The 144,179-nt window shown below is 39.1% G+C and overlaps 2 protein-coding genes and 1 long non-coding RNA gene across 6 annotated transcripts; 2 read left to right on the top strand and 1 right to left on the bottom strand.

Annotated features, from left to right (window-relative positions):
- Positions 1-1,912: 1,912 nt before the first annotated feature.
- On the bottom strand, positions 1,913-46,496 carry LOC148133081 (uncharacterized). The gene is made up of 4 exons (XR_015747073.1): positions 46,279-46,496; positions 36,336-36,382; positions 7,636-7,721; positions 1,913-1,946 (listed from the first exon to the last, which is right to left on the bottom strand). It is a non-coding gene; the product is annotated as an uncharacterized LOC148133081 (long non-coding RNA).
- A 4,446-nt stretch (positions 46,497-50,942) lies between these two features.
- On the top strand, positions 50,943-51,944 carry LOC148133080 (uncharacterized). Its single transcript, XM_087953603.1, has one exon. The coding sequence runs from the start codon at positions 50,943-50,945 to the stop codon at positions 51,726-51,728; it is 786 nt and encodes a 261-aa protein (XP_087809729.1). The 3' UTR covers positions 51,729-51,944.
- Positions 51,945-78,125: 26,181 nt separating this feature from the next.
- Positions 78,126-138,915, top strand: UBE2F (ubiquitin conjugating enzyme E2 F (putative)). 4 transcript variants are annotated; one of them, XM_026673148.2, is made up of 10 exons: positions 78,126-78,360; positions 80,135-80,282; positions 85,132-85,161; positions 86,414-86,479; positions 96,933-97,000; positions 107,952-108,022; positions 117,219-117,276; positions 124,379-124,411; positions 130,173-130,235; positions 136,882-138,915. In XM_026673148.2, exons 2-10 carry the CDS (start codon positions 80,165-80,167, stop codon positions 136,930-136,932), a joined length of 558 nt encoding a protein of 185 aa, XP_026528933.1. In that variant the 5' UTR covers positions 78,126-78,360; positions 80,135-80,164; the 3' UTR covers positions 136,933-138,915. The 4 variants fall into 4 exon arrangements, with proteins under 4 accessions (XP_026528933.1, XP_026528934.1, XP_087805536.1 ...); XM_026673149.2 differs by lacking the exon at positions 124,379-124,411; XM_087949410.1 differs by lacking the exon at positions 85,132-85,161 and having other exon boundaries at positions 78,153-78,360; positions 80,135-80,312.
- The last annotated feature ends 5,264 nt before the right edge of the window (positions 138,916-144,179 follow it).

The raw sequence follows: 144,179 nt of genomic DNA, 5'->3' as shown, positions 1-144,179 counted from the left end.
ACAAGTTATATTTCTGTGTTTGCCCCTTCTGAAGAAGTATATAGGCATGTGCTGTTCCATAAGAAATTTGTTCAGAAGTGACTGTCACTAAAATACTCTGAACCTGTTTGCGCAAATAAAACGAAATTATTTTTGGATTCCAAGGTCTGAGTCTTGTAATTTCCTGCAACACAATCACACTTGGCCAATAAAGAGTTCTATTCTATTCTATCAGTTAAATGTATTCATGGAGGGATGGCATTTGGGAATGGTTGGCACAGCAAGTCCTCAAACCTCTGTCTGGTGGGAGGGAAATTTGTCCAGGATGTTTGTATTGCCTGTCATGTAGAAGTAGCTCTACACACACACACGCACACACACACACACCTCCACACAAAGCTTCTCCTAGGCTGGTTTTATCTCATACAGCAATATCTCCCTGCCATTTCTATGGGGGAGGGGGCATGCCCCCCAGGGAATTTCCTCACTGAAGAGGTAGCAGAAAAGATCCTGGCTGCTTCATGGGTTGAAAGCTCTCCTTTTGGGAGTCATTGAAGGGATACATTTCCGCTGCCTCTATCAATGCCTTCCTCTTTGCATCTACAGTTTAATCGATTTTTAATCTTTAATCTTTTGCAAGTAAAAGTGTGTGTGTTGCCAACACTTATGGCAAAAAGGGGGATATTGTGGGAAGCCCCCTCTCCTAGAAGAATTGAATATTTTGAGGAATATTAAAGAGACAGGATATATTTCTCTAAAAGAGAAATGGAGAAACATGTTCTTAAGGGAGGCAGAAATCAACCCCAGTTTCCCTTCCCCAAAGCAAAATCTGAGGAGGCCAGTTTTTAGAAAGGCAGATTTGATAATCCATTCAAGACAGGTTAAATCAGAGAAACACCTAGGATTTGCATTTCCGCTTTTGCCTACAGAGCCAGTTATGACCCGTACATAACCTCTGTATGACCCCATAGGAATCTGACAACAGCCAATAGAATATTAGAGGACATTTTCTTGTACAGTAGCAGGAAGCTCAAATACAAAGCCCAAGGAAGGTATAAAAACCCACTGACTCTCAACTTCATTTTGTCAGCTGCCCAGAATCACATGTAGGTCTGCTTCATCAATAAACCTCTCTTTCCAATCAGCCTCTATGTTCGTAATATCTTTCTCCCAGTTTGGGACTGAACCAGATGGATATTTCTTCCAATAGTGTTATAAATGTATAAATCCACAGGGGACAAGCTTGGCTCATTACATCACATTTTCTTAAACAGAAATGTTTTTATATTTCCCAACAGTATCGCAAACCAAATTCTCAGAAGTAACATTAGGTCAATAAGATTTCCATTCAAAAGCTATTATTTAAGGTTGCAAATCAAATTTAAATTCAATGTTTGGCTTTAGTCCACTGTACATTTTTTAAAAATTGTGTTCTGTTTATTTTATTCTTAGCTTTAATAGTCATGACATACTTCTAGACATGTTGGGTTTCTGGAATCTATTGAATATGCATATAACAGTACTAGGGAAACGGAGAAAAATCATGTTGTGAGGGGTGTCCATGACAAACCAGAATTACTTTAAAATATGGATAGCCGTTGACTTACAGCCAATTCTTTAGTAAGCATCTGAAGTTATAACAGCACTGAAAAAAGTGACTTATGATTATTTTTCACACTTACAACCCTTGCAGCATCCATGGTCACATTATCAAAATCCAGATGCTTGGCAACTGGCCTATATTTATAAAGGTTGCAGTCTCTGGATCATGTGATCACTTTTAATGACCTTTGAGAAGCAAAGTCAATGGGGAAGCAAGAATCACTTAATGACTATTACTAACTTTACAACTGCAATGACTCACTTTAAAATTGTGACAAGAAAGGTTGCAAAATGGGCTCACTTAAAACTGTCTTCCTTACCAATAGAAATTCCGGGCTCAATTGAGGGTGTAAATCGAGGACAACCTGTAATAACAAGCACATAATCATGTCATCAAAATGGCATAATAACGTACTTGTGTCACAATCCTAGACACAATACAGAAAGGGCAGTGTTTGTGGGATGATGTCATCATTTGTTCCTCTTCTGTGGCCTGCATGGGTTGTGCCTTGAAAAATGCCTTGAAAAAATAGTGTGGAATAAATACAGTTAAAAATAGGGGTGGGATGCTACCAGTTCTGCCTGGCTCTATAGAACCAGTAGCTCTGAAGAGCAGCAGACACCAAACTGGTTCTGTGTTTGCTGCTGTTTGGCCACCTGCCCGCCCGGGCTCTTACGTGTCCTTTATTTCCTGCTTTTTCAACCTCAGCTGCTTTGCGCAGCACAGCTGAGGTTGAAAAAGCAGGAAAAAAGAGGCTTTTCAAATGCTGTGCACCTGTGCACTGCGCTTTTCAGCTCTCTGGGCGGCACAGCTTAAGGTTTTTTTACACGCGCGTGCAGCGCCATCTGGCGTGCATGTGCGTGAATCGCGCATGCAAAACATAATCACCGAACCGGTAGTAACATCGGTTGAATCCCACCCCTGGTTAAAAATGGTTTAAATAACTGAACCAATGCAAAGGCCTGGAGCAAGGAGATTCTGGAAACTTGGGAGAGAGGAATAGGAAGTGCAATGAGAAGCATGGAGGCAAATATTAAAAAAGAAAAGTGAGTGAGAGTCCAGTATATACTGAGAGGATGAGATTTGTTGATACATAATGGTTTCTGCCTTTGGTCTTCTAAAGATCCAGAATTCCCTGGGATTCAGACAGCAAACTGGAAAAGAAGGATTTGTAAACTACAGATCAAAATGGAGGGAACCAATTGCTGGAATCTATTCTTGAAAAAAAGTTCCCTTAATATCTGGTTTTGGTCATCTCAAATTACACCATCTCTAGCCCAATCACTACTCTAATTTCTTCTGCTTCATGTCTTCTTCTGTGAAGTTTCAGATAAACAACTCCCCAAGCTCATGTTTTATATTTCGTTTGCAGAAAACCATGGATACCCCTTGTGGCTGTGCAGCAAACAGATGTGAACTGAAAAATCCATTTGGTATATTTGAATTACTGAGCAATGGAACCTATCCTTAGACTATTTCTGGCTACATTCTAAGGGTTTATTGTAACCAGCAGTTATTTTAAGTGGAACCTGAATGTTCAGAATCCAAATTTACCGTCCTGAGTCAAAATGCAATACTTTCATGCCCAAAAGCAACTTCTAACTTTTGACTAACATTACCTCTTCCTATTTTAACAAACAAGAACATTTGTGATGAATGAAGGCTCAGAAGTGGATTCCCCTGTGCTAGATTTAACAAACTTTAGGGTTCTTCCTTGTTAAAGATCTGTGTTCCTTTCATCCTTACGAGGCATACTCTAGCCAAAGTGAAGAAAGTTGAAGTCAGTTTAATTTCAGTGCAACAGATTTCAGAGGTATTTACTCTCCCGCAAAAATAATGGGATTCAGAAGAACTTTATGATTTAAACCATGTTCTGACACAATGTCAGTCTATGCCTAAAATCAAAAGAGCATAGAGGATTGTGTGTGTGTGTGTGTGTGCTTATTCTTGATGAAATGTTGTTTTCATTATGTTTTTTGAGAATAGTGTTTAGTGCATTGTTGTAGAAACACATATGCACTAGATTTCAGCTCTATGTCCTAAGGCTCTAGGCATTAAATAACAGTGTCTCTGTGCCTGGATGCATAGAAGCACAGTATTTATATCACTTTTTCCCCATCACTCTTATAATAAGCTCAGGAGCAGGAGAACATGATTATATAATTTCAATTCTGAAAAGTTTCAGAAGGGATTAAATTTTTTTGGTAGTAAAAATGGGGTGTTTTTCATTCTGAAACTATCCAAGACACACTTCTTGAACTGATGAGGAAATAAAAACATGAGGGATCCTTGGTGCTCTCTGAGCTTCCTTGTTTTCTTGCAGATGTTTCAATACCCAAACTATAGTTGGTAACATCATCAGTGGAGCTCTGTGCCTAGTTTGGGTAACAAAACATCTGCAAGAAAATAGGCGAGCTCAGAGAGCACTAAGGACCCCTTATGTCAACCCTGAGTTACAAATATTCTCCTTTACTAAACAAAAACATAGATATTTTTAATATTTGAACTTTTCTGGATTTTCCAATATTTTTTTAAACTTGCCTGCAAAATAAGCAATTATAGACTAGATCAAAGGTTTATATTATTGAAATATTTTACAAAAATAAAAACATTAGGCAAAGTGCAAAATATTGAAAGGCAAAAAAGTTACATATAGATATGAAAGATGAAAATTTACACCTATGTGAGAGAGAGGACAGCAAGTGACGACCACTATAGAAGCCCCTCCTCAATTATTCCAGCTTCCAGGGCTGTTATAACCATCTGCTTTGTAGCAGGATCATAGCTTCTTAAGACTTATTGTATTTTATTTATGATTCTCTTATTAAGTGTAAATCATTTCAGGAAGTCATTGAAAGGTAAAATATAAAAAACTAGCTCAATAACAATGCTTCACTACAAAACTATGTGGTCGGGCTTAGTTTTTGGGGAGGAAAATAAGGGGAAAGAAATCTGCCTCTGCCTACCAGCATCCATCAGTATTCTTCTGCCTAGCATCCTGTCAGTGTATGAGAGTTGAGGGCTATTTTGAAAGTAAAACAGTATTTGCTATGTGAGCAAGAAGAGATAGCAAGGAGTCTGGGCGTGGCTCAGTTCAATTGTTCTGTACTAAAGCTGCTTGGTGCTGTGAAACTAAAACTGAAATTGAAACTCCTCTCCTCTGCTTGTGGAACAGTTTTTTTTTCAGCTGGGGAGGGGGAGTAGAACTCCTTAGCATCAGAGCGTGTTAATAATAATATAGGAAATACTAATGCTCTGACGGTCATTTCAAAAAATCCTTTCTTAGTGAGCACCTAGAAGCCAAGAGAAACATACGTGCCAAATTTCAAGTTTGTAGGCTTTACGGTTCTGGAGATTTTGCGACGATGCATGAGTGGTATTATATATATAGATATAGATTGATATGAGTAAATAAAATATTTTTAAATCACAAATTGGTATAGAACTAGGGTGAAATTGTTTTAAGCATAATGTGAAATAGAGAGAAATTAAAATGAAATAATGAGAAACTAACAGTAATTAAAATAAGGAAGGAAGGAGGAAGAAAGGAAGGAAGAAAGGAAGGCCTACTGCAGTTAACATAGTAAGCTATAACATAAAGGTTATAAATTTGAATATATATGAATTGTCCTGCATGAAAAATAATATAGAATGCTGATCTGTATGTATTGCTAGAGTATTATATGTGCATTCTCCTGTAGCTGACTCTCATTGCTACTTGTGTTGTCTTGTAGCAATTAGGCCAACATTGTCATTATCTTTTTATGACATCTGAAAGTATTCCTGTGACTAAGCTAGGAAGCTGGCTAGGAATGTTATTTTTGTTGGTATGTGCAACCTGGAAGCAATTTAAGAGACAAAAAAATATAATCATATTCAATTGTGAGAAAGAAAATAAATATTGAGGCTTTATCACTAAATTCTTCCATGTAGATATATTCTCAAGATGAATTAAACAGCAGTTTCCTATCCACTGTCAATTCTTAATTAAAAATAAAATTCTGATTTTTTTATTTTGACTTTGTCTGGAATAATAACAATCATGAAGACGTGAGTAGAATATAAGAGCCATGGTGGCGCAGTGGTAAGAATGCAGTACTTCAGACTACTTCTGCTGACTGCCAGCTGCCTGCAATTTGGCAGTTCAAATCACACCAGCCTTCCTTCCTTCCAAGGTCAGTAAAATGAAGACTAGATTGTTGGGGGCAACATGCTGACCCTGTAAACCGCTTAGAGAGAGCTGTAAAAGCACTGTGAAATGGTATATAAGTCTAAGTGCTATTGCTATAAGTAACCAGTTAATTTCTCGTTACTGAGTTGATAGGAATTATATTTCAGAACAAATTAAGAAACATACTCATTTCCTTATTAATGGATTTTTCTGCTAATTATTTGATCTTAAAATAATATGCAACATAACATATAACATATAACATGTATATATGTGCCATACATTTTGTAATAACAAATGTACATTATAAAATAATATAAACTAATGAGGTTTTCCAGTTTGGGGGGAGGTACCTTTGAGTCAGGATCTGATTCCTGGCCTAGTGCCCACATTTTTCTTAATAAGATCTCAGAATTGATTTGCTTGCTTTCTACTTTTTTCCTTGAGCTGCAAGAGAATGACTGGCCCAAGATCACCCAGCTGGCTTTGTTCATAAGGCAGGGCTAAAATTCACAATTCCTTGGTTCAGATTGCTTCCATCATCATATGTAGAATGGGAAAAAACAGGTATATTATTATTATTAATAGGGTGAAATTTACAGGGTAGTCTTAATATTACGTGTGAAAGAAGAATGCCGGATTTTATAGAAATTGGTACAAAGGACTTTAAGTGACATGTCTTTAAGAATACCTTTAAAGTGCCTATAATAGTTTTGTCTTTTACAGAAAATGTTTAAAGATTTAAATTTCCAGGAAAGCTAGATCACTATGAAGAGATGAAAATCTGCATTTCTAAAAGCTGGCCTCTTCAGTTTCTGCTTGAGGCAGGGAGACTGGGGCTGATTTCTGCCTCCCTTAAGATTCCCCCCCATTTCTCCTTTAGGGCAGGGGTCCCCAACCACCGGTCCGCGGACCGGTACCGGTCCGTGGAACAAGTCCTACCGGGCCGCTGGCTTGCTGGGCGCCGCCATCTTTTTTTGATGAAAAAGTGCTTCCGGTGAGCTTTTCCGGGTAGAAAGCTCACCGGAAGCACGTTTCATCAAAAAGATGGCGGCGCCAGCGCTTCCAGTGAGCTTTTCCAGGTAGAAAGCTCACCGGAAGCACATTTTCATCAAAAAGATGTCGGCGCCAGCGCTTGTGAGCTTTTCCGGTAGAAAGCCATTTCTACCCGGAAAAGCTCATCGAAGTGCTGAGCGCCGACATTTTGATGAAAAAGCTCCGGTGAGGTCATCGGAAGCACTTTTTCATCAAAAAAAGATGGCGGCGCCCAGCTAATGCCAGTACCGGGCCGCGCCATAAAAAAGGTTGGGGATACCGGGCCGCGGCGTAAAAAAGGTTGGGGATCACTGCTTTAGGGGAAATATTTTTTTCCTCCTTTAGGGGAAATATTCTATCCTGCCTTTTTAATACCTCCTAAAATATTTCATTCTGTAGGAGGGTAGGTGGGTGCTGACTTTCTACAGTGGAAATTTTTAGACTTCTTTATTTGGAGGAGGAATTTATTTTCAGAAAAAAAAAATAGCCGAGGTTTTAAAGGCTGCATAGTTTTAAGTAATTGTTTTGCCCCTAAAATTCATCAACCTCTCCAGGAAGAAAAACAGAAACATAGTCCATGCATTTTAGACGCCTTAAGTATTGTGCTGGAACTTGCAGCTAGAGTTGGGGAAGCTGAATATGGCCCACAGACTGCAGCTTTTCTGCCTTTGTCATAGAAAAAGAGGGGCTGATTTCACTGAGATGGTTTAGTCACCTCTGATCTTGCTTATCATGTGCGCATGGTTTCAGAGCAAAATGAAAAGGTGCTGCCCCCAAGACATTCTAAAACTATTACCCTCAGGAAGCTGTGGAGAAAACTTCACAATCCTTAAACCATAATACGTACCAGAGCCACTAAGGTCCATGGTTCATGGCTGAGGCAGAGAACTTGATTTCCTTGATGTAATGCAGTCCTTCATACTCTCCAGAATCCTTTTAATCAGACACAGTTTTATTATTAGTTCACTAGCTATTTATTATTTCATCTTCAGATTTTTAAATTTATAAATAATATTCTTGGTCCAAATCTTAATCTAAAATACAGGGTTGGTTTATGCTTAAGAAACTGAGACAGAATTGCTCGTAACTTTAGAAAAGACAAAGGAAAAATAAAATTAATGCATCATAAACAGTATTTTCATTCTTTCATTACTTATTTTTAATTCTAATTATTTACCATTTTAACTGCTGCAGGAAACATAGTAGAAATCACTGAAGTAATGCATAAATTAAAGTAGTTTTCTTTTCCAAATTGATGGTGTAATAAGCCTTAAAAGCACTTTTAAGGCTACCTTCAATGTCTTTATGAACAGTAGAATAAAGTTTCCCTAAATTTGTGGGCAGATTTTTGAATAAAATTCAATAAAATATCCATTTACTTTCTACAATAATTTTCCATTAGCCCAGCTCTTTTAATTACAGCCAATAAGGAAGGGTTTTTTTTTTACTTTATTTTAGGAAAATATAAATAGGAAAAAAAAGAAATAAGTACAAAACAGGGGTAAGATGTTATTTATTGGGTTATTTATTGTCTTTTTTATCTATCAAAAGAAGTTATGGAGCTTCTTTTGTCCCCAATTCTGGTCTGAGCTTAGTGCCAAAACCAATGAAGAACACCAGACATGAGGTTCAAGTTTTGTTTCCTTTTATTGAAGTGCTTCAGCAAAAGGGGTCCCAGCCAGCAAAATGCCAGGACCCAGAGCAAAGGATTAAGAGAGCTTTATACAATTTGACTAAAGCAGAAGGCAGAATAAGGTGGGATATATAAAGCAAATCATCTAATAAACATTTTGGTGATGATCTAACAATTATCCTATTAGTCTCTAGCCATCCCTATTTGGAAGCCTTGGCTAATGAATGCACCATTAGCGTTATGTAATACACATTCTATTTGCTCCAGGCCATCCCTATTCCTAACTTTTAGCTGAGCTATGCAGGATGCCTAACTCTTTGTTACTTTTATCAGCTTTCTAACCACCCAGAATTGTTACAAGTTTTACACATGCATATTCCCTATGAATAAGCATTCTTTGTTCTTGACAGACAGACTCCACAATTACAGGCCACCCAGTTTTCTTTCAAGTGTATGCCATAACCTAGCTTTATTTTAGCAGACAGCCCACAATAATATACATAAAATATTTTTTTTCATAAAAACTGTTTTAGTTTTGATATTTCCTCATTCTTATTCCTCATGAAACAAAAAAAAAGTTATTTTCTGAAATAACTTCAGAACCTCAGTTTCTACATTCTTCATAAAGATGGATCAAAAGGAATATCTGTAGAACACAGCAGGTCACCAACCTCTGCCACAGTAATTTCTCCACAATTGCTTCAATTTGCGGAACAAACATTTTCCCACCAATGGTACAGCCTCATAGTATGTCGTTAACTTTTTGGTTGACTTAGACCAATTATTCTTCTATTCCTGTTACTCAGACCCTCTACCAAAATGTATTAATATATTTAGCAACTGGCCTATAGATAGATACTGTTCAGGGGTGGGATTCTACTGGTTCGGACTGGTTCGGGTGAACTGGATATTAAATTTGCATCTGGTTCACCGAACCGGTATTTGAATCGACCGGCTGGCCCCGCCTATCCTGGCCCTCCCATCCCAGGAGTTTCCAGGCAGCCCATTTTCGATGCAGGTGAGTGCTGGGTCCATGTGGAGGTTCTGGGAGGGGGGAGGAAATGGGCCTTTCAGAAGTACCAGAAATCCAGAAACGGACCTTGTTTCTGGCTTCCCGATGGCCTCCAGAGCCCAGGGAAGGCTGTTTTTGCCCCCCCAGAGGCCTGAGGGAAGCCTCTGGACCCTTGGGAAGATGAAAAATGGCTCTCCCAGAAGTTCCAGTAGGCCACGCCCACCATGGCCACACCCAGCCAGCAACTGGGTAGCAAACCTGTTACTGGGATTTTTGAATCCCACCCCTGATACTCTTCCATAGTTCCATCAGAATTTAACTTATCTTCATCCCACCAATTTGACCTTAAACCAATCCATACACCAAATGATGTTCTGGACATGATTATGAAAATAAACAATACAACATTCAACATGAGCACCGCATAGTGTTATAGCTGTATTCATTTTTGACTCCTGCCATTCTTTCCATTCACAAAACTGAGCCTCACCTAACTGAAACCAGAACATATATAACATTGCAGGTTGAAGATACAATGTCTCAGAATAATGTTGCAGGATCGAATCTGGGTCAGTCACCGGCACCAGAGGTTTAGCGTAAGGACTTGCCTCTCCTCCCTTCTCAAGAAAGCAGAATTTTTGAAACCAGCGTCATTTCAAAATGAACTTTTATTTGGAGATAGTGATAGCAAGAAAAGCAAGACAGGATCTGAAATCCCCACTCAAAATCATTAGGTTAAAGGTTGTAGAAACCTCTCCCCTCTGTCCAGTCCAAAGGTGAGCCAATCCACAGGTGCAAGTTTGTTATGGGAATAAAATAAGAAGCTATTCTCAGGCAGCGTTTACTCGTTCCCTCGGAGCTGAGACAAAAAAGATTGCTCCAGGTTATTCCCTCCCCGCTCCCATTCCCAGGAAGGTACATCAAAGTAAAAGCAAGACCAGAGCAAGGAAAGGTTGTAAACTGGCATCTAGGCCCTCTCTGCAGGAATGGCAGCATCCTAATAGGGATCTTCCAAGCTTTTGGACTCATGCTGGAGCCCATCCTCAGGGAACTTCTCTCTCACCAGAATGTGAGAGATACTTTCTTTTTTCTTACTTATTCTATTTTAGTTTGTATTTGTACCCTTGTTTTTAAAACTTTAAATAAAATTATATTAATTTTTCTACATAATAAAAATGTTATTGTTTATTAGTTCTATGGAAATTTAAAATTATTTTCTATTTTTCTTTATTTTGCCTTTAAAACAAAGTAAAAGAAAATAACAAAAGTACCAGTTTCAGGGCAATGTAATCTAAATTAATAAGGTGATAACAAATACAATTTATATCTCCTAAAAATAATACATTCTGAAATATATTACTATACACAATTGAAAAAGAATATGACCTGGTATGATTTATTCTTCTGACTTTACAGTATAATTACCTGAGGTATTTCTTTATAGGCAACATATCTATTAAGGTGGTACAGCCTTTAAGATTTGAAGACAAATAAATATTTTGGAGCATGCAATGCAGAGGTGGTATTCAGCAGGTTCTGACCAGTTCTGGAGAACTGGTAGAGGAAATTTTGAGTAGTTTGGAGAACTGGCAAATACCACCTCTGACTGGCCCCGCCCCCACCTATTCTCTGCCTCCCAAGTCCCAGCCTCTTTTATTGCTCTGCACAGGAAAACAGAGCTGGAAAGCAGGTTAGTGGGGTGGGGAGGGAATGGAGATTTTGCAGTATCCTTCCCCTGCCATGCCCACCAAGCCACACCATGCCCACCAAGCTATGTCCACAGAACCGGTAGTATTTTTTTTTTAATCCCACAACTGATGCAACCATATCCATGTAACAACTTGTTCAATCAAAGACCAGCCTCGAGAATCTGGGAAAAGGTAAGGTGCTTGGGAGGCTTTCCCAAGGTCTGCCAGAGTAGAGCAAATTAGAAAAGCCCAAAGAAAATGAGCAGGTTTCTTCAATGAACCAGGTTATAAAGATTGAAATGCTGGGCTTGCCTTGAGCCAAAGAAACTCTATGAAGCCCACTGGATGACATCAATCTTTTACCATCCCACCTATTTCACAAGGCTACAGTTATGAGGATTAAAGTTCTGAATGTGTATCTCCTTGAGATCTCAGGGGAGAAAATCAGAATATAGTAACACAGATGAGTAGCATTCTTCCTTCTTTAATACTTACGATTATTGAGTTAACCTCTCCCTTGCCTGAAAATATATATTATATCCAAATTACAAGTGTATATTTCATTGACCTGTTATAAGCTACTTTTAGAAACTTTTCAACTTAAGAACAATTTTATATCAAATATTGTGTTTGGCTATTTTTCCACAGTCACAGCTGTTATTTTAAAACATTTCATTCTAATATCAACATGCAGTCTACGGTGGTCAACAGTGCTACTTTGCTATCCAAAGTTCACTGAAATCCCAAAGAGATTTGCTTTTATCTCTTTTTCCCATGATCATTGTTTAAGTTACCCAATGCCCTCTTCTGCTTTTCAAAAGACACACAAAATTCCATTTCCTTGTTTTTCTACATGGAATCTAAACAGATCAAAATTAAGCTCATTTAACTCTTTCAAGATTTTCTTCAAATTCAGTCCACCAATGTAGCAAGTCATATATGCAATTCAGAGGTGGTATTCAACAGGTTCTGACCAGTTCTGGAGAACCGATAGTGGAAATTTTGAGTAGTTCGGAGAACTGGCAAATACCACCTTTGACTGGTCCCTCCCTCATCTATTCTCAGCCTCCTGAGTCCCAGCTGATTGGCTGGGTCTTCTTTTGTTACCCTGCACAGGAGAACGGAGCTGGAAAGCGGGTTAGTGGGGTGGAGTGGGAATGGAATTTTGCAGTATCCTTCCCCCAGGAGTGGGGAGGGAATGGAAATTTTACAGTATATTTCCCCTGGAGTGGAATGGGAATGGAGATTTTGCAGTATCCTTCCCCTGCCACGTCCACCAAGCCACGCCCACAAAACCGGTAGTAAAAAAATTTGAATTCCACCACTGATACAATTGGTACCAAGCATACTTGTATTATGTTAGACTAGTGGCTAGATTAGCCAGTGACTGAAATCATAACTCCTATGTTTCCATGGCTTGGAGCAACACATCTGAAAATCACCACATTGGGAGACCTTTTAAATCTGCGGATAACAAGGCCCATAAGACAGGGGTATGTTTTCTAAGATGTCTGTAAAGAAAGTTTGAAGTCAGAGATTCTGTCTAATACTGATTAGACAGCTGCTAAATTAATCAGCTGCTAAAATTAATCAGCTGCTAAAATCACACTGTGCCCAGCTTGAGTACTCAAAGTTTTGTAGGCTCCAGAGCTCCTCCAAAATTTGGTGGATTTAGTATTAAATACTTGAGGAGCAATAATTTTAAGTTAATGCCAATTAATTTAAATGAAATTATTTTTCAGTTGCAGTTACACTACAGCACTTGCCTTGACTTTTCTTGTTTTTGGGGACACTGACTTCAAAAGGCTTTAGCTTAAAAAGTAGCTACATCCAACTTAAATGTGTGTGGGAGATTAACAAATGTATAATGACAAGTTGATATGCAAATCTCAAGCACAAATGAAAATTTCAGTGTTTTATTTGAGAAATTATTTTTGCCCTGTATTAATTGCACAATGGTTTCACTGTTATTAAATAGGTTCACTGTTTTTAAATTTTAATTTTAGAGTATTTTTTTTAAAAAAATGGGGTACAAACAACAAGTTTAATATAGTAATACATTCTGTAAAATGAATGTACATCAATTAATTCTAACAATGTTTTATCATCCTTGCTTCTTTCTGATTTTTTAAATTTCATATACTGTTTTTGTATTTTAATACTTCATGGCAGGTAGGGACCATCCTGACCAAAGGGCCAATAGGATGTGAATGGTGTATGATTGACAAATAACTGTGACAGGCCACTGGGTCCTATGCAAGTGTGGTAGCCCAGCACTGCAGTTTTGTTCTTCCATTAGGAAGATGGCCAGAAATGGGCGAAGTGTCTGAGAAAAAAAAACAAAGAGAACATGGATGAGCATGGATTGCAATCTTTGATTTCAATCTTTTTTCATTCTTTGAAAGATTGGAATGGACGAGTGGCTGTGGGATGTTGATGTAACCATAAGCACTTACGCCAACACAAGCATTTGAGCCTGACCACCTTTCTGTAAATAAGGAAGGCTTCTACATTGGCCTGTGGTCCAGTATAGCATTTATCATTTATAATGTGTGTGGCCTTCTCCTTTCCTCTGATTGGTGTTGTCTTGCTTACAATATGAATCCTTGGCAATTATGCTCTCCTTGTATGATACTTATTTGGCTCTTTATCTCTCTCTCTAGAACCATCTCTTCCATGGTGGGATTCAAAAGTTCCCACCACTGGTTCTATGGGTGTGGCTTGTTGGGCATGGCTGCAGAGATGGGATCGCGCGACTTGCACAATTGTGTGCGCATGCCATTCTGATCTCTACCCAAAATCCTTGCAATATCCCCATCTTACTCACCCAGGAAAAGCCTTCTGGCAAATTGAGATTCATGCAAGACTTGTGCAAGGTAAAACACGTGGTTATTCCCTTCTATCCTACTGTCCCCAATCCCACTACCATTCTTTCTTCCATCCCCGGTACGGCCCGCTACTTCATCATAGTGGACCTGTCCTTGTTGTGGCCTGACAGCAGCCAGAAGAGCTGGCAGCAGATTCAAACAATGAGGAGGTTGGGGAGGAACACGGGCCAATCCTGGAGTCTGGGGAAGGCTCTAACGAGTGCTCTGCGTCGGAGGCAAAGATGAGGCCAGGGCTGTCTGACAGTTATCTGCTACCTTTGGAGTCGAACATCAGTGAGACAGAAGAACAGCTAGAGCCTGTTTCCAATGTGCACGTGCACAGAGTTGCCAGAAGAAGGGAACAACTGAGGAGCAAGGGCCAACTTGGGAGTAAAGCCACAGGTGACTGGTGAATGGCCCCTCCCCTAGAGTATAAAAGAAGAGCGAAAGGGGAGTGGGACTTTGCAAGAGACAATTAGTTCATTCTGGCATGCTTGCCAAGTATTGCAGCATCTGAAAGATATCAGCCTGACCATGCTCCAAGCCTGATAAAGGTCTGTAATTGGGAACTATCTTGAAAGACTGTTGACTGGGACTTTGTTGGAGAGGAACTTTATTGTAAATTAAATAAAAGGGGTTTATTGGGATGAGGACTCAGCTTCGTGCTGTTGGGGAAGCCTAGGTCAGAACAGGCCTCTGCTTTCTTTTCTATCCCTATTCACCTGACTTTCAATTTTTGTTTGCTTTTCAGTATGAGGGCCTGCAACTAACTTGGCGTTGTCTCCCTCAAGGTTACTGGGAATCCCCCTATTTTTCTCAAATCCTGGAACATGGGGAAGGCTGATATTGCCTTCCCTGTGAAGTCTGTCCTCATAGAATACATGGATGATCTTCTGCTCACTTCTGATACACTGGATGCTAGCTTAACTGATTCCTTAGTCTTGCTTCAAAGCCTTAGTCTAAATTACAGCTCTACCTTTCCCATATTACTTATTTAGGGGTGATCCTCTCCCATGGCTCCCGCTCTATATTACCTTCTCATGTTCAGCCATTCTTCAATGCCCTAGGCCTACTACTCAGAGGGCCATGTGTTCTTTCCTTGGCATGGCTGACTTCTATTTCCAATGGATTCCTGCCTATGCTCCCCTTGCTCGCCTTCTCTATGACTTTACCCTCCATGATGTTCCTGAGCCCCTTCCTTGGTCTTCCACTGCTGAATCGTCTTTCCAGCAGTTTAAGTATGTCCTGACCTGTGCCCCAGCACTAGGCCTCCCTGATTATTTGAAGCCATTTATTATTTACTGTCATGAGAGAGCATCCTTTGCCCTTGGCATTCTCACTCAACTTTATTGCTCTGCACAAAGGCCTATTGCCTATTTCTCTACTGCTTTAGACCCCGTTGGTTCTGACCTCCCTCCTTGTTTGCATGCTGTTGCTGCCACTGCTTTCCTTGTAGAATGGTCAGCTGACCTGGTCCTTGGCCATACTTTGGTGGTTGCTGTCCCCCACTCGTTTTCTGCCTTATTGTCTTGTATCAGGACCAAATTTCTATCTGCCTCCCACTTCACTAAATATGAGGTTTTGCTTCTTTCATCCCTGCATATTTTGTTGGGGCGCTGTCCCTCATTCAATCCTGCCTCACTACTCCCGTCCGATGGATAACCTCATGATTGTGAGTTCCTTTGCTCTCTGCTTTCTAAACCTTGCCAGGACCTTACTGACGTTCCCTTATTTAACTCTGATTTGCTTCTGTTTACTGACAGCTCCTGCTTTTGTTCCCCTGATGGCATCTTGGTCACTGGTTTTGCTATTTGTTCCCCTTTTGCACTCCTATTGTCAGGTCCCCTGTCTGGGGTTCATTCCCACAAGTTGCGGAATTGGGGAGGAGGGCGGAGCTGGCATCGCGGCAGTAGGACGGGTGATCTTGATCCTCCAAGATCGCCATCGATATCTCAGCTGCTGGTGGATCCCCATGGACTTAAACAGTCCCGTAGAGACGGTGATTGACAAGGGCACATCCTGTTGATCCCAGGGACATCGCAAAGTCACTGGTTGATCCAGGGAAAGCCCTTTTTGCTGGCAGCAGAGAGGTAGGCTTCCAAGCTGCTGAAGTTGGGACAGCTCCAGAACGGAAGAGATTGGAAGAAAGTGTGTCAGTTTGGTGAGATGAACTTTTACTTATTATTTCTTGGAGAGAAAAAATTTTAAAAAATTAAACTCTGAAAAAATTAAAGTGGACTAAAAGTGAAGAGAAAACAATTTAAGCGGCATGATTAATTGTCAAAGTGAAAGTTTTTTTTTTCTTTTTTTCCCTTTTTATTGGAATTTTGAACTTGGCAAAGCTGTTTAAGCTGGACTGGTACTTTTTAATCTTTTTATTTCTGTTTGTATTTCTTTCTCCTATTTTTAAGAATCCTTTTGAAAATTCTTTGTTGATTAAGACTCTTCTGCTTGATTTAAGGTTTATTTTTCTCCCTTTAAAAAGGCGGGGAGAGATTTTACTTTTTTTCTTTTAGTTCCTGGCTGTAGATTGAGGAGAGGGAAGTGAAAGTGAAGGAAAGTAAGTAGCACTGCCGCCCAGAGGCTTGGTTACATTGTTTCTTTTTTCTTTCACTAGTTTATGTTACAGTCAAGGCCTCTGAGCTTTGTATTGGAAAAGATAGAGATGAGCATGGCAGTTTGTTTATTCAGGTGCTCATTTGTGAACAGATAGCTGGAGTCTGGAGTTGAAGTTGAAAGAAAGAAGATTGAAGTGACCTTGAAAAACGCCGATCTGATTTATCAAAGAGCCTTGGATATTTGGTGGCAGAGGCTTGTTTTATATTAGAATTGCTTTTTACCTTTTGCCTCCCTTTCAACCCCCACCCCCCGCAACTAGTTGGACTTTCTTTTCTCTTTAATTGCATTTTGACTTTTTAAACCAGGAACCAGAATGTAAATCTTTTATTTTTGTTTTCTTTTTGTTCATTAAGAGGAACATATAGAATATTTCTCTTTCTCTTTTTTCCCTTTTTTATCGTTGATTTTTTACTTTTTACATTTGTAACTAATTGGATTAAGGTATACATTGTAACTAATTGGATTAAGGTATACAAGTGCCTGAAGACTTTCTTTTTCCTTTTTTCCTTTGGAGACGCAACTGTTTGCCTTCGTCTTTTTTCCCCCTTTTTTTTCTTTTTCCCTCTTTTTTCTTTTTCTCTCTCTCTCTCTCTTTCTTTACAGATAAGCATTATAAGATGAGTAGAAAGACAACAGCTCCAGCTTCTTCGATACCAACCCTCTCACCATCTGGAGGACAACGATCTATACAGGCAATATTACAACAGGAAAAAGAGAAAGAGAAGGAAATGACATTACAGATGATTATGCAAGGAATGCAGAAGATTGAGCAAAAAATTGAAAAGACAGATGAAAAAGTGGAAAATATTCAACAGTTGATGATGAAATATGAAGACAGATTTTTAAAAATTGAAGAAGAAGATATACAAAGAGATAAGAAAATTGGAGACATTGATATTTGGTTGAGCGATGTTGAGAAGGGCAGATGTGAACCATTAGGATGGGAAATAGATAAATCAGAATTTTATCTAAGATTTCAAAATATAGAAGAAGGAAAAGGTGAAAACCTTGCTGAAAAAATGGCAGAAATATTGGCAGAAGCACTGGAAATAACCAAAGAAAAGATGATGGATGGGATGGATGAAGTGTTTTGTGTCTATACAAGATATGCAACAAGGAATAGACTACCAAGAGAAGTTCACATTAGATTTACTAAGAAGATTATTAAGACACAGATACTCCAGGTGGTGAGAGATAAAACACTAAAATATAAAGACAAAGAAATTGTGGTACTGAAACAGATACCAAGAAGAGTAAGAGAGATGAGAAGAGAATATTTATTCTTGACTAAAGAGTTACTTAAAAGAGGAGTAAACTACAGACGGTTGATGCCAGAAGGCCTCTTGTTCACTTGGCAGGAACAAAGACACAGAATTGGCACAGTTGAAAAAGCTGAGCTATTCTACTTAGAATACTTTAGAGGAAAGGAGGAAGAAGAAAGAAAGGAAGAGTCACTAATTGAATTTCAAGAGGAGTGTATAGCAGTAATTGAAAAAGAAATAGAAGAAGGTGCAGTAGGCGGTGAACCCAGAGAACAACGAGAATTGAGATCTACTAGAGCAATAAAACCCTCTTATAAAGTTTAACATGGATGAAAGAAAATTGATTTCAATTAACATTACTGGACTTAATTTGGCTACTCAAAGAAGGAAAGTATTTCACAAATTAGAAAAATTAAAATTTGACATAATCTGCTTACAAGAGGTACATATTAAAAAACAACATGAATATATAAAAGAGATAAGAAACAAGGAAAACTAGGGAAATTATTTATGTCGCTGGCACAATCCAAAAAAAGAGGTGTGGTATTATATATTAAAGAAACAATTTTGGCAGAACTAAACTACACAGATGATGATGGAAGGATTCTGATGGTGGAACGGATAACAGCGCTAAAACACTTCTAATTGCAATTTATGCCCTGAATGATAAACAAGAAGAATTCTACAGAAAATTACATATAAAAATAATTGAATTGGACTATGTTAATATTTGTATGATGGGAAATTTTAATGGAATAATTATTAACCGGTTTGATTATAAAACACAGAAAACAACAAAGAAAGTTAGAAAGATACTACCAAAATCCTTCCTTCGAATAATAGAAAAATTTAATTTAAAAGATGCATGGAGAAAGAGAAATGCGGAAAGTAAGCAATATACTTTTTTATTCAAACAGGCATACATCCTGGTCTAGAATAGACATAATATGGATGTCAGCAGAATTATTGACTAATGTACGACAGATTGAAATAGAAACAAACACTTAGGCAGATCATAATCCAGTGTCAGTTATTTGGAAAGGATACAAGAGGAGATCTAGATGGACTTTAAATAATATGATATTAAAAGAAAAAGACTTTAAACAGAAAATAGAGAAAGAATTTGTTTTCTTCTTCAAAGAAAATACAGAATCTCTGGGATATGATGAAGGCCTACACAAGAGGCTTGATAATAGATTATACTAGGAGAAGAAACAGAAAACAGAAAAAGACATTTAAGACATTAGAGGATGACTATAAAAGATTTGAAAAAGATTTACAAAAGTCCCCACAAAAAAGATATTAAAAATAAAATGGATATAATTAAACATAAAATGGGACTAATGAAAAAAGAAGAATTAGCACAAAAAAATAAAAATGCCAAACAGAATTACTTTGAAGATACAAACAAACCAGGCAGATGGCTAGCTTATAAACTGAGAAAGGAAAGAGAAGCAAGAAGGATTAGTCAATTAATAAATAAAGAAGGACAGGTTTGCTATGGAAATGAGGAGAAGAAAAAAAATTATGCAAGATTACTACGGAAAATTGTACTTTCAAGAGAATATTCAAGAAGAAAAATAAGCAATATCTACAGAAAGTGAACCTACCTCAGATACCTAAACAATGAAACAATGTGAGAAGGAAATATAACAATGATGGAATTAACAGAAGCCTTAAAAAAACAGAATGTTGGGAAAGCACCAGGTCCAGTTGGTTTGCCAGCGGAATTTTACAAGACTTTTCAGGAAATATTGAATCTTCATCTTGTAGAAGTTATAAATGAAGTTATGTTGAAGAAAAGAATACCAAAAACATGGTCAAAGCATACATTACACTTATACCAAAGGAAGGTACAGACCTGCAGCAAGTTAAAAATTATAGACCTATATCTTTATTGAACTCAGACTATAAAATCTTTGCTTCAATTTTGGCAGAAAGACTAAAAAGATATTAAATAATTTTATTCATACTGAACAAAATGGATTTCTGCCAAAGAGACAAATCAAAGACAATGTGAGAATTATTTTGGATACTCTGGAATATTATGAAGCACACCCTGAGAAGCAAATGGCCTTGATGTTTCTAGATGCACAAAAAGCCTTTGACAATGTGAGTTGGTGATTTATTTTACTGCAAGTGATACAAATGGGCTTTGGTAAAAAATTTATCCAAGCCATTGAAACAATATACCATGAACAAACTGCAAAGGTGATGGTGAATGGACAATTAACAGAATCCATAGATATAAGCAAAGGGACAAGGCAAGGCTGTCCATTGTCGCTTCTGCTATTTGTGTTAACATTGGAAGTGTTGAACAGGAATATTAGAGAAGAAAAAGAAATAAAAGAAATGAAAATTAAAAAGGAGGAATATAAATTGCAAGCTTTTGCAGATGATCTAGTATTTATATTAGAAGACCCACTGGAAACAGCACCAAATTAATAGAAAAAATAGAAGAATATGGAAAAGTAGCAGTTTTGAGAATAAATAAAGAGAAAACAAAGATATTAACAAAGACTATGTTAGCAAGACGAAAGAAAGAGTTGGAAGAAATTTTAAAAATACAGGTCACGAACAAGGTTAAATGTATTTAGGGATACATATTACGCCAAGATGTAGTACACTGAAGGAAGATAACTAAGTTAAACTCAAACAGCAGATTGTGACAGATTTGATAAAATGGGAAAAACTGCAACTATCATTGATTGGGAGAATATCTACAATTAAGATGAATATATTGCCTAGAGTTTTATTTTTATTCCAGACAACTCCTATTCAACTAGGGAAAGAGTTTTTTTGAAGATTTAAATAGAATTGTGTTGAAATATATTTGGCAGGGTAAAAAAGCAAGAATAAAATTAAAACTGTTACAAGATGCAAGAATAAGAGGAGTGTTTGCCTTGCCCAATTGGGAGCTATATTACCAAGCATCAAGTTTGATGTGGGTAAAGGAATGGATAACACAAAGGAACAGTAGATTATTGACTTTAGAAGGCCATGACTTGCTGTTGGGATGGCATGCCTTTCTCTGGTATAAGGGAACTAAAACATGGGTATTTTAGAAGACATTATATTCTAGAGGCATTGTTTTTGAACTGGGAGAAGATAAAAAGACAATATTACTTAAAAAATCCAACATGGATATCAACTATTGAAGCTTTTTCTTATCCAATAATATATAAAAAGGAACAAACAGTTAGATATGGTGAGATATTGAATGAAAAGGGTGAACTTAAATCTATGATTGGAACAAGGTGTAAAAATGAATTGGTTTTCATATTTGCAAATACAATCTAGGTTTGATAAAGACTCTAAAGCAGAAGGCATTTATGATAAGTTGACTGATTTAGATGAAAGTTTGATGGGTACTGATGAGAAGGTAATTAAAAAACTTTATGGACATCTATTAGAATTTAAATTTGGAGGAGGAACAAGTCAAAGAAACGATGATTGCTTGGGGGGGAATTTTGGATATGGGATTGATTTAGAAAAATGGCAAAAATTGTGGCCTCAAAATTATAAGATGACAATGTCAACTGCATATAAAGAAAATTTGTATAAGATGTTTTACAGGTGGCACCTACCCCCGACGAGACTTGCGAGAATGTTTTATTTACTTTTATTTATTTATTTGATTTGCCAATTGTTTACAAGATAATAAGTATAAGTGTGTACATAGTTGTGAATACATGAAATGGATACATATAAGAAAAATAAAAGAAGAATAAGAGAAACAATAGGACAGGGATGGTAGGCACGTTGGTGCGCTTATGCACGCCCCTACAGACCTCTTAGAAAAGGGGTGAGGTCAATAGTAGACAGTCTAAGGTTAAAGTTTTTGGGGTTTGGCGAAGAAACTACAGAGTCAGGTAGAGTATTCCAGACATTGACCACTCTATTGCTGAAGTCGTATTTCCTGCAATCAAGTTTGGTGCGGTTAACTTTGAGTTTGTATCTATTGTGTGCTCTTGTGTTGTTATGGTTGAAGCTGAAGTATTCATTGACAGGTAGGACATTGCAATGTATAATTTTATATACCATGCTTAAATCAGACCGAAGACGGCGTAATTCAAGGTTTTCTAGTTCTAGAATTTCAAGTCTGGTGGCATAAGGTATTCTACAACGAGTAGAGGAGTGGAGAACTCTTCTTGTGAAATATTTCTGGACTTTCTCAATTGTGCTAATATCAGATACGTAATGTGGGTTCCAGACTGATGAACTGTATTCGAGTATTGGTCTAGCAAATGTTTTGTATGCTCTGGTTAGTAGTGTGATATTTCCAGAGAAAAAGCTACGTAGGATTAGGTTAACAACTCTTAATGCCTTTTTGGCTATGTAGTTGCAGTGGGCTCTAGCACTTAGATCATTAGAGGTGAGTATTCCAAGGTCCTTTACAGAGCTTGGGTCATCAACAAGATCTTGACTATTCAGCTTGTATTTTATTTTCTGATTTTTTTGCCAATATGTAAGACAGAGCATTTATTTGTTGAGATTTGAAGTTGCCATTTGTTAGACCATTCTGATACATAGTCAAGATCTTTTTGTAGGGTAGCAGTATTGTCTGTGGTATTGAACAGCTTTACATCATCAGCGAAAGAATGCAATTGCTCTTAATATGATCACAGAGGTCATTTATGTAGAGTATGAAGAGAGTTGGTCCTAGAACACTGCCTTGGGGGACACCACTATTGACAGGTACAGAATTTGATAGGACGCTCCCAATTTTGACCATTTGTTGTCTGTTTGCCAGGAATGCTTCTATCCAGTTATGCAGTTGTCCAGAGATACCATAGGATTTTATTTTTAGGAGTAGTTTGTCGTGTACCACTGAATCAAAGGCTTTACAGAAGTCTATGTAGATTGGCGTCTATTGCTTTGCCCTGGTCGAGTTGTGTCGTCCATATGTTTTTGCAATGTAAGAGTTGCAGATTACAGGATAGTTTTTTTCTGAAACCAAATTGTTTATTGGAGAGTAGGTTGTTTGTCTCTAAGTGGAGGATGATGGATTGGTTAATAATTGATTCCATGACTTTACAGGTGACGCAGCATAAGGAGATTGGTCTGTAATTTTCAACTAGGCTTGGGTCTCCCTGTTTGAAGATGGGGGTGACTGTGGCTTGTGACCATAGGTTACGCAAGGAGCTGGTCCTGAAAGATTTTTCAAAGATTATGCTTAGAGGTTTGGCTATGGCAGTGGATAGCTTTTTTAAGAAGTAGGCACATATTCCATCCGGTCCAATAGATAGAGATGGTTTTAGATTGCGTAGTGCTTTTTCAACATTGTCTTCTGTAAAATCGATATGTATTAGATCATTGTTGTTATCTGTGGTACGGCTAGGAAATACTGGGCATGATCCATTGCTGTTTACAAATACTGAGCCGAAGAATGTGTTAAAGATGTTGGCTTTAATGGTGTCGTCGTTGCAGTCTTTACCATCAGGTCCTATCAGGGGTGTTTAAGAATTATCAGGGCATGTTTAAGAATAAATTGGATAAATGCTAGAAATGTCATCAGATACCTGGTTCATATTACCATATGTGGTGGACATGTTTGGACGCAAAGAAATATTGGACTAAAATCCACACATGGTTGGAAAAAATAATAAAACAACATATAGACTTTAAACCAGATATCTTTTTATTGGGAGTCATACCAGACATATACAATAAAGAATTGAAATATTTGATTGTAAATGTTTTAACAGCAGCTAGAATTGTATTTGCGAAGAACTGGAAAAATGACAAGATACCTATGCAGGAGGAAGTTATTAAAAAAAAAATATGGACTGTGCTGAAATGAGTAAACTGACATTTGAAATTAGAGAACAAGAAGACAAGCAATTTTATATGATATGGGATTTGTTTTATCAATGGTTGGATAAAAAGACATGGTAAGGTAACAGAATAGATAATTTTGTTATAGAAGTTTAATAGACTGATACAAAATATAATGTAGACATATATAACCATTGGATGACAGCATAATATAATATTGATGGAATAAATAGCAGGATAATTACTAATTGATAAATAGATAAGCATATGTTAGTTTGCCACCATTTACACCAACAGTTGTTACACTTTTGGAGTGGTACATGACTTTGGTCAGCTTTGGCATCCATGCGGCTTCCTTACTGCCCAAGGATCTCCCATCAAGAATACTGAGAATGTTAAGGGCCTGATGGATGCTCTGCAGTTGCTTTCTCAGTTTGTCATTGTGAAGTGCCTTGCCCACCAGTCCTCCTCTGATGAGATCTCCCTTGGAAATTCCTTAGTTGATGCTATGGCCAAACAGGCTGCTCTTCTTCCTCTGCCTCCCTCTATGCTTAATTGTGTTCTGGACTCTTCTCCTCATGACTCTACCTCCCTTGGCCATCTCGTCTCAACACAGATGTCCACCCCAATTGCACGCCGCTTGCACTCCCAACTCCATCAGGGTGTGGCAACACCTGGATGGTCACCCTGTTTGTCATCTCTCCCTCTTACCATATCTTGTTCGCCTCCAACATGGACCAGCCCATCCTGACCAGGAAAAAGTGTCAGCTGCCATCAACAAAGAGTGGTTTGCCCCAGGGGTACATGCCTTAGCCAGACACTTTTGTTCCAACTGCATAATTTGTCAACAACTCAATGTTAGTCCTTCTACCCCTACTCAACCTGGCTACCATCCCCCTCCTTGGGGCCCTTTTGTTCACATCCAGATGGACTTTATTCAGATGCTCAAATGTTGTTCATTTGAATATGTGCTTGTTCAGGATCGAGTCCTGAAATGAGACAAGTGACAGGAGGTTAAGGATCAGTGGCTAATGCTCTCTAACCACCTCTTTTGCACACACACACCCATGGCCCCTTTGGCTTATCAGGGAACTTATTGTGAAACTGCTTCACCAACCTATCTGCTTTTACATCCCAGCTTTTCACCCAAATAGCCTCAGACAAAGGGTACCCCTTCTAATGGATTAGGTATTGTAAGTGACCCCTATGCAATCTAGAGTCTAATATTTTCTTTACTTCAAAATGTGTCTTCCCTTGTACTATTGGCTTGGGAAGGCTGATCTCTTGGTTTTATCTGTGAGCTAGTAGCCAGTTTCAATAGGCTATGATGGAACACTGGATACACTTTCCCTAACAAGCAAGGTAGACTTAGTTGCACCGTTACTGGGTTTATTACTTTCGCTATGGGAGACAGTCCTAGGAATTTGGGACCCAGTTTCTTTGTGGGCAACTTTAGTCTAATGTATTTAGTGGCCAGGTAGACCCGATCTCCCCCTTTAAAAGGGGTTTGAGGAGATCAGTGCTTGTCTGCCTGATGTTTGTATTTTTCTGCAGCTTGGGTGAGGGCACATTTGGTATTTTCCCACCCCTGTTTTAATGAGTCCATCCATTCAGCTAGGGACATTGAGGATGGAGGCACTCTGGATAACTCAGGCATGGTTACGAAGTCCATTCCACTAGTGATTTGGAAGGCAGTTATTACGGTGCTGCTGTGCACTGCATTCTTGTATGCAACTTCTGTGAACTGTGGCAGTTCTGAAAATCCGTCCCAAGATAGATCCAGGGATGATACTTTATTTGCTAGATCCTTGTCCCAAAATTGGAATGAGCAACCATGGTCCATTCATAGAACTAGCAAATGACTACCGTCCCTGTCCTATTGTTTCTTTTATATATATTTTTTATTTTTTATTTATTTTTTATTTTTCTTATATGTATCCGTGTGTTCATAACTATGTTTTTACTTATACCTATTATCTTGTAAGCAATTGACAAATAAAAAATAAATAAATAAAATAAATATTTCCCCTTGCATGATACTGAAGTGGGAGGAGTGTGTGTTGAGTCCTATATAGCCAATTTATCCACAATGCCAAAACAGGCACTAGTAGGGCATAGTGAATGTAATGAGACAGTGATAATTACTGCAGTAGAGACAAAATATGATGGAAACCCACACCTCAGACCATGCTCTTACACCCGAGGGAACGACGATGAATATTGTGAGCCCCTCATTGATGATGATTGCTCCTTTGATCCATGCAGCAAGTATCCATGTTTGGATCACAAGTGTTCAGCCGCAAAGGCCAGAAGCCCTGAGTTCAAGAATTCACCCCTTCCCCTAAAGGAGCAATTATTCTCCAACTAACAGTTTGTTATCAAACAAGGAAAACTAAACAGTGCACTTTTAATCTCTGTGCCAGTATAGTAAAAATGGGAATGCTTTTCCCCCTACCTTATCTTAGGCTTATAAATGCAGAACCAAGAGCAATGGCTCTGGACCTGTTTGTCTGGGACCTGGCCAGGTGGCTTCATGGTGTTGTAGCCCCTGATGGGGTTTATTTTATATGCGGTAAGAAAGCATATCACACATTGTCCCGTGGCAGGGATGTTACTACCTCTGGAGTGATTTTTCCAGGCTACTGCCCCTGGAGAAACCTGTGAGTTTGCAAAATCCAGTTAAAAGTCATGGGCGGAAAAGTACAGTTTTTTCAGTATGCTCCTTCCCCAGTTGGGTATCAATATGTTGTGGGACCAATGCAAACAGTTTTCCACCCTCTATGAGTCATTAGCAAATATTACAGCCCATGGACTGGAAGTGATTGGCGAATAATTGACAACCATTCAGCCAAAAGGTTTTGCAAAACAGAGTTGTCCTTGATTATGTGTTGGCCAAAGAGAGTGGGATGTGCAAACTAATAGGTGATTCATGCTGTGTATTCATACCTGACGGGAATCAGAGCCTGTTCAAAGACATCTCAAAAATTAAGCAGGCTGTACCCAGTTCCGAAACGGTCCCAATAAACCCTATGGGCCCTTCAGTGGAACTGAATTCTGGAATCTCTTATCTGGCCTAGATGGAAAAATCTTAGTATTATTATGCTCTGGGCTGGTCATCCTCTTATTGTTGTGTGTTGCTATTGTACTGATAACAAATGTTGTGTCTTGACATCCCCTACAGTGCCTTTAATGTTGGCCCAAACTAACAATATGCCCAACAGCATTAGCCTCAATATCTCTGAAAGTACACCTGCTTCCAGAGTATCTTACACAGACACCGACAGTATCTAGACAGTCTTCTTTAGCATTCTTCTTGCTTTGCCTAGACGGAAGTTTCAGCATAAGAGAACCCACTTATGTCTCTATGTGACAGGTATCTAGTGACCCTGTGTATGCTACCATGAAGCACAAGCCTCCTAAACTCGAGAAGTGTCAACTTCTATGGCCAACTTGTAGTGTGCCAATGCCCATATGCTAATCTTCCCCTTTGGGCTCTTGTGAATCCTATGCCCTTTATAGAGGATGTATTTCCTAAGTGTTATCGGCATTTTTTACTTTTTACTACAGACCCTATTTTTTAGCTCTGTTGCTAATATTACTATGCTAGAACACAATTATGATTTAAGTAGTGATCCTCCTTCCTCTTACAGAATAGATGTTTTATATTTAACCTCGTGATTATGCAATAATAAGTGCTCATGCAATGCAGTACTTGTTGGGAAACCAAAAGAACCCAAAGAAAATTTAGGAACTGGGTATAGCAAGTGCAGAAGGGTTTCAGAAGTATTTGGACACATGTTGAAACCTTATGGTCAGCAAGAGAACAGGGAAGTGAAATTATGAAATGAGGATGGACATTGGAAGAAAAGTATAAAAGGTATGGATAAACATCAGAGCAGGGCCCTTTGGCCATAGCTGTCTTTTTGGACCTGCTATGTCTTTTGGACCCCATTGCAATGGTTCATTGATGTAAGTACGCTATTACTGATATACTCTTTACTTATTTCTTATATTTTCTCTGGGCTAAATTGTTAGAATTAATAAACTTCTGATTCCAAAGCAAGAAATGCAATAGGTACTTTTAGCTGCCTCAAGCAGATCCCCAATTTCTCAACCAGGGTTCGATTAACCAGGCGCCTGGTGCAGCCTGAGTCTAACAGGACCCATAAGGTTGCTTTTAACCCTAAAACTTGGAAACTTCACACCAATGGGTGGGGCCTTTCAGTGCTTTGCTCTCTCTTGGCCAGCTTCCACCAAGGAGGCAGCCCCCTTTGGCACAGCACCTGTTCATCAGTAGGTCAGCCTAGTTGGATTCTCCACCTTCCTCCTCCTTGTCCTCAAGCTCTTCCAGCTCTGGTTGCCTTTCTTGCCACCTGCCACCTTGGCTGCCTTGAGTGATGGTTACCCCTCTGGTTCTTCCTTCCCAGTCTTCCTTCTTTCTGATTCCAATGGATCACCTGGGTCTCAGTAAGTCTCTCAGGCTTCTGACCTCTTCTATCCATTCAGAGAGGCCCAGCCTAGGGGGAGATCTGGATGATGCTTCCCTCCAGCACCCAGCTTTCTCCTGGTCCCTGCCTTGGGCTGACATCATGTGCACAGTCCCCACAGTAGGGCAGTGTGCCCCTCTGGGTTGATTGACTTTGCAGATTCTGCCTAATGTAAGGACCTGCTCCAGCTGGTCCCTCAGGAAAGCAAAACTCTTGACTCCATTATGTTGAATCAAAAGAACTTTTACTGAGAAAAACTACTTGCAGTAAAGTCAGGAAGAATCTGAAAAACCCATGCAAAGTATGAAGCAATTCTTTTGCTTACCCACCCTACCCTCCTTGACCAGTCCACCTGCAGCCAATGTGATGCTGCAAGGTCGTTTTGAGAATGCTGAGGTACTAGGCAGATAACAATTCACTCTCAGGGCATGATGATCTTGGAACTATGTGGGAGGAAGTCTGGTCCATCTCTGAAGACAATTCCCTCACTTCCCTAATTCCCAAGCAGTAACAGCAAAAGTGAAAGCATGCAATAAATGCCAGCAAATCATCCTCTCCCCTTCCAACAGAATGGCATGACACGATAGTGGACCTGACATATATATTATACCAGTTTGGTGAAATTTCATGCACATGCAGCATTGCCTGTATATTTTTTAACTTTCTTCTTAAAAAAAAAAAAGTATTTTATTCTTTACATGAACTTAGCTTTATTCCCTTCTCAACTCAGAAAGAATGGAGGGGAAAGTAAATTAGTTATTCAAAAAGTTATTAGTTATTCAAAAAGAAAAAAGAATTTTAAAAAGCAAAAAATAATTCCTAAAAGCAAAAGCTAAAATCACAAATTATACTGTGAGTGAAATCAGTTGACTGTTAAAATGGAAGCTAAAGGTAAAGGATTAAAGATTTTAGACAGACACATTAACTATGGTCTTTTAAGTTCATGGTTAAATAAATAATCTCCTTGTTCAAAACAAATATGCAATACAAAAGTAGGTAGAAGTTTTGAACCACAGAATTCAGAGCATATCTATATCTATATCTATATCTGTGTGTGTGTGTGTGTGTGTGTGTGTGTGTGTGTGTGTATGCTTTGTTTGGGTATTTTCCCACGTCATTATAGTTGTGCTTTTAAAGTTGTAGCAACGTTTTGGCAGAATCTCATCTGCCATCATCATGCTTCTCTATAGTGTTCGTCTGTGACTCAGACTTTCACAGCCGTTTCAGTTTTAAATTTAGGGCTAGCCTACTGCTGTGCCAGAATGGTTTCTTCTTCATCCTGATTGGTTAGGAGTCTTGGTCTGTGTTTATTGGTCTTGGAGTTTGCTGTGTTCCGCTTGATTGGTGTTTCTAATATCTTCTGTCTGTTTTGCGGCTTTTTTTTTTGTCTTGATTGGCTGGCAACATTGTGTTCCTGTATTGGAGGCTTTTAGTGCAGCTTGCTCTGAGTAAATGGACGGCTATCATTTATTAGGAAGCTAGGTTTCATCTGGGTGCCTGGTTGGGGTGTGTTTGAGCTGGAGGTATCAGGGGGGTTCTGTTTGTGCCCAGGTGTTTGCCTGGCTTGGGGTATGGAGATTTTTTTGTTTGTGAGTGCAGGCCTCCAAATAATTGACAGTCTGGTGGAATCATCTCTTCTATTCATGCTTTCAGGTCTTTTTTCAATCTCTATTGCTTCTCTGATAATTCTGTGGCTGGGGTTTTCTATAGCAGTTAGGGTTTTGGTGCCATTGAAGTTGATGCTATGACCTGTGGCTTTCACGTGTTGGACTAGTGAGGAAGTGTGTTCCAGCTTTTTTACTGCATTATCCAGGCGGGTACTTATTCTTCTATTGGTCTGTCCAATGTATGTGGCAGGGCATGATGCACAGGGGACTTCATATATGCCTTGGTTTTCCAGGTCAATTTTATCTTTGGGGTTTCTTAGGATGGTTGCTATTTTTCTGTCTGTTTTGAAGGCAGTCTTGATGTGATACCTGTGTAGTATCTTACTGATTTTGTCTGTAGTACCTCTTATGTAGGGCAGGACCGCTGTTCCATAGGTCTGTTCATCTTCTAGGTCTCCATTATGTCTCAGTGTGTTTTTGTGGATCAAGCCAGTGATTTTGCTTTTGTGGAAGCTGTTAGCTGTCAGTACTTTAGTCAGGGTGCATAGCTCAGTCTTTATGTGTGTCTTGTCTGCCAGGTGTTTGGTTCTGGTGATTAGTGTTTTGGCCACGGAGTTTATCTGTGCTGGGTGGTGGTGGGATTGGGCATTGAGGTAGCGGTTGATGTGTGTTTTCTTCTGGTATATGGTGTGCCCTAGTGTGCCATCTGTTTTTTTGTAGATTAGTACATCTAGGAATGGTAGTTGTTTGTTTGTTTCCGTTTCCATGGTGAACTTGATTTTGGGGGGTGTGCTGTTTAGGTGTGTTAGGAAATTGTTTAGGTTTTCTTTTCCATGGGGCCAAATCACAAATGTGTCATCGATGTATCTTAACCATAGTTTGGGTTTGTGGGTGGCATTATCCAGGGCTCTGGATTCAAATTCTTCCATGAACAGGTTTGCAATGACGGGTGACAGTGGTGATCCCATAGAGGCTCCTTCAATTTGCTTGTATCTTTGTCCTTTGTACATGACATATGTGTTGGTTAAGCAGTGTTCTGCTAGTTCCATGAGGTGTTTAGCTGGTTGGTATTTATTTTTGATGATTTCAAGAGTTTTTTTATTGGGACTTGAGTGAATAGTGAAACCACATCGAAACTTACAAGCAGATCTTCTTGTTCCACGTGTAGATCTTTGATCATTTCCAAGAAGTGGTATGAGTTTTGTACATGTGAAGCTGCTACAGCATGGGGCTATAGCTGCTTTGCTAAGCGTTTAGCTAGGTTTTGTAGTGATGCTCCTCTGGAGCTGACTATGGGTCTGAGAGGTATGCCTTCTTTGTGTATTTTTGGGAAGCTGTATTGTTTGAGGCATCTGGAAGATTTTTCTCTTGGGATGATCGTCTGTTGGATCTCTTTGCTCACAAAAACACAAAATGCAGTAAAAAAGCTGGAACACACTTCCTCACTAGTCCAACACATGAAAGCCACAGGTCATCACTCTCCACTTAGAGTCAAACAACCTACTCTCCAAAAAACAATTTGGTTTCAGGAAAAAATTATCCTGCAATCTTCAACTCCTACACTGCAAAAACATATGGACTACTCTACTTGACCAGGGTAAAGCTATAGATGCAATTTATACAGACTTTTGCAAAGCCTTTGATTCAGTGGTACATGACAAACTACTGTTAAAACTAAACTCTTACAGCATTTCTAGATCCCTTCATAAGTGGATTACTGTGTTCCTGTCAAACAGGCAACAAATAGTAAAAATAGGGAGTGATATATCAAACCCTGCTCCAGTTAACAACGGTGTCCCCCAATGCAGCACTCTTTATACTCTATATAAATGACCTTTGTGATCACCTTATAAGCAACTGCATCCTCTTTGCGGATTTTGTAAAACTATTCAACACCACCAACAATGCTACTATCCTTCTAAGTGACCTTGGTTATGTCTCCGAATGGTCAAACATTTGGCAACTCCAAATCTTGACCAACAAATGCTCTGTCCTACACATTGGTAAAAAAAATCAGTACACCAAATACAAACTAGGCGGATATGACCTTGTTGATGATCCTCACTCTGTCAAGGACTTTGGAGTTCTCATATCAAATGACCTGTGCCAGAGCTCACTGTAACAGCATTGCCAAAAAGGCATTAAGAGTTATAAATCTAATCTTACGAAGCTTCTCCTCTGGAAATATCGAATTGCTAACTAGAGCATACAAAACTTTTGCCATACCAATACTCGAATACAGCTCATCAGTCTGGAATCTGCACTGCATATCGGACATTAATACAATCGAGTGAGTCCAGAAGTATTTCACTAGAAGAGTACTGCACTTCTCTGCTCGCAACAGAATACCCTATATCACCAGGCTTGAGATTTTGGGCTTGGACAACCTTGAACTACGCCACCTACAGTTAGACTTAAGCGAAGCACACAAAATTATCTGCTACAATGTCCTACCAGTCAATGACTACTTCAGCTTCAACCACAACAATAAAGAGCAGACAACAGATACAAACTCAATGTAAACCACTTCAAACTCGATTGCAGAAAGTACGACTTTAGCAACAGAGTGGTCAATGCCTGGAATGCACTACCTGACTCTGTTGTTACATCCTCTAACTCCCCCTCCTTTAACCTCAAACTAATGAGGGACCTCATCCCATTCCTAAGAGGTCTGTAAGAGGCATGCATAAGTGTACTATCGTGCCTACCATCCCTGTCCTTTTGTCCCCATTTATTTGTACCTATTTCCTGTATTCTTACTCATGTTTATACTTATACCTATTATCTTGTAAGCGATTGACAAATCAAATAAATAAATAAATAATTCCAGTTTGAAAATTACAGTTAAATTATTTTGGGGAAAAAATAATGGCTAGTAACAGTATATTATGGATTGGCAAATCACCAATTAAATTTTAAATCATCTCAATTATTGTAAGAGAAATTTGGAATTATGTAAAACTGCAGAATGATAGTATATGGAATTAAAACATCTTTTGAGATTTGATCCAGACACGTTCATTATATCTAAAATTCCTGAAATATTTCCTGAATGATTTCAAATCTAGTGTCTGTCCCTGTCTGTGGGGGAAGATGAGCTGGAACTGGAACAGACAGAGATTGAGGGGGTGAATTTGTTGGCTTCAGAGGAAAATGGGGAAGGGCAGAGTCAGTCAGAGTCAGGCCAGAGACTTTCAGGATTAGGCAGCTTGTAGGTAGGTAGGAACAGGGGCAGGATGACCAAGAGTGTGTCAACCCTGGAACCATCTTTAAGCATCTTCAGGGTTGCCACAGTAGAACTGGATGGAGCTGTGAGAGAGGGAGGGGGAGTAAAGATAGCTGGGGGAATATGTAGCCAAAATAACATTTTTTCTTCTTGGAACCAAGGAGACTCATACCAGCACCTGGAGGGGCACAAAGGGGAGTCACCTGGGATGGGGAGTGTGCAGGGGTGGGATTCAAATTTTTTAACAACTGGTTCTGTGAGCATGGCTTAATTTATGGATATGGCTTGGTGGTCATTTGACTGGCTGGGCGTGGCTTGGTAGTCACATGACTGGCTGGGTGTGGCTTGGTCATGCAACTGGCTGGGTGTGGCTTGGTGGTCATGTGACTGGCTAGGCGCAGCCAACTCAACATGACTTCTTTGCCCACAGTGACTGTTTTAAGTATAAAAAAAGATATATCAAAACAAAAGGTAGTTTATTATTTCATGCCTTTAATGCTTAAATAATAAAAAGATACACAAAACTAGATTTTGTTACAACAAAGTTTTAAAATATTAATCAAAAACTATTACATAATATTTTACAAAAAACAATAAAACTGTTATTTAAAGTATTGCCAAATTGCTTTTTTACTAGCGTCCTCACTTGCAGTTTTGTTCTGACCAAGGCTTCCTAAGACAGTAACAATCACACGCTGTTCCCAAAAACCTTTTGTTTTATTTCAACAGCTGTGAATTATATGCATTCACAGCCCATAATGAGTCCCAAACAGTTTATGAATAGTCCAGCAGAAGTCTGCCACAGTCTTTCGAGATAAAGCTGATAAGTACCCACCTTTATCTCCCTTGAAATGCTGCCAACGACTAAATTGCCAATTAGCTGTACAAGGCCAAATGGAGCACAAAATGAACACGGAGCTTCAGATTTTAAACTGACCAGAATGAACAAAGTTGCTTCCTGCAAAGGCTCATGTCCCTTTGCTCCTCCTTTATGTCTTGTGGGAGGGGCCAATCATCTCCAAGCCTTACTCTCAAGTCGTCCCTTTTGTCTTAACTGTTCTTGCTTTCTGGCAGCTCTGCGCAAGTGCACACTGGGAACAGGCTCCCCCTGTTCCTCTGCCTCGCTGATGTCAGATTCTGGAGGCTCCAGAGTCAGCACATAACTCTCAGATGGCCCTCGCCCCATCTGTGTTAGATGTAGATCCCTCATCCAAGCCCTCCCAAGACTCCAGGACTGGCCCATATTCCTGTCCACTGTCTGACTCTGCTGCCAGCTCCGCAGGCCACCGACGGACCACAAGTGTTTTTAGTTTTACACGAGCATCAGCAGCTGTGTGATGGGCTCACAACCATTTTTTTACTATAGGAACAGGGTCCCATTCTTGCAGAGGTAGGGCAATTAGATTAATAGTCAGTAGGTTAGTTACATTGGAAACGGTTAGGCAACTTCTGCTCTCTGAACATATTTTTTTTGTGAAAAACCCCTTTCCACTTCTGCTGAACTTACAGCAATTGTCCTGACAATTTCTTTAGCTTTTTTAATACTCTCAGGAATTGCATATTTCTCTGAATATTTTAACACATTTTCTATAAAATCTCGATAATCATTAATATTAATTTTGTAATGAAAAATTTTACCAGATGCAACCAATTATTCTTCCGCTGCTTTCCATAGAACCACCACTTCTTCAATATTCCAGTAATCGGGCTCCAAAAATTTTTAATTTACCAATGTCTTGAAATTGGCTACGTTTTTAAATGTTCCCAATCCATCAGCCTTTTCTTCAAATTAGTTACAATGATTTCTAAAAGTCTTTCACAAGGAAGTCCAACAAATCAACGATTTTGTGTAAAATTTATATTTTTTAAGGTTTCTGAAGTAATTAATCCATCAACCTTTTTGTGTACACCTTTTTCCTTTATAAATAAGCATTTCAAATGATTTAATTGATCTTATCAAAAGTTTTTCAACCTTTATGATATCTACATTTCTTGCTTGCAGTGCATTAGAAAGAAGAGAAATTTCATTTAGAATATCAATAATCAATGCCAAATCAGGGATAAAATACGCATTTTCAAGATGGGCAGCCGTACCTGAGTATTTTTTATTTGAATGAAAAACTGATGTCCCACTGGATAAGCACGCCACACAGCTAGGGTTGACCTTAAACTACAGGCAGTTCATATTGGTCCAAAAACTCTACCAATCTTTATAATTTCAATCTCAGGTTGTTCGGATATTTTATTAAGTTAAATTAGGTTCTTATTGGGTTGATGAAAAAATAGAATATATCTTATCAAGAAATACTTTAAAATGGTTTGCTTGCTTTATTTCCCTAATAGAATCATCTAAAACAAGTTGGAGACGATGGCTTAAGCAGTGCCATATTATGATGTTTGGAAAGTCTTTTGCTATCCTAGTGCTTACCCTAGATTTTCTCCCAAGCATAACACTGGCACCATTGGCGCAAAATCCTACTAATTTTTTCTCTAGATAGTTCTTAGTAAACCGAACATTATTTAAACTTTCCATAACTGAAAAAAATATTGTCTCTGCATCTTGTTTTTCCCATTCAACTAGCTCAAGGAAAATTGTTGGTGAGAAAACTGAATCCTCAACTTTTAAGTAAGGTATAAGAACTGGTTTGAAAGATATCGTTGAGGCTTCATCAATAATCAAATATATTTTGCAAGTTTTTTCAATAATTTTAGTAAATAAATGTTTTCTAATGTCTTTTGCAATGAAATCAGCTATTTTCACTGCAGTTTATTGTGAATGCAATCCTATTCCCAGATCTAATCTATTTTTTATTTGCAATTCTATCTCATCTATATCTGAAAATGGTTTGCACCTTTGTGAATAAAAAACAAAACAGACACTAAAAAAAAAATATTTTGTTGAAAGGGATTTTGGAGGTCTTCTTGTCCAAACTCCTGCTCAGACCAAAATCTGAGTGGAGGGCCTGGGAAAGGTGTCAGAATAACAATAACACTTAGAAGGGACATTGAGGGGGACCCTATACCATTTCAGACAAATGGCTGCCTAGTCTTTTCTTAAAAACCTCCAGTGGTCAAGCACCCAGAATTTCTGGAGACTGGTTAATTGTTCTCACTGTCAGGCAGTTTCTCCTTAGTTTTAGGTTGCTTCTCTCTTTGTTCAATTTCCATCCATTGTTTCTTGTTTTGCCTTCTGCTGCTTTGGGAAATACATTGCCCCACCCCCCCCATCTATAGTATGTAGATGCAGATAATAAAGTCAAAAAATGGTGAACAACATTTTTACAAAACTATAGATAAGATGAAGCCTTTGAAGAGAACCAGTTGTAAAATTATTTGAATCCCACCACTGGTTGTAAGTTGAGGAGTACCTGTAATCTGAATATCTCCTTCTCCAATTGAAGGCCCAGCAATACCACTGAAAAAGAGTAAGAGAAAGAAGGAGCTTCAGAGATTATATATTAAAATAAAATAAAAAATAAACATTGTTTAGTATTCTGTGGTTTTGAAAATTTTCTGCCATGAAATCCTAGTTAATATTTTTTTCCCCTTGGCTTCCTCATCCTTTTTCGATACAAAATTAGGTGGAAAAATTACAACACAAATTTTGTTCTGGGTGCAGGAATACTTCAGATAGTTGATTATTTGTGTAGCTCTGCTAGCTATGAAGAATTATTTTCTTCTTTTTGCCCATCAGCAAAAAAAAAAAAAAAAATCAGATCTGTTTCCAGTTATATGTGTTAAATAAGCAAGATACTACTCAATATAGCATTCTTTATGCTCTAAATCATATACAGTAATTAGAAACAGATGCTTGGTTTTTTGTTACCTATTATTTGATATTTCTTATGAAGGAACAGAGTAAAAACCAACAAACCAATGGAAGTCTCAAAGGTGCTTTTTATTTCAAAAGGCAATTGGAGTGGTTTTTCCTTGATGAAGCAGAAAATGTTTCACTTCTTCTCCAAGAAGCTTCATCAGTTCTGATGGCAGGGTGTGGGGTCGGGGGAATGGAAGGATTTTATCTTTGTGCAGTCATTTGGTTGTTAGCACTCTCTGAGAACTGTTGAGGTCACTTGGGATTTATCTGTGTCTTCAAGATGACCTGAATCAGGGTACAATTGGTTGTGGAATTTTCTCGGAACTGCTGCAAGGGCTGTGTTGTAAACTGGAGGTAGGTGGTGTCTTATTCCTCTCATTCTGTTGTGGGATGGGTGTTCAGTTCTAACATAGATGGATCCTTTTACCCATCTTTCAAACTAACGGTCTGCTCTATCCAAAATGTGCCCTTCTTATTACAAACATATGCACTTGTACCAATAAAAGAATATTTGTAGCTCAAAGTTGAAATGAGAGGTCCTTGGTACTCCCTGAGTTTGCTTGTTTTCTTGCAGACATTTCATTATCCTAATCCAGTAATATCATCAGTGCTAGTAAGGAATGCTGTTTGCTGTCAGTTTATATTCTGGTGACTTGCTTGTCTGTATGAGTGGTCTTAGAAATTCTTTGGTTAAGCTGTTTATTGACTGCTCTTTGACAATTTCTTGATTGGGGTATTGTTTACTTGATTTTGGTCTGAAGTTAACCTTGGAATTAATCTATGCTAATCTGGGTTCTGATTATTGATGGAGAGATCTTTTGAACTTTTTGTTCCCTTTTGGGCTGCTTGATTGTCTCTTTTGCATAGTCCAGGGGTTTTCAAACTTGACAGCTTTAAGACTTGTGGACTTCAACTCCCAAAATTCCTCCTCCAGTCATGTTAGCTCAGGAATTCTGGGAGTTGAAGTCCACAAGTCTTAAATCAGAGGTGGTAGTCAGCAGGTTCTGACCAGTTCTGGAGAACCGGTAGCGGAAATTTTGAGTAGTTCAGAGAACCAGTGTAACCTTCCCCCAGGAGCCGGGTGGGAATGGAGATTTTGCAGTATTCTTCTCTGAGGAGTGGGGTGGATATGGAGATTTAACAGTATCCTTCCCCTGCCACGCCCACCAAGCCCACCCACCAAGCCATGCCATGCCATGCCCACCAAGCCACACCCACAGAACCGGTAGTGAAATTTTTTGAATCCCATCACTGTTTTAAACTTGGCAAGTTTGAAGACCCTTGGCATGGTCTATCATGTTGTTAACATGATGTTGTGCCTGTTGATGACTGATTTGTCAGAATGCCAAGCTTCTAGATATTCCCTGGCATAGTTTCATTTGGGAAAATATGACAGTCCTAGATCATGCCAAATCCAAAAATTCCAGGGGAATTTCTAGAATTGGGGGAAAAGGCAAGTAAAAGGGACAGCCACTTTCATATCAATACAGCTCTCTGCTGATCCAAACACAAACAAAAGTATAGTACCAGGGTTGCATCAATAGAGAAGCATCATCAAGATATGAGAAATGATAATGCTGCTTTGTATTGGAGTAGTGAGGCCACATTGGAATACTGCATATAATTCTGATACTGATAGAAAATATGCAGAGGAGAGTAACAAAGATGGAGACTAAATGTTCTGGAGACTAAATAGTATGATGAACAGTTGAGGGAGCTAGGTATGAGAGGCCTATCTCATGATAACTGTCTTCCAGCACTTGAGGGGCTGTCACAGAGAAGAACGGAATGATTTATTCTTCTTCAGAAGGCACACAAGAAGTAACAGGTGGAAGTTTGTTAAAGTGAGATCCAACCTAGAAGTAAGGAGCAATTTTGTGACAGAACAATTGATCAATAGAATAGCTTGTCTCCTGTAGTTGTGGGTATTTCACCACTGAAGATTTTAAAAAATAGACTGGACAACCATTTGACCTCTATGGTATAATATCTCTTGCCCTGAGCAGGGGATTCAACTAGAAGACATCTGAGGTCGCTTCCGCTCTATTATACATCTTATCTGATTGAGCCCTAAAATTTAGATAAGCAAGAACTGAAGAGTCACTTAAAGGTTAGAAATGCACAGGAGTGCTCCAAGGTTAACCAACTGCAGGTGAATGTAATGAGAGAAGAGAGCATATCACACTTATTTGGAAACCTGAGCCAGGGATTATTGCTCCTGTTGTTTATATCTTATTAAAGGCATACTTAGAATTAGATGTAGGGCTTTAAAGAAAAAAAAATGCTTTTAAAAGCAGTGCTGTAAGCAGTGATGAAAGGGAAAGATCCATTTTGAGCTACGAATCTGTCCTCCTGCTTTGTCCTGGCAGTCCCCTGCTCCATCAATCTGTCACAGGTTTAGCATTCTTCCAGAAGAGAAATAGTCCGAGGAACAGGTCACTAGTGTAGTAGTGGGGTTGCAAAGAACATCTCTCTTCCCTTTCAACATATAACCTCTGCTAGACTTACTAGACTAGCTAAAAGAGTAAAAAATCATAGCCAGCATCACATACTATAGAAGTAGCCTGTAAGGTTGCATAGGAATAAAGTATGTGTGTACCGAATAAAGATATGAGAAAAGCATAAAGTCACACAATGGTCACATATACAGTATATATGTGAGTATACCTGGCTCAGTGATATTCTGGGTGGGAAGCATTCCTATAAGAAATTAGATAAGGCTATGTCCAGATCAATGAGATATACTGTTTAGGAAACAAACAAGAGAAGGGGGACCTTCCAAGGGCTTAAAGGTCAGAAGAAGAAATTTCAGAAGGATGTGTCCTAATTGATTAGACAGGAGGGAAATGTGTACCTTCAGACTTGCAACATTATGTCAATGTAATGTTATAATAAAGTAGAATTAATTTACTTAGTTGTGTTTCTTAGTTGCATTTCCTAACCCAAGAAGGCTAACAGTGCAGAGGTTATGGTAAATCAGGGACTTATTTCTATTGTTCTGCATTCATATATAAACTGATGCTTTTTCTGTTGTTTTAAACAGTGTTTTGTTTATTTATTTAAAATATTCATATAGCTGCCCATCTTATATTAAACTCTAGGGGCTCCCAGTCATCAATTAAAACAATATTAATAATAAAGTAATGTAATACTAAAACCATAAATATTAAAATTTGGCACCAATATTACATTTCTGACATATAATTTGAGGGAAAAGCCAGACCTTCAATGTTTTTTGGATGGTTAGGAAGATAGAGGCCTGGCAAACGTCAAGGGGAAAGATATTCCAAAGGGCAAGGTTACTATGGAAAAGGCACACCTCCTAGATTCTAAAAGGGGGCATTGTTTAAGGCAGTGGTCATCAACCAGTGGACCAGGGACCACTGGTGGTCTGCAAGAAAATTTTGGTGGCTCACAGAGAAATGTCACCCCCAAAGCACACACACCCCCAAGCAATTAATCCAGGCTGCATAGGAACACAAGGCTGCACTGCCCACATGACCTGTGGAAACACAAGGCTTGCGTCCCTGGCATTGCGAACAACAGGAGGTAGTGAGGGGGGCGAAGGAAGGAGGGGGGGAACTTGCCCCACTTGCCTGGCCTGGCCACTGGGTTGCTTCTTTCCGCTTCTTCTGCTTTTGGCTGCATGCAAGGAAAGCAGCAAAAGTCTTTCTTTCTCTTTCCCAAACTCCACCAGAAATGAATCTTAGGGACCCTGCAAGGCATCCTGCTCCAAGGGGCTGCGCCGGCAAAGACTCATTTCTGGCAGAGTTTGGGGGAGAGAAAGAAAGACTTCTGCTGCTTCTGCTGCTTTCCTTGCATGAGGCCAAAACTCTCCCCCGAGAACGGAGCTGGATATGTTATCCTGCAATCCCAAATAAAGAATGATTGATAGGTAGGAAAACAGGATGGGGAATTTTCCTGCAGATGTTTTTTGGGATTTTCCCAGGGTCTCTTGTCCATGGGATTTAAAATTATGAGTTTGGTGATCCCCGAGGTCCAAAAGATTGGTGACCCTGGTTTAAGGGAAGGGAGTAGGAGCATGCCTGCCCTATCTGAGCTGATAGAATGGGTAGATCTCCTTAGGTGGAGATAGTCCCATAGATAATCAGGTCCTGGTCATATAGAGCTTGTAAGCAACCTAGAATTGCACCCAGAAGAAAATTGGGAGCCAGTGCAGATTGTGCAACAGGGATGTTACATAGGTAAACTAGGGGCAAACATTACTGTGGGGGGGACCACATTCTGGACTAATTGTAGCCTCTAGGTCAGGGGTGTCAAACTCAAGGTACGTAGGCTGGATCCTGCCCATGAGGTGCTTAGAACTGGCCCACAGGGCCGGCCTGGAAATAACAAAGGACTGGCCACAGTGCCTCTGCCAGCTAAAATGGGGCACGGCTCATTTTCAGTCTGTACAGCCTCCTGCAGCACTCTGCCATCCAAAATGAGACATGGGGAGGGCCTTGCACGCTTCCCCCATGCCCTGTTTTTGGCCTGAATGGCCTCCTGCAGCACTCTGCCAGCCAAAACGGGGCACGGGGGGCCTCTATGTGTCGTTAATCTCTACATTATCAGTTCATTTATGCTCTGCTCCTACACAAAAGAGTCAGGTTCCATAGCACCTGGAGACTCTACATGTCTTTAATCTTTACATTATGGAATTGAGACTATTTGAGCCAGAAAATAAATCCCCCTTCATTTTGAATGCAATCTTGACCCTGTGTCAAACGCCCACCATGGCCACGCCCACCCCCTGCCACACCCCATCCCTGGCCCTCCAAGATCAAACATAACCCTGATGCAGCCCTCAATGAAATCGAGTTTGACACCCCTGCTCTAAGTGGTCTTCAAGAGCATTCCCGTGTAACTTATACATCCAAATATTATTAATGTGGGAAATATTCTTAGATACAAAGATATTTTGAATGAAAAGGGTGAGCTCAAAACTAAACAAGAATTAAAAGAGCAAGGGATTGATATGGTTTGGTATTCATATGTGCAAATACAGTCTAGATATGAAAAAGATGCTAAACTAGATGGTTTCTATAAAGAATTGATAGAACTGAACAAGTTATTAACAGTAACAGAAGAAACACTGATAAAAAATTGTATAATTACTTATTGGGAATTAAAATGGAAGAAGAACAGGTGAAAGAGACAATGATAACATAGGCAAAAAAAATTGGTTATACCATAGAATTAGGCAAATGGCAGAAACTGTGGGAGAGAAATTACAAATTAACAATGTCAACTGCTTATAAAGAAAATACGTATAAGATGTTCTATAGATGGCACCTTGTGCCAGCAAGACTGGCAAGGATGTTTAAAGATAAATCAGCTAAATGCTGGAAATGTCATCAGACACCTGGATCATATTACCATATGTGGTGGTCATGCATAGAAGCTAAAAGATATTGGACAAAAATACACATATGGTTGGAAAAGATGATACAGCTACATATTTCTTTTTTTTTTCCAATTTTTTTTTATTTCAATCTACATATAACAACAATACATTAACAGTGTGGCATCAATATATCATACATTTCTCATTGCATTATATTCATATTAATTCATACTTCTTCAATATTTATTTTCAACCTTACTCTGTCCAAATGCCTACCACCATATCAATTAAACATACCTAATAATTCCATTATTCACTTTTCTCTCTGTTTTCATTTTATTTTTTAAAATGAAAAATTTTCATTTGGCAAGCAGTGTGGTTCCAGGTTTCACATCTCAATATAAACATGACCATAGTTGCCTATTCATTTTATTTGTTTAATTTCATATTGCGTCATCCTTGTCATTATTAAATATTAAGCTTATCTTATCCAATCCCAATTCATGTTCTCATATCTTATTTTACAATATTATCTAAAATTCTCATCACAATTCTATGTTCATTTATTCAATTCCAAATCCTAATATATCTCCTTCCATTTTTCTTAGTATACTCTCATATCTTATTTTACAATATTATCTAAAATTCTCATCTCCTTTTTATTATCATTTCTCATATTATTATTATTTCTGTCACATTTGTCATTTTATCAATCCTTATCTGTAAATATAGCTGTCCCCTCTAGTTAATAATTCGAGCTAACCACCTTCATTCTTCCTTAATGTCAATCTCCCTATCTAGTATAAAACACAAATATATATATTTTTCTCAGATTCCGCATTATATTTTCTCTATGAATCATCTATACATTTAAAAATACTATTTTCAATATATTCTTATAATATTATATTCTATATAATATAATATATAGAATATATTATATTCTATATAATATATCCTATTACCTTGCGGAATCCCCTTCCTTATCCCTTTTTTTTCACCCATTATCTCTCACTCTTTGAACAATGCACCTTCTTTTCATCCTTGTTTTTTTCCTGTTCCTTTTTATTTCCTGGTTCTTTCACTTAATTCCCTTTTTCCCCATTCTTATTTCCCTCCTTTTCTCATTCCAGTTACTAAACTTTTCTGTCTCCCTCTTTTGATTTTTCCTTTGCACTTCCTTTTTCTGCTTTTCCCTTCTCTCTTTAACCATTTTCCAAACTATTCTCCCTTTTATCATCCCATCAGACCACTAATTTTAAATTTTAATTCCTTTCCCCCCCTGCTTGAATCATTGTTGTTCGTTTTGTTTTTCTAAGTTGGCTTCTTCTTTATAGAACTCCTCCCCGTCTGGTTTATTGTGTTCTTGTGTATGCTGAGTCACCATTTCTAATTTCTGTAATACATAATTACACATTTCAAGTTCAATTTTTATCATGTCCCTTGTATCTTGCATATCCGATCTTATGTCTTGTAAGTCCAGTCTTATATCAACAAGTAGCTCCTCCATTATATCTTCTCCTTTTTTCTTTTTCTTTCCTCTTCCTTAATAGTTGAAATCCTCTTCTTTGATAGATATATTCAATTCAGAGTCCAGTGTCTTATTTCAGCCAATATCTTTTGAGTTTATTTTCAACAATTCATACTCTTTAATCTTTATTCCAAATCTTCTAATTGGCCTCCCAACTGTTTCCCAAATTACTGGGTGGTTCTATGACAATAATAAAGTTCCTTTTATTTTCTTTCAAGTTCCAAGATCCAAAGTCTCAAAAAGACGAGACGCTTGTTTTAAAACATATTAAAGTTTTCCTGTACCATCAGGTTGTGCTCTTGAGTCTTTTTCTTTTTAACTTTCTTTGTAGAATATGTTTTTATTAAGTTTGCTAATTTCAATCATTAGCTATTCTTTTCAACACACTCAATTCCAGCATTTAGTTATGCCCTTTAAGTGCCCACAATTCAATATCTGTCCAGTTTAATTTTTAAACCTTTAAAACTTTATTGTATTTTAATGTATCTTTAATGTATTTTCCTTTAAATTTCTCCTCCAGATTAGTCCAGTAAAATAATCAAATCCAAATTTAAAAACCCATTTTCTTTCTCACTTTCTCTGGTCGCTGCTTCCACACACTTTCCTCCAAAATAGCCCTTTAGATTGATACCAGGGTACCTCCTTTGCCTGGTTCACACTCTGCCTACTACTTCTCTCTTGAGCACAATGCTTAGTTTCCCGGAATGTTCTTCGTCTTCGTGGTGGCCATTTTAAGACCACAGCTGCCTTTGGGAGGGATTTTCCTGTCAGGGATGGGAGTTGCAGCTCCCCTCAACCCTCCAGGTGATTTTCCCCTTCTTCACCATCCCACCAGGGTGGTTCCGGTCCTGATTGGGACCCTCCAGCAAGAGAGCTCGGGCGAAACCGTGCACAATCGCGGATTCTGCACCGACACCGACGAGGAACAAACTAGAAGTCCCAATACAGCTACATATTTCTGTTGGGGATTATACCTGAAATGCATAGTAAGGAAAAGCTACACTTAATCATTCATGTATTGATTGCAGCTAGAATTGTATTTGCACAAAATTGGAAAAATGAAAAGATCCCGAGAGATGAGAATGTGATCAGGAAAATATTAGAATATGCAGAAATGAACAGGTTAACACTTGCAATTAAAGAAAAGGAACAAACTGAATATTATAGGATATGGGAATCATTTTATCAATGGCTGGAGAATAAAAATGGAAATTAGAAAATCTAACAAGACTAGCAAAAAATAGTAAACATGAGAATAAGAAATTAAATATGCTAAGAATTGTTATTGTAATTAGATATATCATATGTAGTAGTATGAAGTAAAAATAATAATATGATAGTAATGAATATGTATTAATTGTAATGGTTATTGCACAAGATATTTGTACCCAGATGACACACTGTTTAAATGAGTGGTTGCCAACCAGTGGGCTGTGAGAAAATTTTGCTGGTCCGCAGATAAATGTCACCCTCAAAGCACCCCCAAAGCAATTAATCCAGGCTGTGCTGGAACACAAGGCTGTGTTACCTACATGGCCCACAGGAACACAAGGCTTGCATTCCTTGCATTGTGAACAACACAAGGTAATGAGGGGGGGAAGGGGGGAGGGGGGAACTTGCCCCACTCACCCCACATGCCTTGCCTGGGCACCGGGCTGCTTTTTTCCGCTTCTTTCTTCTTCTGCTTTTGGCTGCACACAAGGAAAGCAGCAAGTCTTTCTTTCTCTCCCCCAAACTCCGCCAGAAATGAATCTTTGGAACTGCTCCAAGGCATCCTGCTCCAAGAGGCTGCGCCGGCAAAGACTCATTTCTGGCAGAGTTTGGGGGAGAGAAAGAAAGACTGCTGCTGCTTCTGCTGCTTTCCTTGCATGAAGCCAAAAGTGTCTCTCTCTCTTTCCTCACTCCTGAGAATGGAGCTGGAGATGGTGTCCTGTGATCCTAAATAAAGAATGATTGATCGGTAGGAAAATGAGGTGGGGAATTTCCCTGCAGACTTTTTTGGGGGATTTTCCAAGGGTCTCTGGTCTGTGGGATTTAAAATTATGAGTTTGGTGGTCCCTGAGGTCCAAAAGTTTGGCAACCCCTGCTCTGAAGCATCAGATCAGATAACAGATAATCAGAGTTGGAAGGGACCTTGTAGGTCATCTAGTCCAACCCAAGAAGTAATGGGTGGAAGTTGGTCCTAGATCCAATCTAGGAGAAACTTTCTGACAGTGAGCACAATTAACCAATGGAATAGCTTGCCTCCTGGAGTTATGGGTACTCCATCGCTGCAGGTTTTCAAAATTAGAATGAGTAATTATTTGACTGGGATAGTGTAAGTTCTCTGCCTTGAGCAGGGAGTTAGACTAGAAGACCTCCGAGATCCCTCCCAGTCCTCAGATTCTATGTTCTATGTGTAACAGTTTTGTGAAAAACCCCAACCACCCTTTTAACCTCACAGGGTCAATCAGGTGCCCTATATACTCTATATATATTAATATCTCCCAAATCTAAATCATGACACCATTGCCTGAGGGCAAATACCAGATCCGATGTGATCCCATATATGAGTAGGGCCATGAATACATTGGACCAGGTCCATGACTACCATAGCAGCATGAACTCCTGCCTTACCTTCATGTCTGGTCTCAAAAATGGCAGATTGAAGTTGCGCCCCCCCCCAAACCATAAGCCTGAGGAATTCACTCCAGATACAGAATCCAGGAGCACAGGCAGGAATGCTGCTACACTGCAGATAAGAAGGTAAATGAACAGCAATCTCCATTAGTACAACTTTACAAAAAATGGAAGAAAAATCTGGTCCGGTTCCAAGCTGGGAGAAAGACACAGGAGCCAATGAATTTGGAGGCACGTTGCAGGAAAGGAGGTTTCCATTTATTTAGGAATCAGAAATGAAGTGACATAGCAATCGGTTCTGAGACAGCTGACAGCTTGGCATGGGGAATAGAGTGTTTTTTATATCCTTTTGGACCTTTGAGATTGAGATACCTGGTGGGGTTATTTGATTAGATCAATAATGTGGCTTTCTACATTCTAATTGTCTCTATTTGCTTTCCTGGACGATGGTCAGGGTCAAGGCTAGCCTAGGGGAAAGGTGAATAATGTAAATTCTGTGCGGCTTTGTGTTTTCTGACTTAATCCTGTCAATTCAGCCTATCTCAGTCTTCTAACCAGTTACTTGAGGTCATTTGGCTGGGAGGTAGGGATTGCTTCAGCTTCTGTGGATGGTTTTACTTTGCCTTCTCTGGGGAAATAAAAGGAGTGTGGGTCTTATGATTCTTCCTATAATGATAAATCAGAATTTTCATACAAAATTAAGTCATGGATGAGGGAATTTTTGTTATGTATCTATTTATTTATATTCTGCCTTTATTTTGTATATATAACTCAAGATGATAAACATACCAGGACTTCCGGTTTGAAGGTCTTTGGCGACAGACAGGAATCCATTATCGTGCGTGGTTTCTGCCTGGGCTCGCCACTTGAGCGCCCCAAGCCGGACGGTTTCGGGGCTAAGCCACCCCGTAGAGGTGGTGAAGAGGGGGGAGACCGCCAACAGGGTCGAGGAGAGCTGCATCTCTCCTCCTCAGCTGGCCATTACTCCCTTTCCTGAAGGCGGTAGGAGTGGTGGTCAGAAATGGCCACCTCAAAGAAGAACTTGACCGGAAAAGAACGTGCAGGAGGAAGATAAGAAGTGAAAGTTTTGGCTGACCAGGCTAAGTTGAAAAAGCAACAACTAAGGTACCCTGGAATTTAAATTTTACAAGAAATAACATTGCTCCCAAAGAAGAGTTGGAAGCAGCGAAAGAAAGTGAAAAGGGAAAGGTTTGGCTTTTTTCTTCTTCTTCTCTCTCCTTCCTTATATTGACAACTAAGAATAAGAAATTGGAAAAATCCGCTTTGGCATCAATAAGCAATTAAGCTGAAAATATAACTAAATGCCAAAGGGACAATAAAGATTTCTGGACATTAAAAACTTTTTCTTCTATAAGCAGGAAGGGAGAGAAAAAGAATAAGGGCAGGGTCTGGAAGAGGGAGGAGACTGCCTGGACTTTAAAAGAATCTAAAGTAAAATTTCAATAAGACTTCTAAAAGATACATTTTAACTGAAACTTTGCAACTAAATAGTAACCCCAGGAAGAGAAAGTGGGGGAAAAAAAGAAAGAGCAAAAAGAAACAGCTTGTGTGTATTTGGATTACTTGGTGACTTTTGGATTTTTTGGTTATTATATTTGAATGACTAAAATCAATCGGGTGGTTGTTTAAAAATTTCTACAATGGCATCACTTTTGGATGAATTGAAAATAGAACTTAAAAAGTACAAAGAAGATGCACAAGAAGGGAAGGGTTCTTTTGGCTTCGTTTTTCAATTCTTACAAATGAAGATCTGGAACTGTGAGAAACAACAAGACTGCAAAACAAGAAGACTGGGACAAAGAAGAAGCCATCTTTAATGAACAAGTAATTCTATGTGGGGAAGAAAAAGGAAAGAGGGGAAAGAGGATGGAGAATTTAAGACTTAAAAAAACAACCAAAGAAAAGAAAATAATTCGAAAAATAAGTATAATACTGGAAAGCAACAGAAAAGGGAAATACAGAAGAGGGAAATAGAGGTAGAGAGACAAAGGGGTAAAAAGGGGAGAGAGAAGAAGAGGGAAGAAGGAAAGGAAAAGAAGTTACAAAGGTCCGGAGCAAGATATAAAGAAACAGGACCTATTTAGAGATAATGGGTGAAAATCTAACTGAAAAAGGGATTCTGTAAAGGTACATAAGATTGTATTGTTATATTTGTAGTAGAAATAACTTTAGAAAATTGGAAACAACATATGATTAGAATGAGGGATAAAATAGTTAGTGTAATTTAGTGAAATGTTTGTGAATAAAGTAAATGAAATAAAATAAATGAGAAAATTGAATTAGGAAGGAATGGGAACATTTTAATTAGTCAATGTTTTATAAAATATAAGTGAAGAAGATGATAAACATACCTAATGGTCTTTAGCACCAAGGTCACCTTTCCTACTTTAGGAAACATCAGAAATATCTCATTCTATTCTTTTTATCTTATAGCCTTTTCCTAGTTGCAGAGTTGGAATTTTTGTAAACTGTACATAATACTGCACATCTTATATCAGGGGAATTGCTGCTACTAGACAATTCAATAGTTTAAATGTGAAAGTGGTGTTAAGCTCAAAACGGAATTGAGAAATATTGGAAGATGTTATTTTTCATACAATAACTGCAATCTATTTATTCAAGTAAGTTTAATATTAATCAGCTGGTCACTGAATTGTGTTCTCTATAGCAGGACAAACTTGTCTGAGGTGTGCTTTGAAAGATTTGCTCCATGCCCAAAGTATTATCAGAATTCTTCTAAATAATTCCCTGTTTGCTTGGGCTCAAGAACACAAATAGACAAGTTTGCCTAAAGCATCAAGGTCTTTTGCAAAGCAAAACAGCAAAGAAATTTATTGGAAATGATGTTTGGAGACAAAATTGGAGGAAAATACTGAGTAATTGGTTTAGCAACTGAAGGGAGGCAGTTAATGTTGTTTGCGTAATTGCAGACAGTTTTAGTGTATTACTTCTAGCCTACAAAAAGCAGGTCAATAATGATCCTTCATTCATTCATAAAAAGCAACATATCCACTTTCTAAAGTGCTGCTATTGAAACACAGATAGAAGTCATATTCTGTTTTGTTTCATTGTTGAAATGTTGCAACTTTAAAAGAACTCTGAGCAATATATTCAGTAATAGTATTCTGCTCACTGTCTCAAACTGATAATAAAGAATAATTTTCTTTCTACTATACTTGCTTTGGCTTTTGATGGAAAACAGGATATTCTAAGGATAAATTTGCAGAAACTAGTAAACAGTAAGGTGTTTTTACTGAACTGGATCGATATTTTGAAAGAACTTTCTAAGAGTGTAGATGGGATCTTATATTAACAAAAAGTTCCTTCTGGAAGCAAGAAGGGTGACATCATAAGAAGAGAAATGTTCCAAATGTTGTGGACCTGGATCCTGGATATGGTTCCTTAAAAACATTACAGCCCACAGACATGCTTGTTATTTGTGTGGATTACAGAGTTGGATTATACATTTAAGCATCTGGCTTGCAGTCTTATTTTTTTATTAGCAGCAGTGTTTGATTTTCCAGCATAATTCTTCCTTTTCTTTGCTTTGGACACATCTAAGTCTGGCTCTCACTAGGTTGTGTCTGACACGAATCATACATCTGAGAAAGAGAGAAGAGACCCAAAACAGTTATTTTCTGTTTTACAGACAATGTAAAGGATGTACCAAGTGTTTTAAAATAGTTTTTGTGACACTGAAAATGGAAAGTTTGTGGGAAGTCATGAAAAGTCCATTTTAAGTTGGCTGACGGAGGGAAAATGTGAAAAGACAAATACTTATTTTGCAGACGTGAGAAGAATAATTTGGATTTAGCTTGCTATTTTTTCTTTTTGTTTTTCTTTCTTTCTTTTTTTGCTTTTTTCTCTTGTTGCCTTATTCCCTTTTTTCCCTTTCCCTTTTCCTTTTGCATGTGGACTGACCCTAGAAACTATTGGAATAATAAAAAGCCAAGTCTGGGGTTACAGCAGGCCCTATGGATTACAAACTTAATTAACTTTGATTCTGGCATTGTTATTTTTTCCCCCTTTTCCCTTTTTTTCCCCTCTTGAACATTGGATTATCAAGGATACAGCGGGCCCTGTGGATTATAAATATTAACTGACAGAATATAAAAGACATTTCCAAGGACAAATAATTATCCTCCTTCCTTTTTATCTCTTGATTTTTGCTTTTCTCCTTTTTTGTTGTTTTTTTGTTCGTGGACTGACCCTATAAATTATTGAAATAGTAAAGAGCCAAGACTGGGGTTACAGTGGGCCCTATGGATTACAAACTTAATGGATTTTGATCTTGGCATTGAAATATTGAGACATTGAAGATTGACTGAACCTGAATTGGAGGGAGCTGAAGTTGTAATATGGTTTCCTTCTTCTGATATGTGGGTTATTTCTACCAGACATGTGTGGCATTGAAGCACTGGGGTATCATAGGGGGCTACCTTTTGGTAGGTTTATTCTTGGTTGTTAGTAGGAATAGTAGAAATACCTATTGTTAGCTTATAAATAGAGGAAAGAAAGAAAGAAGAAATCAACATTAGCTATTGAGATGTCAACTTCAAACCTAACTAGAATAGGGAAAGGCATCTTCCACACCATCATCAGCTTCCTCAAGTCCATCCAATCAGAGATCAATTGAGAGTATGTTACAATTGGAAAAAGCCAATACTTCTCAAAAAGAGGTTTTGGTGATGCTCCAGGAGCTACAGGAGTCCATGACAAAAAATCATAATCAGGTAAGGAAAGACACAGGGGAAATGAGAAATGATACAGGAGAGATGAAAGAAAATATCCAAAAGATGGATGAGAAACTTGAGAATTTCCAACAAATGATAACAAAAAATGAGCAAAGGGTCCAGAAAATGGAGGAAATATCAGAACAAGTAGACAAAAAAGTGGGTGCCATAAATTATAAGCTGACACAAGCAAATAAAGAGCTAGAAAACTCTGTGATAATGTTGGAAAGAGAAAAAGCCACTTATTATCTGAGATTCGAGAATATAGAAGAGGAGAAGTGGGAGGACCTGCCAGAGATAATGGAAGAATTGCTGGCAAAGGCATTAGGAATAGATAAGCAGGAAATGGAAATGGAAATCGATGAAATCTTCAGAATACACACAAATTATGCAAAAAGATATAAGCTTCCAAGAGAGGTGTCTGTACAATTTGTGAAAAAATTGATAAGAGACGAGATCCTCAACAAGGCAAGACACAAACCATTGCAATACAAGGGGAAGGAATTGGTAGTCTTGAAACAGAATCCTAGGAGAGTAAGGGACCTTCAAAAGCAATACCATTTTTTGACCACAGTGTTGATCAAATACAATGTAAACTTCAGATGGTTGATACCTGAAGGAATATTAGTCTCCTGGCAGGAAAAAAGATACAGACTAGACTCATTGGAGAAAGCAATGGAATTCTATGATTGACACTTTAACATGGAAGAGGAAAAGGAAATGAGAGGAGAAACAGTGCATAAAGGCCAAGAAGTACCTATGATGGAAGAGAAGTAACTACAACAAGAAGAGAGTGAAAAGGAAAAAATAGAACGAGCAGAGCGAGAAGGAGCAACTGCAAAAGAATCCAGAGAAAAAAGAGTAACCAGAAGTATAAGACCTATATACTGTATAAGTAAAACAATGCAAGAAGAAACAAAGATGTTATCAGTCAATATAGATGGACTGAACTCTCCTATGAAAAAGAAAAAATATTTTTAAAATTACAAAGACTAAAATTGGACATAATATCACTCCAAGAAGTACATATCAAAAAATCACCATTATAAACTATTGGATAATTCTAAATTGGGAAAATTATTTTACCCGCTAAATTGGGAAAATTATTTTACCCGCTATCGCAACTAAAAAGAACAGGGATGGTACTATACCAGGGGTGGGCAAACTACGGCCCGCGGGACACATCTGGCCCGTTGGTCATTTTAATACGGCCCGCCTCTGAAAAAAATATTCCCCTCTGAAAAAAAATTGGGGCCGGCCAAAGAGACCCGCGCCGCGCAAAAAATTGCACACACAACACGGAGCTGGGCAGCCGCTTCCCTGGTACCAGGGCCAGGCCACCGCCCGGGAACGCCCACTGCTTTCCCTCGCCAGGGCTGGGCGGTGGCGTGTTGCCCTGCGCCGCGTGGCCCCCGCCTGGCAGCGTGCTTCTCAGCTGGTCTCCTCCTCCTCAGCCATACAGAACAAACAGGCAGAGAAGGAGGAGACCAGCCGGCTGGTTGGGGAAGCTTTCTGCGCGAAAGAGGCAGCTACTAATCTTTGCTCTGCTTCTCCAATGGTCCGGCACCACCCTGTTCTTCTTGTGCTGCGAAGAGGCGGCTAATGATCTCGGCTCCGCTCTGCTTCTCCAACATCCGGCGCCGCCTGTTCTGTGTCAGGCCCAGCAAGTCTGAGCAGCCGGCGCACAGAACAGGGCGGTGCCGGATGTTGGAGAAGCAGAGCGGAGCGGAGATCATTAGCTGCCTCTTTGGCAGCACAAGAAGCCCCCTCAACTGGCCAGCTGCTCTCCTCCTTCTCTGTCTGTTTGTTCTGTATGGCCGAGGAGGAAGAGACCAGCCGGCTGGTTGGGGGAAGCTTTCTGCGCCCGAAAGAGGCAGCTACTAATCTCGGCTTTGCTCCGCTTCTCAATGGTCCGCACCACCCTGTTCTATGCGCCGGCTGCTCGGACTTGCTGGGCCTGACACCTAGAACAGGGCGGCGCTGGATGTTGGAGAAGCAGAGCGAGCCGGAGATCATAGCCGCCTCTTTCGCAGCACAGAAGCCTCCCCAACTGACCAGCTGCTCTCCTCCTTCTCTGCCTGTTTGTTCTGTATGGCCGAGGAGGAGGAGACCAGCCGGCTGGTTGGGGAAGCTTTCTGAGCCGAAAGAGGCAGCTACTAATCTCCGGCTTTGCTCCGCTTCTCAATGGTCCGGCACCACCCTGTTCTTCTTGTGCTGCGAAGAGGCGGCTAATGATCTCCGGCTCCGCTCTGCTTCTCCAACATCCGGCGCCACCCTGTTCTGTGTCAGGCCCAGCAAGTCCGAGCAGCCGGCGCACAGAACAGGGCAGCGCGGATGTTGGAGAAGCAGAGTGGAGCCAGAGATCAGCCGCCTCTTCGCAGCACAAGAAGCCTCCCCAACTGGCCAGGTGCTCTCCTCCTTCTCTGCCTCCTTCTCTGCCTCTCCCCTCTTGCTCCTCACAGTTGCCCTGAGCTGGTGCGGTTCTTTACTTGGGCAGCCAGACGCCCGCAGCAGCGCCCGCAGCAGCAACAGGCAGTTCTGCCCGGGCTCTGCTCAGGTGTCCGGCTGGGGCTGTCAGGAGTTGCTACCGCCGGCGCAGCTCCGCGGCTCCAGTCCCGCGTTGCCTTGGGAAGGGAAAGGCAAAACCAGGAGCCGCTGAGCCTGAACCTCCGGTGCCGCTGCTGCCGTTGCAAAGTACCGCCGCGGCTCTTCCTTTTGCCTTTCCCTTCCGAGGCAACGCGGGACTGGAGCGCGTGGAGCCGTGCCGGCAGTAGCAACTCCTGACTCAGGGGCCTCCGAGGAGGAAGGAGGAGAAGAAGGGGGAAGGGGGCGATTCCCAAAAAACCTTGTGCTGACCCGGCCCGTCTGTCAAATTTTAAAAGTGAATCGCCCTGAGCCAAAAGGTTTGCCCACCCCTGTACTATACGTTAAAGAAACAATAAATGCTAAACAAATCTTCAAAGATGAAAAAGGGAGAATCCTGATGGTGGAAGTGATTTTAAATCAAAACCAGATACTTTTGGTTGCCATATATGCACCAAATAATGGACAAGAAGAATTCTACAAAAAAAATTCCTTATGAAGATGAGACAAAAATATTTGTCTTATAGGAGATTTCAATGCAATATTTGATACAAAACTTGACTACAAAAGCAGCAAAATAAGTAAAAAAACAAGAAGGACTTTACCCAGAACTTTTGTTAAAATGACAGAAGAACTATCGATACAAGATATGTGGAGAGATATGAATCCAGGGGAAAATCAGTATACATTTATTCTAATATGCACCAATCTTGGTCAAGAATAGATTTGGATGATTCCGGAAATGAGTGCAAATGTGCAAGAGATAGAAATAGAAGCAAACCTATGGGCCTATCATAATCCAGTCAAAAATAGTTGGAAAGGACAAAAGAAAAGAGTAAGATGGACTTTAAGCCAATCTATAATAAAAGACAAAGAATTTATACAGATGATGAAAAGAGAAATGGGATTTTTTTTAAGAAGAGAACAAGAAAGAAGAGACTTCATTACAAAATGTGTGGGACACAGCGAAAGCATATATCAGAGGATTAGCCATAACTTTTATAGCAAAGAAAAATAAGAAAAGGAAACAATATCAAAAGACTTTGGAAGAAGGTTATAAAAGACTTGAAACAGAGCTACAAAAAGAACCATAAAAGGTATGCTTAAAAAACCAAATGGAGATGATTAAGCATAAGGTAAAGATAATGGAAAAAGATTGAACTGGCACAACAAATAAAAAGAGCAAAACAATTTTTTTAAAATGCTAATACACCTGGAAGATGGCTAAATTATAAACTGAAGAAGGAGAAAGAGAAGAAATGGATAAGTAAACTGCAAGATGGGGAAGGTACACTACACTATCAAATGGAAAAGAAAAAAGATATAATACAGGAGTTTTATAAGAAGCTATATGACTATGAAAAAATACCAGAGGAAAAAAATAATACAATACTTGGAAAAAGCTAATTTACCAAAAGTTTAGGAAACAGTGAAGAATATATCGAATGAAAGAATAACAATGGCAGAATTAGTAGAAGTGATCAAAAGAAAAAAACAACAAAACACCAGGCCCAGATGGCCTGTCAGCAGAAATTTATAAAAATTTACAAGATACACTGGGCTTGTCAATGTTAGAAATGTCCAGTGAGGTCTTATTAGAAGTCAAGATACCAGATACATGGACAGAAGCTAACATTACCTTGATCCAGTGGTGGGATTCAAAAGTTCCTGCCACCAGTAATGTGGGCGTGGCTTGATGGGCATGGCTGCAGGGATGGAATCACGTGACTTGTGCAATTGCGGGATCATGCATGTGCGCATGCCAAATGCGTGCCTTGCGCATGTGTTAAAACAGTAAAAACTAAACTACTGTGCCTCTCAGCTGTTTAGCACAGCAATCCGCTCTGCCATGCCAAACAGCTGAGAGGTTAAAAAGGACCTAGGAGCAGGGGCAGGCAGGTGGGCCCAACTGCAGAGTGTCGGAGAGGCTTGGAGAGAACTGCTTCTCTGCCAACTGATCCTCGGCACTACCAATACGCTAGAACCGGGCCAAACCGATAGAATACCATCACTGCCTTGATCCCAAAAGAAGGTGCAGACTTAACACAAATAAAGAATTATAGGCCAATATCCCTATTAAATGCAGACTATAAAATATTTGCTTCAATAATTGCTGAAAGATTAAAAAGATTCCTAATTGAGTTCATACACTCTGACCAAAATGGGTTTTTACCTAAGAGGCAAATTAGAAACAATGTTAGAATAATTTTAGATACATTGGAGTACTATGAAGTACATAGTGAAAAACAATTAGCATTAATCTTTTTGGATGCCCAGAAAGCATTCGATAATGTAAATTGGCAATTTATATTGCAACAATTAAAATGCATGGACTCTGGTGAAAAGTCTATAAATATGATAAAGGCAATTTACACACACCAGAGAGCTAAAGTGATGGTCAGTGGAGATGTGACAGAAAATTTCTGTATAAAAAAGGCACAAGATAAGGCTGTCCACTATCCTCATTATTATTCATATTAACACTAGAAGTTTTGAATAGAAATATTAAGACAAGATCCAGAAATAAAAGGAATGGAGATTAAAAAAGAAAAATATAAACTACAAGCATTTGCTGATGATCTAGTCTTTATATTAGAAGAACCATTAGAAACTCATCCTAAATTATAGGGAAAATTGAGGAATATGGAGAAGTGGCAGGGTTGAAAATAAATAAAGAAAAAACTAAAATAATAATTAAAAATCTTACAGATAAACAGAAAAAAGAATTAACAGAGAAAATAAATCTTCAGATAGTAAAGAAAATTAAATATTTAGGTATCCAGCTATCAGCAAGATGTACAACAATTAAAGATAACTATACAAAACTAATGCAGCAAATTAAGTTGGACTTGGGGAAATGGAAGAATCCACAACTATTGTTGACAGAGAAGGAGGAGAGCAGCTGGCCAGTTGGGAGGCTTCTTGTGCTGCCAAAGAGGCAGCTAATGATCTCCGGCTCCGCCTGCTTCTCCAACATCCGGCACCGCCTGTTCTGTGCGCCCGGCTGCTCAGACTTGCTGGGCCTGACACAGAACAGGGCGGCGCCGGATGTTGGAGAAGCAGAGCGGAGCCGGAGATCATTCCGCCTCTTCGCAGCACAAGAAGAACAGGGTGGTGCCGACCATTGGAGAAGCAGAGCAAAGATTAGTAGCTGCCTCTTTCGGCGCAGAAAGCTTCCCCCAACCAGCGGCTGGTCTCCTCCTTCTCTGCCTGTTTGTTCTGTATGGCTGAGGAGGAGGAGACCAGCTGAGAAGCTGCGCTGCCAGGCGGGGCCACGCGGCGCAGGGCAACACGCCACCGCCCAGCCCTGGCGAGGAAAGCAGTGGGCGTTCCCGGCGGTGGCCTTGGCCCTGGTACCAGGGAAGCGCTGCCCAGCTCCGTGTTGTGTGTGCAATTTTTATGGCGCGGCGCGGGTCTCTTTGGCCGGCCCCAATTTTTTTCAGAGGGGAATATTTTTTTTCAGAGGCGGGCCGTATTAAAATGACCAACGGGCCAGATGTGTCCATGGGCCGTAGTTTGCCCACCCCTGATATAGAGAATAGCCACTATAAAAATTAATATACTACCGAAACTACTTTTTTTATTCCAAATGATACTGATAAGAATAGAGAAAAAATATTCCGAAGAACTAAATAGAACAATCTTGAAGTATATTTGGCAAGGGAAAAAAGCAGGAATAAAATTGAAAATGTTACAGGAATCTAAAAGCAATGGGGGTTTTGAATTACCAGATTGGGAGCTATACTATCAGGCATCTGTACTTACATGGGTATAAAAGAATGGATAAACTTGAAACACAGAAGATTATTACTATTGGAGGGACATGATCTTCAATGAGGATGGCATGCATTTTTATGGTATGGAAGGAGTACGATACATAGATATTTTCAAAGATATTATGTGAGGAACACTACTATATATATAGAACTATTTATTAAGTTATAAAATGGAAGAGGAACAAGTCAAAGAAACAATGATTGTATGGGCAAAAAACTTTGGTTATACTATAGAATTAGATAAATGGCAAAAACTTTGGGAGAGGAACTATAAACTGACAATGGATACTGCATATAAGGAAAACCTCTCTAAAATATTTTATAGGTGGCATTTGCCACCTGCAAGATTGGCAGAAATGTGTAGCAATATGTCCACCAAATATTGGAAGTGTAATCAGACCCTAGGTACCTATTATCATGTGTAGCGGACTTGTACGAAAGCAAGGAAATATTGGACAAAAATACATACAGTTGGAAAAGCTGATTAAGCAACATATATGTCGCAATCTGTCAGGCACTGGACACCTTTTCCCATAAACCACGTTACTCACAAGCAGTGAACCACAGTGACAAGATTTAATATAGGATTTCCAGATGACAAGCAGTAGTAACAGTAACAGAGTTCTGTTCAAAGTCAGCATTGAGAGCAACCGCCTCTCCATGCTGACTTTATACTCTCCTCCCAATTAACACATAATAACAGCACTGCACCCATTAATTACACCCATTCGCCGCTGCCCCATGCCTAAACAATCCAGCCAACCCCCCCCCTCTGCCCTTCCAGCATCATATCTGCAATTAAAGTAAAAACAGTTACAAAAACAGTTCCTTGAATAGCCTTGCATTGAATAGCCAATGCAACCATGAACCACCGCTCCTTCCAACAACTGACTACCAGGGCGGATCGCAGCCCAAACGCCAAAACGCTGCCTCCCTTCCATTCAGCAGGATAACTTGAATGAAGCAGCCAAAACGTCACTGACCCTCCACTTAGGCAGACCCTCCATTAAAGCAGCAGGAAGGAACGGACGTCAGCTGGAATAGAGCACTGCTGGAACAGAGCACTGTCACTATCAAGTACTAACTCGTTGTCAGGTCGGAAACCCGGAACGGACCCAACAATATAGATCTGAAACCAGAAATATTTTTGTTGGGTATATTGCCAGAGGGTTATGACAAAGGGACTATATACAGTATTTAGTTTTGCATGTATTGACAGCAGCAAGGATTTTATTTGCACAATATTGGAAAAATAAGAATACCCCATCAGAGGAGGACATAATTCAGAAAATATTAGACTGTGCAGAGATGGATAGATTGACATTAAAAATAAAGGACAAAGAGGACACAGAATATTACTTAACATGGAATAGATTTTACGAGTGGTTAGTGATAAGAGGTGGAAATTAAGTGAAGAAAGATTACTGCTATGTATAAATTAAATATAAAGAGGATTTATAATTATAGAAATGTTAATATAATCAGCAGAACTGAGGGTGGGATTCAAATAATGTAACAATCGGTTCTCTGCCCTAATGACCAGCTGGGTAGGCATAGCTGGGTGGTCATGTGACTGGGTGGGCATGGCCAACTCGATGTCGCTCACATCAAGGGGCGCTTCTCCTCACCTGGCCTCTTGTAACCGTGGAGATGCTGCAACAGTCGTAAGTGTGAAAAACTGTCAAAGGTCATTTTTTTCAGTGCCATTGTAACTTTGAATGGTTACTAAATGAACTGTTGTAAGTCAAGGATTACCTGTACAAAAATATAAAAAGTTTCTTTGCTTGCAAAATAGCTGCCCTAAATACCAATCATTAAATTAAAAATACCTGCAAGCTGGAGTTACAAATCAGGCAGGGTGCCAGAGCACCTTGAGGAAATAAAATAGTTAAAATGCATTGATAACTATCAACAGCCAACTCTTGCTCATAAAGTGAAACTCTTTAGCAGAGAGGTCATTTAAGCTCTCCAGAAAGAGCACACTCAGGAGAAGCAATCCTTAGAACCATTTGCACCACTTAAAGATACCAGCTGGTCTCACTCACCTCACAAGATATCCGAAGGAAATCATCCAGATTTAAGGAAAGATCACATGCCCCCAGCAGTGGTGAGATTCAAATTTCTTTACTACCGGTTCTGTGGGCATGGTTTGGTGGGCGTGGCAGGAGAAGGACACTGAAAAATCTCCAGTCAGAGGTGGTATTTGCCGGTTCTCCGAACTACTCAAAATTTCCGCTATCAGTTCTCCAGAACTGGTCAGAGCTGCTGAATACCACCTCTGCCCCCCAGAAAGGCAGTAAAAAGATCAGTGCCAAGCTTGCATCCTGCCTCTTGGAAGTACACCCCAAAAGGAGATTACCAGGAACCACTAAAGTAGTGAAGGAAGACCCCCTTCCCGGATAGAAAAAGAAACCATGAGACAGGAAAAAATTCAAACACAATACAAATAATTAAATCACAACAATAGCTGTTGCTTGTTAAACCAATTACCAGAACAAATAGACACAGGAACTAGCCAGATTTCTCAACCCAGTTTCTTTCCAGGAACAGAGATTAACTCTTTTCCTGCCAAACAAAGCTGAATAGGGAAAATTATCCCATCAATAAACACAGGATTAAACTTCACTAAGCACAGAATAAAACTTCACCAAAAACCAGTTTTAGACCAAAACTCAGAAAGGGTATGTAAAATCACATTTGAATGTCAATCTTTCTAACTAGCCAAGAAGCCTTGCTGAATGTCACTCATCTTGGTTCCTTGTCATTAAAAGCTTCTTTCCACCAGTTCTGCTTCATTATTCAATTATTTCTTCAAAGTCTGATTGTTGCATTATAGCAGGAAGGTTTTCCAGGGGAGTATTTCCTCCCAACAGCAGTGTAAAAAGCTTAAAATAACCCTTCCCCTTTAAGAAAGTCAAGCCCCAGAAGCTCCAGAGACAGGAAAACTAGGTGTACTGCCAAGAATTTAATAAGTGTTAATGAAGAGGCAGTTTCTGTAAGCAGGGCAATAAAGATTAGGCTAGAAACAACACTATAATGTTTCCTTCCTGCCTTCCTTACAGGATTAGTCCTGTAAAGTGGAAAAAAACAAAAGGAGATTTTTTTCTAACAATCTGTTCTCTGAACTGCTTAAAAAGTTAACAGGTTCTAGCAAATAGGTGCAAACTGGTAAAATCCCACCCCTGAGCAGAACTACAAAAAAGCTAATACAAAGACAAATCTAGTCAAAACTATTCTGTTATACCAGGGATCCCCAACCTTTTCGACGCGCGTGCCCGGTTCCGACATCAGCTGGGCGCTGGCCGGCAGCGTCAACTGGCGCCGCCATCTTTTATGACGAAAGGGCGCTTCGGTGACGTCACGGGCGCTGTTAAATCATAAAAAGATGGCGGCGCCAGTGCTCTGGTGAGCTTTTTCGGATAGAAATGGCTTTCTACCCGAAAAGCTCATCGGAAGCGCTGGCGCCGCCATCTTTTTATGAAAACAGCGCTTCCGGTGAGCTTTCTACCCGGAAAAGCTCACCAGAAGCGCTTTTTACCAAAAAGATGGCGGCGCCCAGCAACCAGCGGCCCGGTAAGGGTTGTTCCCGGCCCGGTACCGGTCCGCGGACCGGCGGTTGGGGACCCTGTGTTATACTATTAGTATTGTTATCAGTATACATGTTAATATCTCTGTATGTTTTTACTTTGTCTTTCTGTAAATGATATGCCCTGACAATACACTATATTCAAAATGTTTATGAATTTAAAAAAAAAACATATACTGAAAAAAGGAGACATGTACAAATGTAAAAGCCGCTCCTTCCAAGTCAGGAGCAGCACCTGGGCTGTGGCAATGGGGCCTCTTCATTCTCTCCCCAGGGGTGTCTTGCCAGCATCCCCTTGATGGTCCTTGATGGTCCTTCCCCTCCCTCCCCACAGAGTTCCCAGGGAGGGAGAGGGGGCAAGAGAGAGAGAGGAGGATGGAACAAATGGAAAGAGTCCCCGAACTCATGGTGCTTTGTTTTGATTTGCACGCTGTGTCTCCTGAGAGGCCACGTGGAGAGGCGGGTGAGCCCATCAGCTGCTGGATGGAGGGCTAGGCTGGGCTGAAACAGAGGTGAAAGAGTGGAGGGTTTTGTAAAAGAGAAGGTGCAGTAGCTATTGCCCATGCTGTTGCCCATGGGGCTTGCACTGAGGTGGTAAGAGACTGTAGGATTTATTTTTATCTCCCTTCCAAAACATGCTGGGACATCATTTGAATAAGACCCAGTTTGACCTGCTATTGAGATGCCTCCTGGCTCTTTCCCAAAGGCAAGGTGGCTCTTATCTATATATCATTGCCTTACACAGTGCAAGGGCAGTGGGTGAGTCCTGCTTTTCACTTTTGACATGCTCGCCATTCACTTGCAGCAAATGGCACAAGCAACTGCCTATGCTGCTGCTCGCCTTGCGGGGGCTTCTCACCCTCCTGGAAGTGCTGCTCTCAGCAGCCTTGCTGGGCTGCTCTTGCCTGGCGTGGGGCAAGTCCAGGAGTGGGATTCTACCAGTTCGCACCTATTCACTACAACCGGTTGTTAACATTCTAAGCAGTTTGGAGAACCGGTTGTTAGAAGAAATTACTGGTCTAATCCTGTAAGGAAGGCAGGAAGGAAACATTCTGATGTTGCTTACAGAAACTGCCTCTCCGTTAACCCTTATTACATTCATGGCAGGACTAAACTTCCTGTCTCAGGAACGTCTCTGGAGTTTTTTTCCCCTCCTTTGCTAGTACTTTGCTTGTGTGGAGTGACCATTGAAAGTTACAATGGCACTGAAAAAAGTGACATGATCATTTTTCACACTTATGACTGTTGCAGCATCCTCACAGTCATGAGAGACCAGGCGAGGAGATGCGTGCCTCGGTGTGAGTGATATTGAGTTGGCCACACCCAGCCAATAACATGACCACCAAGCCATGTCCACCCAGTCACATGACCACCAAACCATGCCCACCACCTAAGCTACGCCCACAGAAACGTTTGTTAAAATTTTTGAATCCCACCCCTGGGTGAGTCAGCCCAGATCTACCACCTCTGGAGTGCTCTCCTTGCCGCTGGCCTACCAGGGCCCCTTCGCCAGTGGCCACAGCTGGAGCCACGTCACCTCACCCATTGCTGCCTTTGGGCTACTGAGCAATGGCCTGCATGTATGCTCAGTGCTTCAGGCACAGGGCTATGGATTGAACCCAGTGCTCTTTGGACCCTGGTCCTAGGTGGGCACTGCAGCTCTCATTCTGGCTGGATGAAGCAACGCAGGCTCTCCAGAGGTATTATCATAGATCAGGCAGGAGCAGCCTAGCAGGGTGGCTGAGAGTAGCACTGCCAGGAGGGCAAAGGGCTCCCACAAGGCCAGCAGCAGCACAGGCAGTGGCCAAGAAGTGTCCCAGCAGGAAAAGGGCCAGCAGGCAGGGTGGGAGGAAGCCAAAGTATGCTGAGAGCTTGGTCTATTGTGGCTGCAAGCAACCAGACGGTGGGACAGAGAGGGTGGGGCCAGCGATAGCAGTACTCCCACTCCCATCGGCCCCCATGTTCACCACCGTTACATGAAAAAAATAGGACATCCTCCCAAAATAAGCCCTAATGCCTTTTTTGGAGGCAAAAAATATAAGACCAGGTCTTGTTTTCAGGGAAACATGGTAGGGTTTTGTTTTTTTAACCAGAATGCTCCAGGGTGTAGTTATTTAAGAACTCAACATTTTAAAATAGAAATATAGAAACTCAACCTTATAAAACTTCAAAAGCATTATGCCACATACATATAAGTATACATACATATAACTAGTTTGGAAAAGAAAGAATGTATAAAATCAGCAAAGTATCCACATATGTATTAGAGAATGAGACAATGTCACCACCTACTGATCAAAATATTTTTTCTGCCTGTTTTACATACTTGCATAAATACTTATATATTTAATTTTTTTACTAGAAGACTACTATAAACTAGTTCATAACTCTCCTTGTAGGTAGCTGTTTTTTAATTTAAAGTATCTGGATAATAGTACATAAAAGTAGCATTTTATTGATTGATTGATTGCAGTTCCATATTTCTATAATAAAATGTTGAGTTTTTAGTGAATAAATACTGGCATCTTTCTGTTGAAAAGATCCAAAGGAATTAGCATAAAGTGCAAATGGATGAGATCAAATGCTGCAAAGTGGGTCCCTTGCACATTAGTCTGAAGATTAATTTCATCGGCAGGGACTGTTTGCCTGGTGACTGTAACCATGTCGTAACACCTCAATGGCTCTTTGTTCTCTTCCCCCTCCTTTCTTATCCATTTAATTCTTCCCCCTAGTAAAGCATATTGCTAATATGAGCACTTTATAATAGTAATGCCTTGCCAGAGTCTAAGAAAATAATGGCATTGCAATGCCCATGTCAGTTTATAAAACTGCCTTGGCAGTTTACAAAAGTAGAACAGTTATTTACAAAATATTGCGAGGTATACACATCTGCTATGAATTGCTTGATCCATTAGGATGGGTCTTTCCTGAATTTCTTTCTTTGATGTTAAACCGCTGGGAGCTCCTCCTTCTCTAGTCTGATTGCTTCCTAGGCAACTTTTCTTTCTATCTTTTCTGAATCCTAGAGGGATGCATCTTTTAGCTGAAGACAGTCCTCACAAATCTATGGTAATGTTGACTTGATGGGATCCATTGTATGATACTGTCAAGGCTTTTGGCAAATTCTGGCCATTTGGTTTTATGAAATACAACTTTTCTACCTCATTACCTATATCAATGATTAGATAATCAATTTCTACAAAATTATTTATTAATAGTTTAATTGATTTATTGTTTTAATTGATTAGTGTGATTAGAGTGTTTAGTGCAAATGGTGTGATTACTGATTAGTTTAAAAGATCAAGATTCATGTAATTTAATTGATTAGTAAAATTAGTGATTTAGTGAATTTAATTGAACAGTGTGATTAATGATTAGTGTAATTAATTGATTAGCAATTAGTGAAATTAATTGATTAGGCTGATTGTTGCTTAGCACAATTATTTGACTAGAGAGATTATTGAAATTGATTGATTGGTGTGATATTGGCTATATTGATTACCCAAAATTGTTTCATTAAGTAATTTAATCAACGTACCATCTTAACAAACCTACCATGCCAAGAAAAAAAATCCAATGCCAAACCACAACCTAAAGAGAAAGTAATCCCCACCAATGAACCACAAGACTCCTGCACATGCCTTAAATGCTATAAAACTCTAAAGGATAATGAAAATTCCATCAAATGTTCTCTATATAATAAATACCCTCATCACGACTGCTTGGGATTACCCGAGCAAATGATTCAATACCTAGAATCATCCAATGAGTTTCCATATCTCTGCAAATCATGCAGACCCAAACTGGATCTATTTGAAAGAGTTGATACCATAGAAACACGAATAACATCCCTTGACACCATAGTAGCATCCCTGGACGCTTTAAAAGAAAGATTATCCAACCTTGAAAAAAAAGACACAACGCAAAAACCTGAACATCCAATAGCTACAAACCACATCTCTACCCATCAACCACAACCCAATCCACAACCCAATCCACAACAAAACATAAATCAGACCAATAATGATATCCCAATCCTCATCAGAGAAGCTGTTGAGCGTGAACGGAAACGTCCAAATGCCATCTTATTTGGTCTAGAGGACATCAATGATAATGATGACATCACAACTGTCCGAAACATCATCAGTGATTATCAAGCATCAACCATCTCCCCTGATGAAATACTTGACATTTCCTGCATTGGACGAGAGCTCAAAAACAGAGACGGCTCTGTGGCCCCACACTTCTGCAGGGTCATTTGCAAAAATGAATCAAGCAAACGTAAATTCACTTGCCAAAAGCAACACCAACCATAAGAACCTCCGTTCTTGCCCTGACCTAACCATACAGCAATGTGCCTGCTCCCGTGTACTCCGCACAGAACTCAAAAAACATCTAGACAATGGAGAGAAGGACCTGTACATTGACTACCGTGCTGACTGTATCAAAAGTAAGTCACACAACCTGCAACTCAGCTTTAACCTTCAACCACAATCCTACTTCAACCAATCCACCATCACCCAAGACAAGGCGCTCATGCTCCTAACTACCTCAATTCCAACTACAGCTGGCCTTAAATGCAAGCTACTCAATGCAAGAAGCCTTGGGAATAAAATACCTGAATTTCTCCTCTTACTAAATATGGCTAAATTTGACATATTTGTCTGTGAAACATGGCTCAACGCATCTCTCCCTGACTCCATTACCACAGTAAGAGACTATCATATTTACCGATCAGATCATGAAATTCGTAGAGGAGGTGGTGTTGCTATCTTCTATAAAAAGTCCTTACATCTAAAAAACATCCAAGTTACCCTGAATAGAGATGGAGGAATGGACCATTCTGCCTGGTTGACTAGGCTCCTGCTGAGCCAGTCGGCCTGGGAGTTGTTGATCCCGGAGAAGTGGTCCGCCGAGATCGACAACAGGTGTTTCTCTGCCCATAACCACAACCGTAGAGCCTCTCCCATGAGGGCTCTGGACCTTGTCCCCCCTTGCCAGTTGACATGAGCCATGGTGGCCATGTTGTCTATAAGGACTAGAACATGAGAGCCGGTGACTGAGTGCCTGAAATGCCTGAGAGCTAGAAAAATGGCTCTGAGCTCTAGCCAATTTATGGGAAGGGCCTGCTCTGACCAGGACCAAGGTCCTGAGCTATCTGGCCCTGCATATGGGAACCCCAACCCAGGAGGCTGGTTATCACTAGCCTGTCTGGGACCCTGAAAGGAGTCCCTTCCAGATTAACGGGGAACACCACCAATTGAGAGATCTCCGGATTTGTGGAGGGAGCGGGACCTTGATGGATGAGTGGCTGGTTCCTGCCCATTGGTAGGGAAGCAGGAACCATTGGAGTGGACGGGAGTGGAAAAATCCGTGGCTCTGGAGATATGACAGGGTAATTTGCAGATCCCGACGGGCTGCATGGATGGAGGAGGACAGAATCAAAATGTTGTCCAAGTAGCATTGGATCCTCACTGGAACAGAAAGCAGAGATGCCATCAATGCTGCCAGAACCTTCGTGAAGACCTTTGAAGCCAATGAGAGGCCAAAGGGAAGTGCTCGATACTGGTAATGGGTATTCTGATAACAGAAACTGAGAAACTGGAGATGATGAGGCCAAATGGGGATGTGGAGGAAGCCTCCATGAGATCAATGGAAGAGAGGAGATCGCCCTCCTGAACGCTCTCTAAAATAGAATGCAGAGTCTGCATTTTAAATTGCCTGTATTTTACAAATTGGTTGAGAAATTTTAGATCCAGGATGGTTTGCTACCCCCCCCCCCCCCGAGGCTTTGGGAACGATGAAAAGGTGAGAGTAAGCCCACATCCCCATTGAGAGGGGGGAACAGGTTTGAATAGCTCGGATTTCAAGAAGTAGTTGAATGGCCTGATTCATGAGGTCTTGCCTTGAAATGTCCCGAGAGACAGGACAGATAAAAAAAAATTTGGGGGGTGGCATTAGGAAGTCCAATTATAATCCTGACCTAATAGTGCTGAGCACGCAGGCATCTGCCGTGATTCCTCCCATTTGGAGGCAAAGAAGGCTAGGCGACCTCCAATGGGTGGGGAGAACGAGGGATTACTTAAAGCGATGGAAGGAACGACCCCCACCCTCCCGTAAGGGCTGTTTACTAGTATAAGGAGCTGGGTGATAGTCGGCTCTCTTCCCAGATGAAGAGAGAATTTTATGTTTATCTCTGGTTTCGATGAGATAAGGTTCCAGAGCATCGCCAAAAAGCTTATCGCCCGCGAATGGAACTGAAACCAGCTTCCATTTATGGTGTGACTCCACCTGCCAATTTCTGAGCCATAACAGTCTTCTTGCTGCTACTGAAGATGCCATGGCCCTAGATGCAAATTTGGCAGAATTGAGAGTGGCATCTGCAGTGAATTCCGCTGCTGCGATAATCTTATTAAGGCCTTGATGAGACCGAAGGTCAGATGTAGGCAATCTAATCTGGCGTTGGTGCAGCCACCTTATGCATGCCCACGTGAGAGTGCCAGTAGATGAGAGCGAAGCCAGAACCGGAATGTCAACAGAAGGCACTGCCAGGGTATTGTCCAGGGTTGCACTGACGTTGTAGAAATGCTTATCTAGAGAAGATGGGCGAGGACCTGCCAAAGGGGAAGCGCAATGTTCCTTGACCATGTCCAGGAACAAAGTGGGAGAAGGCAAAACCCCTGCATGTACTACAGGCTTGGAGAAGTGTGAGTCTCCCTGGCTAGAGGGAATTCCTTGTAGCTTGGGAGCCACTTCCTCTGGCGACAGCTTGGCAGTGACCAAGGCCTTGCTGATTAATGGCCTGAAGAGAGAAGGATTGAAGACCAATGCAGAGGATGTCTGCTCTGGGCGAGAGTCCTTTTCCTCTGAAAGATTTTGGTCAAAGGTCTCGCCCTCTTCATGTTCTGAATAAGAGGAGTAACTGTGTTCAGATGGTGAAGCCCTTCCCTCCTCATCAACCTCCTCCCATTCTGGTAGAGAAGAATGGACCCTGAGGCCTGTGTAAATCAGGGTGATGAGGCAAGGAACTTATAGATTGAGAAGGGAGAAGGGCCTGAACTCTTTCCAGAGGTCGAAGGATTTGCTTGAAGCCTTCAGCCAATCCCTGCCTAATGGCCAAAGAGACAACATCTTGGATATCCCCTGGTCTATGCTCAAAGGTAGAGGCAGAAGGCAGAAGGCCGCTGCTGTGGGAGTGAAGGTGGCTTCAGGCCTAGATTGAGAAGAGGTTAGAGGCCTGGAGGGAGCGGGAGGAGCATAGGGCCCAGAAGCCTGTTGGAAATAAGGCCCAGATCTGCTTAGATCCTGAGGATCATATTGTACTGCAAAGGCCTCAGGAGACCAGGATGGAGGATGGAAAGGCTCATAGATAAGTTCTCCTCCCCTGGGAGGGCTTGGCTGGGGCCCACGAGTATCACCTGAAACCTGCTGTAGTTGCACTCCCTTCTGTTGAATAGTTCTGTTGAACTGCCTCTCTAGGGCTGCATGTCTGCGCTTTTCTGCCCTCAACTCAGCCTGTGTTGCCTTCTTAGGGGCTAGAGCCTTAGCTCTCATTTTAGCAGCCACCTCCCTCTGGACTGATTGGGTGCATTGCCTACGACTTTTTCTCTTATTGGGTTTAAGAGACTGTTCCACTGGGGGGGGGGGACTCTGCCTGACCCTTATCTTGCTCCATTTGAAGAATAAAGGCTCTTATGATGGAAAGAAACTGTTTGTAAATTTTTTGTATTAAGCGCCTTAGGGGATAAATTGGCCCCTGGGCTTACAAAATGGCCGCTCACCTCGTGGTGGAAAGCTTCAATCCAAGATGGCCGCTGACTATGGGAAACAGGCTCCGAGATTGAAGAATCCCCTCTTAGGCTATAAAGAGCCCCGAGTGAAGTCAGCAAAGGAAAGGGCAGCCTCTGGCCACACGATCAGCTGGCTGACGCTGGTATCGGTTTGCCAATTGCTTTTTACGACCGCTCAAACCGCAGGCGTAGGGGAGGTCTACAGATGCTGCCCAACTTGCCTGAACAGCACTCTGGCAATGCTGCTCCCAACACTGCAGGAAAGAGAGCCTGCTCTCCTGGAAGAGCAGCTGCCCAGATCCTGGGAGCTGCTGAAGTGAGGAAAAATGGTACTGAAGATCGCTAGTGAGTGCTATCTACAGAACCTCAGCTGGCTGAAGCTGTAGGGTGCATGCATGTGCCTACAATGTGCCTACCGTCCCTGTCCTATTGTTTCTTTTATTTTTCTTATATGTACCCATTTCATGTATTCATAACTATGTATATACATATACCTATTATCTTGTAAGCAATTGACAAATCAAAATAAATAAAATAAAAATAAATAAATAAAATTCCATCTGAGTCTAGGTGTACAGCGAATTAGGGGAATCTGAATTCTGATTTCAAGCAAAACAGGACAATGTTGACTATGAGGAAATTTGTCCAGAACTTTCCTGGTTATTGGAAGTGGCTACATGTTTGAGCCTTCTGAGAAAAAACACAAATCTGGTTTAGTTACACATTTCCAGGCAGCAGATTGGAAAGTACCCTTGTCTTTGGCATCAAAAATCAAATAGACTTTATTTGCAACAGCCCAGTCATAAAGCTGATCCCCATTTTCATCAGAAGAGTGATAGTTCTAATTTACATGATGGCTGTTAAAATCACCTGTGTAAATTGCAGGGTGAGGTTTGATGTCCAAAACATGCTGTGGCCAGGATATCTGAGGTGGCTTGTAAATGTTGACTATTGTGAAATCACCTACTTTTGAAACAACTTTATGTATATTATTGTTTGTGGAGGTTGAGAGTAGAAAAACATTCTCTATATTCCTTCTGACATACGTAGCTGTGCTGTAACTGTAGTGGTACGTGGCCCCCAGTAGACCAGATCTTTGGATTTTACCTCTATTATATTGCTGATCATCGTTCTCTATATGTGTTTCTTGAAGGATGGTCATATCTATATTCCTTGCAAATAAAAGTTTGGAAATGTATTGGCTCTTAGATTTGCTGAGCCCTTCAATATTAATTTGGCATATTCTGACCAATCTGTCTTGTCATATGGGCCTGAAAAGGCCCGTTTTGTTTATTCATTGCCATGTATTTAGAGAGCCAGGAGTTCTACAAAGATGTCTGACTGCCAACTGTCATTAACTGCCAATCCTTCAATGTAGTCTGGCTGCCAATTGTTGCTAGTTCTTTGGTTCACACTACTGTGCTATCCAGAACAAAAGCCAGGAAAAGCACCAGGCCCAGACAAGTAACTCCTTCTTGCTTAAAAGCTTGTGCTGACCAACTGGCCCCCATCTTCATCCGAATGTTTAATAAATCACTAGAGATGTGCTATGTTCCTTCTTGCTTCAAACACTTTACTATAATCCCAGTGCCGAAGAAACCTTTCATCAAAGAACTGAATGATTTCAGACTGGGTGCTCTAACATCTGTAGTTATGAATACCTTTGAAAGGCTAGTCCTGAAAACCATCATGGATCCACTGTTAGACTCCTTGCAATTTCCCTACAGCGCAAATAGATCAACACATGATGCTATTAATATGACTCTGCACTACATCGTACAACATCTTGAATCTCCAAAGACCTACACAAAGGTCCTCTATGTAGACTTCAGCACAGCATTCAATACTATCATTCCAAATATTCTTCTAACTAAACTAAATCAGCTAGCTGTATCTGACCACACTTGTAAATGGATCATAAGCTTCCTAACAGACAGGAAGCAGCAGGTTAGGCTAGGTGAAATCACATCAGACACCTGTACAATTAGCACAGGAGCCCCCCTGGGCTGTGTGCTCTCTCCACTTCTCTTCTCTCTATACCAATGACTGCATCTCAAAAGATCCCTCTGTTAAAGTATTGGAGTTTGCAGATGATACAACATCATTCGAGACAACGATGAATCTGCATACAGACGGGAGGTTGAACAACTAGCCTTGTGGTGCAACCGGAACAATCTTAAACTAAACACACTCCAAACCATAGAAATGGTGGTAGATTTTAGGAGAAACCCTCCTATACAATCACCTCTTACAATACTAGAGAACACAGTATCAACAGTAGAGACCTTCACGTTTCTAGGCTCTATCATATCTCAAGACTTAAAATGGACACCTAACATAAAAAAACATCATCAAAAAAACACAACAAAGAATGTACTTTCTGTGCCAACTCAGGAAGCTCAGACTGCCCAAAGAGCTGCTGATACAGTTCTACAGAGGAATTATTGAGTCTGTCATCTTCACCTCTATAACTGTCTGGTTTGGCTCTGCAACCAAACAAGACAGACACCAGCTTCAATGGATAATTAGAACTGCAGAAAAAACAATTGCTACCAACCTGCCTTCCATTGAGAACCTGTATACTCACGAGTCAGAAAAAGGGCGGTGAAAATATCTACAGACCCCTCACATTCTGGACATAAATTGTTTCAACTTCTACCCTCAAAACAGCGCTATAGGCCACTGCACACCAGAACAACAGACACAAGGACAGCTTTTTCCCTGAATGCCATCACTCTGCTGAACAACTAATTCAGATTACAGACCAGTGGCACTCACTCCTATCATCATGAAGTGCTTTGAGAAATTGGTCTGCCGGCACATCATTTCTGGTCTTACGCATACATTTGATAAACACCAGTTTGCCTACAGAAGAAATAGATCTACAGAGGACGCTATAGCCATCACTCTTCACACTGCTCTGACTCATCTAGAACAGCGGGGGAGCTATGTGAGGATGCTTTTTGTAGATTTTAGTTCTGCATTTAACACAATTTTTCCACGTAGACTAGTGTCTAAACTTCTGGACCTTGGACTTTCTTATTCACTTTGCCTTTGGATTATGGATTTCCTGTCTGTTGTATCTTATGATTCTTGATGAATGTATTTTATTTTTTCTTTATGTACACTGAGAGCATATGCACCAAAGACAAATTCCTTGTGTGTCCAATCACACTTGGCCAATAAAGAATTCTATTCTACTCTATGTAATCAGGGGCAGAGATAATGTATTTGTTAGGGATAACATTGTTTACCCTAACTGGTTTGGGTAAAAAATAATAAATATGGTATCATGGTTTGTTAGTTAAAGTGTGTGTAACTTTAACAGCAAGAATGTAATTAAGGGTGTGGTTGTAAAAGCACTATATATGAAGCGAGGCAAATGCAGCTCTCTCTCTCTCTGGCTTACTGATCACTAATTACTGGATGGATTGATGACTGCGTTCTTGCTGAAACGGGGAGAGAAGAAGGAGTGTTTATTTTCTCAACGGAGAGAAGATAAAGATTGGACAGATTTATTGTAAGTGAACTGACATTGGCTATTCAACACGGACTTTGCAAATAGAGTATCCCTGACAAGACTTGACTGAAATTGATATATGACTAATGGACCATTATTTTGACTATGCTATAATTCTTAAATGGAATAAACTATATTTTTGATAGCACAAGCGTATCTGTATTTTTACTGCGTGTTAACTAGAAAACTTATCTCACACATTTACCTGTCTTCCTATCTGACTTCGCTGCACGTTCTGTTTAGTTTGTTTTCCTTAACACCCGTTGGGGAATCCAGGCTTAACACTGGTTATGGGCCCAGAGAGACTGCAAAGTCAGTTTAATTAGGATAAAAACAGGTTTATGTAAAAAGTGAGATTTTTGTGTTGTTACACGTTATAGTAAACAGACAGCTGTGTTTTATCAATTATAGTTTTATATCCATATAGTGAAACATGGCACAAGTCAGTCTACAAAGTTTGTCCCTTATATCCAAGCTGGATGGAACAAACTATGTTTCATGGTCTATGAAATGTAGTCTACTTCTACGAAGAGAAGGTCTGTGGAACATAATTGAAAATCCACCAAACGTAGAAGAATGGGATCCTGAAGATGAGGAAGATAGTCAAAAGATAGAAGAATTTAAACAGAAAAATGAACAAGCACTTTGCATCATAGGACTAACATTAACTGATCAGCAGCTTGTTCATATACGTGGAGAGCAAACAGCTGTTGGGTGTTGGCAAAAACTGAGGAGGATTTATGTTCGAGATAACGTTGGTGCTCACATAAATCTAACACGGAAACTTTTCCGCACGTATCTTCAAAAGAATGGTGATATGCTGAGTCATTTGAATACTATGAAAAGTATTTTTCAAGAACTTCATGAGAAGGAGTTAATTTTCTCTGAGCTACACCAGGTCTACATAATTCTATCTTCATTAGACGAAAGTTTTGATGACTACGTAACTTCCCTTGAAATATTGCCTAAAGAAAGCCTAACTTTAACTGATATCACTGGAAGATTGATTGAAGAGGCCAGAAGAAGACTTGAAAGAGATCAGTTAAGGAGGGAGCAACCTCAAAAAGAAAATAATGAATCTCCTACTGCATTTGCAATTAAAAAGTGCTTTAATTGTGGAGGGAGAGGACATTTTTCAAGATTTTGTAAGAAACCAAAGCGCCAGAATGCAAGCCAGAATGCTGTAAGCCAACAAAGAAGAAATAAGAATTATGAGTTAGCAATGTATAGTAATGGAGTTGTAAAAAATAATTTATGGGTGGTTGACAGTGGTGCATCCCACTGTATTACAAATGATAACAAAAAATTTGTAAAAATGTCCATGAGTTCACAGCATATCTCATTGGCAAACGGCTGGAAAATTAAAGCAAAAGGTGAAGGTATTGCACATTGTTCTTATATAAATGAGAACATAAAAATGTTATATGTACCTCAACTTAAATTTAATTTGCTTTCAGTTAGAATGTTGGTTAGATTAGGATACATAGTTACCTTTAAGGGAGATACTTGTTTAATTGAAAAAGAAGGTAAGAAAATTACTGCATCTTTAAGAGGTGACTTATATGTGTTAAATGATAATGGTTTAAAGTTGGCTAACACAGTTTACGATAATAAGAAACCTCATGATGAATGTATTCACTTGTTACACTGAAGGCTAGGTCATTTAAATTTTAAAATGATTAAGAGAACTGTTCAACTATCTAAAGGAATAAGTTTGAAACCTTGTAATAAGTATTTGCAATGTTCTGCTTGTAATCAAAACAAAAGCAAAGTTATACCGGCAAATAGAATTGATGGATTTACTACCAAAGAGCCTTTAGAGGTAGTATTTGCCGATATAATAGGTCCTAAAAAGCCAAGTGTAGGTGGTGCTCGATACATATTAAGCATAATGGACCACTATTCTAGGTATGGTTTCTGTTTTTTAATGAAGAGAAAAACTGAAACGTATACAAATTTCTTTAATTGGTTAAAATTTGCAGAGAGGAAAACTAAAAAGAAATTAGTAACTCTTATAACAGATAATGGTACGGAATTTACAAATAATAAATTCCAGAGTAGACTAAGAATGGCAGGTATTCAACATAAAAAGTCTGCACCATATAGGCCTCAACATAATGCATTTATAGAGAGACGAGGCCAAACACTGCAATCAATGGGAAGAACAATGTTATCTGATTCTGGATTACCTGACAATTTGTGGGGAGAAGCAATAATGTGTGGGAATCACATATTAAACAATGTTGTTAATTCAACAACAGGTGAATTACCATTCACTCTGTGGCATGGTAGGAAACCTGATTTGAGTTACATTCACACATTTGGTGCACCAGCATGGGTGCACATCCCTACACAACTCAGGCACAAAGGACAACATAGAGCTAAAAGATTAATTTTTGTTGGATATCAAGCAAACCATAGATCTTATAGATTCTGGGAACCAGGTACATCTAGAGTATACTGCAGTGCTAGTGCACAATTCCTAGAACATATAGGATGGAATAGATTAGAACAGGATTCAGATAATGGTGTTATTATAGAACCCTATAAGAGGCAGAAAGAAAAGAATAGTTATAAGAAAAGTCCAATTAAAGAAGAAGTCCATCAAGAGCAAATAGAACCAGATCAAGAGGAGATAATTGATCAAGAAGAGATAGATAGTCAAGAACAGGAAATAAAGGAAAGTCCACCTGTAAGTCCTGTTATACCTAGACGCACAACTCGTATAACTAAACCACCTGAAAGATATCAGGCAAGTATTGTTTGCCAAGTAAATAAAGTTCCTACTAGCATAGATGAACTTAAGATGTATCCTGCTAAGGATCAGGAGAATTGGCAAAAGGCAATGCAAAAAGAGTTAAATTCATTAAAGGAAATGAAGGTTTATGAAGAAACCAAATTACCTCCAGGAGAAAAATCCATTGGGTGCAAATGGATATTTAAAGTAAAGACTGGAAATAATGGGAAAGTAACTTATAAGGCTAGGTTAGTAGCACAAGGATTTAACCAAAATGTATTTGATTATGATGAGGTATTTGCACCAAATCTTAAGGCTACAACTTTAAGAGCCGCTTTAGTATGGGCAGCTAAGAATAATTATATAGTTAACCATTTAGACTTAGAAACTGCATACCTACATGCACCATTGCAGGATACAATATATTTGAAAAAACCAGTTGGTATAAATGATAATAAAGTAAATAGCAATGATTGTTGGAAACTCAAGAAGAGTTTATATGGATTGAAACAATCTGGCTATGAATGGAACCAATATATTGTGAAAGAATTAAACAATATAGGGTTTAAATCTGGTTTAGCAGATCCATGTATGTTTAAAAGAGAAAATAATGGAACAGTGTCATTATTGTTATTATTTACAGATGATATTGCTTTGATTACTAAGACCAATAATGAAGCTACTGAGATTATTTCATTATTAGCCAAAAGGATAAAATTAAAACATTTAGGTGAAATCAAAAAGTATCTAGGATTGACAATTAACAAAACCACAAAAGGATTTAAGATATCTCAAGAGGATAAAATTTGCCAATTAATTAAATTGTATAAAATGGAACTTTGTAAGCCTGCAAAGACTCCAATGAGTCAGGAAATTTGCAAAATTGATGCTCAAAGTCCCAAATTTGATAAGACCATATATCAATCTTTGATTGGTAGCTTGTCATATATAAGCAATTGGTCAAGGCCAGATATAGCTTATAGTGTTAATCAGCTGGCACGATATAATAATGATCCACATCAATGTCATTGGCAAGCATTAAAGAGAATTTTAAGATATCTTAAAGGAACAATGCATCATGCATTGTATCTAGAGCCAAAAGGTGATTTGAATCTTAGTGCCTATGCAGATGCAAGTTTTGCAACTGACATAAATACTAGAAAATCAACATCTGGGATGGCTATATTACTTGGTAAGACACTAATAGGGTGGAGGTCAATCAGACAACAGCATATTAGCTTGTCAACGATGGAAGCAGAATTTTCATGTCTGTCATTACTATGCACTGAATTAATTCTGTACAAACAGTTATTATTAGACATGGGTATAACTGTTAAAGATTCTATTATTGTGTACGAGGACAACCAGGCAGCTATACAATTAGCTACTAATATTGCTGTAAAGACTAGATCAAAGCATACTGATTTAAGATACTTAAATGTTAGAGAATCTGTTAAAAAGGTCTAATTAAACTTGAGTACTGCATGACGGAAGAAAATATTGCAGACCAATTTACAAAAGCTCAAGGTGTTGTAAAATTTAAAGAGAGTTGTGACAATTATGATTTAAAGGTGTAAATGGTTATATTATTGTAATATTATTATTACCCACTTTAGACGCTTTGGATAGGTTGTGACGGCATGAGGACTATGCTAATGAAGAAAAGATGGGAGGTAAATTTGTAAAGGCAATAGAGAATATAAGACAAACATATTGATGATTTAGGGGGTGTCCACTGTACCTGCATCTGTGTGGTTCACCCTCTTTGCAAAGTGAAGAATAAAATTACCACTGTTTTCTCTTGGAAGTTTTATCTGGTGATTGTTTATTTCAAAACTAGACAATGAATCCCACAGTCCCTATATAAATTCAATAAACATTCAATAAACAATTCTTTGCTCATCATACACAATTCAATACAAGTTTTCTTACTAGGATTTCCTTGTTAGTTTTTGCAGTAAATCTGCCACTGCAGCGGCTGCATTGAATTCTTGTAAAAAGATCAACTAACTCACACAATGTTAAATTATAAGATTGACATAAACAAGAAGAGAAAAGATACTTGTGATCAATACATTATTTATTATGGATTTCCCAATACAAGTCCTAGCCTTCTTCACTCATTGGTTTTTTTTTTCACTTGCAACAGCCTGTTGATTTCAGTTTTCAGCTTTAGGAAATAAACATCTTATATTTCACCAATTTTTGCTGCCTTTTCTGATTACCACGTTAATGTGATGCATTCCCTACCAGTACTAAATGCAGAAAAATCCAGTCCTAAACTTTCATCTCCACAACTAGTGCATCTAGTAGATTCAAAAACTATGGATCTGCAGATAAATCATGGGAAAATCCATGCTTTTTTTTTTTTTTTTTTTTGCAAAAGAAGGCATTCAAAACTGTAGGATTTTTTTAGTACGGTGTATCTTGATGCACAAGGACAAAAATAATATTTGATTTAATTGTGGCTTTTTTGTAAAAAAAAAACCTTTGAATTATTTTAGGGACAAGCATCAGAACTAATAACCGAAGGAATTTATTAACATCAGTTGATGTTTCTCTTGATGTGAGCTCATGAGTTATACGGGTAGTCCTTGACTTACAATCATTTGTTTAGTGATCTTTTGAAGTTACAACGGCACTGAGAAAACTGATTGTGGCCATTTTTCACACATGACCATTTCAGCATGGTCACACGCTCAAACGTCTGTCGCTTGGCAACATCCATGTATTTATGACAGTTGCAATGTCCTGGGCCATATGATCACCTTTTGCCACCTTCTGACAAAGTCAACGGGGAAGCCAGATTCACTTAATAAACGTGTTACTAACTTAACAACTGCTGTGATTCACTTAATAACTGTGGCAAGACCAAAGCGAGCTATTCCAAAACGCCACTTTTCAGGTTCTAAATAACTCCATATTCCAACGAGCTTTGCGGTGAGTTAATGCGAGTCGAGAATGAACGTCCTTTCCTTTTAAATATGGTCCCTGAGAGCAAGTGGGCGAAAAAAAGTAGGAAATCAACGATAAACTCATTTTTCTCGCGGGATAGTTTACTCTCGCGAGATCCTTCCTAGCTCTTCTGTCAACAAGTCCCTCTGAGGGAACGCATGCGCAAATCCATTTTCCTCCTTGACCCTCTTCGAGTCTCAATAAAGTTTGCGTTCTCGTGGTTTATTTTGTTTCTTCTCGTTTTTGTTTCCAAGAGCCCCGCCTGTTCCTTGCACTTCCGGTTCAGTCGGTGTGTGGGGGGTGGGCCCGTCTGGGATGGTCCTGACGGCGACAGCGGCTGTCCTTGGCGTGGGAGCAGCGACTTGATGGTCTTTCCAGGTGAGCGGTGTTGGCAGTGGTCGGTCCCTCCCTGAGGGCCCAGCCGCCAGCTTATCCCTCTGCAGGGGCTGGTCGTCGCCCACCGGCCTTTGTTTGAAGGGTTCTGGTTGTTACCGTCGGAGTCCGAGCTCTTACTATGGGAGCCAGGCTGTTAGGAGGCCCAATGGAAGGCATTGGGTGCTGGGTTAAGAGGGTTTTTGACCTTATCTGTAAGAATTCACTTGTTTAGCCTTTCTTCTCTCCTTCCAAAAACCTTATCGGATCTGTTCAGGCAGTTTAATGCAGCATCCTGCTTCCAAGAGTGCCCATATAGCTAGAATATGAAAATGACCCCAGGATCCCGGCCATTTCATTTATATTTTATAGAAACGTAGCTGATGAATTTGCATTTTTAAAAATCGATGGCAGCACTTTTTTTCGTTGTATTGTATATATCTGCTTCCATATGCGCATGGTAATTGTTTCATTTTTGCAGTAAAACAGTTAATCTCTGAGTAGCAGAGTATGCAGTTCTGCTTCTCCAAGTGAGTCCTCCCTGCTGGTTGGAAAAAATATGTCTCCCATCAAGTGTTTTGAAATAAAAGTATCCTACTATGGCTCTTTAGTTCTCTGGTTTGTTTTTAGCTAACAGAGGTTTCAGTCTTTAAAACAGCATAAGAACAATCCTGCTAGATCAGATCAAGCCCACCTTAGTCCATTTTGTTTCTTATAAGCATCCAGATGCAGGGAGGAATAATAAAATGCAAACATTAAGTTTGTTCATTTGGATTTCTGAGGAAAAATTGATTTTAAAAACACTGCAACTTCTCTTCCTATTGTTTTCATTTTGAACCAATTGTTTCATTCAGTGGGACTTACTTCTAAGTAGATTTACATAGGATTACACTGTTGTATTCTGGTTTCTCCTCTCTCATTTTAAGTTATTAATTCCTCAGAAGCTAATCTACATGTGAGGCTATATATTCAATATTCCATGTAAGGTATTTGGGGGGTGACCCCAGAATGAGCTATACAAGGATTATTTTGTGCATTTATGAAGTTATCAAGTTCTGAAAAATTCTAAACTTACTATTTTGGACAATTCACCTTTTCAAAAACACAAAATAGCTATAGAATGCATGATTCTGAATGAAAATTGGAATGTTCTGAATTTGGATTTCACAGAGAAAAAATGTTACCCATCAGTAATGTATATTCTGTTAATTATCTTGACTAATTCTGTAAATTATCCATGTAAACGTTGAAATACAGGACAGTGGTGAAGTGGAAAATCTTACATTTAATTTCAAAAGCTATATTTTATACTTCTTGTTAATGTTAATATTGATTTGATTGCTGTGGTCACAGATTAATGCTGTTTGTAGAAATGATTGTGGCTCGTTAACGGCCTAAAAAAAACAACCCTCAGGACTATAAAACACTTCCATCTGATAATTCTAGCTGAATTATATATTGTTAGTCTAAATTATTGGTGTACAAACTTTTGGCTTGCCTGGGCTGCATTAACCGAAGAGGGAATTGTCTTGGGCTGCATATAAAATATATAGTTAAGGGTATTTTAATCACATAATGTTAAAAGTTTACGATCTTGTGGGTTTGAGAAGCCTGGTCTAAACAGACCATTGGTTTGACTTAACATAAAAGTGTATATGTTTTCAAACATGAAAAAATTAATTTCCATGGATTGAGCTATTTGTGAATATGTTTATATAATAAAATATTGCCTTTGAAAGAAGAGTAAAATTGGGGTAAAATAACTATTTTTTTATTTTAGTACTTATATTTTAGATTGAAGCTAGCACTAATGCTAACATTGGCAAGCAAACTGAAACGGGATGATGGTGTCAAGGGCTCCCGTACTTCCAACTCCACTTCTGATTCTACTAGAAGAGTGTCAATTAGAGATAAATTGCTTGTTAAAGGTAATGCACTTTCCTATTTAAATATATTTTGTTCATTTTTTAAAAAATTCAGTGTAATGTCACACAATTATCTGAGGGGTCCCTGGTGCTCTCTGAGCTTGCTTATTTTCTTGCAGATGTTTCATTGTCCAAACTCAATAACATCATCAGTAAGGAGTGCAGTGTGCTATCAATTGATATTCTAGTGGCTTGCCTCTCAGTGTTGGTGGGGGTAATCTTAGATATTCTTTGTTTGGGCTGTTTTCTGTTGGCATCTTTGGCAGTTGCTTGATTGGGATATTATTTACTTGATTGTAATTTTTAACATATTTCTTGATTTATATTGTTACTTCATTTGGAGATAGTGTATTAAAAAGTAAATAGGTTTGAGTATTGTAATGGAATGTTTCCTACAAATGTGTAGTTTAAGTTTTTATTAATTTTTACATTTGTACCCCACTGTAATCACTATAACTCTGGACAGTTGTTTGGTTGATTTCTAAATGTTGTAATAGAATAGAATAAAATTCTTTACTGGCCAAGAGTGATCGGGCACACAAGGAATTTGTCTTTGGTGCAAAAGCTCTCAGTGTACATAAAGTGATATAAGTGATAAGTCATGATCATAGTCATCATAAAAATACATTCATCATATCATAAGATATAACAATTAATCATAGTCATAGGAAACTAAATAAAACTATAAATCATAAAGATACAAGCAACAAAGTTATACCCTTTTCCCTGAAAATAAGACCTATCCTGAAAAATAAGCCCTAGCACGTTTTTATGTGTGCGCCTAATATAAGTCCTACTCCCAAAATAAGCCTTACTTAAGAGCCTGCATAGCCCCGTTGTGGCCATGAGCAAGCAGAAGAAGTGGGTCAGTGGTCATGGGTCCTGGATGGGGCTGCTGGTGCCATGGCCGTGGAGCAAGGCAGGTATCGGGGGCATCAGTGACCTGGCTGCCAAGGCCCTGAAATAAATTGATGCGGGACAGCTCCATCCCCTCCTGCCTCACGGTGGCAGCACTGGCATGCAGTGTGGCTTCTACCCCATTGTGAGCAAGCAAAAGTGGGCACCCTGTACATGAAAAGAAAAATAAGACACCCCCAGAAAATAAGCCCTAGTGCTTATTTTGGGACCCAAAAGAAAATAAGTCCCAGTCTTAATTTTGGGGAAAATACGGGTAGTCATAAATCAAAAGGAGATAGGTAATAAGCAGGATGAGAAGAATAGTAATACAGCCTTACTAATTAGTTTGACAGTGTTGTGGGAATTCATTATTTAGCAGAGTGATGGCATGGCGGGGGGGGGAACTGTCCTTGTGTCTATTGTTCTGGTGTGCAGTGGCCTATAGCATCGTTTTGAAGGTAGAAGTTGAAATAATTTATGTCCAGAATGTGAGGGGTCTGTAGATATTTTCACAGCCCTCTTTTTGACTTGTACTGGTCCTCAATGGAAGGCAGGTTGGTAGCAATTGATCTTTCTGCACTTCTAATTATCTGTTGAAGTCGGTGTCTGTCTTGCTGTTGCAGAGCCAAACCAGATACCGTGTTTCTCATATAATAAGGCTGGGTCTTATTTTTTTTTGAGCCCCGAAAAAATGGCTAGGCCGTCTTTTCGGGTGACTTAATTCCCCCTTGCATCTTCGGGCGGGCGGCAACGGCTTGGATGTTGACCTTGGCATTGGTGGGGCACTTCATATCGGGTCAACGCAGGCAGCACCATATCCGGGTGTGCAACAAAAGTACTTCCTAACAGCAATCCCCCCACCATTCCCCCATTTTGCATGTTTTAATATAGGCCTTAATTTGGGGAGAGGGGCTTAATTTCATTTCATGCCTATAAAACATGCTGGGACTTCCTATTGGGGGAGGCCGTATTGTTGGAGAAACAGGGTAGTTACTGAGGTACAGATGACAGACTCAATAATTCCTCTGTAGAACTATATCAGCAGCTCTTTGGGCAGTCTGAGCTTTCTGAGTTGGCGCAGAAAGAACATTCGTTGTTGTTTTTTTGATGCTTTTTTTTATGTTAGGTGTCCATTTTCAATCTTGAGATATGATAGAACCTAGAAACTTGAAGGTCTCTACTTTGATACTGTATTGTCTAATATTGTAAGAGGTGGTTGTATAGGAGGGTTTCTCCTAAAATCTACCACCATTTCTATCGTTTTGAATGTGTTCAGTTCAAGATTGTTCCGGTTGCACCACAAAGCTAGTTATTCAACCTCCTGTCTGTATGCAGATTCATCGTCTTGAATGAGACCAATCACTGTATCATCTGCAAACTTCAGTTTAACAGAGGGATCTTTTGAGATGCAGTCATTGGTATAGAGAGAAGAGAAGTGGAGAGAGCACACAGCCCTTGAGGGCCCCCTCTTCTAATTGTACAGGTATCTGATGTGATTTTGCTTAGCTTCGCCTGCTGATTCCTGTCTGTTAGAAAGCTTATGATCCATTTACAAGTGTGGTCAGGTTCTATTTGCTCTGTAGGCAGATTGCAAGGAGTCTAACAGTGTATCCAGCTGTTTTCAGGTGGGCCAGCACTAAACTTTCAAAAGTTTTCATAACTACAGATGTCAGAGCAACTGGTCTGAAGTCATTAAATTCCTTGATGGAGGGTTTCTTCAGCACTAGGATTATAGTAAAGCATTTGAAGCAAGAAGGAGCATAGCACATCTCTAGTGATTTATTAAAGAAGTGGGTGAAGATGGGGGCCAGTTGGTCAGCACAAGTTTTTAAGCAAGAAGGAGTTATCTTGTCTGGACCTGGTGCTTTTCCTGGCTTTTGTCTATGGAATAGACCTTGCACATCATTTTCTGTAATCACCAGAGGTGGGGGGCCCAAAGCAGTCTGTTAATAGGAGACTTCGCTGTTGTTGGTGTGTCTGGGATAGGGTTTGTGGAGATAGGTAGCAGTAGTTTCCTCTCAAACCTACAGTAAAACACATTAAAGTCATCTGCCAGTTGTCGATTTCCATCAGCATGGAAAGGAGGTTTGCTGTAACCGGTGATACTTTTAAGAGTTTTCAAATGTTTACTAGTTCATTTGTTGAGAACTGATTCCCTAGCTTTTCAGAGTAGCTTGTTTTTGCTGCTCTGATCTCCCTTGTTAATACGTTTCTGACCTGATTGTACAGCATTCTATCGCCTTTTCTGTAGGCTTCCTCTTTGGCACGACGCAGCTGCTTAAGATTAGTTGTGAACCAAGGTTTGTTGTTACTGTATATTCACAGGTTTTTGGTTGGCACACATAGATCTTCACAAAAACTGACATATGATGTTACAATATCTGTGAGTTCATCCAACTCTGCAGAAGTATCTTCAAAAATGTTCTAATCAGTGCAGTCAAGATTTCATTGTTGGTTTTATGCTTTAAATCTTTGTCTATAAACAGGTACAAGGTGAATCATGCAATGATCAGAGTGTCCCACAGCTGCTCGTGATAAAGACCGATAAGCATCTTTTAATGTTGTGTAGCAATGGTCTAAAGTATTCTTGCCCCAGTTGAGACAGTTGACATGCTGAAAATAATTTGTAGCAAGTATAAGAGCAGTATATTATGGAAGAAAAATGTGTGAAATAAGTGGAATAGTTTAACATTGAATAGAGAATAAAACGAAGGATATGTGCTGTCTGTCATGATAAAAATGACAACAAAAGTTGTAAGAGTTGGAAAATGAGATCTGGTCCATATGAGGAGATCTGGTCTGGAGCTGGTACCTCGCAGGGCAGGGTGAGGCTCGTCTCTCCCTGCTGAACAGCCCCAGTGAAGGAGGTGCGTGATTGGGGGGCTCTACCCCTGGCAGCATGTGCACGCCGTAACCCAGAAGAGCAAAGGTTGATGGCTGGTATGCCCAAAGTGGCTGTGTGCCACTTCTGGCATGCATGCCTTAGGTTCGCCATCACGACATTAAATGATTTAATCTCCAGACCCTTCATTATTTTTGTACACTTTCTAGGGTGTTAGAATATTTTTTGTATCATGGTGACCAGAAACTGGACATATTTCCAGTATGGTCTTACCAGTACGATAGAAAGTAATACCATATTTTTTTGTAATCTTGATACTATCCCTCCCTCTATTGATGCAGCTTAGGACTGCTTTGACTTTTTTGGCAACCACAGCACACTGCTGGCTCATACTTATTTAGTTGTCCTCTAGGACACCTAAATCTCTCTCAGTCACTGCTGTTGAGCCAGGTATCACATTTGTTTTTTCTTGTCTAACTCTACAATCTTGCTTTTCTCATCAATGGCATTCATTTTGTTCAATGGGGCACATACAGTATTCAAATTTGTTAAGATCATTCTGTACTTTAAGTCTGTCTATTAAAATGTTGGCTGTTCTCCCCAGCTTGATGTTGTCTGCAAATTTGATGAGTTCCCATTGTATCCCCTTATCTAAATAATTTGTGAATGAATTGATTTCTACTACTGTTTTTAGGCTGTGAGATTTGAAAATAGTTTTGATTTTTACTCTTCTGAAATTCTTTTTGGACTCTGATAATAGAAGCCATGTGCATATAATGTAGTAAATAAATTCTATACAGAAAATATATTCTATTCTCAAAGTAAACAGTGGCAATTATATTTTACCTTGTATGATATGCTACTTTAATTATTTTAATGTTTTATTTTGTATAATACTGTTATGACTTACTATACTGATTTGCTGTTTGATTAAAATTATTTTGTTCTTGCTTACTTTTTAAATTAAATCTTTAATGAATTGTTTTATATTGTGTAGTAGTTTGATTGTTTTTTGTTAATAGTTTACTATGCATTATAATGTAGCTGAGATATCTTTATCAAAATGGTAAATAAAATTGACATTGACTGATATTTTTATTTTGTTTTTAATAGAAGTTGCTGAACTTGAAGTAAATTTACCTTGTAAGTATGGTTTTAGCATATTTTTAAGGATTATTCAGATCCTAATTTTTCATTTTTATGTCACACATTTAAGATAATTGAGGAATATTTACATAAGCCCTTCTGGAATTGTCATTTGTTGTAGATGGTAATTAAGGGAGGTTACAGGTAGATATTACAATTCTTTTATCCTCAGCTCTTTTGGGGGGAAATTGTTCTGTTTCCTTTCTTGCATCTTCCTCCTTTCTTGGGGTATCTTGAAAAAAACTTAACATTTGACATTCTGATTCATCAGATATCAAACATTTCAGTTTTTTAACTGTAAAGGTTTAAACAAATGATTAAATATTATTGAAATGAGTTATTGGCTTTAATCATGCCTAATGCTTCAGGATGTGAAATTTGTGTTGCATATTTTACTCTTTGAAATATCTGTGTATATTCACACATAAGTAATATATGAAAGCAGTTTATGGCATTTGTAAATAAAAGAGTACTCAGGTTCTAAAGGTGACGAAGGGGATTGTTTACATTTTACCAGAAAACTAATGCTATGATTAGAGGTTATAACCACAACTATGACTAGAATTTCTGTTACTAAGCAAAGGTAGTTGTTAAGTGACTTGTGCCTGATTTCACAACCTTTTTGTCATGGGTTTTAATTGAATTGCTACAGTTGTTAAACAGCCACTTTACCCCCATTGACTTCGCCTGCATGAAGCTGACTGGCAAGGTCACAAATGGCAATCATAACCCAAGGATTCTGCAACTGTCATGTCGGTTGCCAAATGCCCAAATTTTGATCATGTGGTCATGGGAATGCTGTGATGGTCATAAGTCATTTTTTTCAATGCTGTTGTAAATTTGCACTGTTACTAAATGAATGTTTGTAAGTCAAGGTCCATCTCTACTATATTTTGGACCAAAATTTTGGTAGTAACTTTAAAAGCATAAACCACTTTGAGGATTGTTTTCTGAGTTCCTTAATATACTCAGATGGATGCAGGATACAGAAACCTAAGTGAAGATCTTTTTCTGGTTGAGCATTCCATCTTGCAGGGCTCGCTATAGAAAAATATGATTGAGTTTGAGAATTATTGTAAGAGATAGTTTTTATGTGTATAGGCCTTTAAAATATTACATTTAATGGTCATTAGTCCGCATTATCGCTTACAGTCTTCACATTTTGTTTTGTTTCTATATTTTCTTTTCTCATCCTGATCATAAACATTACAAATTGTCAATTATTTCAGATTTTTATGTTTATTTTCAGGTACATGTGAAGTGAACTATCCTGACCCAAATAAACTCCATTTCTTTCTTCTAATTATAAACCCAGGTAATTAAAGTGTGTGTGTGTGTGTGTGTATTAAAAACTCTGATAACTTTAATTGGTCCTAAGCACAGAATATATTCAAATATTCACCTGCTAAATTGTTTAGGTAATTTTAGGACTTTATTCTGTGTGGCATGAGCAAACTCCACTTTATACTGTGTGGAACTTCCTTCATACTCTCTTCCCCACTATATATCAAATCTCCTTTAGAGGTTAGTTTTTCCTCTGAGCAGATTTGATGGGTAAGCTGGGTGGGCTGGAACAGGGAAAAGGAATCTGTTCCACTGATGATATTCTGTGTTTATAAAGATAACAGTGGTGACACTGGGTGCAACTTCTAAGGTAAAGGTATAACACTGAAATAGTAAAATACATTTATGAGGTAGAATATATTCACAGTACACCCCCATTGAAATATTTGATAGTTTTAAAATATTTCAACAAAAAGGAATTTGATCTTCTACTCATTCAAAAGAAGATATAATAAATATCTTACAATTTACATTTTACACTCGTATCTAGTTGAAATAAACATAATGCAATTTTTTCATGTGGAAAAAGCAAGTACATATTCACATTGATTACTACTTCAAATATCAAAAATTACAATCGTATATACTAGATTAGAACATTACAGAGCTTCTGAGAAGAAACTCTTATTAAAACCTCAGGCATTTATTTTGCTTTAAATTGGAAGTGTGCCTATATCAAAAGACCTCTCTGAGGTCTTCAGAAAGAAGGATATACCTAATTAATTAATTTTGCTGTCCATTTCACTGTAGGACTACTCTGGGCAGTTTACAACAATAAAATGGGGGAAATGATAAAATATGTAAACATAACAATAACAAAGGAATAAAACAATGGAAATAAACAATGGAAGTACAGTAACATGAAATTAAAAAGATGGGTGGAGGAGAGCAGGAAGCACAGTGGGGATGTGGTATCAGCAAATTTATCTAGTAGCCACCTCCAGTAATATACTGCCCTATTGGGTCTCCAGGCCAACTGGAACAGCCAGTTCTTCAGGCCCTTGAAGAAGGATAGGAAGTGGGGCGAACCTCACCCCAGAGAATGTTCTAGCAGAGAAGGCTCTTCTGCATTCCATCAGTCAGTTCTTCTGCATTCCATCAGTCAGAGTTCCTCTGCCAGCATAAGTAGGGTGAGACTTCATGCAGAAGATCAAACCTTGGGACTGAGTCACTAGTATAAATCAGAGGATTCTGGGAGAGCAAAAAGATGCACTGAGCTGCATAGAATTGGGACTCTGTTCCAACTAAAAATCTAAAGCAGGAAGCCTACAAGAGAATATCAATTTGCATCTACACAAATCCTGAAAAGCCGTGGAGAAATAGGGTAGCACCATTGTGACCTGCAAGTTGTATGTTATCTTTATAATTCTGCCAATGGAGGACACAAATTGTACAAGTGCAAACTGATCAGGTTCCTAGAGGAGAAAGTTTAGAACAGAGGTGGGCAACTATGGCCCTTTTATGAATTATGGACTTCAACTCCCAGAATTCCTGAGCAAGCCATGCTAGCTCAGGAATTTTGGGAGTTGAAGTCCACAAGTCATAAAGGGGCCATAGTTGCCCACCTCTGGTTTAGAAGCTTATCTACCCACTCTTGAGCCTCATTCATGAAAATGAATACCTCAGAAAGGCAACATCCATATTCAAACTAAATGCAGCAAGGAAGAAACTACAAGGAAAAATGAAGCCCTAGAGGAAGACTGATTGCAACATGTCACTCAGAGGGAAAAAAAACAACCCTCAAGATTGTCCCTGCCACAGGAGTTGAACAATTGATTTCATATCCTCCCGCTGGAAAGAAACACAAAGACAGGAGTAGGAGTGTGACAGGAAGAAAAGTAACTCAGATTGTCACAAAGAGGAAGACTTCGCCGTCCAAAAAAGAAAAAGGCATTTGGTGATGACTCACTGCTTGGAGAATAGAATAGAATCTCCAGTTTGCAGCCAATCTATCAATTTATCTCCCAGGTGCAAAGATCAAAGAAGAGAAGCTTACCCAAATGATTAAGCCCTCTAATTATTATTCCTTTCTCTTTCATGTTGGGATGAACGATACAACAAAACAATATCATGAATGGCTAAGGGAACTTGGTATGTTTAGCCTAATGAAGAGAAGGTTCAGGGGAGACATAGCAGAAGTCCTCTAATACTTGAAAGACTATCATAGGGAAGAACGCATTGATTTATTCTCTATAGCACATGAAGGCAAGACAAGCAGTGGATGGAAGCTCATCAGAAATAAGGAATTTCCTAATAATAATAACACTAAATTGATCGAACAACTCATTTCCCTGAGTTGTGGGTGCTCCATTGCTGGAGATTTTTGAGAAAATATTGGAAAACCTTTTGACTAGAATGGTATAAGGACACCTGCCGTGAGCAAGGGATTGGACTAGAAGACCTCCAAGTTCCCTTCCAGCACTAGAATTCTATGATTCTAGTTTTGTTCTGGTCCTGAGTGTGCACCGCTGTTGTTATATTAGGGAATATCAGTGGAGGCAATGGAGCTTTCTGGATGTTGTAGAAATGGGCAGACCAAATAGTTACTAGTCAAATGGCTAATTTGAAAATATCTGAACAGTGATCTATGAAATTTGGCAAGCTGCATCCCCTTAGAATATTATGAATATTATAATCTACCTTGTCTTGGTTAAAGAAAAAAATCCAAAAGTTATTGGTTACCAAAAAGACCTTAGGATGGTAGAATACCAATTTATCTTAAAAGTGAGTGAATTGAAAAGTGAAAATATTTTAGTACTTTAAAATGGAAATTGTAAAAGAGCACATTTTACAGGTAATCCTCGACTTAAATCATTTCATTTAGCAATCGTTTGAAGTTGCAACTGCACTGAAAAAGTGACTTACACAAGTAGCACTCGCATTTAGACTTACAGCATTTCATAGTGCTTTACAGCCCTCTCTAAGTAGTTTACAGCATATTGCTCCCCAACAATCTGGGTCCTCATTTTACTGACCGTGAAAGGATGGAAGGCTGAATCAACCTTGAGCCAGTGAGAATCAAAATGCTGTCAGTCAACAGAATTAGCCTGCAATATTGTATTCTAACCACTGCGCCACCACGGCTCTTATGACCGTTTTTCAAACAACCATTTTAGCATCCCCATGGTCACATGACCAAAATTCAAATGCTTGTCAACTAGCTCAGATTTATGACAGCTGCAGTATCCCAGAGTCATGTGATCACCTTTTGCAACCTTCTGTCAAGGAAAGTCAGTGGGGAATAGCAATAGACTTATATACCGCTTTATAGTGCTTTACAACCCTCTCTAAGCAGTTTTTACAGAGTTAGCATATTGCCCCCAATAATCTGGGTCCTCATTTTACCCACCTCAGAAGGATGGAAGGTTGAGTCAACCTTGAGCCTGGTGGGATTTGAACTGCTAAACTATAAGCAGCCAATAGTCAGGAGAAGTGGCCTGCAGTACAGCACTCTGACCACTGTGCCACCAAAGCCAGATTATTCACTTAATAACTGTTTTACTAATGTAACTGCTGTGATTCACTTAACAACTGTGGCAAGAAAGATTGTAAAATGGGGGAAAGCTCGCTTAACTGTCTTGGTTGGCAACAGAAATTTTGGATTCAATTCTGGTCGTAAATCGAGAACTACTTGTATTACGGTGGAATCGGGTGTGCAGGTACCCTTGCAGGGAACAATCAGATATACAGTGCTACCTCAGTACTTGAGCACTTCAAAACTCTTCAAATTTGGTATTCAATGCATTTTGATGTGAAAATGTCCCAGTACTCTTCATCACTGGCACAACATTCAGTACTCCTGGAACCAATTAATAATGGGTATCAAAGTACTCAACTTCAACAGCAAACAATAGCATCGTCATAGTCCTATCACAGGTCCCTCAGATGTCCAATCCTGTATAAGATGACTACAAATTGCAGTCAGATCCAGAATAGCTTGCGCATTGCTAGAACCCATGTTGCTTCATTCTTATTCATCACTCCCTCAGGCAAGCCAAACCTGTCCAGCTTCTTTAATGTTCCTCCTAGAACTTGGTTTCTAGACTCCTTATCCTGGTAGCTATCCTTTGAAATGAGTCCAGGTTTCAGACTGCAGTAGCAAGAACTAATTATATTGGCAGTGTAACATCTAAATGGAGTGTTTCTATTCAATGTGGCCCATGATTGCAATGGAGCTTTTGCCTGTAATATTGTATTGATTTTTTTATTCAGTGGTCCACTTATAATAGTTTTACATGCGCTGTGAACAAGTCAGACCTTCCCATGTTCAAATAACCATTCAATTTTTTTCTGCCAGGGTTTAAGACTTTACACATAACAGAATAACAGAATTGGAAGGGGCCTTGGAGGTCTTCTAGTCTAACCCCCTGCTAAAGCAGGAAACCCTACACCATTCTGGAAAAATGGCCATCCAACTTCTTAAAAACGTCTAGTGATGGAGCACCACAACTTCTAGAGGCAAGCCATTTCCTTGATTAATTGTTCTCACTGTCAGGAAATTTCTCCTTAATTCCAGATTGGCTTTGATAAGCTCCCATCTGTTACTTATTGTCCTGCCCTTGGGTGCTTTGGAGAATAGATCAATCCCCTTTTCTCTGTGACAACCCCTCAAATATTGGAAGGCTGTTAACATGTCACCCCTTGTCCTTTGTCAGACTAGGCATACTTGGTTCCCGCAAATGTTCATCATACAGTTTAGCCTCCAGTCACCTAATCATCTTTGTTGCTATTCTCTGCACTATTTCTAAAGTCTCAACATTATTTTAATGTCATGGTGATCAAAACTGGATGCACTATTCCAAGTGTGGTCTTACCAGAGTAGTATAAAATGGCAGTAACCTTTCTTGTGATCTTGATATTGTTCTCTCTGTTGATGCAGCTTAGGACTGCATTGGCTTTATTGGCTATCTTCTAAAGCAGAGGTGTCAAACTCAATTTCATTGAGGGCCGCATCAGGGCTGTGGTTAATCTTGGGGGGCTGGGTGGGCGTGGCCAACCAGGTGGCATGACCAAATTGATGCCACTCTCCAAGCTGCTGGCATGTTTCCTCTTCGAATTGGGTAGACCAGGACGAAGCTATGTTGGCCTGATCTTTCCTCTTCATACTGGGTAGCCTGGGCCAATGCTACACTGGACTCCTCTTCGCATTGGGTAGACCAGGCTGAACCTATGCTGGCTTGATCTTTCCTGTTCACATTGGGTAGACCAGGGCCCAGTGGGCCAGATCCGACCACATTGTGGGCCAGATGCGGCCCATGGGCCTTGAGTTTGACACCCCTGTTCTAAAGCATTAGTATTGCCCCCTACTTGTTATCATCTGCAAATTTGATGAGTTTACCTTCCATCCTTTTATCTAAATCGTTGTGAAGATATTGAAGAATATTGGGTTTGAAATAAAACCTTGGGGTACCATACTGCATTTGAATCTTGATTACCCCACTTATTGAATATCTTCTTACTGAATTTTACTCAGAATTCAAGTCTATTGAGATAATATTGAATTGTACAATCCCTGTTAAGATCATGTGCAAATTTGGTAAGGATTTCATTAGGTCATTTATAATTGTTTTGGGCTACTGATTTTTCTTTTGGAGCTCTTCAAAAGAAGGAGACTACATAAAAAGAGACATTGTTTGTATGGTTCTCGCTGAACCACATTTTGTCCAAAAGGATACTCATAAGCATATATAAGCATCAGATGGAAATTCAGAGCAGAATAAAAAGAATTTCAATGGCTATAAGCAGTATCCAGAGTTGACAGTAGTGACTTCTTCGTTTTCCATTTTTTAATTATACATCTCCTATTACTTTGCAACCTCACCTTCCATCAACATGGCTTAACAAAGAATTTTCCTTAATGTATCTTCTCTTAGAATTCAAGTGAAAGTTAGGAAAGCTCAATAAGTAGATGATCGCTGAAGTGATAAGTATGCAAGACACGGCTATGACCCTTTAGCCATCACATAACCTAGGCATTCAATGTAATTCTCCCCCCCCCCACACACACAAATAATGCAGAGCCATTTATATCTACTCTTTTAGTGCAATTACTTGCAAATCAGTTAGATCACAATATTTTCTAGCCCACATTATCCAGCTTGTCCATAAGCATCTTATGACATTGCCAAATGCTTTAATGGGATAAATGAACTTGGTCTATTAAACTAATTGCTCTATCATAAAGTAATAAGACTTCAAACTGTGACTTTCTTTGAAAACACAACCCTTGAAGCATCAGAAATATAGTGTATATTTTAAAAAATAGACTGCTTAGAGCTTTCCATATATAGTGCTTTGTTATTGTACTTCCATCTTATTCCTACCTTCCAAATTGAAAGAAATACTCTAACTGCAGATCAATAGCTGTAGAAGCTAACAAAATAAGCAGCTGCTTCTGTTATCTTAGACTTAATAATGTCCAGAGTCTAGTTATAACAACATTAATGATAGTGCTTATAATAAATACATCCAAGTAACTGTCTGCATTTAAATAACTATATACTTCAAATAGATGAATAATTAACTGGCAGGGATAGTCAACACCCCAGAAGACAAGCTCATGATCCAAAAAGATCTTGACAAACGTGAACAATGGGCCCTATCCAACAAAATGAATTTTGATATGGAGAAAAGCAAAGTTTTATATTTAGGCAGGAAAAAAATCAAAGATATAAGTATAGATTAGGCGAGGCCTTACTCAAAACAGTAACTATCAAGGGAAGATTGTGAAGCTTTACAATAAAGAACTGGGCTGGAACTGTTAGCAGTTGAAAAGGATTTAATTTGTGGATAATATTGTTTCATCATTGGAATAATTAGTCCAAAGAAAGAGGAATTTCACTTTTCATTTTTCCTATCTCCCCTCCACAAAAAAAGTTTTGTGGTATTTAAAGCTGGATTTACAGCGGGGACATCATCTACTGGTTCAAAAAATATTATTAGTGTTTTGTGGGAATAACCTTAGACTAAAAATTTTCTTTATATAATACAAGAATAACAAAGAGGCGTAATGAAAGACAAACAATACCTGGAAAGCCTTTTTATTTTGGTTCCATATCAACTGGAGTTTTGGTTGCCTGGAAGTATTAGGGAGCTGTTTGAAGATCTTTAAAGCAAGGTGGATTACAATGAACAAGAAACATCTTTGAAACTGCATATCTGACTTTGTGATTAAAGGCATTTGGGGAAATTTGGTGGGCCATTTTGGAATACTAAGAAGAAAGAAGAAAAATAAGACTTAAAATTTGGAAAATTCGGGGGGTACAAATTAGAAAAATGTAAAGACTATACATTTAGGGAAGTTTGAGGAACAGTTCCAGGACCATGTAAATTTTATTAATACTAGTGTGTTTGGTGTTTCTGGACAATTGGGATATTGTAGTATATCAGCACAAAACGTCTCAGCAGGAGAAAACAAATGCAGTCTATAAAGAAATAATGTTGTTTCAATGTATTAAAGAAGCTATAACAAGGAATCATAAGGAGATGATGGAATTGATGCAAGATACAATGAGATTAGGAAACTCCCAGCAAATAACAATAAAAAACAAACAAAAAATTCAGAAAATAGAGGAGAAACCAGGAAATGTTGAGGGAAAAATAGCAAGAGACAGATGCTGTGGCAGCGGAAATATTTAGATTAAGCAAAAATGACAAGGAGTTACAAGATAACAGAACAGAAGCAGGACAGATTCACAAAAAAGTTAGTAAGAGTTGAAATTCTAAAAAAGGCAAGAGATGATGGATAGACATAGAATACTCTTTAATATGGTTAGAAAAAAGAAGTAGAAAGTAGAAATTGGGAAAATAATATTATGATTACTGTGTATACACAAATGTTAGAAGTTGAAAAAGTATGATTATGTATATCTAAATGGTAGTATCACTATCAGAAGTATATGCAAAATATTTTGACCCAGATAATAAACTGTTCACAAAGCACTTATGGATGTTAAAGAAAAAATTATAAATAAAATTATATTTTAAAAAAACAGTAACTGTGAGAGGGACCTTGGTGTCCTAGTGGATGATCATTTGAATATGAGCCAGCAGTGTACAGCAGCAGTCAAAAAGGGTAATACAGTCCTGGGTTGTATAAACAGGCAGAATCAAGGTCATGTGAAGTACTAGTACCACTTTATAAAACCCTAGTAAGACCACACCTGGAATACTGCAACCAATTTTGGTCACCATACTATAAAAAGAGACTTTTGAGACTTTGGAAAAAGTTCAGAGAAGAGCAACTAAAATGTTCAAAGGCCTGGAGACTAAAACGAAGAATGGTTGCAGGATTTGGGTTTGGCTAGTCTAAAGAAAAGAAGAATTAGGGAAGACAAGATAGCAGTATTCCAGTACTTGAGGTGCTGCCACAAAGAAGAGGGGGTCAAATTATTCTCCAAAGCACCAGAGGGCAGGACAAGAAACAATAGTTGGAAACTGATTAGTAAGAGAGAAGCAATCTGGAATTAAGGAGAAACTTCGTAACAGTGAGGACAATTAACCAGCTTGTTGGAATTCAAGCTGGCCTCCAGAAATCATGGGTGCTCCAATACTGGATGTTTTTAAGAAGAGTCTAGATAGTCACTTATCTAAAATGGTATAGGGTCTCCTGCTTGAGCAGGGAGCTGGATTAGAGGACCTCCAAAGTCCCTTCCAGTTCATTCTATTCTATTCTAAATATGAAACAAGGTATAGTGATTAGTTATTGAAACAGTAATTCATAAACAATGAACTCAGTTCATTATAATTGTATTTTAGTACTGGTGTTGCATAATAAAGCATTGTGGTAGTATAGCTCCAAGTTCTTGATGACCTCAGTTTCTTTTCTTACTGAATTGTGTGCTTTTGATTGTACAGTTCCCAAAATAGGGACTTGATTTGAAAATGACTGGTCATCACTGCATTGTCATTATTTATGCTTGCCCTAGTATCTCTGGTCCTTCCCTCATTTGGTTTTATAAGAGTTTATCCTGACCATGAGCAGGGTCCTGTTTTCAGCCTTGAATCAATTCCCCACTATTTTATTGCTAGTTTTAGCAACAAGACACTAGGGATCTCCAAGGAGGACTGCTCAAAATGTCTTGGGGAAAAAAAGGGATTTAAATGTGTGACAATCAAAGTATCTATTAAGGCTGAATTGTTTGGCCATGATGTTAAAAAGATTATAAAAGGTATGAATATGTTTAAAGTTAGTAATAAACACTTAACCCTTTATACTTAAGGATATTTCTTATATAGTTTTTTAAGCATATACCAATATATTTCTGCAAGATACAAACATGGAATCCAATATTCCAATATGAACCCAATATTGTCAGATCTGCCATTCTCTTCAGCTTTGCTTTGCATTGATGTCATCCTGCCATAAAAAGGGGGAGTGGGGAAATGGGGAGGAAACACTGAGAAGGGAATGACAACAAGAGATCCAAGGACATAATTGTTGAGATTGTTACCAAAACATCTAATTTGAATGCTATTGGACGCTGACCAGATGACCAAGAGGGGAAGGCCCGGGAGGATCTGGGACAGAGGAAAAAACACAGGGCTTATACAGGAATATTCAGATCTGGCTTTGTACATTGTAACCGTTTGGCTTTAGTAAAAGCATATCTTTTCTCTATAAATGGAGTCAAGGGTTTTTCTTTCCTAAATACCCAAGCTGGGACAGGCCTGACCCACATCTAGATTTTCTGTTATCTTCTGTGGATTTGTAGTGTCCAGCACTATAAGGCCATGATCTTGTAGTGATACTTATGTAAGTTTACAAAACTATTATGTTTTGTGTCTTGGTCAAATTTTAAGCTTATAAATTATCCAAATATGCTGGTAATAGATAAAGTTTTTAATGCAGAAATAATGTTTTAACATTATTAACTGAATATCTTTATTAAATATGTTGTCCCTCAAAGTTCAACTATTCAAAGTATTTACAACCTCTTTATTAATTTCCCTTTTATATTCCCTGCAATTCCTCTCAACTAAAATGTACTATAGCAAATCTTCTATTCACTGACTATTTTGTACCTTTCATTGTACCCCAAAATAATTGCTTTTTAATATATTTAATATACATTTTCTAAACTCAAGACAACCTATCCTAGTTGCATTATCAAATTGAAGTTATATTGTATACAATAACTGCAGTTATTTTAGCCAGGCACTTCCAATTTTAATGTTATTTATTGTTTCCAGTATTACTTCCATAGGCATAACAATAATATACATTTATATAATTTTTATTCTGTAAAATTCCATAACCTTCATGGTCCATTTTAATATTCTACTTTGATAAAACAAAGCAGGTGTTTTCAGTTTTTGTTGACTAAACGTAACCCATGCTAGTTATCAAAATTAGAATTATTTCTGTTTATAAAATGTAAACTAATATTTCTATAGAATCTCATATTGTTTGTTTTTCTTAACAGATGAAGGCTATTATCGAAATGGAACATTTCAGTTTGAAATAGAGGTTCCTGATGCCTATAATATGGTTGTAAGTAATTAAGATTGTTTAATTTGTGCAAGGTTATTAATTTTAAAAAGGTAGTACTTCATTAGTTTTTCTCAAATACATGCTCCATCACTGGAGGTTTTCAAGAAAAGATTGGACAGCCTTGGATGGTATAGGTCTCCTGCCTTGGGCAAGGAGTTGAACTAGGAGACCTCCAAGGTCCCTTCTAGTTCTATAATTCTATGTTTCTGTGTGTCTCAGAGAGTTCATAGGAATGACAAAGGTACTTAATACTAGCATGATACACGTTTTTCTGATGTATGTTCCAATCCTTTTAAATGTCCTCAGTTTGTTTAGTTGCTTTCTGCTGTAAAAAATAAAATTTATAAAAGAAAAGTCATGTTCTTAGACAAACTTCAGTGCATAGAGTGCTATTCTAAATCAAATCTTGTAAGATTTAAATATAATTTTCTAATTATCAAGACTATTTGGTGTTAAATCTGCATGTATTCTTTAAAGAAAATTTTGTTACTAAATGTTCATAATATATGTACATTTTATACATCTTATAATACTGTATTGCAGTGGCCCCCAACCTTTTTTGTGCCACGGCCCGGTACCGGCATCACAAAATGATCCGTGGCCCGGTACTGGCATCAGCACGCATGACAAGGCAAGGCGAGCCGAGCGACCAGCCAGCCAGCCGTCCCCCGCTTCTCCCCGCCACCTTCAACTCCTCCTTTGTACCTTTGTCGATGGGCTTCGCTTCGGGACGGCTTCGGGACGGTCGCTCAGCTCGCCTTGCCTTGGGTGCTGAAAGAATCCTCGCGCCTTAGTTTCATTCGAAGCCCCCCCCCCTTCGATGAAACTAAGGCGCGAGGATTCCTTCAGGACCCAAACGCTGCTTTCCAACTGGAAAAGCTCACCCGGAAGCACTTTCTCGTCAAACAAGATGGCGGCACCCAGCAAACCGGCGGCCCGGTAGGAAATGTTCCACGGACTGGTACCGGTCCGCGGCCCGGTGGTTGGGGACCCCTGCTGTATTGTATGGAAGTAGAATTCCCACTACCTTATGATCTGGCACTTTTAATATTTATCTAGCATTGCTATTTAAATAGAAAAACAGCATTTCAATTTTTTTCATCAGTTCTTAATTACAAATTCAGACAACAGAAAATTAATATGTAAAAATACCTTAAAATGGAATGTGATTAAAACAGCTAAGATGGATTTTGAGAGACTTGGATCCTTACACTAAGTTGTAATTTCAAAAGGGGGTGGGTAGATAGTGCTGTTTCAGTGAGTTTGCTGCATATTTTAATTTAGCTTTTATGTGTTGTCATTTGTTTAATGCAAATTCTTTAAAGGAGTTTGTGTGAAAAATGCAGAGACTAATTGGGTAAATGTGCTTGAAATTGCAAACCTCTATTGAAATGTCACAATAAGTGAATTGTAACCAAATTTAGACATCAGTCTTCTGCCATGTAGACTAGATTGAAAACCAGAGGCTGTAATAATTGATACTATAGAAGAAGATGGCTAAAAAACAAGAATATTCGTGTAATGAAATATTAATTAGGATTATTCATAGCTCAAGCCAACAATGACAAGACACTGAAAAACTGCAAGTGTGACTCATTTGAAGCCATATATGTTCTAGGCACTTAAAAAACCCAGTCCTTTTATCCATAACTCTTGAAATACATTTTCTACCTTGGAATACGAACTTATCCTAGAACACGTAGACACAGCCCAATTTTGAATTATTTTACCATATTGTTCCCAGATTAACTTAATGAACAGAGTGGTCGGTCTCAGTGGAGCTCTTGAACACCTAAACTTTGACCAATTAGAATTAGAATTAGAATAACTTTATTGTCATTGTACAAGTACAACAAAACTGTGGATGCACCCCAGCAACTGTTCGCAATACAATAAAACCAAAGCACTTAAAAATGAAGATAAGAAAGATATAGAGTACCCACGTCTCCATTTGCAATTTGAGAGTACAATATCTACAAATATGTCTTTTTAAAATAATAACAATATTCTTTTCTGTACCTCTCTAACTGCTCTGTTTTTGTTGGCTTTGTTCTTTCACAATTTTTCATAAATGCCCCCTACCATAATAGGCTGTTATGTCTTGGAGCAGAATGCAACTATAGACTTCAAATATAGAAAGACTTTCTTTTGATCTCCAACTGATCAGTTTAGCAACAGTTACTGAAGGGTCCCAGCGATCACATAGGGGAGCCTGTTGGCTGGTCTTTATATCCTGGCTTCAATCCACAGGTAATCTGATTGATGCTGTACCAGTAAACAAAGAAATGCTGTTCCTGACTGTCTGTACAAAAGCTTAACCAGGTCAGAAGACAAATGTGAGCCCAAAGGCCGTGTTTTAATCCCTCCTTACGTAGGGCTGGGAACTATATGCCTCAGAATGCAAACAGAGGTAATAGACAGGAACACAGAGGAGATATCCCCAGATAGCAAAAGAACAAGTTGCCAAGCCAAAAATAGCTTCTACATTTCCAAATTAGAATTTCCAATGAAGGAGACTCATTTCAAGCAGGAATTCTTCGAGTCAAGTTTCTCCTACGTGTTCCTCAGAGATTTATCTTATCTATTTTCAGAAATATAATCTTCAAAAAAGAGAAGATTAAGATAAAGCCTGTAAGATTTCCAGAAAGAAACTTAAAATAGAAGAACGGGGAAAAAAGACGTCCCACTCTGGGAGGTGACTCCGATTTCACTCAGTTGGAAAGGAAGGCTTTGGAAATTGCCTTTTCATTTACATTCATCATCAATACTGTAAACTGTACCTTTATTTTTCAAACAAATGATTTGTATTTACCACGATTAGCCAATATGATAAAGTATTCAGGGCAGTGGTAACATTGGAGAGGGGGTTGTTGACTAACAACATGCAAAGGTAATAGAACTACGGATCGGATCAAAGTTTCTTGCAGTTTTATAAATGGAGGGTTGGACTAAGACAGCTATCCTGACCAATTACAGCTGATGAAAGTTTTGTCATTGATTTTAATCCAAGTTGGATTATATATTAACCCCATATGTTTTATGTCTTGGAAAACAACAAGTTACTGAATCTACTTTAAGTCTTGTAACCTCATCCTAAAAATTAATCTGCAAGGTAAATAGAGAAGGTACTTAGACAATTAAATACACAAAACAGATATGGATTTCTAGGTGACAGAATATAAAGATGCAGTGACAGGTGTATTTCTGCTATGAAGTTAGTCTTCTATGGAAAAACTAATTTAAAAAAACCCATACCTTGGACAAAGTCATCAGAGTCCTTTTAGGGGCTCAGTGCCCTCATTAGCGCTTTATCTAACTAGACAGCCTGTTAATTCCCTGATAATGTCACCCTGGAAAGGAGAAGCTTTCATGGCGCAGGTTTGGAGAGCTATAAATGGTGTGCAATAAAGTCAGTTGAAAAGAGGAAAAAGAAGTATCAACCTGTGTGTGTGTGTGTGTGTGTGTGTGTGAGAGAGAGAGAGAGAGAGAGAGAGAGAGAGAGAGAGAGAGAGAGAGAGAGATAAACAGCCCCCTACTTAAGATGATTCCTCTGTTACTGATTCCGGAAACTTTGGAGAGTCCTCGCACCTAAGCTGCTAGGAAAAGGGTGGAGAGCATTTTAGATCTATTCTTGCGCCTGGCTTGATTGGCTTTAGTTTAAAGGCCACAGAGTTTTTCCCAACGAGAGCCTTAAGGGGGATTGGGAGTGTGAACATTTGGGGTGAGGGTTTCTTTTCCACCTGGAAGTTGAATGAAAACCAGACGTGTTCTGGAAACACAGATTTATTCATAATCGGTTCACCAAAGTCAATAAAAAAATTAGGTATCAGTTCTGCCAAATCGTTACAAATTGGCTGAATCACACCACTGGATAGGACCCAATGTCCAAGTCTAGCAAGACCCTTTTTGATCTTGAGATTCTACAAGAGTTCTTGTCTTCTTTCGGGTGAAGTCTAAAAGAGAAGAGAGTTGTCTAAAAATCTTTTTAAAGCATATTTTCTCTCTTTTTAATATTTTTAATGAAAATGTTTACTTCAAAGAAAAATAAGAAATATATAAAAGACAGAAAAGAAGAAAAAAAAGTAAAAGGAAAAAGGAAACAATTAAGGAAAAAGGGAAAAAAGGGAAAAAAAGACTATGACTTCTAACTTTCATTACAGCAATTACAATCAAAGTTATTTTTTCTTGTAAACATAACCAGGAGCCCTTTGTCGTTGTCTTCAACACTTTTTCAACACATTTTAGCTCTTTCCATTTTCAATATTAGCACTACTAATACCACTTAGACATATATACCGCTTCACAGTACTTTTACAGCCCTCTCTAAGTGGTTTACAGAGTCAGCATATTGCCCCTAACAATCTGGGTCACAGATTGGAAGGATGGAAGGTTGAGTCAACCTTGAGCTAGTGGGACTTGAACTGCTGAAGTGCTGGCAATCAACAGTCAACAGAAGTAGCCTGCAGTACTGAACACTGTGCTACCACAGCTCTTAAATCATTAAAGGTTCAGTATTCCACAAACATACTTGTTATTTCATCATCTGTGTGGGTACTGTATATTTCTTCATCTTATACACATAAAATAATCTTGCTGACTAATGAAATAATACCCAGTTTTGCACATTCATTTGTCATAACCAAATATATTATTCTGGAGTGGCCCCAAAATCCTCTCCTTCCTCCTATAACTTTCACTCCTTTTATAGCAATAACTTTTTCTTTATTTCAAATTTGTAATAATAAAAGGAGTAACAAAATAAAAGTTTTGTTTAAATGTCCATAATGTTTTAGTCCCTTTCAATTACTCCAATACTCCATATTTCCATAACCACATGAAGTTCCCAGAAGTTCTTGTTTCCCTTCTTTTTATTTCTTATTTATTTGTTTACCACAGTCAGCCAGTCAGCTTCCATGACAGATTTAAATATTCTTCTTTCCCATACATTATCTATTTAAGTTAAAAAAATACTTTAAATAAGACAGTATTCCAAATTTAACTGTCCCTTTAGTCCATCTTTTTAACTTTCTTAGCATGGTAAGCATTTTGCTTTTAATTCTTTATCTTTTCATAAATGTCATTAAAAGTTTTACACAGAACATAAAAACTAATGAAACTTAAAACATTAAACTAATGAAAAATGCAGAAAAGAGAAAAGAACAAGAAAGAAAAAAGTTCAGAAAAGAAGAAAAGAGACTTCCAATTTTCTTTGCAATAAATATACTGAAAGTACAATTATAAAATTGTTGATAAAAATTATCTCTTACTCTAATTAGAAAAAAGCTTATTCTTTTATATTATGCAGATTTTTTCTAATCATTAAAACCACAAATCATAAGCACATTTTTCCATGAAAAAAGTCTATAAGGAATTTCCAGTTGCTTTGTTTTTCAGTAAAGAAGTTAATTTAGCCATTTTGCAATTCCATCATTTTTACCATACTCCCGTTGTAGGTATTACTGAATTTTTCTACTTTTCAACATATTGTAGTCTTGCTGAAATTCTTTGAATGACTTTGTTCTTTCCTGGATCAAAGATACAGTCATTCATATGGTCCTAAGTGCTCTACTTCTCTGAAAGTCATGTTACACTTTAAATTTGCTCCATTTAAGTTGCTTTACAAATTGGATCACAGAGATCCAATGTCCTTTCAACAGGCTTCATTCAGGGTTTTGAACATAGTGTCTTCTTCTGGGCCTCGTAGTGCTCTACTTTAGATTCTGCAGGCTTCCTCATGTTGACTTGTTCAGAGAAGCTCTGTTAGTTTATTTATATTGCCGTAATGTTGGCCTTTCCTTTCCTCCCTGTTTTGCAGAGATATGATAGGTTTGCCATATGTCCACTCGGAAGACTTGAAGCAGGGGTCCCCGACCCCTGGGCCATGGGCTGGCACCAATCCGTGGCAAGTCATGAACAAGTGCAAGTGAGTGAAGCCCCATCTGCACACGCGCAAGATCCAGGCAGCAAGTGAAACCACACACCCCAAGCCATGGAAAAAGCACCCTCCACAGAACCTGTCCCTGGTGCCCAATAGGAAAATTCCTTCTGAATTTAAAGGGCATTCATATTTTGAAACCAATAAAAAGCTATAGATACAGCAGGATCAAATCACTTAAGCAATGAAATCTGAGCCTTTTCACATGCCATTTGAATTTTAAAAAGCTATAGATACAGCAGGATCAAATCACTTAAGCAATGAAATCTGAGCCTTTTCACATGCCATTTGACACATCCCGGAGTGAATGATTTATTATTCAAATTCACAGGTATCTGACTCAATAGTAGGAACTGTGAGAAAGATCTAGGTGTCCTAATGGACAACCACTGTATGAGTCTGCAATGTGCCACAGTGGCCAAAAAGGCCAATTTAGTCCTAAACTGCATCAATTGAGAGATAGTTTCAAGATCATATGAAGTGATAGTATCTCTTCATACTCAAGTGAGACCACACTTGAAATACTGTCCAGTTCTGGTCCCCACAACATCAAAAAGATTTTGAAGCTCTAGAGCAGGAGTGTCAAACTTGATTTCATTGAGGGCCGCATCAGGGTTGTGCTTGACCTTGCGGAGCTGGGTGGGTGAGGCCAGAGTGGGCGTAGCCAGCTCAACATCACTCATGTCAGGGGTGCCTGTAATTGCTCAAGCGCTCTGCCAGCGAAAATGGACCTCAGGAGGGCCGCCCTCCCAAGCTCTGTTTTTGGTGGCACCGCAGACTGGTCTATCACTGTTTCCAGGATGTCCCTGTGGGCCAGATCTAAGCACCCTGCAGGCCAGATGCAGCCCACGGGCTTTGAGTTTGATACCCTGCTCTAGAGTGTAGAGAAGAGCAACAAATATGATAAGAGGTCTGGAGGCTAAACTATACGATGAATGATTTGTGGGAACTAGATATGTCCAGTCTAACAAAGAGAAAGTCTAGAGATGATATGATAGCAGTCTTCCAATTGAGGGTATGTCACAGAGAGGAGGGGATTTACCTATTCTTCAAAGGACCCGAGGACAGGAGAAAGAGTAACAGAAGTTTACTAAAGATATTCAATCTAGGATTAAGGAGAAATTTCCTGACAGTGACAACAATTAATCAGTGGAACGGTTTGCCTCCAGAAATTGTGGATGCGCCATCATTTGAAAATCTCCAGAAGAGGTTGAACAATTTATCTACAATTGTAAGGGGTTTCTTGCTTGAGCTGAGGGTTGGACTAGAAGATCTCCAAAGATCCTTTCAACCCTGTTATTTTATATTAGTGAGAAAGAAAGTGACTGGGAAGATATAGGAGAGATTAGTTTGATTTTTTAAATATAATTAAATACAATTCAGATTCAAAATAAATAGCATAGCAGTATAAACATTAATAACAAAGCAAATCCTTAGGGATAAGGGGGGTTCAAAATAAAAAAACTGGGAATATCACAGTCTGACCTAAAATTTAAAACAGCATTCTTCACAAGAGAGAAGTTATAATATTTCTCCCTATGACTAAAAAAAGTAGTCACATTTTAAATCTCTTTCTAAAAGCCAAGGACAAAGTTCCATTCAGGTGGCTGGGACCATCTGAGAAGATATTCATTTTCTAAACCATGAAGGGCTTTAAACCAGCACCTTGAATTTCACTTAGGACTCGAAAAGGAGCCAGTGCAGTTTTCAAATTAAAAGTGTTATATGGGTATAACTGAAGCATTCCTATAACTAATTGGGTTGTTGCATTCTGGATCAGTAATAGCTTCCACATGCTATTCAGAGACACTTCTATGTAGAGTAAAACAAGAAGTAGCTAAGTCATGACTCAGTGTCTCCCATTCCAGGAAAGTTCAGTGCCTCCCATTCCAGGAAAGATTATAATTTTTGTACAAGATACCTCTTAGCCAGAGTTGCCATTTGTTCATCAAGCACATACTGTAGCTCAGGAGGACCCCCAAGTTACACAACAATTCTACATGGGGGAATATTTTTTTGTTTAGAACTGAAGATAAGATCTGTTCTAAGTCGGATGGCTTATGAACTCTGAACCTCTGTGCCTTATAAGTATTAAGCCTCAACATGTACCTCTGTTATATCATCCTTAAGGTATCTTGACAGCACTTGGACACCATCACTTCATTCACTCAAGGTCAGAGTAGAAAGTTAGTTGTCAAGGGTGGACAGGTGATACCTGACCCTGATGGATGACTTCACCTGGTGACTTCATGTAGATGTTGAATAAAAATGAAATAAATGTTGATTGCTGTGGTATCCTAGAGCTGAGAGTTTAAAGTATTATAAACATTTTCATAAGCCTTTCCTATTCAAACTTGTTTATCTTTGTAAAAAAACCCACAGATCATATTGCTTTGTTGGGTTACCTTTAAACTTTTTGTTAAAAAACAGAATTTCAGGGTAAAACTAAAAAGCAATAAAACCAAGGCCAAAGGAAAAGTAAGTGAGAAAAGGAGAAAAATAATTCCAGCGGTGGAGGAATGGATAGTGAAGAGGTCAGAATTTATAGAAATGGCAAAAGTGATTTAGTCAGAAAAAAATCAACAGTTTTTTTCCTGAATGTCTGGAAACCTTGCTAAAAAAATAATAAAATGATCTTCAAAAATATGAGTTTCACCAAAAAGTAAGATCTTCAAGGTTCCTTCCAACCCTATTCTAGATTCTATGATTGATGGATCTGAAGATTGAGAAAATGTGGATTAAATGAGAAGCTGAAGATACGTGTATTGCATCTCCAGGGGAATAGGGAAAATAAAATTATAATTATCTGTTGAAAAGAAGTTTGGAAACCATTTAAAATATTTCATTTTTTCCCCTCATTTAATTTTTTTTTCACACTTTCCTTTTTTCTTTTGGTTTTTCTTCTATGGGAAAACATTATAAAAAGAGATGGGAAGAAAAATCATAAAATTATTGGTATTATATTTTAATACAGTATTAATACTTTTGGGATTTTAAAGAGAAATACAAACATTTAAAACACATTTTAGCATAGAATGACATTTGTACAAACTTTATTATGGAAAAAGTATCATGAATTAATTGTGATCATAATTCAATAAATTTATCTTTCGTTGTAAGGTTTTCCAAACTCTTATGTTAATTTTTCAAACAAAACAGCAGGAATTGAATTGATTCCTTTAAATCAATTGAATTAGTTTCTTCTGTTGTATCAATTTATGCATGTTAAGAAATATAGACATTAAACCAATAGTAGGATTTGTGCAAATGAGCTGGTCAGAAGTTACATCTTAATATCAAGAGAGTCAAGTACTTTCATTCCTTCAACAATCTATATTTGGTTCCTTAAGCCCATTAAAACTTATGAAAAATTATATTCATCTATTTTATTTATTTGTAATTGCAATCAAGGCTTCTGTTTAATTGTAACCTTAAACCCCTTTGGAAAATAATTTGGGTTTCTTATTATGTTGCAGCACAAAATACTTGTTAAATTTATTTTATCAAGTCATCAAAACTGATTATGAAGAAAACCAAAAACTAAAAAAACAAGAGGGGGGAAAACTTTTGGTGGCGGGGGCCCCCAATAATAAAAAAAAAAAAAAAACCCCCCCCCCCCCCCCCAAAAAACCCCCCCCCCACCACCCCCACATCAAATGAAGAAAACCCAAAGTTTTACAATAGACCCTTCTGAAATCAGACCATATAAATTGTAGCTGTTCTAGATTTTGTTATCAAGTTCATATTCCAATTAGTACAAATTACCATATTCAGTGGCATGGCCAACATTTTTGTTCTGATGAATCTTATGAAAATCCCTCAATAGTGCCTCGGATTAAAACACAATATGTAACACATTAGTAATTACAATTCTGCTATAAATTTCTGTATCTTCCCATTCCTTATATTAAACAGATCTATCCTCCGCTTTAAAAAAGGATGATTGAGGAATGAAGGTATAGAAGAAAAGTAAGGAGCCAAAGAATGTTTCAATTTTTTCCAAATTTCTAAAATAAGTTTTAACTAAGCTTATTAGGAAATAGATACTATGTTTAAACAAGTCAGAAATCACATCACCCCAACCAGAAATGAGCCCTATGCTAACTTGATTTGTATCCATCAAATATCATTTAGTTTCCTAATATTATGAGTTGGCTTAAGTTAGGGGTGTCAAACTTGATTTCATTGAGGGCCGCATGAGGGTTGTGTTTAACCTTGGGGTGGGCGTAGCCACCTCGAAGTTACTCGTGTCGGGAGCACCTGTGGTGGCCAAGTGCTAAGACCCTCCCTCACAGCTCTCATTATAATCTTCCTTCCTAACTTCCTTCCTTATCTTCTTTTTCCTTCCCTCTTCATTCATTCTTCTTCCTTCCCCTCTTTCCTTATTTTCCCTTCCTTGCTCTTTTCCCATCTTTCTTTTTCTTTGTCTTTCCCTGTCTCCTTTCCTTTCTTGCATGCTCAAATGCAAAAGGGGAAACATTTATCCTTTTGTTTTGTTTTAGTTTGTTTTACTAGCCCTCTGCCAGCAAAAGCAGAGCTCGGGGGAGCAGGTGCGCCCCCCCCAACCTGTTTTCACTGGCAGAGGGCTGCAGGAGGCGTGCACAGCCCTCCCGAGCTCAGTTTTCGCTGACAGAGGCACCATGGGCCGGTCCTTTGCTGTTTACAGGGCGGCCCCACAGGCCAGATCTAAGCATCTCATGGGCTGGATCCAGCCCACGAGCCTTGAGTTTGATACCCCTGGCTTAAATGAAAGACATTAAAATATTTCTAATTTGATATATGTAAACCTTTGTCATGGTTTTGTTAATAATGCATGGTTTACCCAATACTTGATTTTTATAGCTAAGTAGAAAGTTAAGAAAAAATATGTTAGAAGGGGCGGGGATAGGAATTTTCTGTCTTTTCTGTGTCTTCATGGAGCTGAGATACACACTGCATAGAAGGTAGAGAGATAGAAAAGGAGCAATTTGCCTTTCATATATAACAAATTGTAATCTCTGTTTTATTCTTTGACAGCCTCCAAAGGTAAAATGTTTGACAAGAATCTGGCATCCAAATATAACTGAGACAGGGGAAATCTGTTTGAGGTAATTCATTATTTAAATAGTTCAGTTTTCTTTTATTACTATTTTATCAAATATGTACATAAAAGGGGTGGGTGGGTAAAGAGCATATAAGTTTAAAAAGAAAATGGAATGCCTAATACTTCTAAATAGAGGATTTTCTTGTTGCTTCAGTCTGTTTGATCAACAGTTGAGCTGTTAATTAGCAGCTAATTCAGTGGACAAAAATTATGCAAAAGATATATTAAGTATAAAGATAACCATCTACCTGCTTCTATACTCTAGTAATTGTAATTTTTATAAACTAAAACATTGGCTTTATCTGATGTTAAATCTATTAATTATTAAATATGCCCTTCTGAAATGGTAAATTACTTTCATCATTTTAAGGAAAGAACAACATCAACTGTGTACATTCTTATAAAGAAAATAGGACAGAATTTTATGAAAATTAAAGCGGTTGAAGAGAGCTGAATGACAGAAAGTTAAAATAAAGGGAAGGAATGGAGTCACTACACAGCTTTTAAAAAAGAAAGCTCAGATATAAATTTAACAAACGAAAGGAAAGAGGGAATGAAAGTGTAACATGGTATACTGTCTTCCTCTATGACTAGGAGAGAAATGTTATAATCATCTTTTGCTTTAAAAAAACTGAAATAAAAGTGATAGCTTATAAAATAGACAACCAATATTTTCCATGAATGAAGGTGAATATACATGTCCCAGGATAATGTTGCAGGAACTAATCTGGGTTGACCACCAGGGCTAGAGGTTTAGTCTTCCAAGCTTTCAGACTCGTTTCTGGAGTCCATCTTCAGGGAACTTCTCTCGAGCAGAGTGTATGTTTTGGGCTATTGTGTGGGTGGTATTTATGTGGTACCTCTGTTGTATGTGGCTTTTTAGATGTTGATTGGGCTATTGATGGCTGGCTATTAAGTCATTCGCTGTTGTTTCCTTGTGTTGCCAAGCCCTCGCCTCTAAGTACTTGATAAGATGGTGATAAAAAAGCACTCTTGTTCACTGACCAGGTGTCCATTTCCCTGGCTTCAATCATTTCCCTGGTTGTTTTTGTTCCTGCTCATCCAACAATCTTAGTAGCTGCAAAATTAAATGTATGTCGTTGTTCATTGCAGTGTGAGGCTACCAATAAGTTCAGGTCTCCTCGTCTGATTGCTCACTTGTGTTCTTGCAGTCTGGTCGTTAACTTCCTCCCCATCTGTCCTACATAGTCATGGGCAATCCATGCAGGGGATCCAGTAGATTACATTGGAAGTATCTCCCACCTCCAAGTAATCTTTACAATGCATAATTTGTCCTCATATGGTAGCCTCTGGGTAGTATGCAGTGCCCACTTGCAAATCTTGTTGTGTTCTACAGCTTCCAAAATGTTGTATGGCAAGATGTGCCATGTGGTTGGTCTTGTACCTTGTTTCTTCCTTTCTTTCCCCACCACAGACGTCTTGTAGCAAATGATTGTGGGTACCCATTCTTCCTGAATTGTCATGTAGGTACCTGCTCTCCAGCTGTTCGGCTTGCTGGGTACTATAGTGGGTTCTCACCCTGCCATATAGTGTTCTGATGCATCTCTTTTTGTGCGGCAGTAGATGGTTGCTGTTGAAATTCAGAATGCATGGAATATTGGTAGCCTGGTGATAAACTGTGTTTTCTAGGCTTCCATCTTCTTGTCTGTTGACAAGCACATCTAAAATTCCTTTGTCCCCTGAAAACTTGATTTTTTTTAAAAAAAATTCTGTTTTAACTTGCTTTAGTGAGCTTGGTAATCTAAGTCACTGTATAATAACTCATTTTCTTCCTTTTGTTTTTATTTTCTTTCTGTCACTCACCTCCTCTCTTCAACCTCTCTCTAATTTTCATAGAATTTTGTAAGATTAAACCAGTCCATTAACAGAAGGAAATATAAATTAAGGCAAGGTGGAATTGTTAAGGAGAAGCTTACCAATTCCAGCTTACCTGGGTACTGATGGATCGAATTGCCTTCCCCAAGAAAGTTCACTCTTTGCGGGTGCTGGAATTGCAGATTGCAACTGTTACAAGGATTAAGTTTGGACAACTATAGCTTTTCTACCAGTTGCAGCCCTTCTTGATTCAGGGAGCCCTAGGAAAAGTTATCCACACATTAATTACAACTAATCTTGGCACCTGCAACATGCTTTACTTGGAGCTACCCTTGGTAAATGACTCAATCTGAATACGGGTAATCCTCAACTTTCAATCATTCACTTACCTATCACTCAAAGTTACAATGGCACTTAAATTCATAGAATCATAGACTTAACAGTTTTGGAAGAGACCTTGAAGCTCTTTAGTCCAACCCCCTATTGGAGCAAAAGACCCTATACCTTTCCAGACAAATGGTTATCCAGTCTCTTCTTGAAAACTTTTAGGCATGAAGCACCCACAACCTCTGGATGCAAGTCACTCCACTGATTAATTAACATGACTTACAACTAGTGCTTGCACATGTGACTGTTGTAGCATCCCCACAGTCATATGATCAAAATTCGAGCACTTGACAACTGGCATGTATTTATGATGGACATTTGCAACCTTCCTAGATGGCTTCCAATAAGCAGAGTCAATGTGTGGCGTGGGGGAATCGGATGCATTTAATTACTCTGTTAGTCACTTAACAACTGTAGCAAAATAGTCCAAAAAATTGGGTGTGACTAACTTGTCTTGCTAAGTAACGGAAATTCTGATCCCAATTGTGGGTGTAAGCCAGGGACTATCTGTTTTTGAGGTTGAACTTTAAAGCCATAAATGGCTTTAGGTCTGATTATTGTGGGACTGCTTCTCATGCTATAAACTTGTGCACTTATTTGGATCAGCAGGAAAGAACTTTGAAAAAATAGCCCTACCTGCAGAAGTTGATATGAGGTACCTTCATCTCTATAATTCCTAGTCTACAGAATGCATTCTCTAAGGAGGTAAATTTGGCCCTCTCTTTCCCCGCATTTAGGAAAATGCATTTATGTCTTCTCCAGTTAAGGACTAGGTCTCTAGATATTAGTCCTAAGTGGAGAAGACAAAAGAAATGCATTAGTGGAACTCAGTAGTTTTAAAAATGATGTTATAACATTTTTTCAGACAGATAAGCACAAATGAGTTCTTCCTAAAGAACTTTAGAAATATCCTTTGAGCACAACATATTCTTATTCAAGAGTCTGAGATGGGGCACGCTGATTATTGATCTTGATTTGTGTCAGAAGCACCTTCAAATGATAGATAATAAACCTTCAATATTAAGCAAATAAAATAGGTCATAAAAGTGTTACACATGTAAATAGTATACAAAATAAGTAGGATTAAAACTAAATGATGTTCGCCCAGTTTCAGGCTATATTGGCAGCATGAGTCTTCCTCCGTACATGTTGAAGAACATAATATGCACCATAGCATATGGGAGATGAATTTTTCTCCACATTCACATAGAGTATCTTCTATAGGGAAGTCCCATTTTCTTAGATTGTACTTTGATCTTCTTATCATGGCACATAGTCTATATAGTGATTTCCATACAGGCCAAAATTGTACTTGACCAGGTGACAGTAGTTCCAGGAAACTATGGAGGGGCAGATGTTTTGAGGAAGTTTGTTGATCAAATTGATAATTGAAATAATTGGTCTTTAGTTAATGAGGAGCATTATTACTTTTCACACTGGACCACTTTATTTCTCAAGTAATGGATGAATAACTGGAAAAACGGATGGAACTAGCAGATATGGCTAAATTAACTTCTCTAATCAAAGAAAAGAATACATTCAATTTTGCTTCTGCTTGGAAACTGCTTGTGGATTTTGTGCTTCCGATGGGAAAAAATGAAATTTTACTTTGGGTTTTGCTGATTTTAGATAAGTTTGTTGTTATAGAAATGGCCAGTACATATTACATATGCAAAAGTAAAAAGTTGAAGCTATAATGTATTCTACTGCACTAAAAAGAGTTAGAAGTCAATGCTTTTCGTTTTCTTTTCTCCGTTACCCTACAGTTTTTCCTTTCCCCTTTCACTCCTCCGTTTTCCCACTATTTTCATAACTTGTATTTATACTTTGATATTATTAATAAAATTATAATTAAAAAATGAAACTGGCATCAAATGTTGATTTTATTTGTTCATTCAGATGCCCCACATGAAACTTAATTAAGATTTAGAGAGAGAAATAAGGAAAAATTCATAACATCTGCAAGGGGGTAAATATTACTGCACAGACTATAGGTTTATTCCATGACAAATAGATCAAGCAAATGAAATATTAAGAGATGTTGCTCCCCCAATTAAATCTGGACATCACATAATATTTCCATAATTTATGCACTGGCCAGACTTTTCTGAAATATTATATTATAAATATTATTTCTGCAATATTGAAATGAGGTTGCTAACAAAGAAAATTAATTAGAAATTTGAATAGGAATGAACAGAAATAGAAATAGAATTCTTCATTGGCCAAGTGTGATTAATAGAATAGAATTCTTTATTGGCCAAGTGAACACACAAAGAAGTTGTCTCCGGTGTATAAGTTTTCAATCAAACAACAAAGTGATAGTTCCTAGATCACAAATCATATAATCATAGATCACTAATCATAGATCACATATCATTAATCATAACATATAAACAAGTGATAAAGAATGATACCAATAGAAGTTAGTACCGTGTTTCTCATATAATAAGGCCGGGTCTTATTTTTTTTTGAGCCCTGAAAAAATGGCTAGGCTGTCTTTTTGTGGGGTGACTTAATTCCCCGCTTGCATCTTCGGGCGGGCAGCGATGGCTTGGATGTTGACCTCGGCGTTGGTGGGGCACTTCGTATCGGGGTCAACGCAGGCAGCACCATATCTGGGTGAACGCAGGCAGCACCATATCTGGGTGTGCAACAAAAGTACTTCCTAATGGCAAGCCCCCACCATTCCCCCATTTTGCATGTTTTAATATAGGCCTTAATTTGGGGCGGGGCTTAATTTCATTTCATGCCTATAAAACATGCTGGGACTTCCTATTGGGGGAGGCCATATTGTTGGAGAAACAGGGTAGGAAAGAAGAGAAGATGAGAAAGAATGAGAAATGAGAATGTTAATAGCAATACAGCCTACTGTATGGGTAAATATCCTTAGGCCTGAAACAGTGCTATGGGAGTTAGGTGTTCAGCAGAGAGGTGGCATGGTGGGGGGGGGGGGACTGTCCTTGTGTCTAGTTTGGCATGCAACACAAAGCAAAAACAGAATTTTTAGAAATGTTTGTAAATTTATTAAAAAGGAAAAACTGAAATATGTTGGCATAAGTATTCAGACTCTTTGCAGCAACATGCAAAATTTAACTCTTGGTGCTTCTCATTTCTGTTGATCATTGCTGACATGTTTCTACACTTTGATTGGACACCTGTGGTAAATTAAATTGATTGGAAATTATTTGGAAAGGCACATACCTCTCTATAGAAGGCGTCACAGCTGACAATGCCATGAAGGACCTGCCTGCAGAGCTCAGAGTCAGGATTATTACAAGGCAAAGATCTGGGGAAGGCTACAATAAAATTTCTGATGTACTGAAAGTTCCCAAGAGCATAGTGGCCTCCAATAATTCTCAAATGGAAGAAGTTTGGCACAACTAGGACTCTTCCAAGAGCTGGTCAACCAGTCAAACTGAGCAATTGGAAAGAACGGCCTTAGTAAGAGAGGTGTCCAAGGGCCCAATGGTCACTCTGACTGAGCTCAGCGATTGTGTGTGGAAATGGGACAGAGTTCCTGAAGGACAACCATCAGTGCAGCCCTCCACCGATCTGGGCTTTATGGCTAGACAAAAGCCTCTCCTCAGTGCAAAGCATATGAAAGCCTGCTTGGTGTTTGCATTATGCTGTTTTTCAGCAGCAGGGACTTGGAGACTGGTCAGGGTCGAAGAAAAGTTAAACAAAGTACAAGGATATCCTCAATGAAAACCTGCTCCACAGCACTCAGGACCTCAGACTGGGTCGAAAGTTCACTTTCCAACATGACAACGATCCTAAGTACACAGCCAAGATAGCGCAAGCTTAGGGGCAACAGTGAATGTCCTAGAGTGGCCCAGACAGACTTGAAACCTATTGAACATCATTGGAGGGACCTGAAAATGGCTGTCCAACCATGATCACCATCCAACCTGACTGAGCTTGAGAGAATTGCAAGGAAGTATGGCAGAAAATCCCCCAATCCAGGTGTGCAAAGCTTGTCGTGTCATACCCAAAAAGACTCGAGGTTGTAATTGCTGCCAAAGGTGCTTCAACAATTTATTGAGTGAAAGGTCTGAATGCTTATGCCAATATGATAGGCCAGTTTTCTTCTTTTTAATAAATTTAAAGGCATTTCTAATTTTTTTTCACTTTATCATTATGGGGTTCTGAGTGTAGATTAATGAAAAAAAAATGAATTTCAACAACTTTAGAATCAGGCTCCAGCATAACAAAATTGGCAAAAGTGAAAGGGGTCTGAATACTTTCTGAATGCACTGTAGGTCTTTAGGGATTCAAGATGTTAAGATGTAGTGCAGTACCATATTGACAGCATCATCTGCCAACCTATTTGCAGAGTAGGTAAATTGCAAGGGTTCTAGCAGTGAATCTTTGATGGCTTTCAGGTGGGCCAGCACTAACCTTTCGAAGGTTTTCATAACTATGGATGTCAGAGCAACTGGTCTGTAATCATTCAACTCCTTGATGGAAGGGTTCTTGGGCACCAGAATGATAGTAGAGTATTTGAAACAAGAAGGAACATAACACATCTCCAGTGATTTAATAAAGATGCAGGTGAAGATTGGGGCCAGTTGATCAGCACAGACTTTCAATGCAAAAGGAGTTACCCTGTGTGGGCCTGGTGCTTTTCCAGCCTGATTCTATAGTTGTCTGTGAAACAGACCTCACACATCTTTTTCTGTGATCACAAGAGGTGGTGGGCCCAGAGGGATGGAGTTGACTTGGCTGTTGTTGGTGTATCTGAGATGGAAAAGGCAACAATCATTGACCGAAGTCTCCTCTCAAATCTACAGGAGAACACATTCAGGTCACTTGCCAGTTCCAGATTGTAGGCATCTTTTAATGTAGAGTAGCATTGGTGAGTTTCTCTTGTGAGACAGTTGACATGTTGAATGTATCTTGGCAGCTCTTGCCTTAGGTTAGCTCTGTTAAAATACCATCATACCAGTGGTGGTATTCTACCGGTTTGGCCCAGTACTGGCGTACCGGTAGCGCCAAAGAGCAGCAGAGACCAAACCGGTTCTCCGAGGAGCTGTTGGAGTTGCTGTTGGGCCCACCTGCCCACCTGGGCTTCCATATTGACCTTTATTCCCTGCTTGTGAAGTGCAGCTGCTTTGAGCGGCACAGCAGATTGCCGCACATCAGCTGCTGAAGCGACAGAGTACAGGATTGCAGGAGGTGAGTTAGAAAGCCTCTGTGCCTGCACAAAGTGTGCATTTGCACACGCACAAAGCACGCCCACCAAGCCACGCCCACCAAACCGGTGGTAAAACTTTTTTGAAACGCACCACTGCATCATAATGTTAAGTAGGGAGTCTGGATATCTTTGTTCAGCACACAGGATTTGGTCAGTTAAGGTTTGCAATGCCTTGTTTATGCAAACTTGGAGTGGTATGTAGATCTCAACTAGGATGAATGAAGAAAACTCTTGGGGAGCATAATAGGGTATACAAATAATGAATAATGTCTCTAAGTCCACATCACAAAATTTCTTTAATATAGTGACATTTTTATGCCACTGGTTGTTAATATAAAAGCAGATACCACCTCCCTTCTTTTTACCAGATGCTTCTGCAATTCTATTTGCTCTTTGAATCTGAAATTCTGACCATTTGCAAGCAACTATCATTAATTTAATCATTTAGCCATATTTGAATGAAGAAGAGGGCTGCTGAATCGGAAAAGTCTGAGTTGTTCCTATTTAAAAGGAGTATTTCATCAGTCTTATTTTCGACTGAGCAAAGATTAGTTAAATACAGCAAGGGGGGCGAATTTCTTGCCCCATGCTTCATGAGTCTTTGTAAAATGCCTTCTTGCTTGCCCCTCCTTGTCTTGTTTCTCTTCGGCTTCTTTCTAACTGCCATGCTGAAAGAGAGAACCGTCATTCCCTCAGTCAGAATTTCCTCAGCATTGAAAAGGGACGAATAGTCCCAGAAAGCTGCATGTTATTTAAAGTCCACTGTCTGATATTCAAAATCTCATCTCTTGAGTATGAAATTCGCAGAGCCACAGAAAATAATAGAAAACATCAGAACTACTAGAGACCATTTTATGGAGGCTGCCATCAGGAGATGATAGATTAAATCTTATTAAAATAGATTAAGGAAAATAGTTATGTTCAGTTTTAAGAAGACTAGTGGTAGCTAGTGTTCAAATAACTGAAGCTGACATAAAAAAAGAGAATCTTTATCAAGCCAATGATAATAGACTAATAACAGTCATGTTTAACAGAATAATAGTCAAGCAAGAAGGTAGATGAGGGATATGAAGAAAAAAAAACCTAGCAATATTAATAATTTTAATAGTTCTCATTATCTGAAGAAATAACTTCTTCAGAAATAGGTATAATTCCATATCTTTTTAAAACTAAAGGTATATGTTTACATACATAATTGTTGTAAGTCAAGTTATTCTTGACTTTCAACGACAATTCAGCCCAAATTTTATGTTGCTAAGCAAGACAGTTATTAAGTGAGTTTTGCCCCATTTTATGACCTTTCTTGCCACAGTTGTTAAGTGAATCATTGCAGTTGTTAGTAACGGTTATTAAGGGTATCTGGCTTCCTCCTTGACTTTGCTTGTCAGAAGGTTGCAAAAAATGATTGACTCTAGGACACTGCAATTATCATAAATATGAACTAGTTGTCAAGTATCTGAATTTTGATCACGTGACTGGGGTTGCTACAACTGTCATAAGTGTGAGAAACAGTCATAATTTCCTTTTTTCATGCTTTTGTAACTTGGAACGGTAACTAAATAAATGGTTGTAAGTCGAGGAATACCTATATTTGATATAAATATAATATGATACTTTCAGACCTTTTTATAATGTAAATATACTTTGGCAATACTTGTAAAATATTACTCTACAGTATTCATTAAGTGAATGTGCATGTTCTGTTACATTGATTGCATTTCTAAAACCTAGTGTATTTAAAAATGTGAATTGTAAGATAATATTTTCTTACCTCTTTCAGTTTATTAAGAGAACATTCTATTGATGGTACTGGCTGGGCTCCCACTAGAACCTTAAAGGTGAGTTATATATAAATATTCCTTTGGTTTTACCTTGTATATTAGAAACATTTCAGAAAACAAATGCTTAAGGTACAACCAACCCATGTAATATTGATTTCAGTGGGAGTTTAAGCTCTTGTCCTCTAAAATAGATGAGACTTAATTTTTTTTATTTAGAAATTTACATGGCTGCCTGTTTTGTAAAAGATAACTTTAGGCAGTCAACAATAAATATGAAAGATTTTCAGAGTACCCAAAGAACGATGGGAAATCTGACTTCCAGTTCTACTTCAATCAGAATAGAGCTGGAAGGGATCTTGGAGATCTTCTAGTCCAACCCTCTGCTCAAGCAGGATACCCTACACCATTTCAGACAGGTGGTCATGCAGTCTTTTCTTTAAAAACCTCCAGTGATGAAGCACTTAACTGAAAGCAAGCTGTACTACTGGTTAATTGTCCTCACTTTTAGGAAATTTCTCTTTAATTCCAGATTGCTTCTCTCCTTTATTAGTTTCCGTCCATTGCTTCTTGTCTTGCCTTCTGATGCTTTGGAAAATAAACTGACCTCCCCTTCTTTGTGAAAGCCCCTCAAATACTGGAGTGTTGCTATCATGTCATCCCTAGTCCTTCTTTTCTCTAGATTGGCCTGCAACCATTCTTCATATGTTTTTGTCTCCAGACCCTTAATCATCTTAGTTGCTCTTCCTTGCACTTTTTTTTCAAAGTATCATCTTTTTTTTAATGTGGTGACCAAAACTGGATGCATATTGCAAGTGTGGTCTTACTATAGGTTTATAAAGCAGTACTAATACTTCACGTAATTTTGATTCTGTGCCTTTGTTTATACAATGGAGGATTGTATTAGCTTATTTGGCTGCTGCCATACACTATACTAGTTCGTGTTCAAATGATCGTCCACTTGGATTTCCACTCACAGTTACTGTTTTTGAGCCAGGTTTCACCTAATATCTACATGTATCTAGTTTTTCCTGCTTAGGTGTAAAACATAACTTTTCTGTACATTAAATTTCATGTTGGGTAGGGCCCATTGTTCAAGTCTGTCAACATCTTTTTGGATCCTGAGCTTGTCTTCTGGTGTGTTGGCTATTCCTGCCAGCTTAGTGTCATCTGCAAATTTGATGAGTTCTCCTTCTATTCCCTTATCTAAGTCATTTATGAAGATATTGAGGAGTACTGGGCCTAAGACGGAACCTTAAGGTATCCTGCTGCTTACTTACTTCCCCTCCGTGTAGATGTACTACTATTAAGGACTGCTTGTTGTGTACTTAGTTTGTCAGCCAGTTATAAATCCATCTGGTGGTGGTGATGCTGTTTATCCCTCATTTTTCTAGTTTACCAAGAAGTAGGCTGTGGTCTACTTTGTTGAATACTTTGCTAAAGTCTAAGTATACTATATCCACAGCATTTTGCTGGTCTGCTAACTTAGTCACTTTGTCAAAGAATGAAATAAAATTGGTTTGGCATGATCTATTTTTAAGAAACCCTTGCTGGCTACTAGTTATAACTTTATTTATTTCCACGTGTTCAGAGATCTGGTTTTTGATTATCTTTTCCAGTATCTTCCCAGATATTGAAGTTTGGCTGATTGGTCTGTAGTTTCCTAGATCTGTTTTTTTTTCTCCCCTTTTGAAGATGAGAATCACATCAGCTCTTTTCCAATCCTCTAGTAGTTCCCTAGTGCTCCAGGATTTTTGAAAGGTGTGGTACAATGGTTCTGAGATAACATCTGTCAGTTCCTTCAGAACTCTGGGATGTAATCTGTCAGGTCCCAGTGATTTATATTCATCAAGATAAGACAGGTTGTGAAGGTTTCCGATCTTCGAGCCCAAGCAAATCAGAACTCTGCGACTCAGATCTTTCTCAAAGAACTTCTTGATTGGGCACATCATATTGGCATGATTAAATGTAAAACCAGCTCTGAATATTTCCTGCAGTTTCAGTATAGTTAAAATAGTAAATAATTCCCTCTCCAAATGTCACAGATCACATTGTCCAGTTAGGTTCACTGGTGGCTCCCTTGGCACTCTTCTCCGTTCTCATCAAACACGAGAAAGGGATATTGTGTCTGGCAGTTCATTCCAGCCTCCTTCTCCCCACCTCACCCCCCCATACTGTGTGGCAATTGAGAATCAACAAAATGGCTTCTGCCAGTTTCGGTTTGAAGTTGATACTCTTACCACTTTCTTGCTTATTTTAATTTTAATTTTTTATTTCTAGTCTGTCTTTTACAGTTATGTTTTTGGTAGGTTGGGCTATAGTTTCTTTTTGCATGAAGACTGATGCAAAAAATGAGTTTTAGGCAGCTCTGCTTTCTCTCTACTGCCTGTTACTTCCTTGCCATCTTCTCTCTTTAGTGGATCAACTGTTTCCTTCGCCTTTTTCTTGTTATTTATTTGTTGAAAGAAACTTCATTGAAAGTACTATGAGATACAGGAGGGGTTGGTAGGTTATCTCCTTTATTAAATATTCTGCTTGTTCATTGTATTTCTGGTGATCAGGTCCATATCTATTAACTTTAGTACCTCAGTACTTTAGTTGAATATTGTGATGGTGAACACAGAAAAGATTCAGTTCTGTTCAGGATATATATCTGATCCTTCTGTTTTTTTCTCTCTGCCCTCCCTTGTTATCTGTATTTGACATCTCTCATTCCTTAGTTTCCTCATTCTGGAGAGAATGAAGTATTTTTAGAAGATTAATTGAATCATCATAGCAACTCTTTAATATTTAAGGTGTAACTGTTAATGATATTAATGCAGATTTATTTAAATGAGTAGGAAATGCACATTACTCAGCAAATTAATACAACCTGAATCTTTAATATACTTACTTTAAAACAATGTAAAATTTCCATTTGGGTTGCGTCTGCAGATTTAGAAAATCTGTAAAAATGTATCTTTTTCTATAGGCTGTTTAATCTTTATGTTGTTAACTTTTTGTATTTTTCATTAAAAAGTGTTAGTCACAGAATGGTTAAGTCCATTAACTAGTAGATAAAGAAAGTTTGCCCAGTCTTGTTTTCAGTCTTATTTTCACCAGCCTCACAGTAGAGAACTACACTGGAAAAACAGTATGGAGCTTGAAAAACATTTTACAGGAATTTAGACTGCCACACTTTCCAAATTCTGAGTAATTGCTGCACACCATACACGAATTGGGAGCTTACCTTGCTAGAGAACATATTTAGGGCCATAAGAATTAAAAGAGATTACCCATTAGTTAAAAAAAATCTAATTGTTCCAAAGCTGAATTTTAAGCATTCTAAGTACATAGTCCACATGAGCACTTCTCTGCCAGAGGTCTGAAAAAGATCCTAAAGTATTTTCTTTGATTTCATAACCATTTAGTTGCCACCTATGGATTGTAAGAAGTTTAGGAAAAATGAATTTGTCTTTGCATACTTGATTTCTCATTACAGTGATTAATTAAGTGATATTAAGGCACATTTTAATTCCCTGAAGATCTAAGCAGGATGACTACCATGTTTCCCCAAAAATAAGACCCAACCAGAAAATAAACCCTAGCATAATTTTTCAGGATGCTCGTAGTGTAAGTGCTACCACCAAAATAAACCCCAGTTAAGATGGGTGTGGCCAGTTCAATGCTGCTCGTGTCAGGGGGCGCCTGTGGGGGGAGCGGAGGAACAAGGAAGATAGAGGAGTCCCGACTGCCTCTTGGAGACGAGGGCGCCCCACACTTCCTGTTTGCCGGGGTATCGCAGGTGCTATGGTGGGTGGGAGGCTTGTCCCACATGTGCGGGAGAGTTGGAGGACGAGGTTGGATGGCGGGGGCAAAAAATAATATAAGACCTGGTCTTACTTTTGGGAAAACATGATATATTATTGGCTTATAGAAGCAACAACCTATGAGGTAATTTGCAGGATAAGAAGTCAGGAATTGTTTTGATAGACAACCAAATAATTTATATCCAGGTAGTCCTTGACTTATAACCCTAATGGAGCTCGGAATTTCTATTGTATGTCATGACAGTTATAAATTGAGGCACCCATGTGACTGACCTGATTTTATGATTTTTTTGCAATTGTAAAGCAAATGCCACAATTGTGAAGTGAACTGATTGTCCATAATAGGTGTTTTTTTGCCAGAAATTGGAAGTAAAAGCCCGTACAGGTAGTCCTCAACTTATGACCACAAATGAGCTCAAAATTTAGGTTTTTAAATGAGACATTTGCTTAGTGCATTTGCCTCATTTTATGACCTCTGTTACCATAGTTAAGTGTATCACAGGAGATACATTAGTAATATGGTTGTTAGGTGAATGCAACTTCCCCATTAACTTTGCTTAGAAGATCACAAAAGGTGATCCTGGGTCATCTCAACCATATATGACTCAGTTGCCAAGGGTCTGTATTTTGATCATGTGATCCTGGGGATGCTGCAACAGTTGTAAATGTGAAAAATGGTCGTAAGCAGGGGTGGTTTTCTACCGGTTCTGTCCACCTCTGTAGAACCAGTAGCTCTGAAGAGCAGCAGACATAGAACCGGTTCTGTTTCTGCTGATATTTTTACCCACCCACCCACCCACCCGGGCTCTTACCTGATCTTTATTTCCTGATTTTTCAACTTCAGCTGCTGAACGAGGCACAGCTGCAGTTTAAAAAGCAGGAAAAGAGGGCTGTTTCAAAGGCTGCTTCTTTGCACACAGCGTGCTGATGAAGATTTACAGGCGCATGGCTCCCAGTGTGCAGGGAAGCTCGTAAATCCTGAACCGGTAGTTAACCCTGTCGTATCCCACCCCTGGTCGTAAGTCACTTTCAGTGCTGTTTAATTTTGAATGGTCACTAAACGAACTGTTGTAAGTAGAGGACTACCTGTACTGGCAAAAGAAACTTTGTAAATTGTGGTCACATGATCATGGAATGCTGCAAACAGCCATAAATCTGCAGCCCTCCTCCTTCCGGTCATTGGCACTTTGAAGCTGGGTCATAAGTATCTTTTTGGAGTCCATCATAACTTTGAATGGTGCTAAGCAACCACTCGGAAGTCAAATACTAACTCTAAACATTAAGTAATAATGACTCTGGTAACAATATTCAACTCTGTTTAATTCACCTTGTCAAAATGATTGCTTGAAATTAAATGAAGGGAGAAGAGAAGCCTGGAATATCACTGGAGGAAAAACCATTTCAAGTTTGACTGGGCATTAATAAGAGTGGCTGGTTTGAGCCTACACATTGGCAATACAAGTAGCAAAAAACTAAATATTTTGTGTTCTTATTGAATCTGCTCAGTGCTGGGAACCATTCTAATTTTAGGGAATATTTCTTTTTAGAGAATAATCTCCATGAACATCTGAATAAAGAATATTTGCAGTCATTTTAAAAGCTGTCCAGAGTCACTGCAACAGGCAGTGGGCAGCATATACATTTAAATAAATTAAGTAGGTAAAACTGCTTAAACTTGAGCAAAGCTTGTTAGTATGTGGACAGTGACAATGCAGATGACTGGAGCTAAATCTTGTGAAATAATCTGAGATCATTGTGAATCTGTGAGACTTGAGGAAGTATATGCAACAAATGTTAATGTTATTTTTCCTACTTCTCAACTGAATTTTATCTCATCATAAGGCCTCAGTAATACTATCTAATAGAAACCGAGAAACAGCCATTTTCAATCACTAGACTAGATTTTAAAATGATTTTTAAAAACTTATTTGTATGCGTTTTTTAATGTACCTACACTTAAGGGGACTGGACTAGAAGACCACCAAGGTCCCTTCCAACTCTGTTATTCTTTTATTCCTAATGGTAGGCTTTCTCTTTTTCTTTAGAAAAATTGAATCTTATTAAGTGATAATGAATTTTATTTTTTTTAATCTACAGTTTTATGTATAGAAGTGCCAGAGAATCATTATCAATCAATTTCATGGTCCTTTTTACAATCTATATTACATTTCTATTTTTAACTCTGAGACCAGGAATGTCATGTCCAAATAAATAAATAAAAAACTTAAACTTGGAATTCTGACTCCCATATATCCTGATCAATTCAGTGTCTGTTAAAGTATTTCTACAGGTATACTGTCAAGAGCAAAGAATAGTTTATTTCAGGTACCATATTATCCACTGATACTTTTTTCTTTTTCAGAGGAAGACTTACATTTAAAATGGATTTTTCTGTATAGTGATATAATTATTAAAGCAAATAAAGTCAAATAAGATTTTAAATAATGAATGATACAGTATGCTTATATTTGCTGTTTATTTCAATTGTGGAAACTTTGTGGAAACAAAACCAAGAAGCCACAAGTAGCAGAAAATAAATTACATTTTTTGGCTAATTGACACTGGGTTAAATCCAGTTAGTATAATTCCATTAACAGAATACTCTTTGATCCTTGGAAGATTTATATCAGTGAGTAGGGTAGAAGTTGTTAGCGGTTCTCCCCTGCAGTGCTTATAAACAATACTGCACTGTTTCAAAGAGTCCCTTCAACTCACTAGAGTAAATTGAGAAATAGTAAGAAAGGGAGTAGAATTGACCAGAGGAAATTGCCAAAAATAATTTCTTTAAACCATTGTTAATCACTAAAGTGATATAATTAGTCAGGCAGCCAGCTAAGCAGCATATTTTATTTTCATAACCTGAGTATCATTTAGCTTGGAAAGTCCGAGAATATGTCAGAATGTAATAGAGCAGGCATGTCCAACCTTTTTGGGTTGCCTGCGCTACACTGATTGAAGAGGAATTGTCTTTGGCTGCATATAAACGATATAATATAGTTAATATATATAGCACACAATAATGATAAACATTTATGATCAAGGGCTGTATGCACTCCGCTGGACATGCCTGCTGTATAGCTTTAAGATGAACATACCTGGTAACAGAGAGATAATAATCAGGAACTAGGGCATTTAAATTTAAATGGTTGCATAATTTCAAATATTTGCATTTGTTTTTAATAATTTGCAAATCAGGTTCTTTAAAAATTCTGAAATTCATAAGGATGTTTCAGTAGTTTCATGATCTTTCTGATTGTCTGCCTATCTATTTATATCTATCTATCTATCTGTTTTTATATATAATGCATTTGAGATATTTAATTTTGGTTGAATCCTTTTTTTTCCCTTTTCAGGATGTTGTTTGGGGATTAAACTCTTTATTTACTGTAAGTAACAATCTCACTGAATGAGTGCATATTTTGATTAACCTGCTAATATAATAAACCAGCCTTAATAGAACAGATTAGTCCTCACAATTTCCACAACCTGTATTAGTTTATTGATCCAAAATCTACACGCTTCTTGTAACTTTCAAAAACTAACACATTTATTATGGTGTAAATATCTTTGGACTGGAGTCTCCTTTATTAGATATATCTGATACAGTGGGCTCTAGTAAAAAAAAAACAAAACTTGACGTTTCATTAGCCCCATTGTTTCCTCTTCTTGAGTTACAGTGATGAAAATTGATAAACTAACAAAAATGAAGGCATGATTTACCCTGTTTTCAAACCCACCCACCCCCCAAGGTAAATGTAGACCTATATATTGGCACAAATACAAAGCAAAACATATCCCCCATATCTAATTGAAACCTAAGCTCTGGCCAGTTATGCAACATGCAGCAATAGCAACAAGAGCCTTGGAGCTTGATCAGAAGAGATTGACTTTGGCTTTCCTCCCCGGTAGCTTACTCTCCACCATAGACTCATGATGATGGTTCTACCCCAAGTTGCATCCTTCATGGAGCATTCCAAACCTTTGGCTTTGGCAAGAGCTCTGCCTGACCTTTTCTTATAGCACACCATCTAAATTCTACATGTCTCCCAGATTGTTTTTTTAATCACGTTGTTGTGTAATTTCAATAATCCTAAAATTTCCTTTAAATTTTATTTTACATTGTTTGTTTTATTTCCAGTCTTTCAGTTGGTGTTTTGAATTCACTTAGGTTTATTTGACTGCTCCGCTTCTTTGCTGTTAAGCACTTCGATTTAGTTACCTGTAAGGGTCCCTTCTGCAAGTATGCTCAGTAAATCACATACTAGGTAAACTGATCACCCCTCACACTTACTCTAGGAATTAGCCCAAGAATTTCAGAAGCCAATTTTTGCTTCATATTGCTAAAAAGGCATAAACGTGGTCTACAGGTCACTTTGAGCAGAAGGCAGTTCATAGCCATGCAAACAGGTCTATTTCTTACTGTTACTGCTGGCTAGGAGAATATAAAAATATTTTGCCCCTTATCGATCATCTTTTTATGCTTGTACGTGCAGGAGTGATTGTGGTTCCAGTACAGTATGTACTTTTGGATATTGATTTCCAGATTGGATTGAATAATCCTTCATTGGTGATATTATGGAGATTGATCTTTGTGACCTTGATCTTACCCACCTAACATAGTTTTTTAAAAAGACTTCTGAGTTAAATTATCTGTTATGCCATTTCTAAGCATATTGAAAATACCGAGTTAACGAAAGGCACCTTGTAGGTAATCCTCAATTTATGACCACAATAGAGTCAAAAATATCTGTTGCTAAGTGAGACAATTGTTAAGTGAGTTTTGCCAATCAGTTGCCAAGCATCTGAACTTTGATCACATGACCACGGGGATGCTACAAAGGTGGTAAGTGTGAAAAATGTGAAAAACAGTCATAGGTCACTTTTTTGGGTGCCGTTGTAACTTTAAATGGTCATTAAATGAATGGTTATAAGCCAAGGGCCTTGACATCTTTCTTTAAACACTCCCTCCCTAAATCTACCATTATAATAGCCTTGTAATCACAAGACTATTTGAAGCAACAATATGAGGAAAGAAAGGAGGCTGAATGGAACATGAAAATGTAAAGATTCATCTCGCAGGGCATCTTCTCCTTTTCTCCAATCTGTTGGGATGACAGGAGGCAAATTGTTGCTGTTCTGAGATGACAAAGCAACAAATTAGTAAAGGTTATCATGCAGATGGATGGCAGAACGAAAGCAATAGTGAATTTTGTAGTATTTCATTGCTATTCAAGAGCAGGCAGAATGAACACAAAACACATGCAACAGACCTCAATAAATAAATAAAAAACTCTATAAGAACTTCACATTTCAAAATCTGTTCTGAAGCTTTAAACATGTATTGTGCATACAGTGCACACACTATACACACAAACACATACCAAAATTCAACAAACAAAACAAACAGGATAGTACAGGTAATCCTGGACCATTCATTTAGTGACCATTCAAAATTACAATGGCACTGAAAAAAGTGATTTATGACCATTTTTCACACTTCCAACTGTTGTAGCATCCTTGTGGTTGATCAAAATTTGTACACCTGGCAACTGCCATGTATTTATGACAGTTGCAGTGTCCTGGATCATGTGATCACCTTTTGCGACCTTCTGACAAGTAAAGTCAACGGGAAACCAGCTTCACTTAGCAACCATGATACGAACTTAACAACTGCAGTGATTTAACAATTGTGGCAAGAAAGATTGTAAACTGGGGCAAAACTTCCTTAACAACTGTTTTGCTTATCAATGGGAATTTTGGGCTCAATTGTGGTCGTAAGTCAAGGATTCCCTGCAGTCTTTGTATTTACAACATATAGTCTGAACACACGTGCCATTGCATTTACATATGGCTGCAAGAAAACCCACAAACCTAAAATACAATATATAACCCGCATAAAAGCCACAATCCATTAAATCTAATACAGGTAGTCCTTGACTAACAACCAGTCAAAGTTATGACAGACCCAAAAAGTGGTCATGGATTTGAAGATCAAATGGCTGGGCCCCTTTCATGGTCTCATGACTGAACTTCAGATACTCAGCAGCTATGGTGCCATTTATAGCATTCCACAGTCGTGTTTTCAGCAAAATTATGCCCATAGTGAACCATTGTTTCACTTAATGACCCTGGATTTGCTTAATGATGGTGTATTTGTTTAATGACTGTACATTGTGTCTCACAAATTTGGAGCGGAAAAAGCTGCACAAAACATTTTTCCACCCGTGGCAGAAAGGGGAAAATTAGAAATAAGAAAACATTATCCAGGAGAAGCAGAAAGTGAATTTTAACCGGGTCCCATGGATGCTTTGCTATTCCTCACTTTCAGCTTTATGATTACTTTTGCTTCTGTGTTTGTTTTGAATTACTCCTGTGTTACATCCAAACTTAACTTAGCTATAGATAGAATTCCCTATCTTAGTACCCTTTTTAAACTTCCCAACCATGCAACATTTGTTATTATTAGACAAATATTATTTGACTCACCAGCTTTAATCCTTTCTTTTCCATACTGGTGAAATTATTGTCCATGGACTGTATAGGTAAACTAATGACATGCATAGAATTTGTTTCTACTGATGTTGCTTATTGAAACTCAACTAAATCCTTGTAGAAGTATTTTTAGGGCTCTGAAAGTCCATACCAAGCAACAATTAGACTGCAAACTTAATCAGTGAGAAATCAAGCTTTAACAGATTAACAGAGTTGGAAGGGACCTTGTAGGTCATCTGGTCCAAACCCCCCCAAGCAGGAGACCCTACACCATTTCTGACAAATGGCAGTCCAATCTCTTCTTGAAAGCTCCCACAACTTCGGAAGGCAAGCTGTTCCATTGGTTGATTGTTCTCTAATTGATATTTTCATAATAGCCAAATGGAGATCGCTATTATCTGAAAGAAACCTGTGCATACATATTTGGGATGCTTTAGAATATAAGTGCTTTGTTTTGGTTAGTAGAAATGCTGGATCTATATGTATTATACATATTACACATATATTTCAAGCATTGAACCATTTGGCTTTAAAAGATTCCTTTCTTTCCTCAGTTTGCATTCTTACTCATTGCAACCAAAGTTTGTTTCTTTGCTTTTTGATCCCTGATTTTTTGCAAGGATAAGCTATAGACGTTTATTCCTTCTATAGGCAAGTTCTCAGCCACTTGTTTAACAATCATTCAAACTTAAAGTGGTTCTGAACAAATAGCAGTTATGACTGGTCCTTGGAGTTATGGACATCAGTGTCCCTGTGGTCACATGATTGCAGTGAGCCACAGTCAAATTACTTTCTGACATTCCCTGCTGGCTTCTCACAGTGAAGTCAATGGGGAAGGCGTAAGTCACAATCACACCAAATCCTCAATAAATGATCTATGTGATCCCTAACTGTGACTTCAGTTAGCGACAGCAATTCCAGTCCCAATTTCTGTCACAAACCGATATGACAACTGGAGCCTACAGGGACCCAATCTCTCACACCTGCAGGCTTCAGCAAGGAACAGCAAACAGAGGGAAGGCCTGAAGCACCAAAGCCTTCCCTCTGTTTCCAAAGCCTTTTGCCGCAGATCTTGTCCAGGCCTCAATTAGTAGAGAATAGAGGCCTAAAGTGTGGGATCTCGCACTACTGATCTCGTGGTACTTTAGACCTGTGTTCTCTGTGAATGCACCGAGGGCCTGAAGTAACGAATCAGGCAAAGAAACTGCGGCAGAGAGGAGACAGTTTGCTAGATCTTTGCAAGGTAAGTGAGTCTCTACAGGCCCAGTGCCTGTGGACACCCATATTGGGGTGGGGGTGGGGGGAATAGGCAGCGTGAATGTTGCAGTGCTTCTGTGATCATAAGGGTGAACGACCGTTGTGATGATGCAACATTCATAACCTCAGGACTGTGTCGTAAGTACCTGGGGGGGTATGTCGCTAAATGAACTGTTGTAACTCAAGGATTAACTGTACTTCCATTATTGGAAGGGATAGAATAGCCATGAGAGTCCCTGTGATGGGAAAGTCAGGGCCTGCCAGGTTACAAGGGAAGATATGTCAGGAGATTAGCAAGCATATTATATTCCACAGGTACCACATTGCAAACTCCCAAACTAAAATCTCTTTTAGATCTCAGTCATTTGAATTGTATTTGTCAAATTTTTCCATTATTTTTCTGCTTATCCACTTACTGTAGAGCTTGTGAGAGTGAAATTGATTCAGTTGCCCTGCTTCCATTCACTCAGCTTTATTAGCTAACAAAGAACTCTAGAGGTACATATTTTGTCCTTTTTCTTTATACTAACATCTTACTAGGCAAATGAAGGTGAATAATTATTGCAGTTTGTCCTTGACTTAGTAGCCATTCATTTAATCTCCATTTATATTTACAATGGCCCTGAAAAAGTTACTCAGAACCAGTTGTCACATTTATAACCATTGCAGCATCCCTACAGTCATGTAATCAAACTTCTGATGCTCAGCAACTGGTAAATAACAATGGTTGAAGGATCCCAGAGTTCTGGGATTATCATTTGCAACTTTCCTAAAGAGCTTCTGACAAACAAAGTCAATGGGAGAAGCCAGGATCCCTTAATGACCTCATGATTCACTTAACAACTGTGGCAAAAAGGTTGCAAAATGGGACATGACTCACATAATAACTGTCTTGTTTAGCAATGGAAAAGTTGGGGTCGATTGTGAGGTAAGGACTACCTATATTCAGCTCAAATAGCACACTAGGAGTCATGGAGAAATAAAAACTATGGTCTGATAACTTGATTGTAGAATGTGGTACTGTTAAACCAAGCCTTTATGCCATCTTTCCCCCAGGAGCTGAAAGCATACATTGCACTCCATCTTCCCATTTTTCCACACTGGCAATTTATGAAGCAGCCCCAAATTACTATGTGACCTTCTATAGCCCTTAAATATATTTAGGGATTAAATATGTATTTAGTGTCATTCAGTATATTTTATTCATACATAGAACATTTAAACTCATCAATGAGCTAATTTTGACAACCCAACAAAATGTATTTTCCAAGGATATTTGATACCATGACAGTTTGAAATTGGGCTTGTTCAAAGCTGCTATTCAAGAAATAGAGACCCAAACAATCATAATTTATAACAAGCCTTTTTAAAAAAAATCACTTATTTTGTGTTTTTTAGGATCTCTTGAATTTTGATGATCCTTTAAATATTGAAGCTGCAGAACATCATTTACGTGACAAGGTGAGTAGCAGTATATTGAAAATTACAATTCTACTGCTCATTTCTTAAATATTAATTTGGTAGTTTTCAAAAGGAAAATATGTAAATTAATATTTTCAAGGTATCACTGGATCGAAAATGGATTTAAGATTAGATATAAAGGAGATACAGCAGTCTGACAGATTATTGTATACCAAGAATATCAAGCCAACAGACAGCCATGATATTACACGCTTATGCTTATGAAGAAAATTATTGCTTAAAGGAATTTTAAAAATTGCCCATATATTATATTCTAAAGCATCCAAGCTAAAGTTTACAAAAAGAACGCTTACATACAGTGCATTCAGAAAGTTTTCGGACACCCTTTACTTTTGTCAATTTTGTTATGCTGCAGCTGTCAACGTTCCAAGTAATGCACCCATAGAAAGCAGAACTCTGAGGCAGGCAAATTCCCCAAAGAACAATGTATTGGATACATCATATGGACACATCGTATTGGCTCCTTGGAGGCCAAATGGCATTGCTTTAAATTGGAAGCTCCCTAGGGGACAATTGAATGCCATTTCCCATTCATCTCATTCCCTAATCTTCACTTGGTAGTATGCCTCTCATAGGTGTAACTTAATGAACACCTTTCCTTTTGCAAGGTGGGCTAGCAGGACCTTCATTAGGGGGAGTGGATACATGTTTTCCATGCAGACGGCATTAATTCCCCTAAAATCTACTCATAGCCTCATTGACACAACCTTTTTCTCTTTGAATAGAACCAGGGTGGTGACCCTTGATTTTGCTGGTTGTATGAACCCCCTAGCTAGGTTCATGTCGATGTACTCCCTTAGCTCTCATTTCTTTTGGGGTCATGGAATATATTTTTGCCTTTGGTAGTTTCGCCCCAGGGACAAATTTGATGATACAGGCAGTGAGAGTGGGGGTTAGAGTGTTGCATTCTTCTTCACTGAAGATGCCTGCTAGGTCCCAGTACTCTTTGGGAATTTGGGGCATCCCTGGGGGCTGCTCAGATGTGGTCTTTGTTTTGTCATTTCGCTTACTGACATTTAGCTGTTGGGCAGTTTCTTCCATAGCGGTGCCAGGAAGAGGGAGGGGGCCTACTTCCAGTCTTAGTTTTCAGTCGCCCCCTTCCCATCAGGTGGTGAGGCCCCATTTGCCTAGCCATGCCAGTCTTAGAATCACTGCTTCCACCATTTTTTGTGCCACTATGAAGCAGATGAGTTCTCAGTGCCAGCCCATCTCTAGTCTGACGGGTTTGGTAAGGAATGTGGCAGGGGCTCCCCCTATCAGTGATCCATCCACTTGCTCGAATTGTATGAGTCGAGTCATCATTTTCATCATGATCTGTAGCTTTAGGACCATGGGCAGGCTGATCAAGCAGTGGGTGCAGCCCGTGTCTACGATGGCTTCCATTTCCCATTTTGCCTCTGTCTTGGACACTATCAGTTTTGATGGGATGGTGAAGGGCTGGATGGCTTCACTTACCATTGGGTCATCTTTGCCCTCATTGTTGCTGTCGTAGGCCATGGGCACTCGGGGTCCCTTTTAGACCCTGTGCAACAACACAATGCATACTGTAGGAGAGCAAATGCCACGATGTTGAAGGACCTGCCTGTAGAGCCCAGAGACAGGATTATTGCAAGGCACAGAACTGTGGAAGGCTACAATAAAATTTGTACTGAAGGTTCCCAAGAGCATAGTGGCCTCTAATAATTCTCAAATGGAAGAAGTTTGGCACAACTAGGACTCTTCCAAGAGCTGGTCGCCCAGTCAAACTGACCAATTGGAGAAAAGGGCCTTAGTAAGAGAGGTGTCCAAAGGCCCAATGGTCACTCTGACTGAGCTCCAGAGATTGTGTGTGGAAACGGGACAGAGTTCCAGAAGGACAACCATCAGTGCAGCCCTCCACCGATCTGGGCTTTATGGCAGAGTGGCTAGACAAAAGCCTCTCCTCAGTGCAAAGCATATGAAAGCCTGCTTGGTGTTTGCATTATGCTGTGGGTGTGTTTTTCAGCAGCAGGGACTTGGAGACTGGTCAGGGTTGAAGAAAAGGTAAAGTACAAGGATATCCTCAATGAAAACCTGCTCCACAGCACTCAGGACCTCAGACTGGGCCGAAAGTTCACTTTCCAACATGACAACGATCCTAAGTACACAACCAAGATAACGCAGGCTTAGGTACAACTGTGAATGTCCTAGAGTGGCCCAGACAGACTTGAGACCTATTGAACATCATTGGAGGGACTTGAAAATGGCTGTCCAACCACGATCGCCATCCAACCTGACTGAGCTTGAGAGGATTTGCAAGGAAGAGTGGCAGAAAATCCCCCAATCCAGGTGTGCAAAGCTTGTCACATCATACCCAAAAGACTCGAGGCTGTAATTGCTGCCAAAGGTGCTTCAACAAATTACTGAATAAAAGGTCTGAATACTTATGCCAATATATGTCAGGTTTTTTTTTTCTTTTAATAAATTTAAAGACATTTCTAAAATTCTGTTTATTGTTATGTGGTACTGAGTGTAAATTAATTGGGAGGGGAGAAAAATCAAGCTGCAGCATAACAAAATTGACAAAATTGAAGAGGATCTGAATACTTTCTGAATGCATTGTATGTACTCCATTTTCACATCCTCCAGACATTACCTTACCAAGTTATTTATCAGCACCTCACCAATATTTGTTGAATTTGACAGAGTTGAAGTGCAAATCAGTGCAGCTATCCACCGATCTGGGCCCTGGCAGAGTTGGGCAACAAACGCATTGACTTTTAAAATTTGATGGACGGGCGGGTATCCAAGCAAAAACTGCAGTTCCCCTTTTCAAAGCGAGGGGAGGAAAGAGTTTTGTTCAAGCGGGAGAGACGCCTGCCGTACTCGGGGTAGGTCTGAGAATTCCAAACTCAATCAAGTTAAATTTCACGCACAACATAGATAGATAGATAGATAGATAGATAGATAGATAGATAGACAGATTCTTCCCTACGAATAAACGACTGTGTGTGTGTATGTGTGTATGTGTGTATGAATGTACCCCCTCAGCTTACAAAAGTTGGCCACTTATAAGATAAAAAATAAATAAATGCCCACCCCCCAAAACATAACTCCTCCGGTGCCCACGGATAAACTGTGAACCACCAATTAGTAGCAGGGCTGACCCTTCCTCTTGAACCAATGTCTAATTGGGGGAGCAGACTCTGCCTTCAGTCTCTTGCGAGAAACTGCTGGCTAACCCTGCAAACCGCTTGCCGAGGTATGTGTGTGTGTGGAGGCTTTAGCTTGCCTTTCCCCCCACCCACCCAGCGCCCATTCCGCCGCTGCTTTTGCCATTAAACCACGAGTCCTCCCGGGCGCTTGGGAAGCCCGCTCGGCAGGAAACATCTGCGCGCCTCTCCCAGGACCTGCCCGCTCCGCCCAGCCTCCCCTCCCGGCTTACCTTGAAGGCCACGGGGAGGGTCTTGTTGCATCTCCAGTGGGAAAGCAGCACCAAGCACAAGAAGTTGGAGCTGTCGGGCCTCACCAATTCCCCCAGATGATCGGCCAGGACGTCCACCACCGAACACACCTCGGTCTGGCTGCGAGGTCCCGGGACTGGCGCGCTGAGGGCGCCGCTGTTCTCTCCCATCTTACCGCAGGGGAAGGCCATGGAGGGAGGTGTGAGCGCCTGCTGGTGCTCGGGTCTATGGGAATACGCATCACAACAGCGGGCGTTAGGGGAGGAAGGAGGCGGCGGCAGAGCTGCTGCTGCTGGCCGAGAGGCGAGGGAAAGGCGCGCCTAGGGCGCAGCGAGCCAGATGCCCAAGATCACACGGTGGGCCGCTCCGAAGCCGGGCGCAGGAGAAAACCGCCCAGCCCCCTGTGCAGGTCGGGCCCTCGCCGCCACTGCCAGTCCCGGCCGCTCCGGCCACCAGTTGCTCCTTGGGGCGCAGCTCTTCCCGTGGCCCCATTGTGCTTCTCGTGCTCCTCGATGCCGGCGGTGCTCGGGGCTCAGGCGCCTCGGCGGAGGGGATTCCCTGGGACCGAGAGATCTGAACCAGCTGCTGCAGCTCCAACGCGCCTCCTCCTGCCTCTCGGCTTCGCCGTCCCGTGGCTCTGGGTTCCAGAGTGCAGCCCCAAAGTCTGCCCGCCACGGTGGGGAGCCCGAGGCGCTCAGCGGGTGGTTGGCCGAACCCCAGAGTGCTCCTTTGGTGCTGCCTCCCACGCCCCTTCCAAATCAAAGCGGCTCAGGCGAAATGAAGCTGGGCTCTGTCGGTGGTGGCCGTGAGAGCAGCGCTCAGGGCTCCTTCTCCCGCAGTCACGACGGAGGGGCAGGGAGGCGAGCCGGCAGCATCCCGCGCTCCTCTCGGCTCGGCAGCTTCTCTCCCCGCGAAGGGACTGCGACGAGACCTCAACAGGTTTCAGCTCTCTTCGCTCCGCCGGCTCCTGCCCCCGTTTCCTGCTCTGCCTGAAAAGCCCGCCAGGCGCCCTACTTGCTCTCCACCACCCGCCCTCCGCCTCAACCACCTCCTCTCAACGCGTCTGAAAGCAGCCAAAAAGTGCGCGGTTACATACGGACCAATCTTCGGCGGGCCACATAAAAAAGACCAACGGGCCGGATGTGGCCCGCGGGCCGTAGTTTGCCCACCCCTGGGCTAGACAAAAGCCTCTCCTCAGTGCAAAGCATATGAAAGCCTGCTTGGTGTTTGCATTATGCTGTGGGTGTGTTTTTCAGCAGCAGGGACTTGGAGACTGGTCAGGGTTGAAGAAAAGGTAAAGTACAAGGATATCCTCAATGAAAACCTGCTCCACAGCACTCAGGACCTCAGACTGGGCCGAAAGTTCACTTTCCAACATGACAACGATCCTAAGTACACAACCAAGATAACGCAGGCTTAGGTACAACTGTGAATGTCCTAGAGTGGCCCAGACAGACTTGAGACCTATTGAACATCATTGGAGGGACTTGAAAATGGCTGTCCAACCACGATCGCCATCCAACCTGACTGAGCTTGAGAGGATTTGCAAGGAAGAGTGGCAGAAAATCCCCCAATCCAGGTGTGCAAAGCTTGTCACATCATACCCAAAAAGACTCGAGGCTGTAATTGCTGCCAAAGGTGCTTCAACAAATTACTGAATAAAAGGTCTGAATACTTATGCCAATATATGTCAGGTTTTTTTTTTCTTTTTAATAAATTTAAAGACATTTCTAAAATTCTGTTTATTGTTATGTGGTACTGAGTGTAAATTAATTGGGGAGGGGGAGAAAAATCAAGCTGCAGCATAACAAAATTGACAAAATTGAAGAGGATCTGAATACTTTCTGAATGCATTGTATGTACTCCATTTTCACATCCTCCAGACATTACCTTACCAAGTTATTTATCAGCACCTCACCAAATATTTATTGAATTTGCTGAAGTGCAAATTAGCCGCTATGCCCTTTCCACAAACTGTTAAGGAAGCTATCCAAGCAAAAATGAGGTAATGTTAGTCTGAAAAGATTTCCACATAATCAATTCACGATAAATTCTATTTTATTATTTTACAGTTTTCAATGTTTTAACTAAATGATCTCTTTACCAATCCCTCTAGTGTCAGAATCAGACTGACTGGTTTCTGGTTTGCACATTTCACAAAGAGATTGGTCTAGAGATGGAAACTTTTGTTTAGATTTTGTTATATTAATGAGTTACAGCTATCTTGGCTATCTTTTTGCATCTCCTCTCTTCCTTTGAATGCACATTCCAAGCTCAAGAGCATGAAAACTGTTTCTGAGTTAACTGTTCCTAGGTTTCAGCAATACAAAAAGGTGCTCACCTTGAGAAGAGGGAGCGTTAGGCCTTTTTCGCTTCCTTGAGTTATTCATAAAAGCAGGTTATCTGTGGGACCATTTCTCCCAAAGTACATCTACTCTTCCTGCCAGATGAGATAGGGTGGGTGTGCTCCTACTGCTTTTTTTAAACAATTCCACCCTAGGAGAACTAGGAAGTGTGCCTTTCCTATAGCATGTTTAGTCCTTTTGATATGGGGAATGTTCAAAAGCAGATTCAAGCAGTCTGTATTAACTGGGTAGATTCTTCTCCAGCATCATCACTGAGACCTCATAAGCTCCTTGTGTAAGGAGAAGAGAGAAAGGATCAATTTAATAGCAAAAAAAACTTCCAACTGTCTCCATAGAGGCTGAGGTAGAGACAGAGGTGCCATCATTAAACCATTAAGATACCTTCCTGTGATGGTAAGTAGAATGTGAAGATGGATCTTAGCCCAGGAGAAAAAAAGGTTATGTTCTATTGGCAAACATCTAGTACAAGTAGCAGCTAATTTCAGAGACACTCCTTTTTGTGGTAAGCAAGATCCATAGCTGTCAAACTGAGAGCTGGATATGGCCCGGGCAGGCCATGCCCAGCCCAGCTCCGCAAAGGCAAAAAACATCCAGATGTCACGATGCAGCCCATGATGCGATTGGGTTTGACACCCCTGCCCTACAGATTCCTTTTCTTTCAACAGCTTTTCTCCTCAGGAAAAATAAGGTCTCTCTCGAGATTCAGGGAAAAAATCGTCATGCAGTAAGACTTACTCTGTCTGGAATGAAAACTGTGTACTGGAATTTTAATGGAGACACATAAGTATAGGGCTATTATTGTTTCTATAAACATATTTATTTTTCAACTGCATACAGGAGGACTTCCGAACTAAAGTTGAAGATTACATTAAGCGCTATGCAAGATGATGATGGGAGATGGGTAGCAAGGCCATGAACCGCACCTTGATGTTTTCCTAAAACCACCACCACCAAAAAAGAGGGTTTTTTGTCTTGTGTTCATGTTATTTTGATAAAGAAAACAATCCTCTTTGTTAAATGAAAAGATTGTCCATACAGCAAGAAAATGATCTATGTTGGCTACAAAAAATTGTTTAATTTTCAACAGTCTCCTTTTGAAATTGTACCATATATTCAGAAGCGAGATCTTGATAGTAAAGAGAAAGCCCTGTTAAGATCATTTATTCATTTCAAATTTTTCTTAATAGCTAGTACGGAATATTTAAGTATGGCAATAAATAAATGTGGGCCAAAATTGAAATAACATGTCATGCATTATATTGAGTGCATATGTTAGCTCTGCCTACTGTTGCTGTTAAATTTGAAATTGCTGATACTGGTTCATTTTTTATCTACTGTGTTAAATTTGCATTTACTGTGCAAAGCACTTATTGAAACCAAGGCTGAGTCTGAACACATATAAATACAGTGTATTTCTTTTGAAAAATAACTATTTAACATGCAAATGTAATGAAAGGTATAATACTTTTAAAATACCTTTAGTTTCTGGTGTGGAGAATTGATAGTTCAGATTATTATAAAACAACGTAATTTTAATTTTCTGGTATCAAAGCTTTAGTAAAAAGCTAATCCTTGAGATCAAATTAATGCTGACTGTAACTTAATTGCAACACTGTAAGAAGTCAAATTTTTCAGGATAAACATGGCATAAAAAACTTTGAATATAACCTCCGGTAGCTCTATCTCATGTAAAGTATGTATGAATTGCAAAACCATTTGGGTTGAGTATATACTGTGCGGGTATATTTAAAAGCAGATGCTACATTCAATATGTACTTCATATTTTATCTTAACTCTTTTTTGACACAATGGTCATTCAAAACAGTGAGAATCATATCCCTCAAATAATTTAAAATTAAATTATTGCCAAAGTAGACACAAATAAATGTTTGTTTAGTTTCATACACATTGTGTGCATAATATTTCTGCCTCAACTTTTTTCATATAGTAGAAGAATCTTATTAGGTCCTTCTGTAATTTCCCAAACCTTCAATTTAATGGTGTCATTGGGAGAAAGGTGTGTATAAAAGCAGGACGTCTGCTGATTCTGAATAGAATTTTACCTATGCATATTTTATGCATTTTTTTAAAAAAAATGTAAAATTGGAATGAGATTTTATGCATGTTTGGAATGGTGAATGGGATTTTATGCATGTCCAGATTTTAATCATTGCATCTGAAATCTGAAAGTGTATTAAATCAAATGTTTACTATATCATACTTCTTTAAACTTTTGATAATCAATTTATTATAATTACGCATCAGTAAATATTATCAATCTTGAATGAAGGAGAATATACATGTCCAGGATAATGTTGTAGGATCCAGTCCGAGTCGGTCACTGGGACCAGAGGTTTTGTCTTCTGAGTTTTTGGACTTGTGCTGGAGCCCATCTTCAGGGAACTTCTTCTAACAGAGTGTGTGATGTTCTGTGTATGGTATTTATACGGTGCCTGTTGTATGTGGCTTTTAGATGTTGATTGGGGTGTGTTGATGGCTGGCTATCAACCATCAAGCCAGCCATCAACGCACTCCAATCAACATCTAAAAAGCCACATGCAACAGGCACCATATAAATATCACATACACAACACACATTCTGCTAAAGAGAAGTTCCCTGATAATGGGCACCAACATGAGTCCGAAAACTCAAAAGACAAAACCTCTGGTCCCAATGACTGACCTAGATTTGATCTATCATTGGTGTAATGATATTCAAAACAAGGCACTGCGAGGTTCAGTTGGAATGAGAATTAATTAAATACATGGATTAAATGTTCATTGCAATTAATGGTTCTTAGAAAATGCTTAATTTGTTCAAATAGAAGTTTCAAAATAAAAAGTATTTCTTTGAAATTTGAGTTACTCAGAGGTTCTGAGAAAATTATCTCTTGTCTGTCTTTGGGAAATTGTTTACAAAAGTTCTGAGACAATAATATAGTGGGCAGATAGAGCTTGTTTCTAGTAGGACAGTTTTCACAAAAATATTGTTTGCATTTTGAAGAAATATAACCAAAGTTACAAAATGAGTATTGTAAGTTGACACACAATTAAAATTAAACACAGTTTTTCTCCATGAACAATGCAAAATTCTTAATACACATAGCCATATTTTCATTTTCCAAAAAATTATCGAGCAATAAACTGCTGTAGAGAAAACTGTGTATAGAGAGAATAGCTGGATAATGACAGGATACAGAAAACAATTGGGATAGCTAACACAAAAGAGAATTAGGAGCCATTGTTTTATACCCACAATACTAAAGGTAGTAGAGATCCTTGGGAGATTGGAACACCTGGGAGATGTTGGTTTCATGCAACATATGCATGAAGCTGGGAGGATTGACTGGAGCACAGCTGGCCTTTGGGAAACTGGTGGCCAATGCAGCTCAGAGAAACTGTTGGACATTGAAAGTAATTAAAAGGGCACTTCCAATTGACTCAAAGTTCTCTGAAAGAATTATTTGGATTGTGGTTCTGTGTCAACTCTGAAGTGAACCTGGCTGAAGCATCTTGCGTTGCCACGAAGCCTGAGAAAGGGAAGGGAGGGGGGAAGTAGGTAGCCCAGTCAGCAGTCAAAACAAAGTTTTCCTGTGGGAACCAAGGACATTGTAACAGGTGGCTGGTGAAGGAGAACAAGCTGCCAGGACACAGGCGACACCTAGGAGGGGGGTAATTTTACTCTTTTAATTAGGTGAAAACCACGGGAGCCTTTAGAGTTGGTTTTCACTGGCTGTGCCGATATGACGTCTCCAATAAACATGTTCTTTGAGGAATCTACCTGCCTCAGAGTTATGCTTTTCTATTTTTTCAAATTTTTTGTTTTATTTATATACTCAATTTCAATTAAACTGTGTGCTGTCTGGGTGCAATTATTTTTAGGAAATCATAATCAAAATGTTTTTAATAATCATCACATTGATGCTAATTCAATAATAATATTTTACTTATCTACTTCAACAAATCTCCTTTATAACGTTAATCAGTTTTGTATCCCCATGTTTCTAACTTCTGTTTTTATTATCAAACCATTGGTAAAATAAGTCCCATGTCAAGAACTATTAAGTTCCTTCCTTTTCCTTAGTTGTAAGCGTTAATCTATACATTTCTGCACATTCTAATATTTTTTTAATTACACACTCATCTGTCGGGATCTCTTCACTTTTCCATTGTTGTGCAAATACAATTCTGGCTGCAGTTAGTACATGTAAAATCAAATATATATTCCCTTTATCATATTTTTCCAGTAGGATGCCCAACAAAAATATTCCTGGTTTCAAATCAATATGTTGCTTTATCATTTTTTCCAACCTAGTATGTATTTCTGTCCAATTTTTTTTGCCTTTGGGCATGTCCACCACATATGATAATACAAACCAAGTGTCTGGTTACACTTTCAACGTTTAGTGGACATGTCTTTAAACATCTTTGCCAATCTTGTTGGTGAAAAATGCCATCTATAAAATATTTTGTACAAGTTTTCTTTATATGCAGTTGACATAGTTTAACATTCCTATCCCACAGTTTCTGCCATTTATCCAGTTCTGTTGTATATCCAAAGTTTTAAGCCCAAATTATCATTGTCTCCTTTACTTGCTCACTTTCCAATTTGATGCTTAATAAATAGCTATGTATTTTCTTTATTAATTTTTCATCCATCCCAATTAATATCTGGTCTAATTCTGTTACTTCTTTATTAAAACCATACACTTTAACATCTTTCTCATATTGAGATTGTATCTGCACTTGTGGCCACTGTGCTATATCCATCCCTCTTCTTGCTTAGTTTTTAATTTCCCCTTTTCATTCAAAATATCTTTATATCTTATATTTTTTTTCCAAATTGATAACATTAGGATGTATCAGTGCTTCCATTGTGGAAAGCCAGACTGATATTTTCAAATAGTGTTGTTCTTTAATTTTTACCCATACTGATAGTAGTGCATTTCTAATATGTCTTTGAACATAGTTATGTATCTTATTTTTCCCATGCTGTAAAAAAGCAAGCCAAACTTATTGAAGATCATGTCCCTCTAAGGTTAATAGTTCTTTTATGCCTCAAATTAATCAATTCTTTCACCCATGTAAGTATTGAGGCCTGATAATACAATTCCCAATCTGGCAACCCAAAGCCCCCTCTTTTTTTTGGAATCTTGCAACATTTTCAGGCTTATTCTTGCTTTTTCTTCCTAGCCAAATATATCTTAGTATTATTTTGTTTAGTTCTTCAAAATATTTTCTCATTTTTATTGGAATTGTTTGAAATAAGTATAATAGTCTTAGCAAAATATTCATTTTTATAGTAGCTATTCTTCCTGTCAACAAAAATTGCAAGTTTTCCATTTCTCCAAATCTGATTTGATTTGATGCATCAGCTCAGTATAATTGTCCTCTTTAATCATTGCACATTTTGCTGTTAGTTGTATCCCTATGTACTTTATTTTCTTGACTATCTGTATGTCAGTTCTTTTCATTAGCTCTCTTTTCTGTGTATCTGTAAGATTTTTAACTAGTATTTTAGTCTTTTTGTTTATTTTCAGTCCTGCAACTTCACCATATTATTCTATTTTTTAAATTAACTTAGGTCCAGTTTCTTGTGGATCTTCTAAGATAAAAACCAAATTGTCTGTGAACGCCTGTAACTTGTATTTCTCTCTCTTTTTTCGTAACTTTTATTTCTTTGACCTGTCTAATATTTCTAGGTAGCACTTCCAAAGTCAGTATAAATAGTAAAGGGGATAATGGACATCCTTGTGCCTTTTTTATATTAAAAATCTCTGTCATGTCCCCATTTACCTTAGCTGTTTGTTTATGATAAATTGCCTTAATCATATTAATAAATCTCTCCCCCAAATCCATGAATTTCAATTGTAATAACATAAATTGCCAATTGATGTTATCAAATGCTTTCTGTGCATCAAAAAATGTCCAGTTCATATTTGAGCCAATTCCAAGGTGCAAAGATGTGAGAACTTTAGGCTGAGAATGTGATAACAGGTAGTTCCCAGGTACCATGAGCTCGCTCCTCCAGTGGTGAGACAAAACAGATGGCCCAAGATTCTTTCCCTCCTCCCAATATCCCAAAGGTACATCAAAGCTGAGAAAAGGAACAAAGAAAAACCCCATGCAAACGTAACACAAATCCTCCCCACTCCCACCAGAATGGCAAAGTCCCGATAGAGATCTATAGGACCTGACATGCTGCTCCCCTAAGAAAAGGAGACATCCACCTGTAGACAAAGTAATAAAGTGGAAGACAACAATAAGAACGATTAGTTTTGTTAAAGTAGAGTTGGTGGAAGCGCTTGATTCATCTAGGGCAGGGCTGTCGAACTCCTGGCTCATGGGCCAGATGCATCACATGCTGGCCACATCACACCCAGGTTAGTGAAGGAAAAATTCCAGATAATCATGTGACATCACTGTGACATGAGTTTGACACTCCTGATCTAGGAGCTGTAATGTGTTTTTTGTGAACCCACTCGTTTTGTGATGTGGGGAGGCCTTTCCAGGCCACTAAATACCAGGCAGACCCATGGTGTCATCTTGAATCAAGGTTCTGTTTAATCTCAAAGTTTTGCCTTCTACCATAATGGGCTGTAGTAAGGGGGTGTGTGGGTTGTAAGACCAAGGTCACTTCGAGTTTTAATAGGCTGAAATGGAAGATTAGGTGCACTTGCTGCAATGACTTGGGTAATTGAAGCTCCACTGTGACCAGGTTAATAATGCAGGCGATGGGGAATGGTTCTATGAATTTTGGTCCAAGTTTTTTAGATAGTTGCAAGGATTGTAAGAACCAAGTGGAAAGGTAGACTCAACCCCCAACTTCAAATTGTTTAGGCTCCACTCTCTTTTTGTCTGCCTGAGCCTTGTAGGCTGCTTTTGCAAACTATGGGCCAGATATGTCTTTAGCTGATTGATCCATTCCTTTAGGGAGGGGATTGTTGGTTCTGTAGTGGGTAGTTCAGGTATCGAGTTAAATTCTTGGCCCATGGCTACTTGGAATGGGGTAAAACCCATGCTGGTGTGCACTGAATTGTATGCTGCCTCCTCAAATGCCAACAGGTTGGTCCATTCATCCTGTTGGTAGTTAATAAAGCATTGGGGGTATTGTTCCAGAACTGCATTCCATCATCCCATTCACTTCAGGATGGTGATTAGAACTGAGGCCCTGGTCGATTCCCAAAAGATCCAAAAAAGCTTTCCAGAGTTTTGAGGTGAACTGGATCCCCCGATCTGATTATAATGCAGCATGGAGTGTCATGTAAGTGGTATGTGTAAAGTAAGAACAGTTTACTCGAGTTTTGGCCATTGGGATTTTATGGCACTGGACAAAGTGGACCCTTGGGAAAAGGTCAGTCACTACCCAAATTACTGTTTACAGTGCCCTCTGGGAGTTCTATGATAAAATCCATAGAAATCTCTCTCCAGGGTGCTGAAGGATCCACTACTAGTTGTAAAAAGGCCAGGGATTTTTCCCTGCCTGTGCTTTGCTGCCATGCAGGTGGGGCAGCTGGCAACATAACTTTCAATGTCCTTTTTAACGGATGGCCACCAAAATTGTTGTTTCGGAGGTGCAGAGTTTTTCCAAACCAAAGGGCCCTGCCAATTTGGAGTCATGGTAGGCTTGCATGGTTTTTAGTCTTTTGCTAGCTGGCACATAAGAGTAGTGGTGGGCTGCAAAATTTTTAACAACCCGTTTTCTGGCTGGGTAAGTGTGACCGGTTGGTCATGTGACTGGGTGAGTGGTGTCACTCATCACACCCAGCCTTGCCTCCCAGCCACTCGCCTCAAAGGAAGAGGTAGGATTCAGCCGGTTGGGGCTAATCCCACCACTGGCTGGCCCCGCCCCCACCCATTTTTCAGGCTGTTTTGGGGCTGTTTTCAGGCAGTTTTTCAGGCCATTTGTGGCGCAAAAAGCTGCCTGAAACAGCCTGAAAAACAGCTAGAAAAATGGCTGGAAAATGGCCCGAAAACAGGCCCAAAAATGGGCTGGGGCAGGGCCAGCCAGTGGTGGGATTTGATAGTTCGCTGAACTGCATCTAATCTTAACTATTGGTTTGCCAGAACCAGTGAGAATTAGCAGCAGCCCACCTCTGCATAAGAATTTTCCTCCCACCCATGGTAGTCTGTCT

Source organism: Notechis scutatus, chromosome 1 (assembly GCF_049901735.1).
Source record: "Notechis scutatus isolate UNSWTSFEM ecotype Mainland chromosome 1, rNotScu1.2, whole genome shotgun sequence".
NCBI classification, from domain to species: Eukaryota; Metazoa; Chordata; class Lepidosauria; order Squamata; family Elapidae; genus Notechis; species Notechis scutatus.
Note: the sequence above shows the minus strand (reverse complement) of the source record. Positions and strands in the feature narration are given on the sequence as shown.

Excerpts from the sequence above, each read along its gene's own strand:
- LOC148133080 (XM_087953603.1), top strand. The coding sequence starts at position 50,943 with ATGTTACAATTGGAAAAAGCCAATACTTCTCAAAAAGAGGTTTTGGTG.
- UBE2F (XM_026673148.2), top strand. The coding sequence starts at position 80,165 with ATGCTAACATTGGCAAGCAAACTGAAACGGGATGATGGTGTCAAGGGC. Across the intron at positions 117,277-124,378 it reads CTCCCACTAGAACCTTAAAG|GATGTTGTTTGGGGATTAAA; the intron begins GTGAGTTATATA and ends TTCCCTTTTCAG. Across the intron at positions 124,412-130,172 it reads GATTAAACTCTTTATTTACT|GATCTCTTGAATTTTGATGA; the intron begins GTAAGTAACAAT and ends TGTGTTTTTTAG.